General features: G+C 34.8%; 2 protein-coding genes and 1 long non-coding RNA gene across 3 annotated transcripts in view; 2 read left to right on the top strand and 1 right to left on the bottom strand.

Annotated features, from left to right (window-relative positions):
• LOC136028826 (putative fatty acyl-CoA reductase CG5065) overlaps positions 1-16,825 on the top strand; it is a 70,019-nt gene extending 53,194 nt beyond the window's left edge. Inside the window, exons 6-8 of the mRNA XM_065706752.1 lie at positions 2,103-2,345; positions 7,400-7,657; positions 16,541-16,825. Coding sequence (XP_065562824.1) covers positions 2,103-2,345; positions 7,400-7,657; positions 16,541-16,694 — 655 coding nt within the window. The 3' untranslated portion in view covers positions 16,695-16,825. The remainder of the gene's footprint in view (positions 1-2,102; positions 2,346-7,399; positions 7,658-16,540) is intronic.
• A 20,383-nt stretch (positions 16,826-37,208) lies between these two features.
• LOC136028598 (uncharacterized) lies at positions 37,209-108,530 on the top strand. Its single transcript, XR_010617843.1, has 5 exons — positions 37,209-37,278; positions 38,373-38,610; positions 39,694-39,936; positions 84,153-84,341; positions 108,262-108,530. It is a non-coding gene; the product is annotated as an uncharacterized LOC136028598 (long non-coding RNA).
• A 33,829-nt stretch (positions 108,531-142,359) lies between these two features.
• The window catches only part of LOC136028600 (uncharacterized), a 3,965-nt gene continuing 2,145 nt past the window's right edge, over positions 142,360-144,179 (bottom strand). Inside the window, exon 2 of the mRNA XM_065706429.1 lies at positions 142,360-142,632. Within this exon, the coding sequence (XP_065562501.1) occupies positions 142,429-142,632 (204 nt within the window). The 3' untranslated portion in view covers positions 142,360-142,428. The remainder of the gene's footprint in view (positions 142,633-144,179) is intronic.

The following is a 144,179-nucleotide window of genomic DNA, read 5'->3' on the forward strand; positions in this document are numbered from 1 at the left end:
TTCATTTTGTAAATTGACTCATTACACTTACACGGTTCTTTACAAAAAGCTAAATTTTTTATTAATGTTGCATTTTTAATCAATAAAGAGTCGAAACGGATCACTTCGGAGGGGGGGGGGAATATATAATTTATTTTCTTGAAACATTTTCATATGTGCAACGTCATTGAGATAATTTTTTTCCAAAATTGAATTTCTAAGCGAATTTTCTTCGGGAGTTTGTGTAACTTACCAATATGGTAAGTTACACAAATGTGCTAGAACCCAAAGACATTATAAACCATTTCTGAATCATGACCACAATGTGGTAAAGTTCGGGTCATTTACCAATATGGTAAGTTACACAAATATGGTAGAATCCAAAGACATTATAAACCATTTCTGAATTATTAGAAAATTACCCAAAGAATAAAAAACAAACCCAAATAAGGCTTGTCAAAGAAAAACATAAAGAAATTGCATCAAAAGTGCATCAAAAATATGCAGTCCCAGATGTATTCTACTGAAATTCAGTTTTGCTTACTTTCTTGAACATATGAACTTTGATTAAGAACGTCTCAATTTATAGATTTAAATTTTATATCTATGTAAGGAACGAATTCAACTGATATCTCTATTCGCTTGTTGAGAGTCGAAGGCCAAAGTTATTAATCATAGCAAGAGAATAAAAGTAGATGAGTGGATACAAAACCTGTTCTAAGACTCAAGAGATAAGCTAAACCAGGGAATAGGTGGCGATGTCTGCCATAGGCCACATTTAGGTAAAAGGCTGAAGGTACAAGCTGCCTATCCTAGTGATCAAAATGAGTCAAAAAAGATTAGAAAGGTTCACGAAGAGGCCTTTTGATGGCCATAATATCCGCAAACCAAAGCTTACATTATCTTAACCCTTAACTCGCAGGGTGAAAAAAAGTTAACCTAACTGGAAAGTGGAGTCGGCTGGACCCAAGTTTTTAAAATTTCCGACCTAGTGCTCGGAAAAAGTTTTAGCATTGTATTTTGCAGACCTTCTTCAACAATCTTCGACAATCCACAATATGTGGAGATCTTCTCCACAATGATGTCTTGTGTTTTGAACTCTCAGGTGATACAATTCGTACAATTTAAACCTAAAGTAAGTACAGCAGAGGTCTAGGGAAATTTTATTATTTTACCTTTCACTTTCTTTTTGGTTTTGGCTTTTATTTTTATCTTTCTCAAGAGTTTTATATTTAGTCACGGGTATACAGACACTTTGGCAGTTTGGAACTCATATCTGAGTTTCCTACACAAATGGGGTGCACACCATTGGACAATATAATATTCTGTTTATATTTTCAATGTAATTTATTAGCTGTGGAAAGGCAAGACTAAGGATTCAACGTATACATGTTACTCGGAGAAAATGCCACGAAGAATCTTCCATTCTTCAATAGATTTGCCCTAAAATGCCTTAAAAATATTAAATCATGGTTCTGAAAATAAATGTGTTTCCAAAAGAAATTGAGAAATAGTGCCACATTTCCCATAGAAACAAGAAAACATCCGTTAGCACCAGTGAGACAAAAGATAAAACAGACACTAATAACACTAGTGCAACGAACGCCCTTAGTTGCAGGCTTAGGACTAAAACTTCTGTCAGAACGTGACCAAAGACCCTCTACTTTAACGTTCGTATTAATTTCCGTTTTATTGTTCATTGTTGACTTTGATACTTTATTTTCTTTTGTTACAATTGCCTTCTTAGTTTCTCCTTTTTGAAGTATGTTGTGAGATTATCTTAATAATTTTACTAGACATAGATGGCAACCCATCATCATTCAACCCACTGTATTCTTAGCATTAGTAGATTAAAGCCTATATCATTGATACTGCTCTATGAAAACAATAGATAACAGAATGAGTCATGTCAAGACTATTAACACCTAGCAGAGAAGCTTGAAAATATATAGGGAAATCAATCAATGAGCGTGCTAATTCCATTTAACAGAACATCTTCTTAACAATTTCAAACTATTTTCTGACTAGATCTATTTTGAGTTTAAAGAAAATGCTACCTAACGAGCTGTTAAATATTTTCCCAGTTGCATATTTTCCTTATTATATGCTTATTTCATTTGCAGGAGACAACACACCATTCCTACCGTATTCTTAGCATCTACTGGTCTAAATCCAGTTACCTGGGACATGTTAAGAAATGCTATGTATCCTTTGATGTATGAATATCCTCTTAGTAAAGCTGTGTGGCTTCCTAGAATAAGCTTCAAGAATAATATCTTCCATCATCGTGTAGATCAGTTCTTACGTCAGATTGGTCCTGCGTATTTGTTAGACGGTGCTTTTCGTATTTGTGGCAAGAAACCATTGTAAGTTTTGCTTACTTATTTCGATTGATATGTGCTTTGTTACAACGTTAGCTGTTAAATACATCTAATGAGCTAATTCATGATCTCCATTTTATTTTTCCTCTCATTATCTTTTTTTGTTACCTTTTTTTATTTATACTTTTTGCATTAACTTCTGTTTCCCTTGTGTAACAAACCTGTGGCTGTCCATTTTTTCTTTTGATTTTCCTAGTTAACTTTATTTTTTAACCAGTAGTAACCAACAATCTCACTAAATTCCTTTTAAAGTTTACCATAAGTGGATGAATCTTACAATAGGCTTCTAAATCTAAGAGAGAAAAGGGGTTATAATTTAAATTAAACGTTGGAACAATAAAAAATCAACAACAACAAACTTTAAATAATAAAAAATTTGAATGTTTTATCACCACGTCCTGGAGCTTATATCAAAAAGGAAAAAATAAGTAAAAGTTAAATTAAAGTAAATGTAACATCAGAGATAAAGCTATAGCATTGCCTATAATCAAGGCCATAAGGTTTCTATGTTTATTATTTATATATATTTTTTTTTTACCAGAGCAACTTCATATAGAAGGGTCCACTTCATACAAACTACATATACTTTGAAATACTTCATATACTTCAAAAGCCACTTCATATAAACTTTGGAAGGGGGTCATTCGATTTGAAACAGAAAGTTCTAGTGAATTTTTTAAGAGTCAAAAGCGATTGGTGGGCATCTAGTCCCCCCTCCTATGCTTTTGTTTCAGAGAAAAGCTTTGAGGTCCAGGGGCAAGTGTTGTAAGTAATCTCATTTTGTTGGAAATTAGAAATTCTAGTGTTCTTTTTAAGAGTCAACAATTCCAAACTTCCAGTTCGGTTTTCAGCGGGGGCTTGGGTACTTCCAGCAGGTATTGAGATCTCTTTCTTCGGTATTGGTAGATTCTGTTGGGAAAAAGAGGAATTTTGATTGTTAGCGCGTATGATATTACTAATGCACGTGGTTCATTAATTCATTCACAGGGGATGTTGGAGCTGATTAGGCGTGGGGTTGTTATTGGGGTTGTTATTGATTTTCAGGCGCACCTAAAGGTGCGCCTGAAAATTTAGGGGTCAATCGTCCCGGTTGATATCCCTGTGTATGTAGGTATTAAACGGGGCGCAATTACGTCACCGATGGTGTATAATAATGCTACACTGCCATCTCAGATTTAAAAAGTAGGTTTACTTTTTTGAAAAGTCTAGTTTATTCGTGTTTTATTTTGTATATATTTGTTCCTATTTTTGAATGTGTCTTTCTTTTTCTTTTTTTCTTTGTTTTGATACTCCATCGCCATGCCTTTGTGTTATTGGTGAATTATAAAATACATTCATTTAATTATTGGAGGGCAAGTGCCCCCAAAAGGCTGTTGTTCCGCAAATACACCTGGTCAAGACTATGAGATAGCCATTTTCTTCAAAACAGTTCAAAGACCAGATAAGAAAAACTTTGGGGTTAACAAAACCTTTTAGAGCTCGGAGGCAAGTGTTGTAAGTCGTGCCTTGGGGGTAGAAAAGGTTTTTTCCGAAGGAGTTGTCGAAAAAGCTTTAGAGAGGACTCAATTGATTGGAAATTGAAAGTTCTAGTTTTTTTTTAATTCAAAGGGGATCAGAGAGAATCTAACTCTTCCCGACGTCATGTTTTCCCCAAATTAAAACGATCAAAATTTTGCGATGCCTGTTTTGTTGCCTATTTTTGTCCATGTATCAGATAACAAAATATAGGGTACGAAACAACCCCCCAGAGCCTGGAACAAGAGTTGTAGCTTATAACCCGGGGGCATATAAAGATTTTATCGAAGAGGTGTTAGTGTCAACATCAAAGTGGGCTTAAATTACTAGAAATGGAAATTTATATTTTAATAGTGTAAAGTGGTCAGAGGGCAACTAGCCCCCCGGTCTTTTTTTATAAGGACGTCTGGTACAACTTTTGATATAGTCATTTTGATTAAAATAGACCAAAGATCATACAACAAAACTATGGAGTGGACATAACCCCCCAGAGCCTGGGGGCAAGTGTTATAATTTGTTTCCCGGTGCGAAAAAGTTTTTTTATGGAAGGGTGGTCTTATAAAATTTGGAGAAGGCTCATTTGATTGTAAATTGAAGTTCCGGTTCTCTTTTAAAAGTCAAAAGTAATCAGAAGATAACTAGACTTCCCCTCGCTGTTTTTCCCTAAATGACTTTGGTCAAAATTTTGAGATACCTATTTTGTTCAAAATAGTTCATCCATCATATAACAATATCTATGTGGTTAGCACAGCCCCTCAAAGCCCGTGGTCAAGGGTAGTTATTCCCAGGGGGAGCATAAGGGCTTATGGGAGAGAATATCGTATAAACATTGGAGGAGGCTCATTTGGTTGTAAATATGAAGTTGTATTTCTATATTTAAGAGTAAAAAGTGATCGGAGGTCATCTAACCCCACCCATGCTCTCTTTACCCCAAATAAATTCGATCAAAATTTTGAGATAGCAATTTTGCTCAAAATAATTCATAGATTAGATACCAGAACTTTGGAGTCAACTTAACCCTCGAGACTCCAGAGTGAAGATTAGTAAGTTATGCTAAGGGGGTAGCTCAAATAATTGAAAATCAGAAGTTTCAATAGTACTTTTTAACACTCAAAACAGATCAGTGGACAATGAGTCCCATCCCCTCTAAGCCTTCTTTCTCTAATGAATCTGATAAAGAAATTTAGATAGTCATTTTGTTCAAAATATTTTAAAGATCAGATAAAAAAAAATTCAGGATCAATACAACTTCTTGAGCCCGAGGGCAAGGGTTGTAACTTGTGATCCGTGGGCATATAAGCATTTCATGGAAGAGGTGTTCTCATGAACTTCAGAGGGGGCTAAAATGTTTAGAAATTCAAAGGTATAGATCTCTTCATCAGAGTCAAAAGTGATTGAAGGGCAACTAGCCCGCCCCCATGCCTGTTTTTTCCCAAATGCATCCGATTGAATGTTAAGACATTCATTTTATTCAAAATAGACCAAATTTCATACAACAAAAACTTTGGGGTTAACACAACATTCCCAACACCCGGCTGCGAGTGTTGTAAGCTATCCCCCGGGGCATGTAAGGTTTTCATTGAAGGTATGTTCGTACATTGAAAGTATGTCATCGTTTTTTCTTAAATTTTAACCTTGTTGCAACGTATTAACTATAGAAAAATTATTTCTATCAAAATCCTTGAATTATTTCTACTGGCTTTATATTTTAATTTATTTTCCATTTTTCTAATTTATGTATAACTGTTTTATATATACTAAAGAAAATTTATATATCAAAATTAATTTTTTGTTTCAACTCGTCTGAAACAAAAAAATTCGTACATTGAATTAAACGTACGTTCGTACATTGAAGGTATGCTATTGTTTTTTCCTAAAGTTTAACCTTATTTTAAGGTATTAACTAAAAAAAATTATTTCCATCAAAATCCTTGTATTATTTCTACTGGCTTTACATTTTAATTTATTTTCTACTTTTCTAATTTATGTGTAACACTGATTTTATATACACTAAAGAAAGTTTATCCTATCAACATTACTTTTTTGTTCCGATTCGTCTGACATTTACATTTATTTCATTTTTTAATCTTTAACGTCTTTTTTAAGATATTAACTAAAGAAAAGTTGCTTCAATCAAAACCATTCTTTTATTTTGACTGGCCTAACATTTAAATTTATATCACAGTTCTTTTATTAATTTTTAATGTTGTTTTAGTATATTAACTAAAAAAAGTTGCATCAATCAAAATCATTGTTGCATATCGACTGAGCTAATATTTGAATTTATTTCATATATTTCTTTATTATTTTTTCTTAATATTTAATGTTTGTTAAGATACTAACTAAAGCCTTATAAAAATTGGAGCCTTATCGATCTGTACCTCAGGCAACAATGTAGGGTAGCCTCTGAGGAAATTTCCCGGGAATTTCTGTATCTCTACTTGCATGGCGCTGTGGGCAACTCCTCAGTTTGCAAATACCCTGAAGTGTTTCTACTAAGCAGGACACCATACTTTTAAAATACTGTCGTGTATACTTGAAAAATTAGAGTCATTCTTGTGATAAAATTGTCAAAAGGAGAGAAAATATTTTTAACTAAAAATATTAGAAGATTAAGGAAGACCTTTCACCCAATGGTAGGAGAGGCAAGATATTATTTTACCTTATAAATGCATGGTAGTACGTAGAAAGAACTAATGATGGCCTGTGAACTCGAAGTATTTTCCAATCCCATGTTCTAAAAGCCTTTCTTAAGCTGTAAATATATCTTAAGGTGGTGAATACAGGGGAAACCACATTAATCCGAATTACTTGAGCTCTGAACTTTCTTAAATTATAAACCATATGGCCTGTGTCTTGTGGAGTGGGACAATGGACCTGTAGGTGGTATAAACTGTCGCCCTTTATCCGGAAGAAACGTCATACTGAGAAATTCACTCCGATTCACGAATGTGAATTATGGCAATAATTATCTCGCGCGTAAGAATCAGCCCGATACGGAACCCAAAGTTGAAACCCGGGCTTATAGGGGCAAGGGTATAGAAAAACCAGCCTTTAGGAGTGCTAATTTAAAAAATATGGCTTTAAATAGAAAATTTGCACGAAGGTTTGGTTATTCCAGAAATACAAACTAAAGAGCTGGTTTAAGCAATTAAGTACTGTATATTTCTTAAGAGATTAGAAAAGACTTTACTTGAGAAAACCAAATCATAAAATTTTAGAGTTCCGAATAAATAACTCTCATATAAAGAAGGTTTTTGCTTTTAGAATTCACAAAATAATTCGAAAAATTTTGCCTGCAGAATAAAACAGTTTTTGGTAACGAACTGTAGTAAGGAGCTCAATAGTAACTAGTATTAGAGTTTTCGCTAAATAGTAATCAAAACTCTAAGAAATGGAATTTTGAAATTTGCGACTCACTTCGATGGTTAGGAAAGAGAAACTGCTTCTAATTTACTCCTAAGCAAAACATGTCCCAGCTTTTCTATTTACTTTCGAAATTTTATCCTGACTTTCCCTTCTAGCATGGTGCGTTTGCATAGAAAAGCTATGAAATTGGTGGATTGCGTTCAGTTCTACACAACTCACGAATGGCGCACAAGAAGTGACAATACCTGTGCCTTAATACAGCGAATGAATTCCATTGACAGAGCCATCTTCAATTTCGATTCACAAACCATTGTTTGGGACGAATATTTTCTTACTTATTATTTGGGGATGCGGAAATTCGCTCTTAAAGATGGACTACACACCCTGCTCGCTGCCAAAAACCGCATGAGACGGTAATTCATGAACCTCATGCTAACTTTTTCTTGTCAAACTTCAGGATATTTTTCTGTTCCCTTTTCTTACAAGATTTCCCTGGTTTACTAGAAAATTTCCCTAAAAGAAACAGTAAGTTAACTTAAACAGGATCTAATTCAGTTAGAAGGCACTCTTACCATTAAGCGGATTCCCCCTCCCAAATGGCTAATCTGTATTTAAATTAGGTTTAATGATGATTTAATAACATGATGATTTAACAGTGAACTTGGTTAATGAGGGGAATATTTTCCCAATTAACCAAGAAGCTGAAATAATGTGGGGCAGGGCCAAGCCAATCTTTGTATGATTGGTTGCTCAATCAATAACAACCGGCTTTTGTACGAGTGAACTTGCCCCAGGAGCCTTAGTTCCCCTGGAATTACTATTTTGATTTTTTTTACAAACGAAGATTCCTTTTCTGTCATTTCATGTATTTTAGTATTGGCTAAGATACATATTGGCTAAGATACTTATTTAACTAGTTTGACTTGAACCTTGAGATAACAAGATTACTGATTAGTCAATTACAATTTTGTTTTAAACCTGTTAGGTCACAATTAACCAAATTATAGCAATAAATGGTCTGGTTAGTGTGATTCTTTTAACTTATTTGATAGTGTTAGAACCTTTTGGTTCATAATTGATATGACAATGCCCTTAAAAGTTTCTCTGGGTAAATCAATTTTTTGACTTTTTCGTAAATAGTACACAAAATTTTTACATTCACATTTCAAGCATTATAAGCTCTATTTAATGAAAAAATTGTAACATCCATATGGGGTCCAATGCTGATCAACAATTATATTAATATTTTTTAATAATTATTATAAACAAGATGAGATACATCTTTGGGTTTTAAATTTTCATTGAAAACGCATACATAATACCAGAATTGAGAGTATTTTTTATTGATTTTCAACAAATTCCTTAGTCCTGTTTTCTTTATGTAGCTTAAATGCACATTTTAAGTTATGATATTACTCTTAATTAATCACTGATTTTCTAAACTTGATAAATTCCATCGATTTTTTTTAAGATTAGCCCCACCTTCCTTTAACAATCTCAAAAAGGTTTCTCGCGATAAATTCATTCGAATGTGAGAAGTTAATTACGTAAATTTCTTAATAGCTATATAATTTTTTAGTTGATGATAATTCAAATTTGGAGGTTGTTCTGTCAGAATCTATTTCTATTATATTGAACGATCTTGTTGTATCTTTACAAATTTTCAGTTTATGACATCATTCGAGATATTAAACTCCGTGCTTTAAGTCTTCAAATTACTTTGTACTTTCCAGTAAATGTCTAAGCTTGATGAGATCTATGAATTTAATTCAATGTCCACCCTCTAAACAATAACAGGAAGTTACCTCTCGGTAAGTAAAGATAAACTAGAGAAAGTAATTACAAAATCTTCTGATGGATACATCACGTTATAGTTCATGGTAATTTAAATTTGGAAGTTTTTGTCAGAATCTTCTAGCCTGTAAATTGAATTTTTTTTTTATTGCATCATCAATAATATATAGTTTATAACATCTTTCGAAGTTTTAAAATAAAGATTTTAAGTTTATATTGCTCTTTACTTTTCAATGAATGTCTAAACTTGAAAAAAATCAACGGATCTATTTCAACAATCACTCTTTTAATAATCTAATGAAGTTTCATCTCGGTAAGTGTATTCAAACTGGACGCATCAGTTACATTAATTTTTTATAGGATTTATCATTGTTTGGTTCATTTTAATCAAAATTTGGAGATTCTATCGTAAAAAATCTGCAATCCTGTGTATTGAACAATCTCGTTGTACAATTAGAAATGATCTCTTTATAATATATTTTAAGATAAAAAAAAATTATTTCAAGTTTTAAATTGCTCTTTACTTTCCATTTAATGTCTAAACTCGAAACAATATTTGATTTAGTTAATCAAAAGACTTTTCATAAAATTAAGCCTTTCAAAGAAAAGTAAAGAGCATATTAAATCCATGGCCATAAGATATAAATTCTTATAATAGTTCAAATTCATAACGACAAGAAATTACTATTAAGGAATAAATGGAACCCAAAACGGACAAAAGTTAAAATCAGCTATCATAGCAAACGTTAAGATAACTGCTTAAAAAATAGATCAATAACGAATCTTGAATCGAGCAAAAATTTCACTGAATTTTCAAATCAAACTTAAAACGAATAAAAATTACTAAAAATAGGAGTTTCTTCGCTACTATCACCTTCCCTCTTCCCCAACTGTAAAAGTCTAAGCCCTGATTTTTTATTTGCGCTTTACTGAAAAAGAATTATGTAACAATATTTTTTTTTATCACAGGCAGAGCCATAGCTTTGCCTATATTAAAGACCATACGGCTCCAATGTTTTTTTATTTATTTATTACTTATTTTTCCTCAGAGGCACTTCACATATTAGGGTTCGTCGTATAAACTTCAAAGGGGGCACTGTCAATCGGAAATCCTGAGTTCTAGTGCCCTTTTTAAGAGTCGAAAGTGATCTTTTTCCCTAAATATACCAAATAAAAAATTTTAGGTAGCCATTTTATTATAATATTTCAAAAATCAAAGATAAATACTCCGGGGTCTAGACAACTCCCCAGAGCCCGGGGGTAGTTGTTGTAAGTTATGCCCTGGGGACATATAAGATTCTTATGGAAGTGATGCTGGTTTAAACTTCAGAGAGGGCTCATTTGATTAGAAATTGTAGGCTCAAGTTCACTTTTTAAGAATCAGAAGTGATCAGAGAGCAGCTGCCTCCCCCGCCCCCGCTCATTTTCTCCAAATGCATCAGATAAAATTTGGGATAGCCATTTCGTTAAAAATGATTTAAGTATTCGATAATGAAATTTAATGTGCGACAGAACTCCTCGAGGCCTGGGCGCAGGCGTTGTAAGTTATACCCTGGAGATATATAGGGGTTTTATGGAAGGGATGTTTGTATAAGCTTGAGATAGGGCGCATTTTCCCAAATGCATCACATAAATATTTTGAGAGAGTTATTTTGTTAAAAACAGTTAAAAGGTTACCTAACAAAACTTTGGTGTCAACACAACCCCCCAGGACCTGGGGGCAGGCGTTGTAAGTTATGCGCTGGGGGCATATATTGTTCTCATGGAAGGGATGCTCGTATAAACTTCAGAGAAGGCTTATTTAATTGGAACTTGAAAGTTCTAGTTCACTTTAAAAGAGTCAGAAGAGATAGAAAGGCAATTAGCCCACCCCAACCCCTCCACTATTTTTCCCCAAACTGTCCGACAAAAATTTTGAGATGTTAATTTTGTTGAAAATAGTTCAAACATCAAATAATATAAGTTTGAAGGTTGAAACAAACCCCAGAGCCCAGAGGCATGTGTTTTAAGTTATGCCCGGGACACATCTGGTTTTATGTAAGAAGAGGTCGTATAAACTTCAGAAGGGGTTCATTTGATTTGAAATTGAAAGTTCTAGTTACCTTTTTATGAGTCAAAAAGGAACGGAGAGCATTTACCCCACCCCAGCCAAACAACCTTTTTTCTAAATGCATCCGATCAAAATTTTTAGATTTCCAGTTTGTTTGAAGTAGTCCAACGATCCGATAACTAAAACGTCGGCGTCAACATACCCCCCCCCCCAAGAGTCTGGAAAAGGGCTGTAACTTACGCTGTGGGGGCATATGAAAGAGATGGTTGCATAAGCCTTGGAATCAAATGACACACCCCCTAGCATTAATTCCTACCCCCTAATATCCTCACATTTGCAGTATAAATAAGACGATAGCTCTGTATAGCCTATTGTTTGTGAGTTTTTATCTCTTATGTGAAGTTATTTAAGTTTTTTGTAATTAAATTTTTTCTGTCACTAAGCTTCAGACAATAAAAAAAACTAAAACTCATACAGGCAATAAGGTTTTGATGTTTTATTGTTGTTTTTTTTTTTTCAGTTGTATACTAAGATTACTGAATACTGTGCCACCATGGAAAGGTTGTGTACAGCCAGCCTTGCTGACCCCCTATTTTTAAACCCAATCCCTTTATATCCTTCCATTTGCAGTGCAAATGGAAAAATAGCTCTAAATACTGCTTGGGAATGGTTATCTCTTGATTAAAGTTATTTAATTTTTTTAATTAATTTATCTTTGCTACTAAGTTTTAGACAATAGAAAACTGAAGGTCATAAAGGCAATAAGGTTTCGTTGTTGTATTATTATTATTTTTTTTTAGTTGTGCACTAAGATTAGTGAAAATAGGTGAAAGATTAGTGAAAAAATACTAAGATTAGTGAAGTTTGTGCACAAAGAGCCCCGCCCACCTCTTAGCATTAAACTCGACCTCCTAATATCCTACCGTTTGCAGCGCAAATGGGAGGATAGCTCTAGATACCGCTTGTGAATGTTATCTCTTATGTAAAGTTATTTCGGTTTTTTCATTATTTTTTTTCTGTTACTAGGTTTTATCCAATAGAAAACTAAAGATCATTATGACCATAAGCCTTCGATGTTTTATTGGGTCTTTTTCTAAAAACTCCTGCTTCGGATCAAAATTATTAGTTAGCCATTCTCCTCAAATCGTCCAAAAGTCAAACAGCTACGGTTCCGCATTTGAATCTTCCCAGCCCTGGGGGAAAGGGCTTTAAGTTACACTAACAGCCTATCGTTAACATATAAAGCTTCCATGGAAAGCGATCGGATATTGAAATTTATTATCCCCCTTTTAAGAATCGAAAGTGAACAAAAAGTGACAAGCTTCCCCTTCTCCTTTGTGCCATTCCCCACCAAATGCATCTTATCCAAACTTTGAAATTCAAAATAGTCCAAATCCAAATTACTTTAACTTAGGGGTTGAGAAATTCCTCATAGCCCGTGGGGCAAGGATTGAAACTAATAAAAGTGGTCAATTGAAACTGCAACTTCTAGTCCTTTTTGAGAGTTAAAAGTGATCGGTGGGCAACTAGCTTTCGCCCCACTTTTGCAAATGGCATCAAGTCAAAATTTTGAGATTGCCATTTTCCTCAAAAAAGCTCAAAGGCCAAACAGCTATGCTTCCCTAGCCACAGGGAAATGGCTCTGAGTTACAGAATTTGCTTATTAATAATTTGACACTTTGTTTACTTAAAAACTTGAATCTAGTGATTTACCTGGCCACTTTGATTAACGGTACAAGGGCTGTAAGTTACGTAAGTTGCTTATTGTTGTTTTAATACTTTGTTTCCTGTGATACTTTATTTACTTTGTATGTTTTTTTTTACTTTCATATTGCTAGTTTGATACTAGTTTTGATACTTTGATGAACATTTGATGTTGAAAAGAAGTTTAATTTTGAAATAATGAATTCTTAAGAACTTGAAACTTTTTGCAATCAAAACGAACAAAGTTGCTTGAGCAACGGGAAGCGGCAGCCTTTGTCCGGCTTCGCCAAATAAATTATTGCGAAAGCAACACTTTGGTTTTGTTTCTTTGTTATCGGTTAAACGCTTATGTTGTCAGCCTATCGAAGCTTTTAAAACGTTATGTTCAAAGAAGAACGTGATCAGTAATCACATGATCAAAGGCTATTCCTCACCGTTAAAAAAAAAAAATAAATAACAAAAGAATATCGAAAAAAGGACTAAATTGACTTTGCAGCCAATTGAACTTTATCCTTTTCAATCGTAGACATCGTGTCGGATGAAAGCTTAGAACAGTACGTTATATAATTGGTATTATATAATACTATACAATTGGTATTATGTTGGTGGTATAATATCACAGGTTGGTAATATAAAGCTATCTGTAACTTTTCAGGATCAAAATACCATAAATGACACTGCTAATTATGAAGAAACTACTATGACATATTTTTATCAGCTCATCACAAGCTATCGATAATACCGAAAGAAGGGACTAAATTGACTTTGCAGCCAGTTGAACGTTATCCTTATCAATCGTAGACATCGTGACGGATGAAAACTTAAAACAGTATCTTATATGATCTAGTTGAAATTATAAAGCTATTCATAACTTTTCAGGATCAAAATACCATACGTGACACTCTATTAATTATTACGAAAGTGCCTTGTTGTTTTACCTTATCGTTTGCACCCGTTGCTTAAACACTTAAGTCTACGTTACAGTGAGTATGGGTAGACTACACCAACTAGCAAAAGTTACAAACCCCTCTTCACTAAAGATGATTTTGGCCTAATAGAAGATTATTACTTACAAGTCACCTACATGTCTTACCACTGGAACACTCCAGTTACACTCGAAATCAAATACACTCGAGACAAATAATAGGTACACCAACTAGCCAAAGTTGTAAACCCCTTATTACCGAAGATGATTATGGCCTAACAGCCGACTGTTGCTTATAAGTCCTCTACTTTTCTCACAATTGGTATCGGCCTATTTTTGGTTTCAGTGTGTACCCTACTATTGAAGTTGTCAACCCCTTGAAACTTTCAAACTAGTTTATCTCATGAAGGAATTTTTGTACCAAAAAATGGATGACATATACTTTGATCAGCTCATCAAGAGCTATCGATTGCCGTCGGAAAAAAAATCTATCTGTCTTAGTTCAAAAGTTGATTTTTTTTTTGCCTTAGGCCAACTTTTTAACGTCGCCACTTAGAAATGAGCAAACGATAAGCTCCAATTTCTTTAGCAATGACAGAATTTTTAAAGTTTAAGAGGTACATCTGATAACATTTCTCTACCTCAATATCAAGTCCGAAAAAAACAAGTGATAAACCCAGCCGAAATCACGGCAGCACTTTCGGACCCGTGGGGAACTGCCGCTTTTTGCTTCTGTAAATTTTTCTATTTATCACTCAAAGAAGATATAATGGCTGCGGGGCCGGGTAAATGCCGCATATATTTAACACTTATAGATTTTAGTCCATCTTCAATTTGAAGGTGGTGCCTGCCTGCTTGCCTGTTAGAACGGAGCTTTCCACTCGAAAGCAGAAACATGGTTTGATGAAACGAAAGCTTGGCTGCACAACTTCAGATACTCCTCTCTGACATAGGCTATATAACTGTACTTCACTTTGCACACCATAGGCTCTGGCTCGTTGACAAGCAAAAACTGTCCTTTTTGGCCCCAGGCAAGTGTTCTGCGGAGCTTTCCAAAATGTAATGTCATATTCATCAATCCAGCCTGAGGTCCACACTTTCCGTAGAAACCGCACAGGTTAGACCCTCACCAGTTTCCACCAATGAGTCAAGATCGGCGGCATAGGAAAAAAAAAAAAAAACGGGACAAAACCAAAGTGTTGCTCTCGCAACACAATGAATTAAAAAAAAACTTTCTAAAAAAGAAGTTTTCAAAGAAAAGTAAAGGCTGTTTTGAACTTAAAACCAGCAAATACAAATATCTTTTAAAATTAAAACTCTGAACGACAAAAAATTACTATTAAAGAATAAATGAAACCCAAAACGAACAGAAATAAAATCAGAAATCGTATAAAAAAAACATACAACGAGTAATAATATAAATGAATAAATAAATCTTAAATCGAATAACGCTTAAATTGAATATGTAAATCAAGCTTAAAACGAAAAAAAAATATTTTGCCATTGAAGCTTAATTGAAACTCAAAACGAATAGAAATTAAATAGACAATCAATACAAACAAACATACAATAGATACTAATATAAATGAATAAATAAATCTTAAAAGTATTGAAACTTAAATTCATTATGCAAATTAAGCTTGAAACAAACAAAATCAATACAAACAGGAGTTCGGGTATTGCCTCCTTCTTTCTCTGTAAAATTCTAAAACCTCTTGCGTCGTTGGAGCTGTACTGAAAACGAATGATACTACAAATATTTTCTTCTGTACTTAATATTGAAAATAAACATTAAAATTACAGTAAAATTTTGAACTAATGAGCTTTAAGTTTGGCCAGTTCAAAACTCACCTCAACATGCCTTGAAACTATCTTATTGACAATCTTAGCCTCAATAGTATAGGTCATAGTAGTTTTATTTTAGTTTAAAATCCTCAAAATATTCCCTAAAGCTTTCACTCTAATACCCCTAGCTTCACTAGACGTAGTCGTCTTAGCAGTAGCAATAGTGGAAACAGTGAGATTAAAATTCCCCTAAGCATGTCCTGGAAGTTTCGACTTAATGCTCTAATCCAACAACCTGTAAACATATGTTGTGTTTTAATTTAGTTTAAACTTCCCTCTAAAAACTTCCCGAAACTTTAACCTTAACGCTATTATCCTTAGTAGTGGCATTAGTATTGGTAGTAGTAATATACACATGGTGCCTTTAATTAGTTCAAAATCCACCTCAACACTACCCTACAAGATTCAACTTAACACTCTAAGCATTACTGAGATTTTAAAGGTTTTAGGCTATTTTTCCACAGCCGCATAAATTTGTTTTCGAAATAACATTTTACGCTAAAAACTTATTGAGACAATAGCTATCGGTCCTAAATGAAGTAAAACTATATATTTTTTTTCCACTGGCTAGTTTTTTTGTTTTTTTTTTGAATTTTTCCTTCGAATAGACTTAATTTCAGTCCTGCCATTGATTTATACTCAGAGGTTTAGTATTCTAAGAAGAAAAAATGGCAGCTGTTGGGTTGAGACAAGTCTAAAAAAGAAGACACCAATATTCTGAAGAGCGGGAGGGTTTGCAAGCACTATCTCAGGAACAGTTTAGATTATTAAGTTATTCAGTTATTATAGCTGGTTAGATTAATATGTAATTTATGTTCGTTTTGGGATTTATTTATTTATTTATTGTTTTTTTTGTCATTTTAGTTGAAACTTTTCACTTTAATTGTTGGCAAAGAACTTCATTTTCATTCAGAATATATGACTGGTGATACGGCTTCCAAACAATATCTAACTTAATAAGGATTATTTGGTTTTTAGGTTGTTGCTAGCCCAATTTACCTTCAGAGTAGCTTTGGCAGTTCTCATTGCACGGACTCTGCTAAGAAAATCAGAGACAGCTCGTACTGTGTTGGAAATGTGTGAATCAGTGGTGGCAAGATGTTTTGTTTCATTAACAAGTCGGTTTTTTTGAATATATACTTTTAAATAAATATACTAAATTTACTATCTAGTGTGAAATTAATCTTTGTTTTGTATATTTTGATTTTTGCATATAAATGTTGTGTTCTTTTTTTCAATATAATTTTTCTTCCTTTTTAGTGATTTGTTTTCTCAGATATATGTGTTTATGAAAAGATTCTGACGTTATTGTATTTGCTTACTGTAAAACTAATTGAGTTTTTACTCTATTTCTATACTCTCATATAGGTCTTTTTTGTGTTGTTTTTTTTTTTTGCAATTTTTCATTTTTTTCAGAACTTTAATGTTCTCTGTTTCTACACGTTATTTTTGCCTCAGGCTGTCCAAAATTGTCCCTATATAAAAGAAAGTTTGTCTCTAAACAAATACTTAAGCCACATTTCAATCACTTGTTGATAAAATCGAATTGCTTATGACTACAGGGCCAATTCTGCATCATCTGCGCAATATCACAAGTTATTCTAACTTAAACATTAAAAAGTATTTTTTGTAAGCCAACAAACCAGAGTGAAGATACAGAGCAGATTTTTTTTTTTTTTTTTTTGTTAGGAATAGTGGATAGTTATTATTAGTGGATTTACTATTATAGTTATTATTATTATTGTTATATATTGTTATTATTATTATTGTCATATTATTATTATTATTTTTTTGTAATATTATTATTATTATTGTTATTATTATTGTTATATTATTGTTATATATTATTGTTATTATTATAGTTATTATTATTAGTGGATTGTTAGGGATAGTTAGGGATAGTGGCTATGTGTTGGCTACTGGCAGCTATGTGTCGGTCTTGCAGCTTACCAGGTCTTGCAGATTTTAGACTGATTTTAGTTACAGATTTCCAGTCTTCAGTCAATCACTGACTAAGCTCAAAGCTAGATGCTCTGGACAATTTTTGAATTGCAGCGTGTTTGAGCTAAGACTACGTTAATTTGCCCCTAAAACTAATACAGTTAAAAAAAAATTCTGATGTTTCTGATATATTCTCTGAGGCCAACCTGACTTTCATACATAATGATGATAGAAGGTAATAAGCTTACCTAAGCTATGGATGTCAGGTGACTGATTTTTCTTCTAACGATAATTTTGACAGGACCTGTGCCTGTCATCATCAGGTTAATTCAAATTTCTTTGAATGATGACCTGATGATGACAGGCACAGGTCCTGTCAAAATTATCGTTAGAAGAAAAATCAGTCACCTGACATCCATAGCTTAGGTAAGCTTATTACCTTCTATCATCATTATTTATAGATGTTTCTGATGGCTAGGATTCTATATGATGGTTAGGATTTTATAACAATTCGATTCTATGGACTCTTGAAATCACATTTCTTTTAAATATTTGAAACCATAAATATTGTGGTATGAAACCACATTTCTTTTAAATATTTTGTTTATCTAATTACAGATGTATAAATCTCCTTCCAAGTAAATCCTTTTTCCAAGTAATACAGCTCTTATTTTACTGCCTGTGCAAAAAAACAATTTTCCTTATTTTTCAAGCTAAAGGACTGTTTCCTTAATAGGGTTTTCTACCCTGAGGACCTTAACGGTGTAGTTTTGTGTCAATCCAACGCAGTTTGTTTAATGATTTCCGGCCATTTATCGAAATTTCCACAAGTTTCTTTTAAAAATAACACATAGTAGAAAGGTTAACCAGGATATTACCATTGATGAATCAGCTAAAAACATCAATTTTTCTCACTAACTAGACTTTCTTAAAACGTATTTTTTTTTAATTTTGGTTACTATATACTGAGGTTCATCCTTTAGTAGGTTGCAGCTTACGCTGCAACCATTGTAAACTTTTTTCTCTTAAACGTATAATATTTTCTCCTGAGACACTTTGTATCGAAGGGATAGTTGCAGAGACCTTGGAGGGTATTAATGCAATTAGACAGTGAAAATTCAATTCTCATTTCAAAAAGTTAAAAGTGGTTAAAAAGCAGCCAGGCTCCTCCTCCGTTCTTTTATTATTCCCCCGCTGCAGAATCTCTAAAGACATTTTCCAAAAATTGTGAGATAGCCACATTGTTTGAAACAGTCAAGAAGTTCGATAAACATGCCTCCTGTAATGGCATTGCGCCAAGAAACCCTGAGGGAAGGTCATAGATAATTTGTCTTGTCCATTGCTTGTGCGCGGGTTTTATCATACGTAGCGCAATATTGATGGCCAAGTGAAAGACATTTCATAGAGAAGTAGCGGTTGCAAAAACTTTGGAAAAGATTCAACCTATTTGAAATTAAAAGTTTTAGTGCCATTTTCAACAGTTAGAAGGGACTGAAGGGCTAACAGTCCTCCTCCTCGCACCTTCCCCCCACCAAAGACATCCAATCAAATTTTTGACACAGTCATCTGGTTCGGCATAGTTGAAAGGTTCAGTAACCATCAATTCCCAAAACGTATCTAATCAAAATGTTGGGGTCTAGTAATTATATCTTTGACAACACCCATACTCTCTCAAGGCGAGACCCTTATTTGCACCTAACTGAAAAAATGGCTATGGATTGTCAGTTTAGTATACATATGCTGATATATATCCCTTAAAGTTTTAATAATATTTCATTTGTTAAAGTTAAAAAGTGAAAATATTTTAAACGTATTTTGTTTACTTAAATCTTACAATAAATAACCAATTCAGACTCAAAACGAGCAAAAATTCAAATGATTAGGGCTGACAACCCCCATGCATTCTCAAGACCAGAACACAGTTTGCACTTTACTGAAAACACAACATATTGAAAAATTTTCACTTTGTTTTTACTTTTTTTAAATGTTCTTACTAGATTTATCAAGGGAAAAGTTTCCCCCCTTGTACTCCAATTACAGCGCAAATGTGTGGTGCCCCTTTAAGAGTAACAACAGATTGAAGGAAAGAAGCCCTTCTCTCAAACCCAATCATTTTCCAAGTGCATCCAGTAAAAATTTTGAGACAGCCATTTTGTCCAGCATAGTAGAATGGTGCAGCAACTATATTTTTAGGGATGTCAGGGATATCAACCCTCACAATTATGCAATTGGTCCCCAAATATTATTCTAAAAATAAATCAAAAACACATTGTGTTAAATGGATGGCAATAGACACCTAACCAATATACCAAAAACGACTGGGGTTATTAAGTTGAAACTTTTGGGATTACTACTATTACTACTTCTGTTCTCAATTTGTCCCCTCGAAAGACGATCACACGTTCTTACAATTTAAGTAAATAAAAAGTGCATAAATATTTCCAGGTTGTCAGAGAGCATAGATGAAATCGTTTGGGAATGGCATTACGTTTTATTTCTCATATCAACTTTAGAAGCTATAAAATCAAATTAAAAAATAGTGTTTGTGTCATGATTAAAAATTGTTCAAAAAGTTTCTCAAACATGCAAATAGCAACCCATCTAACCAGGCGGTTCTAATATGGCACTTCTTATTTTGATCTGACACTATTCTTAGGAAATATGGGCTATTGTATTTCTTAGTATTAGACGTGATGTCTCTTACCAGGATGCAAGCTACCACTGCAATCCGGATATACAACTATATCTACATACTTTTTATAATGTTAAAAGTCCTATTTTGATCTTCGTTTGCAAGATGATTTGCTATTACGTAATATTTTATGTTCGTTGTAAGTTTTAATGCTACTCATAACTTCAAGTTGAAATTTTTTTTTTCTCATTGTGTTTTTTTTAACAGAATGGATATCTCAAAATTTCGATCCGGTGACTTTTGGGGGAAAATGTGCGTGGGAGGGGCCTAGATGCCCTCTGATTTCTTGATCACTTAAAAATGGCATTAGAACTTTCAATTTCCGTCAGAATGAACCCTCTTGGGATATTCTAGGACAACTGGGTCGATACGATCACCCCTGGAAAGAAAAAAAAGAAAAAAAGAAAATAAACACGCATCCATGATCTATTTTCTGGCAAAAAATTAAAAAATTCCACATTTATGCTGATAAGCTTGAAACTCCTACAATAGGGTTCTCTGATACGCTTAATCTGATGGTGTGATTTTCGTTAGTATTCTATGACTTTTAGGGGGGGGGGGTTTCAACCCTATTTTCTAAAATAAGAAAAATTTTCTCAGGCTCGTAATTTTGATGGGTAAGACTAAACTTCATGAAACTTATTTATTTAAAATCAACATTAAAATTCGATTCTTTTGATGTAACAATTGGTATCAAAACTTTGTTTTTTAGAGTTTCGGTTACTATTGAGCTGAGTCGCTCCTTACTACAATTCGTTACCACGAACTGTTTGATAGAGAAAAATATAATATATTAGTGTGAATAGGTATTTCATATTGAAATAATGTCACGTACATTATCACAAAGTATTAATATTGTAATGAAAAATAGTTCCACTTTCTACCAGATGTAGGCCTACCTTTCTCTCACAATCATATGCTTGTAGAATGCTCGTTAATTCATTTGATTTCATGTTCCATTCATCTGATTTTTTTTTAATATTCAGTTGTTTTTTTTATATAGTAGAGTTGTGAGAGAGAGTCAAACTTTAGCGTAAAGAGCAAGGCGTTGAGTAGAAGAAAACCCCTTTCATAAATGGAACTATTTCTGTATTATTTCTGTTATTAATAAAGGAATTATTAAATTTTAATGTCGCTCCTTACTTGCAGTTAAAAAACTTGTTTATTTTTTTCATTTAATCATAAGAAGGGACAAACCATGATTGAAAAAAAAATCCAAGCTGGAATCGAACGCATGATAATCTAAGTTGAAGTCCAGCATTGTACTAATTGAACCACACCTCTAATAATGTAATTAAATATATTGGAGTTTGTAGGAATTTGACTACATAGCTTATTAAGGAGGCCTGGAGGAGGAACATATAATAAGTTTCTTGCAGACCACCATTTAAGGGTTTTGGAACATAATTTTTACACTGATACCGTTTTAAGCTTCCAAGATTTCCCACTTAAGAAGTGGCACCAAAAGAATTACTTTCAGTAGTATATCTCACTTAAGAATAGTAGAATTGATAAAAAGCATGTAGATATTGACAAAAGTTTTTAAGAGAGCCATTAAATATCACTCTAAAAAGTTTTGGTAGCCCCAGCTTTTCCACTTGAGACATGGCACTAAAATTGCTGTTTTTAGTCCCATTTGAAATTTTTATATGGTAGAATTTGTAGGAAGAACGTAGATATGAACAATATTTTTATATTATCAGTCAAAAATCTATCCAAGATGTTCTGGTACCCCGCTAGCCCCACCCCTTAAGATACGGCATAAAAAGTGCCTTTTTCTTCCCGTATGGCATTTGAAGATGGCGAAATTTATATAAACCTCGTACAAATGAGAAATAAGTTTCGAATGAGCTAATAAAAAGATTTTTTTATGATGTTCTAGTAATCCACTAGGCGTGGAGAAAAGAAGAAATAAAAAGACCATTTTAACGTTTTTCAACTTTTAGTTACTACAGGCTTTCTTCCGCTCTACCTTTCGTTCTTCCTTTACTAGGCATTTTTTATCCCTTTTTCTTGCCTAATTTTTCTCTCGCTCGTTACTTTTCGTAGCTAATTTTGAAAAATTAATTAATTTTAAATATTTGTGGTCACCCTAAAAAGGATATTCTTTTGCCATGTTTATTGTTAATACAATTTTGTTTTAAACCAAATTTCGGTTACCATAAACACAAGTCGTTCTGGCTACGAATTTTTGGTGAGTATCAAACAGTTTGTGGTAATGAACTGTAGTAAGGAGCGACCCGGCTCAATAGTAACAGAAACTCTAAAAAATGGAATTCTGATACCAATAATTATCAGATACTCATCAGATAACCCCACTATAAAAGTTTCAAGCTCCTACCTAAAAAATGTGGAAATTCGTATTTTTTTGCCAGAAGACCGATCACGGGTGCGTTTTTATTTATTATTATTATTATTATTTTTTCCCAGGGGTGACCGTATCGACTCAGTGGTCTTCTCAGAATGTCGCGGAAGGGCTCATTCTAACGGAAATTAAAAGTCATTGTTCCCTTTTTAAGTGACCAAATAAATTGGAGTGCACCTAGGCCTCCCACGCTCATGTTTCAAAGTCACCAGATCAAAATTCTGAGATAGCCATTTTATTCACCATAGTCGAAAAACCTAATAACTATGTCTTTGGGGACGACTTATTCCCCTGCAGTTCCTCTGGGAGGGGCTGCAAGTTACACACTTTGACCTGTGTTTACATATAGTAATGGTTACTGGGAAGTGTACAGACGTTTCCAGGGGGATTTTTTGCTTGGGGGAGGGGATAGTTGAGGGGGGTTACGTGGGAGGATCTTTCCATGGAGCAACTGAAAGTGAGGAGCAGCATTAAAACTGAAAACGAACAGAAATTATTATGCATATGAGGGGTTTACCTCCTCGTAATACCTCGCTCTTTACGCTAAAGTATTCTTAGTACTTTCAACTATTTATTCTACGGCTTTTGTGATTCAGGGGTCATTCTTAAGGAATTGGGACAAGCTTTAGTGTAAAGAGCGAGGTATCAAAGAGGGGTGAGCCCCCTCATATACGCAATAAAAACATACGAATATAGAAGTTCGCTATGTAAGTTAATTCGTAAGTTACGTATATTTTTTACTTATGAAAACGTTCGTAAAAAATTAAAAGTTATAGTTGGCTTTTTAAGTAATCAAAAAATTGGAGGGCAACAAGGCCTCCTCCTTCGCTCCTTTTTTCTCAAAATCTTCTGATTAAAACTATGAAAAAGCCATTTAGCCAAAAAAAAAATATACAAATTTCGTTTTAATTATTTATGTGCGGAGAGCCAAGATCAAAACATGCATTAATTCAAAAACGTCCAGAAATTAAACAAAAAACAAAGAAGTTTATTTTAAATGAAAGTAAGGAGCGACATTACAACTTAAAACGAAAAGAAATTACTCCGTATATGTAACGTCGCTCCTTACTTTCATTTAAAAAAAACTTGTTTTTTTTTGTTTAATCGTGTAGACGGACGCAAGATACAACCAAAAAACGTCCAATGAAATACAGAATCATTATCATCGATAAATATAGCTTTATTTTTATGCGCTAGGTCAGTCATTTCAGTTTAAGTTTTAGAAACGCATTGTTAAACTTTAAAACACAGGTTTTGTATTTTTAACCACAGATTCCTTTAAAAACAGATTCTTTAAAACACAAATTCCTGTTTATTTACATTACAAAATTAAATAATAACAGAAAGCAGAGAAAGCGACAGTAGGAGCAAGGTGTCCAGACATTGATGCACGGTGTGTGAAATGACGGCAACTCCTGATATAAGCCTTATAAATACGGTCATATTACACATTTTAAATTGCCATATCTGCTATTTCTTTGACAGATTCTTCAGATTTTCTAAGGTTTGAGTTAAACTGCGTGTTGCACCAGAACAACATCTAATAAATATACAATTTTTTAAAATTGTTTTCACAATGGACAAAAACTAAAAAAAAATTTTCTCGGGAATCTATGGATATAAGAGAAAAGAAGGGACGCAAAACGGTTTGGTTTTCATAACAGAAATGCAAAAATCTTGTAAATGCATAAATAAACAGCTGGCTAGTAAAAGGAAACGAGTTAAAAAAATACTATGAAAAAATATAATATTATCCAAATATAAAAAAAATTATAATATAAAAAATTTATTGTCCAACCCATATTGTGCTCCTCGTTTTCACTTACATCTACAAATTCTCGAGAAAAAAAAGAATCTACTTTTTAGTCCTTTCTGAAAGGAAGTTTACAAAAATTATGTCTATAATTTTTGACTTTTTAGTCATCTTTAAAACGAAAAAGTCTTTAGTTTTTGGTAAGATTAAATGAAAAAACAAGTTTTTTCACTGAAAGCCGTGATTTTCGCTGGGTGTATCATTTGTTTTTTCGGACTTGGGATTGAGGTAGAGAAATGTTATCAGATGTACCTCTTAAACTTTAAAAGTTCTGTCTTTGTAAAAGAAATTGGAGCTTATCCTTTGCTCCTTTCTAAGTGGTGACGTTAGAAAGTTGGCCTACGTCAAAAAAAAATCAGCTTTTGAACTAAGACTGATAAAAAAAATTTTCGACAGCAATCGATAGCTCTTCATGAGCTGATCAAAGTATAAGACATCCATTTTTTGGTACAAAAATTCGGTACAAAAACTTAGCTTGAGTGCGAAAAGTTATAGAAATTCTAAAAATAGCCTGAAACCTTTCGAAAATGGAGTTAAAAAACGGAGTTCAAAGACGGAAATGAAAAATGTATTGAATAGTACCTTCTCTGTCTATTTTCATACTCATTGGCTATTTATTTACGCATTTCTATTATGGTAGCTACAAAATCCCCACTAGTATCTTTACCAAAGTATTCATAATATTTATTTTGTATTGTGTCAAAAGAAAAACATACTTGGAATCCATAACCAAATGGGTTTTGTTCTGCTACTTTAATTGTCTTTTTACCATTCTTTTGATTAAAGTTTTCATTATTCGATTCAATATCGGCCATAATAATAGGATATTTTAATTTATTTGGCTATATTTTTAAACTCAACATTTCCATCATACACTGGGTGGTGATAAGCGAGTATTGACCAAGGAGAGTATTTACTATTATTTTCCTTTATATTAATGTTAGCTTTTTAGTTTTTGTTTTACAAATTCAGGAGTCTATTTATAAATACCTCATAATTTTGTCATAATTTTGTAATATTGTCATTCTATAATATACTCCGTCGACTCTTTCAAATTATAAGCCTGATCTAGGTATTTTTTACCATTTAAATGCTCCAATATATCTATCTATATATAAAAATAAGTTGTATGTTTGTTTGTTTGTACGCATATTACGTCCTTATAAATATTACATAAAAAAACTAGTTTTTTTAACTGAAAGTAAGGAGCGAAATTAAAACTTAAAACGAACAGAAATTACTCCGTATATGAAATGGGTTGTCCCCTCCGCAATCCCTCGCTCTTTACGCTAAAGCTTTTATTTGTATTACAAAGCAAAATTGTGGCAAAGAGTCAAACTTTAGCGTAAAGAGCGAGGGATTGCGGAGGGGACAACCCATTTCATATACGGAGTAATTTCTGTTCGTTTTAAGAACCTACAATGGCAACAGCCGAGGAAGCTGCTCAAAGATTCTATGCCAAAAAACTTGCGGCTGATAGAGAAAGTAAGAAAAGAAAGCGTTCCGAGGAAAAAATAAAAAAAGGAAAAAAACTGAAAAATAAAGGAGAAAAACAAAAAAAAATAAAAAAAAACTAAAAAGGAAAAAACTCCAAGAAAAAAGAAAAAAACTAAAAAAACTAAAAAAGGTAAAAACCAAAAAAAAAACTAAAAAGAAAAAAAGGGGAAAAACACAAAAATTTATTTCATCATATACCAATTCAAAAACGACTGTATATACAGACCGGGACACCGGGACACAGGGAATATATATAACGACCGAGACACAGGGACACAAATACAAAGGGGGCACAGGGGGATATATAAATGACGACGGGGAAACAGGGAATGTTCGATTAGCAATCACCATCAACGTAAAAAACTAAAAAAAAGACCATTTCAAAAACGAATGTATATACAGACCGGGACACCGGGACACAAATGATGACCGAGACACAGGGAATATAAATGACGACCGGGACATTCAAAGAGAAATTACAGACTGGGACACCGGGACACAAATGACGACCGGGACACAGGGAATATAAATGACGACCGGGACACAGGGATACAACTACAACGGGGACGCCGGGGTGCACAGGGGGATATATAAATGACGATGGCGACACAGGGAATGTTCGATTAGCAATCACCATCAACAAAGCTCAAGGGCAATCATTAGAATCATGAGGTATAGATCTGACTACGGATTGTTTTTCCCATGAACAATTATATGTTTCATGTTCAAGAGTCAGTAAACCTGACAATCTATTTATATGCACAAACAATGGGACAGCGAAGAATGTTGTATACAATGGCAACAGCCGAGGAAGCTGCTCAAAGATTCTATGCCAAAAAACTTGCGGCTGATAGAGAAAGCAAGAAAAGAAAGCGCTCCGAGGAAAAAATAAAAAAAGGAAAAAAACTGAAAAATAAAGGAGAAAAACAAAACTAAAAAAATAAAAATAAAAATAAAAAAAACTAAAAAGGTAAAAACTCCCAAAAAAAACTAAAAAGGAAAAAAAAACTTAAAAAAAAGGTAAAAACCCAAAAAAAACTAAAAAGAAAAAAAGGGGAAAAACAAAAAAATTTATTTCATCATGTACCAACTCAAAAACGAATGTATATACAGACCGGGACACCGGGACACAAATGACGACCGGGACACAGGGGAATATAACTGACGACCGGGACACAGGGAAAAAACTACAACGGGGACGCCGGGGGGGACAGGGGGATATATAAATGACGACGGGGACACAGGGAATGTTCGATTAGCAATCATCATCAACAAAGCTCAATGGCAATCATTAGAATCATGAGGTATAACTAAAAAAACTAAAAAAAAGGTAAAAAAATAAAAACTAAAAAAAGACCAATTCAAAAACGAATGTATATACAGCCCGGGACACCGGGACACAAATGACGACCGGGACACAGGGAATATAAATGACGACCGGGACACTCAAAGAGAAATTACAGACTGGGACACCGGGACACGAATGACCACCGGGACACAGGGAATATAAATGACGACCGGGACACAGGGACACAACTACAACGGGGACGCCAGGGGGCACATGGGGATATATAAATGACGACGGCGACACAGGGAATGTTCGATTAGCAATCACCATCAACAAAGCTCAAGGGCAATCATTAGAATCATGAGGTATAGATCTGAATACGGATTGTTTTTTCCATGGACAATTATATGTTTCATGTTCAAGAGTCGGTAAACCTGACAATCTATTTATAGATTGTCCTGACAAAAGCTAGTAGATATATAAAAATAAGTTGTATGTTTGTTTGTTTGTAGGCATATGACGTCATTATAAGTATATAAAGCTTTGTATATGACGGCATTATAAGTTGACGTAATTATGAGTATATAAGACTTTGTATATGACGTCATTATAAGTATATAAGGGTTGCAATTAAAAGAGAATATTTAGTATAAATCCTACAATGGCAGAAGAAACAGCCGAGGAATCAAATCGTGCAAGAAATTTTAGTATAAATCCTACAATTGCAGAAGAAACAGCGGAGGAAGCTGCTCAAAGAGTTAATGCCAAAAGGTTTGCGGCTAAAAGAGAAAGTAAGAAAAGAAAGCGTGCCGAGGAATCACAAGAACAACGTGAAAACAGGCTTGCAACTCAAACAGAAATTACCAAAAAATCCTGCCGAGGAATCACAAGAACAACGTGAAAACAGGCTCGCGGCTCAAAGAGATAATGCCAAAAGAAAGCGTGCCGAGGAATCACAAGGGCAACGTGAAAAATATCGCCCGGCATTCAGGTACAGCCCAGTCGATGATTATAGCTTCAGTAGATGTGTTCAAATCGGGAATATGTCTAAAATTTGTCCCTATTGCAAGGCCTTGAAATTTAATGGTGAAACAATAGGAATGTGTTGCTCCTCGGGAAAAGTTAAACTTTCTCAACTGGCTGCACCACCTGAGCCATTGAAGACTTTACTTACTGGAACTACATCAGAATCTAAGCGTTTTCTATCAAACATCAGAAAATATAACTCATGTTTCAAAATGACGTCGTTTGGTGCCCAAATCAAAAATCCAGATCAATTTATGCCTACTTTCAAAGTAGAAGGGCAAATTTATCATAGAGTACGGTAACTACTACCATTTTCAGGCGAGAATCATAGATTTTTACAATTGTACTTCATCAGTTCAAAGTAAAAGGGAAAATTTATCATAGAGCAGGGTCCCTACTACCATTCTCAGGCGAAAATCATAAATTTTTACAATTGTACTTCATCAGTGATAGAAATTCTGAATTGAATGCACGTTGCGAAATTTCTCCCGACGTTGAAAGGACAATCGTTTCCCAATTGCAACATCTTTTCCACGAAAATAATAATTTAGTGCGTCTGTTCAAAACAGCCATCGATTTGATGCCTACTGAGACACATAAAATTGTTATTTCCGCTGACAAAACGCCTCCTGGACAACATATGCGTAGATACAATGCTCCAACTATCGACGACGTGGCAATCGTTATGGTCGGTGATCAGTTTTTACCTTGAGATATTATTCTTCATAAGCGAAACGCTCAGTTGGTAAAAATTGCTGAAACTCATTGATGCTACGATGCCCTACAATATCCTATCATTTTTTGGGATGGAGTCGACGGCTATCACTTTAATATTAAATTGATAAATCCAGCCACTAACAAAGAAATGAATAAGAAATGCAGTGCAATGTATTATTATTCCTATAGACCAATGATTCGGCAGGATGAAGACAATTATATTTTAAAATGCCGTCAATTGTTTCACCAATACGTTGTTGATATGTATACAAAAATTGAATCAGAACGTTTGCTATTTATCCGTCTGAATCAGACCAAGCTCCACTCTGAACAATACATTCACTTGCGAGATGCAGTTGTAAATGACGGTAATACCACAAACTTTGGAAGATTAACGATTTTACCTTCGTCATATGCTGGCCGTCCCCGTCATATGCACGAATATGCTCAAGATGCTATTGCGTATGTTCGTCTCTATGGTCGTCCAGATTTATTTATTACATTTACATGTAATTAATCTTGGGACGAGATACAGCAGCTTTTACTTCAAGGACAATCGGCGGTTCAGAGACATGACATTACGGCCCGTGTCTTCCGGCAAAAGTTAAAATCACTGATAAACTACATAGTAAAACTTAAAGTGTTTGGGTCAGTGCGATGCTGGATGTACTCAGTGGAATGGCAAAAACGAGGATTGCCACACGCACATATACTAATCTGGCTACATTATAAAATAACTTTTAACGAAATTGATGATGTGATTTCCGCTGAAATACCTGATTAAAATTTCAATAAGGGGTTATATGATATTGTTGTAAAAATTATGATAAATGGACCTTGCGGTGCACTGAACGAAAATTCACCATGCATGGCCAAAGGAAGGTGCACAAAGCAATATCCTATACTTTTAGTACCCAACACAATTACTGGCAATGATGGTTACCCACAATATAGAAGAAGATCTACTGAAGATGGCGGTAAAACAGCAATAATAAAGAAGCGTAACGGTACCACCATCGAAGTAGATAACCAGTGGGTTGTTCCATATTCCCCACTATTATCAAAAAAATTTAATGCAAACATAAACGTTGAATACTGTAACTCCGTAAAGGCAATTAAATACATAGGTAAATACGTCAACAAAGGCAGTGACATGGCAGTTTTTGGCTTGCAGTCCGAAATCAAAGATATCGACGAAATCGTACAATATCAGGCTGGATGATACATAAGCAGTAATGAAGCTGTTTTGTGAATCCTTTCATTTCTGATACATGAACGTAGTCCAGCTGTTGTTCACTTAGCGGTACATTTACAGAATGGTCAACGTATATATTTTTCGGAACCCAACGTGCAACAAAGAGCCCTGAATCCACCGGATACAAAGTTAAGTGCTTTCTTTTCTCTATGCAAAAACAATTCTTTTGAAAAAAAACTGCTGTATACTGAAGTGCCTTCGTATTACACGTGGAATTTTAAAAATAAAGTATTTGAACGTCGAAAACAGGGTAAGTCAGTCGACGGCCAACTTACCATCTTCAAAGAAACCACGATAGGAAGACTCTACACAGTTCACCCCAATCAACATGAATGCTTCTTTCTACGCCTGCTTTTGGTGAATGTACCCGGTCCGACGTCCTTTGAGTATTTGAGAACTGTAAATGGTACTATACATGACACTTACCGTAGTGGATGCCAAGCTCTGAATTTATTGGAGAATGACCAACACTGGGATAACTGCATGAATGACGCGTGCGAAACGTCAACTCCAAGTCAAATTCGGGCATATCCGTGGATCTTTCAGAGTTTCCACCACACGTGCTACAACTAAAAATAGGCGTACCAATAATACTGTTAAGAAATATCAACCCACCAAAGCTTTGCAATGGCACGCGACTCGCCGTAAAAAAAAACAACGGAAAACGTAATAAGGCTACAATCTTGACAGGGCCTTTTGAGGGTGAGGCTGTTCTTATTCCTCGTATTCCCATGATTCCAATGGATCTGTCTTTTCAATTTAAAAGATTGCAATTCCCAATTCGATTAGCATTTGCAATCACCATCAACAAAGCTCAAGGTCAATCATTAGAAAAATGTGGTATAGATCTTAATACTGGTTTTTTTTCCCATGGACAATTGTACGTTGCATGTTTGAGGGTCGGTAAACCTGACAATCTATTTATATGCAGCGACAATTGGACAGCGAAGAATGTTATATATTCGCAAGTTTTACGCAGTTAATTTGTATTTTATCTATCTATCTATCTATCTATATAAAAGCGAGTTTTGTGTATGCATGTTTGTTTGTTTTTAAAAAGAGCGCTTGCATATGACGTCATTATAAGTACATAAGGCTTTGTATATGCACAGACAATGGGAAAGCCAAGAATGTTGTATATTCGCAAGTTTTACGTAGTTCAAAACATATATATAAATCAATCTATATTCATAGGTTGTACACAGGGACACAACTACAATGGCGCGTAACTAATATGGCGCGTAACGACTTACGCGTGCGGGGGGTTGGGGGGGTGAAGCTCCCCCACGAGCTAGGTGTTGGGCTGGCGCGAAGCGCCACTCCAACAGCTAGTGATTTATGAATATATGATATATCCATATGAATATGTTATATGGATGTATATTTTACTGCTGGCATTGGAAACACTAGAGCTGTGTAATTTGGCTTATAACCAATAACAAAAACACGCTTACTTTTATTAATTCTAACCAAATCAACATCATTGAATTTGCTTATGGATAGTTTTTGAACTTCAACATCAGGAAATAAATTAGTGTACACCTCTTTTTCGTTTCCTGTTATACCCACTTTTATTGGTTTAATTTTGATGGATCTATGATAAGAATTGCTATAAATCTCAAAAAAAGAGGGTAATACATCTATCCAACTTCTTGTGTTAATGTGAGTAAAATGTTTGTCTAATTTCTCTTTGACTGTTCTATTAAGCCGTTCAACAATTGGAGCTTTCAAAAAACTTTTATATGACAAACAATAAATTTTATGACTCTTACAATAACTTAAACGTTTTTCATAATATGTTTTTTTCCTTTATCTATTCTTAGTTTTTATATATCTTCTATTTTTAAATAGATCCACATAAGCACTTCTATTGTTCTTGCCTGTTTTAACCTTTAATACACCAGGTATTTTTACTAAGACAATCGATGATTGTAAGATTATACTTAAAATTTTTATTTTCTCTTTTATACCTCTGCATATCAACTATTTAGGCTTTCCACTGGCCATTGACAGTTTGAATGTAAGCGCGTCTTCTTTTAAATATATGATAAGGTGGACGGTGTAAAGAATAACTATTTTGATTTTGCAGCACTTCTTTGATTTTAGTTTTTGATACAGTGAAACTATGTTCTTTAATTTTCTATGTGGATCATCAATCCCTGAAAAGTTAGGATAATATAGCTCTAAAACTCCCTGAGTTAAAGAATCGGTTGCAGTAATCTTTTTACATCGCATACAATAAATCTCAATTTATTAGAGATTTAAACTATTAAACAAATTTAAATTATTAATCATATTAATAAAGTCTAGCAGATTTTCAATCTCTAATGAAAGTCTCAAGAATAGTATGTAACAAGCAATAAATTCCTCAGGATGGACTGTTAAGATTAAAATTCTTTTTGCTAAAACCAGCTCCTAATAAATGGCAGATATTATGGAAGTGACTAAAATTTGCTTACAATGAAAATCCAAATTCGTCAAGACAAAAAATAAACTATCGCGTTACATGATTCATGAATTACACACAGCGGCGAAACTATTTAATATAGAATCTGCTGGTAGAAAAGATGAAATATTCAATATAATAAATAAGTGAAGAATAAAGTAAAAGGTTATTTTTATAAACAAGTTGAGATTAATTAAAGAATGAGGATATTCGAAAACACATTAGAGAAATAAGTGGTAAAAACAGTGCAAAAAAGTTAAGAATATTGATATTTCGAATTTATTTATAAATAAGAAAACAATAGAAGTTCCAAATATCCAAGAGTGTATGTTTAAGAAAGAAGAGCACGATAATCATCAAAGTTTTCAGTGGATTAGAGAAAATTCCCTTACAGTTAAAATTTCAATGCCAATGGCAATTTAAAAGTATCTTATTGTGGTATGGCCGATCTTGAATCGAATAATGAAAACTTTAATCAAAAGAATGGTAAAAAGAATATTAAAGTAGCAAAACAAAAGCCATTTCGTTATGTATTCAAAGTATGTTCTTCTTTTGACACAACACAAAATAAATCTTATGAATACTTTAGTAAAGATACTAGTGGGGATTTTGTAGTTATTATAATAGAAATGCGTAAAGAAATAGCCAATGAGTATGAAATTTGACAGAGAAATCATGGTTATACACAAGAACAAGCAAGAGAAAATTAAATAATAAAACTAATAAAAGCTGTCATATGTAAGAAGAAATAGTAGATAATAATTATAAGTTAGATTACGACCATATGACTGGTAATATACATGGACTTACTCATGCAGAATGTAAAAAAAAAATTACAATTCATTAGCATATCGCTCGTGTAATGCATAATCTCTAGAAATATGACTTTATTTCTAAAAGAATTATTACTTGATAACGGTGTTTTTTGTTTTGTTTTTTAAGTCTTTTCATAGAAAAATAACTGTCTATAGAATCCAATACAGTGCATTTTATAAATTCAGTCCTTTTTATGGTTTCATCGTTAGATAGGCTTTCTGAAAATTTTGCTAAATGTGAATGTAAAATAAATTATAATTGTTTAAGAAGTAATTTGAAGTATGCTTCTGATGCATTTCAAAATACTGATGAATTCAAAGAAATAATAATGAAAGGGATTTATGCTTATGAATATATTAATGGCTATGAAAAAATAAATTATAGAAAATTACCTTAAATAGACAAGTTTTATTCTAGATTAACAGGGAAAACCCTTTTGAAGAAGACTATATAAGAGCGAAACCTATTTGGAAAATTATTTACATTCAAAACACTATTAGATTACACTAAATTATACATAAAAATTGTGGTTTGGATTTTATCAGATGTCATTGAAAATTTTAGAAATGTATGTTTAAATAATTATAAACTCGATCAACTGCACTTCTTCTCGGCGCCAGGACTAGCATAGGAAGCTTTTCTCTAACACTCTAAAGCTGTAATTCCATTATTTCGGGACGAAGATATGTATACCTTTATTGAAAAGGGAATTAGAGGAGGAGTTGTATATGAGTTTATGAAAAAATTTGCTAAAGTAAATAATAAATATTCGAAAAACTAATAAAGCGCAACATCCAAATTAATTAATGTATATAGATGCTAATAATTTGTATGGTTTGGCAATATCACAATATTTACCTGAAAAAGACTTTACATCTATGAATATACCCAACCATTTAAAAGAAAACAATACCTCAGACTATTACCAATAGTTAAGATATTACGTTCAATCTGAAGTCAAAAAAGGAAAATGTAGGGATAATTTATGTGGTTGCTTTAAAATATCAAAGTTAGTTACACAATTTACCTAAAGATATTCTACCAGCTCCTGAATATTTTCAGTATAAATTAATTACAACTTTTCATAATAAAATAAACTATGCTGTGAATTATAAAAATTATGAATTTTAATTAAAGCATGGTTTAGTATAAAATACTGGCATTCACCGAAGCAGACTATTTAAAAGGCTATAACAATCATAATACTAAATTCAGACAAATAAAATGTATGATTTCGAGAAGGATTTCTTTAAATTAATGAATAATGCTTGTTTCGGAAAAACCATGGAAAATGTTAGAAAAAGAGCTAGTATTGAAATAAAAACTTGTGATAAACAAAGACAAAAACAATTTAAAAATGTAATTTTAGATTGGAAATAATCTTTAGTGAGAATTTTCGGTAGCCAGAATGGCCAAGTCAAAAATAAATCAATAACCTATTTTTATCGTATTCACAATATTAGAGTTATCTAAGTTACTGACAGATGTGTTTCATTATAAACACATTAAACCAAAATATAATGAGGACGTTGATTTATGCTACATGTATATAATAGTTTTATTTATGATATTAAAGCTGATCATCAAGAAAATATCGACACTTCGGATTTTAAGAAGGAACCCTTTTAACTTCCCTCTAGTCAATACAAAATGTTAGGTATCATGAAACATGAATTATCTGAGACAATAATATCTGAGTTTGATACATTTAAGATCAAAAGTATACTCTTATTCAAACGAGAGTGACGATGAAACCAAAGCAAAGAAAATTTTAAGGTATCCAAACGAATATCGTTAAAGATAAAATGATATTACAGAAATATAAAGATATATTGTTAGGAAACGTGGAAAGCTTACCAAAAACTGAGTATACTTATAAGAGAAAATAAACATAGAATGTTCTTAGAAGGCCGAAATAAGAAGCTGTAGACCCTAATGACAGTAAAAGAAAAGTATTGAAATAAAAGAGAAATACAGTACCTTGGGGATTTGTTCCCTCGATTCTATAAGCTAGTTAAAGTATTAATAAGGTAATTAATGTATTATATTTAATCTAGTTAGGTATTCAGGATCAGATTTATAATTAAAGTTAAGTTATAAGCTTAAAAGCTATAATCTATAAGCTTCTAAGCTAAAAGCTTCAAAGCTATGAGCTTCATAGTTGAGCTTTGATTAACAAAAATTTTTAAGCTAAGGAATGATTAAGAAGAAGGTTTCAAACTACTGGGGACTTTACCGAAATGCCAAGGCTTAAACTTACCCGGTACACGCAAAGTTTTGGATCTGGATCCGAAGTGGTTATTGAAGATCTTAAAATGCGTGGTAGACCAATAAAAATCAAGTAGAAGTGGTTAAAGTATGTACTCAGCGCGGAAGACCCAGAAAAGTTGTTGCAGCTGTAATTAAAAAATTCAAAGAATGCTCGCTTCAAAAAAACAGGGAACGTCAGAAAGAATCAAAAATTAAATAATATCACTAACAGATATTTATATATTGAATGACTTAGGTCATATTCCTTATTTTAGAGTTGTTTTTTTTTCGAGATAACTTACTAAGTCAAATAAAGAAAAAGAATTTTGTGTAATCCAAAAGTTTCAACGTGTGTTGAAGGGGATTCTGTATGCATGTTGTCAAAAAGATGTAATAGTAATATCTTAAGAACAGTTTGGTGTGTAATCTAACAGGGCTTGTTTTGAGGAATGTTCAAAGAACTAAAAGAAAATATTTGCATCCTAATGCTAATACTTCTACTCTTACTACCATTACTGTTACTATTGTTATTTTTTCCATTACTGAAAGAAGTAATGGAAGAAGCCTGGTTTTGGTATAATGATATCAAGATCTTTTCAATTAAATTTTTTATTATGCTATTCTAAATTTTCTTGTTCATTAAAGGGTCCTCCATAGAATGTACTTCGATGAATTTTTTTCCCATTTTTAGTCATATGAGATGCGAACTATCTACTTATATCTTTAATTAAAATATAATGATTATCAAAATAAAGTAAATTAATCAAATATGTAGCAATTTTTCCTTTGATTTTAGTCTTTGGCATATCAGCTCTAACCACTTTATTTTTACTTATTTCAAATAAACAAATTATAATATTACGTTTGGTTTCAAATTTGTAAATATCTTGAATATTTATTGAAAAATTAGTAATCCTTCTGAAGTAGAATTCATTTTAGCCTCTCTTCATGATTTTTAGCTGATTGAAGAGAAGTGACCAAAGAAAGCACTTTTTATCTTAATGCAAGCTTTTTTATTTTAGTTTTTAATTGTGATTTAATAAGCTTTTCCTCTTTTAATGTGCAAAGTTATCATTTACACAGCCAAAATATTGGATTGCCAGTATCTTTAAAAGTTGAAGAAAGTATATATTTCCTGGAGATACAATCTCAAGTATCACGAAAAGCAACTATTCAACAGTTCACAAAAATAATTGACGAAAAACAACCGTTCACGCAGTGTGCACACTAACCTGTGTGCCCAGGTTAGGTATACCTAACCTGGAGTTGACCACTGACCACAAAAAGAAGCGTTTGTATTGAGATTCCAATTTCCCTCTTGATAGCAGAATTGCGCTGTGAGGGCGACTGTAGACGTTATATTAGAGCAAATAGTGAAGAAAATTCCTTAACGCAATCAGCATAATCAATCAGCATGGTCTTATTATTCGAAAGTCGAGTGTTAGGGGAGACCAGCCAGGCTTCGCCACAGCCCAGGTTCACCATTTGCGTTTTGCTTGCAATCCATCCATGAAAAAAATCCCATAATCTAGCGTTTGAACTGCCATCTAGTAGCAAAAGTTTAAGTCGATTCAGAAGCATGTTAAAACATGTTTTGCAAATTCTATGTGGTAAGTTGTTTTTTGGTGCTTTAAAACTAGATTTTGTCCTGATGGAAAATGGAAAAAGTCATTGCTTAACATAAAGGTATGAGAGGACTCATTATCTCAACGTGATCATCTGCAACTTAGCAACAATGATGGGTGCATATTTGACGCCATCTATGGTAATAACTGATCAGTACTTTTTTTATCAAAAGAGGGAACAAGCTCACGTTCGCCATCAAAAACCAGCCCTGGTTCGCTACTCGTAGGAATGGTGAACCAGGGCCTGGCGAACCTTGACGGTCGAATTCTCGCAATAAACCTACTAAGCCTATCTTCTGTTTTTAACCTAACCGGGAAGTAAATGTTGTGATTTTTGTTCAACTGACCTTTCTTCTTCTTATACTTTGTGACCAACGGTCTGTAAGATCAACCCCGAGAAAAAATACAATAGTTGATATTCCTGAATCAGCTTCAGATGACGATTCCTCCTCCCTTGGCAGCTGTTTTCCCAAACATATTTTAAGTTTTTGGCTGCTATGGTGGTTGTGGTGGAAGCACAAACCATGAAAAAAAACTGATCGTTCCAAGTTGTGCTTTTCCTTTTGGTTCAATGTGTGGGACTGTAAGTCCTCAATCGAGAATTTCGATTTCAATTGTGTTTTTATTTCGATTTGACATATCTTTTGAGGTGTTTCTGGCTTTTTTTGAAATCTTCAAAAATGTGTCTCAGTAATGCCAACTTATTGTTCTTTAAAATCAAATAATGAAGCTAATTAAATCAGGACCGCGGGCCAAGCTTATTTCAAAATACACCTTAGAACCAAATTTTTACGCAATATGTGGCTTTGAAATTGAAAGTTGATCATGGCGTGTGTGGCGCAATTAGTCTGTCTTAGCTATTTCTAAGGGGTGTTAAATAGCATTTAGGGCTAATGCATTGAGAATAGATGATTCTGAACCTAAGATAAGTACGCCGGAGGTCTAGGGGAATTGTATTACATTACCTTTCATAGTCAATTTTTTTTTTTTGCATCCTTCTTTATTCCGTTTACTTTTTTTATTTTCAATTTTTATGTTTCTTAGACTCGTGACTCAAAACCGTGACTTTTCTTTCCTAGATGGCACTTCACAATAAGTCAACCTCAAGTTTAAAATATCAGGCTTCAGTCATCTTGGCAATTCCTGTAGTTTCAACGTGCGTGACCTAGTGCTTGGAAAACGTTTTAGCATTGCATTTTGCAGACATATTTCTTAAGCAATCTTCCACAAACCACAGTCTCTGGAGATTTCTTCTCCACAATGCCGTCTGGTGTTTTGAACTCTCAGGTGAAACGATTGGTACAGTTTAAGCCTAAGGTAAGTACAGCAGAGGTCTAGGGAAATTTTATTATATTACGTTTTACAAGCAAAAATTATTGTTTGTGCTATTGCATTTCTTAATGTTCAGGTTATGGTTCTTTTTGGTTTTGGCTTTTATTTTTATCTTTTTCAAGAGTTTTATTTTTAGTCACTGGTATACGGACACTTTGGCATTTTTGGTACTCACATCTGAGTTTTTTACACAAATGGGGTGCACACCATTGGACAATATAATATTCTGTTTATATTCTCAATGTAATTTATTGGCTGTGGAAAAACAGGACTAAGTATTTAACGTATAAATGCTACTCGGAGAAAATGCCATGAAGAACATCTATTCTTCAATAGATTTTCCCAAAAATGCCCTAAAAATATTAAACCATGGGTCTGAAAATAAATATCTGTATTTCCAAAGGAAATAGAAAAATAGTGGCATATTTCCCATAGAAACAAGAAAATATGTGTTAGCGTCAGTGAGACAAAAGATAAAACAGATACTAATGACACAATTGCCCAAACGCTCTTAGTTGCAGCCTTAGGAACTAAAATTTCTCTCAGAACGTGACCAAAAACCCTCTACCTTTATGTTCGTATTAATTTTCGTTTTATTCTTCATAGTTGACTTTGATACTTTATTTTCTTTTGTTACAATTGCCTTCTTAGTTTCTCCTATTGAATTATGTTGGGATGTTATCTTAATAGTTTTATTAGACATAGATGATAACCCATCATCATTCAATCCACTGTATTCTTAGCAATAGTAGATTAAAGCCTATATCGTTGATACAGGTCTATGAAAACAATAGATAATAGAATGAGACATGTGAAGACTATTAATACTTAGCAGAGAAGCTTGAAAAATATATAAGGAAATCAATCGATGAGCGTGCTAATTCCATTTAACAGAACATCTTGTTAACAATTTCAAATTATTTTTTGACTTGATCTATCTTGAGCTTAAAGAAAATATTACCAAATGAGCTGTTAAATATTTTCCCAGCTACAATTATAGAATTATAGTAGAGCTTAAATTTCTCTGTAGCTTCTTTATGCTCTATTATATGCTTATTTCATTTGTAGGAGGCAACACACCATTCCTACCGTATTCTTAGCATCTACTGGTCTAAATTCAGTTACTTGGGACATGTTAAGAAATTCTATGTATCCTTTGATGTATGAATATCCTCTTAGTATAGCTCTGTGGCTTCCTAGAATAAGGTTCAAGAATAATATCATCCATCATCGTGTAGATTAGTTCTTACGTCAGATTGGTCCTGCGTATTTGCTAGTCAGTGCTTTTCATATTTGTGGCAAGAAACCATTGTAAGTTTTGCATACTTTTTTCTATAGATATGTGCTTTATTACAGCGTTAACAGTTAAATACATTTAATGATCTAATTCATGATCTCCAATTTATTTTTTCTCTCATTATCTTTTTTTTTGTTACCTTTTTTATTTATACTTTTTGCGTTAACTTCTGTTTCCCTTGTGCAACAAATCTGTGGCATTTTTTTTCTGTTGATTTTCTTAGTTAACTTTATTTTTTAACCAGTAGTAACCAACAATCTCACTAAATTCCTTTTAAAGTTTACCACAAGTGGATGATTCTTATAATAGACTTCTAAATCTAAGAGAGAAAAGGGGTTATAATTTAAATTAAACATTGGAATAATAAAAAATCAACAACAATAAACTGTAAATAATAAAAAAAATTTCTCAGCAATTCAAATAAGAAAATCCGCCACAGGAACTTGTTTTGGAAGAAAAGAGAATTTTTCACCTTTTTTGGAAGTTTGAATTTCCAATGGTTCAAGCGTTCTACAGGACAAATTAACTACAGCCGGTCACGGGGTGAATCTTGGAGCATAAATAGGGTTATTTATTGATGATTCATTTCGTAGATTTTCTAATTTTTTAATTAGTCGTTTCCTAGATAAGCGGAAATCATGATTAAATAAATTTCTTTCCTATCCAGCAATCCAGGAGAAGGGTTATGTACAGCCTTCAATCCTTTGCTTTTTTCTCGAAAATCTTGTATATGTAATTCGGTTGATTTAGTTGAAAAACTCAAAAACGTAAATATTTTAGAAAACACAATTATTAGTAGCTTTGACATTGTGTCTATTAATACAAATATTAATGCAGCAGAATCCGAGAAATTATTAGAAAACTAGCTTTTGGGGTGGGGCTTATCGCCACCCCAACACCTAATTGGTGGGGGCGCTTCGCCCCCCAAACCCCCCCCCGCGCGTAGGTCGTTACAAACCATATTAGTTAAGTGCCATTGTAGTTGTGTCCCTGTGTTCCACCTGTGAATATATATATATATATATATATATATATATATATATATATACATATATATATATATATCTATCTATATAAAAATAAGTTGTCTGTCTGTGGATGTGTGGATGGATGTGTGGATGGATGTGTCAGGTGACGTCACCTGAAAAAACTAGATTAGGTGACGTCAAAACTGAAAAAACTAAAAAAAGGCAAAAACTACAAAAAAAACTAAAAACTAATAAAAAAAATAAAAAAGCTAAAAAACTAAAAAAACTATAAAGGTAAAAACCAATAAAAAACTAAAAAAAAAACTGAAAAAACTAAAAAAAGGCAAAAACTACAAAAAAAAACTAAAAACTAATAAAAAAAGTAAAAAAGCTAAAAAACTAAAAAAACTAAAAAAACTAAAAAAGGTAAAAAACTAAAAAAAATAAAAAATAAAAAAAAACTAAAAAAAAGGAAAAAACTGAAAAATAAGCTAAAATAAAGGTAAAAACCAATAAAAAACTAAAAAAAAAAGGAAAAAACTAATAAATGACGACACTCAAAGAGAAAGCGACCAGGACAAAAAACTAAAAAAAAAGGCAAAAACTACAAAAAAACTAAAAACTAATAAAAAAAATAAAAAAGCTAAAAAACTAAAAAAACTAAAAAAAGGTAAAAAACTAAAAAAACTAAAAACTAAAAAAAAACTAAAAAAGGTAAAAACTAAAAGAACTAAAAAAGAAAAAAATAAATGACGACACTCAAAGAGAAAGCGACCAGGACAAAAGGAATGTTCGATTAGCAATCAACAAAGCACCGGGACACAGGGAGTATAAATGACGACCAGGACACAAGTAAAAAAAAAAATTAACAAAACTAAAAAGAAGGTAAAAACTACAAAAAAACTAAAAAGAAAAAAAAACTAAAAACTAATAAAAAAACTAAAAAATCTAAAAATCTAAATAAACTAAAAAAGAAAAAAAAAGGAAAAAAATAAAGGAGAAAAACAAAACTAAAAAACGAATGTATATACAGACCGGTACACCGGGATACAAATGACGACCGGGACACAGGGAATATAAATAACGACCGGGACACAGGGACACAACTACAACGGGGACACCGGGGGAAACAGGGGGATATAAATGACGACCGGGACAAAAAAACTAAAAAGAAATAAAAACTAAAAACTAATAAAAAAAACTAAAAAATCTAAAAATCTAAATAAGCTAAAAAAGAAAAAAAAAGGAAAAAAATAAAGGAGAAAAACAAAACTAAAAAACGAATGTATATACAGACCGGGACACCGGGATACAAATGATGACCGGGACCCGGGACACAGGGAATATAAATGACGACCGGGACACAGGGACACAACTACAACGGGGACACCGGGGGAAACAGGGGGATAACCTGACAATCTATTTATATGCAAAGACAATGGGACAGCAAAGAATGTTGTATATTCGCAAGTTTTACGTAGTTAAAACCATATATATATATATATATCTATATTCACAGGTGGGACATAGGGACACAACTACAATGGCGCGTAACTATTATGGCGCGTAACGACTTACGCGCGCGGGGGGGCTTGGGGGGGGCGCGAAGCGCCCCCACCAACTAGGTGTTGGGGTGGCGCGAAGCGCCACCCCAACAGCTAGTATATATATATATATATATATATATATATATATATATATATATATATATATATACATATATATATATATATATATATATATATATATATATATATATATATATATATACATATTTATATATATATATATATATATATATATATATATATATATATATATATATATTATATATATATATATATATATATATATATATATATATATATATATATATATATATATATATATATATATATATATATATATATATATATATATATATATATATATATATATATATGTTTTTAACTACGTAAAACTTGCAAATATACAACATTCTTCGCTGTCCCATTGTCTCTGTGCATATAAATAGATTGTCAGGCTTACCGACTCTTGAACATGCAGCATATAATTGTCCATGGGAAAAACAATCCGAATTCAGATCTATACCTCATTATTCTAAGGATTGCCCCTGAGCTTTGTCAATGGTGATTCCTAATCAAACATTTCCAATGTCCCCGTCGTCATTTATATATCCCCACTGTGCCCCCCAGCGTCCCCGCTGTAGTTGCGTCCTTGTGTCCCGGTCATCAATTGTATTCCCTGTGTCCCGGTCGTCATTTGTGTCCCGGTGTCCCAGTCTGTAATTTCTCTTTGAGTGTCCCGATCGTCATTTATATTCCCTGTGTCCCGGTGTCCCGGTGTCATTTGTGTCCCGGTGTCCCGTCTATAATTTTTCTCATTATTCTAATGATTGCCTTTGAGTTTGTTGATGGTGATTGCTAATCAAACATTCCCTGTGTCCCGATCGTCATTTATATATCCCCCCCTTTACCCTCTGGCGTCCCCGTTATAGTTGTGTCCCTGTGTCCTGGTCGTCATTTATATTCCCTGTGTCCCGGTCGTTATTTGTGTCCCGGTGTCCCAGTCTGTAATTTCTCTTTGAGTTCTCGGTCGTCATTTATATTCCCTTGGTCCCGGTGTCCCGGTCGTCATTTGTCCATGGGAAAAACAATCCATATTCAGATCTATACCTCATTATTCTTATCATTGCCCTTGAGCTTTGTTGATGGTGATTGCTAATCAAACATTCCCTGTGTCCCCGTCGTCATTTCTATATCCTCCCTGTGCCCCCCAGCGTCCCCGTTGTAGTTGTGTCCCTTTGTCTTGGCCGTCATTTGTGTCTTGGTGTCCCAGTCTGTAATTTCTCTTTGACTGTCTCGGTCGTTATTTATATTCCCTATGTCCCGGTGTCCAGGTCGTCATTTGTGTCCCGCTGTCCCGTCTGTAATTTTTCTCATTATTCTAATGATTGCCTTTGAGCTTTGTTGATGGTGATTGCTATTCGAACATTCTCTGTGTCCCGGTTGGTCATTTATATATCCCCCCTTTGCCCTCTGGCGTCCCCGTTCTAGTTATGTCCCTGTGTCCCAGTCGTCATTTATATTCCCTGCGTCCCGGTCGTTATTTGTGTCCTGGTGTCCCAGTCTGTAATTTCTCTTTGAGTTTCTCGGTCGTCATTTATATTCCCTGTGTCCCGGTGTCCCAGTCGTCGTTTGTCCATGGAAAAAACAATCCCTATTCAGATCTACACCTCATTATTCTTATCATTACCCTTGAGGTTTGTTGATGGTGATGGCTAATCGAACATTCCCTATGTCCCCTTCGTCATTTATATATCCCCCCTGTGCTCCCCGGCGTCCCCGTTGTAGTTGTCTTCCTGTGTCTTGGTCCTCATTTATATTCACCAACCAAGTTGTTGGGGCGCTTTGCGCCCCCAGGCCCCCATGCGCGTAAGTCGTTACGCGCCATTGTAGTTGTGTCCCTGTGTCCCACCTGTGAATAGATATATCTATATATATAAAAATAAGTTGTCTGTCTGTGGATCTGTGGATCAGGTGACGTCATGTTTCTGTGTCGGCTGACGTCATGAAACTAGTTGTCGTCATTTTTGTTATGACGATGCTTAGTATATTGTAAAACACATTAATTTGGTTAATAATATACCATTTAAAACACCAAAATGAACATGCTGGAGTAGTCACTCGGTGAGAGAGGGTGTCAGAACGGAGAATGAAGGTCCCAGGTTCAAATCCTGGTTAGGCTAAAAAAGGTAAAAAACTAAAAACTAAAAAAAAACTGAAAAAACTAAAAAAAGGCAAAAACTACAAAAAAAACTAAAAACTAATAAAAAAAATAAAAAAGCTAAAAAACTAAAAAAACTAAAAAAAAGGTAAAAAACTAAAAAAACTAAAAACTAAAAACTAAAAAAAAAACTAAAAAAAAGGAAAAAACTGAAAAATAAGCTAAAATAAAGGTAAAAACCAATAAAAAACTAAAAAGAAAAAAAAGAAAAAACTAAAAAAAAATTTCATCTAAAAAACTAAAAAAAACTAAAAAAGGTAAAAACTAAAAGAACTAAAAACGAAAAAAATAAATGACGACAATCAAAGAGAAAGCGACCATGACAAAAGGAATGTTCGATTAGCAATCAACAAAGCACCGGGACACAGGGAGCATAAATGACGACCAGGACATAAGTAAAAAAAAAAAATAACAAAACAAAAAGAAGGTAAAAACTACAAAAAAACTAAAAAGAAAAAAAACTAAAAAACTAATAAAAAAACTAAAAAATCTAAAAATCTAAATAAACTAAAAAAGAAAAAAAGGAAAAAAATAAAGGAGAAAAACAAAACTAAAAAACGAATGTATATACAGACCGGGACACCGGGATACAAATGACGACCGGGACACAGGGAATATAAATGACGACCGGGACACAGGGACACAACTAAAACGGGGACGCTGGGGGGCACAGGGGGATATAAATGACGACCGGGACACCGGGACAGGGAATGGTCGATTAGCAATCACCATCAACAAAGCTCAAGGGCAATCATTAGAATCATGAGGTATAGATCTGAATACAGATTGTTTTCCCATGGACCATTATATGTTGCATGTTCAAGAGTCGGTAAACCTGACAATCTATTTATATGCACAGACAATGGGGCAGCAAAGAATGTTGTATATTCGCAAGTTTTACGTAGTTAAAAACATATATATATATATATATATATATATATATATATATATATATATATATATATATATATATATATATATATATATATATATATATATATATATATATATATCTATCTATATTCACAGGTGGGACATAGGGACACAACTACAATGGCGCGTAACTAATATGGCGCGTAACGACTTACGCGCGCGGGGGGGCTTGGGGGGGGGGGGGCGCGAAGCGCCCCCACCAACTAGGTGTTGGGGTGTTGCGAAGTGCCACCCCAACAGCTAGTATATATATATATATATATATATATATATATATATATATATATATATATATATATATATATATATATATATATATATATATGTTTTTAACTACGTAAAACATGCAAATATACAACATTTTTCGCTGTCCCATTGTCTGTGCATATAAATAGATTTTCAGCTTTACTGACTCTTGAACATGCAACATATAATCGTCCATGGGAAAAACAATCCGTATTCAGATCTATACCTCATTATTCTAATGATGTGTCCCTGTGTCCTGGTCGTCATTTATATTCCCTGTGTCCCGGTCGTCGTTTGTATCCCGGTGTCCCAGTTTTTAATTTCTCTTTGAGTGTCCCGGTCGTCATTTATATTCCCTGTGTCCCGGGGTCGCGGTCGTCATTTTTGTCCCGGTGTCCCAGTCTGTAATTTTTATTCGAACAATCCCTGTGTCCCGGTTGTCATTTTTATATCCCGCCTGTGCCTCCAGCGTCCCCATTGTAGTTGTGTCCCTGTGTCCCGGTCGTCATTTATATTCCCTGTGTCCCAGTCGTGATTTGTGTCCGGGTGTCCCAGTCTGTAATTTCTCTTTGAGGTTCCCGGTCGTCATTTATATTCCCTGTGTCCCGGTCGTCATTTATGTCCCGGTGTCCCGGTATGTAATTTTAACAGTTGACAAACATGACTTCAGTCGACAAACAACTTCATGACGCATACAGCTCAATCCTTATAATGACGTCAGTCGAAAAACATGACGTCAGTCGACGCGCTTCGCGCCACCCCGACACCTAGTTGGTGGGGCGCTTCGCGCCCCCCAAGCCCCCCCGCGCGCGTAAGTCGTTACGCGCTATATTAGTTACGCGCCATTGTAGTTGTGTCCCTGTGTCCCACCTGTGAATATAGATAGATATATATATGTGTTCAAACTACGTAAAAATTGCGAATATACAACATTCTTGGCTTTCTCGCTACTGTGAGCTTTCCGTTTCCAATTGCCAGCAATTGATCTGAAAATGTTTGACCAGAGTCATCGTTACACAGACAGACAACTTATTTTTATATATATAGAAGATATATATATATATATACTAGCTGTTGGGGTGGCGCTTCGCGCCACCCCAACACCTAGTTGGTGGGGGCGCTTCGCGCCCCCCCAAGCCCCCCCGCGCGCGTAAGTCGTTACGCGTCATATTAGTTACGCGCCATTGTAGTTGTGTCCCTATGTCCCACCTGTGAATATAGATATATATATATATATATATATATATATATATATATATATATATATATATATATATATATGTATATATATATATATATATATGTAATTTTAACAGTTGACAAACATGACTTCAGTCGACAAACAACTTCATGACGCATACAGCTCAATCCTTATAATGACGTCAGTCGAAAAATATGACTTTAACTACTTAAAACTACTTTAAACATGTTTTTAACTACTTAAAACTTGCGAATATACAACATTCTTTGCTGTCCCATCGTCTGTGCATATAAATAGATTGTCAGGTTTACCGACTCTTGAACATGCAACGCATAATGGTCCATGGGAAAACAATCCGTATTCAGATCTATACCTCATGATTCTATTGATTGCCCTTGAGCTTTGTTGATGGTGATTGCTAATCGACCATTTCCTTTGTTGCCGTCGTCATTTATATATCCCCCTGTGCCCCCCGGCGTCCCCGTTGTAGTTGTGTCCCTGTGTCCAGGTCATCATTTATATTCCCTGTGTCCCCGTCGTCATTTGTGTCCCGGTGTCCCAGTCTGTGATTTCTATTTGAGTGTCCCGGGCGTCATTTATATTCGTCAGGATATTGTAGGGCATCGTAGCATCGATGAGTTTAAGCAATTCTTGTCAACTGATTTTTTCGCCTATAAAGAATATTATCTCGAGGTAAGAACTGATCACCGACCACAACGATTGCCACTTTGTTGATAGTTGCGTATCAGGAGGCATCAATTCGATTGCTGTTTTTAAACAGAAGTACTAAATTATTATTTTTGTGGAAAAGATGATATATATAAATATATATATATACATATTTTCTTTTTAGTTTTTTTGTAGTTTTTACCTTTTTTAGTTTTTTTCTTCTTTTGTATTAATGCAAAAGCCAAGGTTCAAATCTGGAGCCTCTCGGACCTAGAACCTGAAACATAACGCTTTACCAACTCAGCTACTTCGGCTTGAATACATTCGTTTTGAGCAGCTTCCTCGGGTGTTGCCATTGTAGGTTCTTCAGTCATTTTACAATTAAAAATTTGTCTTTGAACGATATTCTTAAATACCTGTGTCCTGGTCGTCATTTATATTCCCTGTGTCCCGGTCGTCATTTGTGTCCCGGTATCCCAGTCTGTAATTTCTCTTTGAGTGTCCCGGTCGTTATTTATATTCCCTCTGTCCCGGTCGTCATTTGTGTCCCGGTCTGTAATTTCTCTTTGAGTGTTTTTTCTTTTTAGTATTTTTTAGTTTTTTACATTTTTTCTTTTTTCAGTTTTCTTTTTCTTCTTTATTTTTCAGCTTCACTATGAAATACATATCGCCGAACCTTTGTTTTTTTAACTAAAATCTGGTAGGCATTGATGACGTTATCCAAGTCAAGATCCCAAACCCAATCATCATCGCTATCATTTTCAGTTTTGATATGTTTTGACTCTCGCTGTCCAGGTGGATGTTCATCTAACTGCGTGGTTTTGCGTTCTTTAGCCTCAAGCCTGTTTCCTTGCTGTTCTTTTGATTCCTCGGCACGCTTTCTTTTCTGACTTTCTCTATCAGCGGCAAGTTTTTTGCCATAGACTCTTTGAGCATCTTCATCGGCTTTTGCCATTGTAAGTTCATCAGTCATTTTAAACTTAAACATTAATAGATTTCTACGTGAACATATATGTCTTAAATATCTTTAATGACGTCACCGTCATAGCAAAAATGACGACAACTAACTTCATGACGCCAGTCGACACAGAAACATGACGTCACCTGATCCACAGACAGACAACTTATTTTTATATATATAGATAGATATAATTCTAAAATTGTCAGGTAATTTTCTATTTTGAAATAAAAACTAAAAATTATTGCTCAGACAACATAAATATTTTTGATATTTACATAATAGCTTTAGTGGTTCTGGACTGAAAACTAAATATACTAATCAAATTGGGAATTGCAATCTTTTAGGTTGAAAAGGCAGATCCATTGGAATCATGAGAATGCGTGGAATAAGAAAAGCCTCACCCTCAAAAGGCCCTGTCAAGATTGTTGCCTCTATTACGTTATAACAGACATAACACGTCATTTGTGTCCCGGAACCTTTGTTTTTTTAACTAAAATCTGGTAGGCATTGATGACCTTATCCAAGTCAAAATCCCAAACCCAATCATCATCGCTATCATTTTCAATTTTGATATGTTTTGACTCTCGCTATCCAGGTGGATCTTCATCTAACTGCGCGGTTTTGCGTTCTTTAGCCTCAAGCCTGTTTCCTTGCTGCTCTTTTGATTCCTCGGCACGCTTTCTTTTCTGACTTTCTCTATCAGCAGCAAGTTTTTTGGCATAGACTCTTTGAGCATCTTCATCGGCTTTTGCCATTGTAAGTTCATCAGTCATTTTAAACTTAAACATTAATAGATTTCTAAGTGAACATATCTTTAATGACGTCACCGTCATAGCAAAAATGACGACAACTAACTTCATGACGTCAGTCGACACAGAAACATGACGTCACCTGATCCACAGACAGAATACTTATTTTTATATATATAGATTTGTGCGTACGTATGGCAAACAAACCTCTTCGGGATTTGGGAATGCCTTCACCTAACCGTATCACTGCTGTTTCGACTTGTGTAGAATTGGATCGTGAACAAAGTTACAGTACGAGTGATCTATTGTCGTATGTACAAAATAACATTTCCAAGTTAACGTCGGAACAAAAAGACATTTATGATACGATAATGCATTGTGTCGATAACAACGTTGGAGAAATTTTCTTTTTGGATGCGCCAGGAGGTACTGGTAAAACGTTTGTGATAAAACTGATTCTGGCATCAATTCGATCAAAAAATGATATAGCGTTGGCAATTGCGTCGTCCGGAATAGCCGCAACATTGCTGCCTGGTGGAAGAACTGCTCATTCCGCTTTGAAATTGCCTCTGAATTTGCATTCTACAGAAACTCCCACGTGCAATATTTCCAAATCATATGGGTAAAGTATTGCAGCAATGCAAACTTATTATTTGGGATGAGTGCATAATGGCACACAAAAAATCGCTCGAGGCTCTGGATCAATGCTTGAAAGATTTGAGAGGGAAGTCGAAACCCTTTGGCAGCACATTAATATTGCTTGCGGGAGATTTCAGGCAAACATTACCTATAATACCTAGATCAACTCCTGCAGACGAAATGAATGCTTGCCTGAAAAATTCTAATTTGTGGGTACACGTAAAAATATTAAAATTAACTACAAATATGCTTGTCCGATTGCAAAACGATGACTCTGGTCAAACATTTTCAGATCAATTGCTAGCAATTGGAAACAGAAAGCTCCCAGTAGACTCAATTTCAGGACGTATACAACTACCTGCTGATTTCTGTAATTTAGTGACGTCCAAAAATGAATTGATTGAAAAAGTATTTTTGAATATTCTAAAAAATTATAAAAATAATAAATGGCTAAGTGAAAGAGCGATTCTCGCACCCAAAAATATAGACGTCCGCGAAATCAACAATATTGTTTTGACCGAGATTCGAGACCAGGCAGTCCTTTACAAGTCAGTCGACACAGTTTTGGAACCAAATGAAGCGGTTAATTATCCATCTGAATTTTTAAATTCCATAGATCCTTCAGGGTTTCCACCACACGTGCTACAACTAAAAATAGGCGTACCAATAATACTTTTAAGAAATATCAACTCACCAAAGCTTTGCAATGGCACGCGACTTGCCGTAAAAAAAAAACAATGGAAAACCTACTAGAGGCCACAATCTTGACAGGGCCTTTTGAGGGTGAGGCTGTTCTTATTCCTCGCATTCCCATGATTCCAACGGTTCTGCCTTTTCAACTTAAAAGATTGCAATTCCCAATTCGATTAGCATTTGCAATCACCATTAACAAAGCTCAAGGTCAATCATTAGAAAAATATGGCATAGATCTTAATACTGATTGTTTTTCCCATGGACAATTGTACGTTGCATGTTCGAGGGTCCGTAAACCTGACAATCTATTTATATGCAGCGATAATTGGACAGAGAAGAATGTTGTATATTCGCAAGTTTTACGCAGTTAATTTGTATTGTATCTATCTATCTATCTATTTATATAAAAACGAGTTGTTTGTATGCATGTTTGTTTGTTTGTAAAAAGAGCGTTCGCATATGACGCTCATTATTAGTACATACGGCTTTGTATATGCACAGACAATGGGAAAGCCAAGAATGTTTTATATTCGCAATTTTTACGTAGTTTGAAACACATATATAAATCTATCTATATTCACAGGTGGGACACAGGGACACAACTACAATGGCGCGTAACTAATATAGCGCGTAACTAATATAGCGCGTAACGACTTACGCGCGCGGGGGGGCTTGGGGGGGGTGCGAAGCGCCCCACCAACTATCACCTAACGGTTTCTATTGAGCTTTTTCTAAAATAAGGTTAATTTTCTCGGGCTTGCAGCTTTTGATGGATAAAACATAACTTAATAAATATTTTTGTATTTTAGATCAGCATAAGCAGATCAAAATTTGGAGTATTTTATGCTATTAAAATTCAGTTTTGAAGGGTTTTTGTTACTATTGAGCTGAGTCGCTCCTTATTTACAATTCATTAACGTGAGATTTTTAAAACTTGCAAAATATTATTATCTTAGTAATAAATTGACCTCAAGTTCAATGTAAATTACAAAATATGATTCCAAAAATATTACGATCGTAAGATATTTCTCACTAGAGAGTCTCTTCAATGTGTGTTTTGTAACTTTTTGTAAAATTATCCGTGTTTCACTCTGTTCTGCGTAGTAGATAATGTTGCAGGCAAGATCTAAATGTACTCACTATTTTTTGATTACCTGTCTCGAAAAAAAATCCTGAAAGTCTTAGCAGGATTCAGTAGTTTTAATTTTATAATAACATTTCTAAACATATATTTATTTGCAATGAAGTTCAGTACATACTCAAAATTTCTCGGAATTTTCGAGTGACACCGCTCAATTTATAAACAGTAGTCTTGTGTCATTTCAAGTCTTATGTCTTCATTTGTAGTAAATTCATTACCTCAGGTAATGAACTCGCTCTTTACTTTTCCTGATTTCTTTTTTTTTATATCTAGTATTTCAATTTATATTAAGTTTTTATGCATTAACCAATTTAAAAAGTATGTATGTATCAATTTATTGCCCATTGTAAATTGAAAATAAAACAATGATGAAGCATAAAGAAAGAGAAGGGAAATAAACAAAGAAATTTTGACAAATAGAAACAACGACAAAATGAAGAAGAACTGACAGGAAAAAAAAATGCAAATAAGGGCAATTGTAGGAAAAACCAGACACATTAATAAGCCTGCACCGCAAACATTTCGCTGAGAAATTCTATTTTGAAGGTCAAAGTTATCAGCTTTTTTAAACACCCTCCCTCCCCTGATGGAGTTTTTCTCTCAGCTTACTGATGGCAAGGACTACGACTCCACTTTGATTTCCCTTATGAGAGAAGTTGAGAGATGCTTCGAAGGTGAATTCCGTATATAATAAAAAAGAAGATTGATTTTTAACCCTTAACTGGTAAGGTGGGGTCTATAGATCCCAGCACACAGTGTTTTGTTGATCTCGTATCACAAAATATGCTTAGGAAGCCGGTATCCCTTCTTTTTTTGGACCAGTTGAGGTCTAAGCAAGGGTGAACAAATATCTAGGAATCACTTACAGGTGCATAGATAGATGACCCTGTGATCTGATGGACCCCACCCTGCAGCTTGTGTCACTTGTTTATGGCTTAGCAGATAAACTAGGTTTAATTTTAAAAGCTTTTTAGAGAACAATTGCTCTCGTTTTAATTTATTTAAAATAATGCCAGGGTAGACCCCTTCAGAATTTAATGTATAGGCATATTTTGAAAAACCCCAATTTGCTTGTGTTTCAGAAATGAGGAATATTACAGGCTAATTGGTTCTTGAAAACCATCATAATTAAAGCATACTTTTGGATAAGCAAGTACTGGATAATGAACTTTTTTTCATTATAAAATAAACATGGTGTAATTTTAGCTGATTCAATGCCTTTTCTTGCTCCATGTAACTATTTTAATTTGACCTCTACATCTTTTTCAACGATTCATGACAAAATCCTTTAGTTTCCCAATTTGGGTAAAATAGGGAAACTAAGAGATGTTTGTTATAGTATAAGAAAAAAATGAGGAAAGTTTGATTGATAAAGAATAAAAATCCTTATTAATTTAATGGACATTGATCTTTTTGTAAGCCTTGAACACTTATAACAAAAGGAAAATAAAAGCTGAGAAAGAAACAAAGGACCTAAATCATAATGAATTCCCCTGCAAAACATCAAATCACAACAAAGAGTTTTTTGATTTAACAGTCTCTACTGTGATCTTACATTTGTTTTTATTTGTGACACTTGGATCCCTCCCTAATACCTTGGGAGTCATATTGAATCTGAAGATGTAATTATTTATCCCTAGTTGATTTCTAAGAGATTCTCAGGCCTTCTGTATCTCCTTTGAGAATTCAAGTCAGGCAGTGAGGATTTTGAAAGTTCCTTTGCAGCTGATGGGATTGTGATGGACATTTTCCGCGCTACGATGAGTCTTATGTGATTTCAGCATTTGGGAAACTGTCTTCAGTTCAATAAGAGGCACAAACGCCATAAAACAGTTGGACCTCTAGCTCCCATCAAACAGGTTTTTGACCTCTTCGTCACATACTGGAAAGTAAATTACTCACCAGAAAAGTACTTTACAATTGATAAAATGCTAGTTGCAGTTAGAGGATGGTGCAAATTTAAAATGCACATTCCCTCAAAACCACAGATAGTATGGAATACAAATTCAGTGCCTAGCGGTCTTCTATCTGTCTAATACCTTTGTCTATGATGGAAAGGAAACACCTATGGTTGAATTCCAGAATACTTCATTTCCAACGTTAACTGTCATAACCTTTGTCGATCACTTGAAGGGTTCGAACAGCAACATCAAAGTCAACAACTGATTTCCATCTGTAGAGCTTATAGAAAGGCTTGAACCCTTGGGAATTACCTACGTAGGCACAGTGAGCAAAAAAAAGTGGAATCTCACCCATTTCCTAGCTAGTCATACAAGGGAACCCAACTCTTCCATCTTCGGGCTTTATCTTTTTTTATCCTTCTTGCTTTATCGATGTACTCTTAAGTAGATATCGATCACGAGACTAGTAAATGAGAGATAGTTATGACTTAAAACCCAACAATAAGTGGAGTAGACACTCTAGACAAAATTTGTTCTAATTACCTGACTAGCCACTGCACAAGAAGATGGTCCATGGTGGTTTGGCTTGCGATCATCGAAATAGCTTGAGTAAATGTCAGTGTAATTCTGAGCTACTCAAGGCCCCAAGAAAATGAATTAAATAGAAGAAAAATACTAATAAAGCTAGAATGATGCCTCATCAATCCACTGCTTAGGATCAGAGAAACTCTTGAAACGACCACACGAGAGCTGTTTTTTATCGACAACGTTACACGATTTTCAGCAGAAAATAGCCCTCAGGTGTTTTCTTTATGTTGCAATTACCAAAAAGGTCGTTGCATCATTTGTCCCCGAAGAAAGGAGAGAAAATCAAAGTATACATGCAGTGCTTGCCAATAAAGTATGTGTATGCATGACTGGTCGGTATGCCTCAAACGTGAGTAGTGGGAGTATTTTTGTATTTTAGTATTTCTAACTGATATATCACAGTGTATTTTGAGCGAAATGGCAACACCTTTAAAACGGCATTTTTTTCAAACTTTTTTTAACCGGGGTCCAGCCAGCCCCATTTTCCAGTCAGGGTCTTTTTTTCACCCTGTCAGTTAAGAGATAAAATAATGTAAGCATTGGTTTGCGGATATTATGGCCATCCAAAGGCCTCTTCGTGAGCCTTTCTAATCTTCTTTGACTCTTTTTGATCACTAGGATAAGCAGCTTGTATCTTCAGCCTTGTACCTAAATGTGGCCTATGGCAGACATGGCCACCCTTTTCATGGTTTATTTTATCTCTCGAGTCTTAGAATAGATTTGTTATCCACTCATCTGCTTTTATTCTCTTGCTTTGATTAATAACTTTGGCCTTTGGACTCTTAGCAAGCGAATAGAGATATGAGTTGAATTCGTTTCTTATATAGATTAAATGAAAAAAACAAGTTTTTTTAACTGAAAGTAAGGAGCGAAATTAAAACTTAAAACGAACAGAAATTACTTCGTATATGAAAGGGGCTGCTTCCTCATCAACGCCCTGCTCTTTACGCTAAAGTTTGACTCTTTCTCTCAACTCTTCTTTTTAAAACAGTTAAAACTTTTAAAATTTACATCTGTGTACCGAGAAATTTCTCATCAAAGTTGTTATGTTCAAGAAATTAAGCAAATCTGAATTTAAGTAGAATACATCTGAGACTGAATCAAACAGTTCGTGGTAACGAACTGTAGTAAGGAGCGACCCGGCTCAATAGTAACCAAAACTCTAAAAATAGAATTTTGATGCCAATACATACATCAAAAGAATCGCATTTTAATTCTGATTTTAAATATATAAGTTTCATCAAGTTTAGTTATACCCATCAAAAGTTACGAGCCTGAGAAAATTTGCGTTATTTTAGAAAATAGGGAGAAACGCCCCCTAGAAGTCATAGAATCTTTACGAAAATCACACCATCAGATTCACCGTATCAGAGAACCCTACTGTAGAAGTTTCAAGCTCCTATCTACAAAAATGTGGAATTTTGTATTTTTTGCCAGAAGGCAGATCACGGATGCGTGTTTATTTGTTTTTTGTTTTTTTTTTTTTTTTTCTTTTTCCCAGGGGTGATCGTATCGACCCAGTTGTCCTAGAATGTTGCAAGAGGGCTCATTTTAACGGAAATTAAAAGTTCTAGTACCCTTTTTAAGTGACCAAAAAAATTGGAGGGCACCCAGGCCCCCTCCCAAGCTAATTATTTTACCAAAGTCAACAAATCAAAATTCTGAGATAGCCATTTTATTCAGCGTAGTCGAAAAACCTTATAACTATGTCCTTGGGGACGACTTACTCCCCCACAGTCCCCGTGGGAGGGGCAACAAGTTACAAACTTTGACCAGTGCTTACATATAGTAATGGTTATTGGGAAGTGTACAGGCGTTTTCAGGAGGATTTTTCTGGTTGGGGGAGGGGTTGAGAAGAGGGGGATATGCTGGGGGAACTTTCCATCGATAGTTTGTCATGGCGGAAGAAAATCTCCATGAAGGGAGCGCAGGATTTACTAGCATTATTTAAAAAAAATGAAAAAATAAATATGAAAAAGTTCTTTCAGCTGGAAGTAAGGAGCAGCATTAAAACTTAAATCAAACATAAATTATTACCCATTTGAGGGGCTCACCTCCTCCTAATACCTCGCTCTTTACGCTAAAGTATTTTTAGTAATTTCAACTATTTATTCTACAGCTTTTGTGATTCTGGGGTCATTCTCAATGAATTGGGACAAAATTTAAGCTTTAATGTAAAGAGCAAGGATCTGACAAGGGGGGAACCCCCTCATATATGTAATAAAAATATGAGAATACAAAAGTTCTTTACTTAAGCTAATTTATAAGTTACGTAAATCTTTTACTAATAAAAATATTCGTAAAAAATCAAAAATTCTAGTTGCCTTTTTAATTAACCAAAAAACCGGAGGGCAACTAGGCTTCCTCCCCCGCTCTTTTTTTCTCAAAATCATTCGATTAAAATTATGAGAAAGCCATTTAGCCGAAAAAAAAAATGCAAATTTTGTTTTAATTATTCCTCTGCGGAGAGCCAAAATCGAAACATGCATTGATTCAAAAACGTCCAGAAATTAAATAAAAAAAAAAGTTTTTTTAACTGAAAGTAAGGAGCGACATTAAAACTTAAAACGACCAGAAATTACTTCGTATATGAAAGAGGCTGCTTCCTCATCAACGCCCCGCTCTTTACGCTAAAGTTTTTTACTGTTTTAAAAAGAAGAATTGAGAGAAAGAGTCAAACTTTAGCGTAAAGAGCGAGGCGTTAATGAGGAAGCAGCCTCTTTCATATACAAAGTAATTTCTGGTCGTTTTAAGTTTTAACGTCGCTCCTTACTTTCAGTTAAAAAAGCTTGTTTTTTTTATTTAATATTTTTAAATTACAACAAAAACTTTTTAAGGACTTTTGATGCAATTTCTGTATGTTTTTCTTTGACAATTCTTATTTGGTTTTCTTTTTATCCTTTTGGTAATTTTCTAATGATTCAAAAATAGTTTATAATGTCTTTGGATTCTACCACATTTGTCTAACTTTCCATATTGGTAAGTTACACAAGCCCTACCACATTGTGGTAATGATTTAGAAATGGTTTACAATGTCTTTAGATTCTACCATATTTGTGTAACTTAACATATTGGTAAGTTACACAAAACTTTACCACATTGTGGTAATGATTCAGAAATGGTTTATAATGTCTTTGGATTCTACCACATTTGTGTTACATACCATATTGGTAAGTTACAAAAACAATACTACATTGTTTTAATGATTCAGAAATGGTTTATAATATCTGTGGATTCTACCACATTTGTGTAACTTTCTGCATGATGTAAATTTTGTTAAGGGTGCAGTTTCAGAAGGTAAGCTTGATAAATAGCATTAAATTTTATAATTCTTTTCCATGTTATCGCTAATTTGTTACACATCTTTAGCGGTAGTTTTACCCGTCATGTTTTATTTTATCACGGATTATATTGAATATCTTGTCTCTATAAACAAGCAATAATCTATATATATATATAAATAAGTTGTTTGTCTTTGGGTCTGTCGAGTGACGTCATGTCATCATGTCGTCATGAAGTTAAATGTCGTCGTGTTTGTTATGACGATGACGTCATTAAAAGTATTTAAGAAAATCGTTCAAAGACAAATTTTTCATTGCAAGAAGATCGTGGACGGAAAAATATTTAATTGTAAAATGACTGAAGAACCTACAATGGCAACAGCCGAGGAAGCTGCTCAAAGAGTCTATGCCAAAAAACTTGCGGCTGATAGAAAAAGTAAGAAAAGGAAGCGTGCCGAGGAATCACAAGAACAGCAAAAAAACAGGCTTGCGGCTAAAGAACGCAAATCAGCGCAGTTAGATGAAAATCCACCTGGACAGCGAGAGTCAAAACATATCAAAACTGAAAATGATAGCGATGATGATTGGGTTTGGGATTTTGACTTGGATAAGGTCATCAATGCCTACCAGATTTTAGTTAAAAAAACAAAGGTTCGGCGATATGTATTTCATAGTGACACTGAAAAATAAAGAAGAAAAAGAAAACTGAAAAAAGAAAAAAGGTAAAAAACTAAAAAAAAAACTGAAAAGAAAAAAACACTCAAAGAGAAATTACAGACCGGGACACAAATGACGAAAGGAACCGAGGGAATATAAATGACGACCGGGACACTCAAAGAGAAATTACAGACTGGGATACCGGGACACAAATGACGACCGGGACACAGGGTATATAAATGACGACCAAGACACAGGTATTTAAGAACATCGTTCAAAGACAAATTTTTAGTTGTAAGAAGATCGTTTAAAGAGAAATTTCTAATTGTAAAATGACTGAAGAACCTACAATGGCAACACCTGAGGAAGCTGCTCAAAACGAATGTATTCAAGCCGAAGTAGCTGAGCTGGTAAAGCGTTATGTTTCAGGTTCTAGGTCCGAGAGGCTCCAGGTTTGAACCTTGGCTTTAGCATTAATATACAAAAGAAGAAAAAACTAAAAAAGGTAAAAACTACAAAAAAAAAACTAAAAAGAAAATATTAAAAAAACTAAAAAAGCTAAAAGCTAAAAAAAACAAAAAAGGGTAAAAAACTAAAAACTAAAAAAGAAAAAAAAACTAAAAAAACTTAAAAAAAGGTAAAAACTACAAAAAAAAACTAAAAAGAAAAAAAAAACTAAAAACTAATAAAAAAAATAAAAAAAAATAAAAACTGAAATAGAAAAAAAACTAAAAAAGGAAAAAAACTGAAATATAAAGGAGAAAAAGAAAACTAAAAGCCGGGACACAGGGAATATAAATGACGACCCGGACACTCAAAGAGAAATTACAGACTGGGACACAAATAACGACCGGGAGATATAAATGACGACCGGGACACACAAAGATAAATTAAAGACTGGGACACCGGGACACAAATGACGACCGGGACACAGGGAATATAAATGACGAACCGGACGCTCAAAGAGAAATTACAGACTAGGACACTGGGACACAAATGACGACTGAGATACTGGGAATATAAATGACGACCGGGACACAGGGAATGTTCGATTAGCAATCACCATCAACAAAACTCAAAGGCAATCATTAGAATAATGCGGTATAGATCTGAATACGGATTGTTTTTCCCATAGACAATTTTATGTTGCATGTTCAAGAGTCGGTAAACCTGACAATCTATTTATATGCACAGACACTAGGACATCGAAGAATGTTGTATATTCGCAAGTTTTACGTAGTTAAAAACATATATATATATATATATATATATATATATATATATATATATATATATATATATATATATATATATCTATAACGAAAAGAGAAATCTTTTCTCTTTTATCTATATTCACAGGTGGGACACAGGGACACAACTACAATGGCGCGTAAAGACTTACACGCGCGGGGGGGGGGCTTGGGGGGGGCACGAAGTGCTCCCACCAACTAGGTGTTGGGGTGGTGCGAAGCGCCACCCCAACAGCTAGTTGGCCTATATATTTGAATTTTTATATCTTTCTCGGAAAAGGCTCCATATCTTTTTTTGTATGTTTTTTTTGCCTATAAAAATCTATGTGGAAAACTAATTAACAAAATTTATGTAGAGCTTTAATTTTTTGTCTTATGCACATTCTAGGTGTTTACATACGTCTTTATTTACCACAAAAGTAATTGTATCATTTTTGATGTCTATGACGCAGAAAAAATCCTACATGAAACATAGGTCAAGGAAAAATGCCAAGGGTAATGAGTCTATTTGCAAAAGGCATTTTCAGTATATAGTATATAGTTTTATAGTTTCAGTATATAGTTTCATAATGCTTATATGACCAATGAATAACTTAGAAAAATAGGCAAAAAAATAATATAAGGTTAAAATACTTGAGAAAGGGATAAGAAGAACGAGTCAAAACTGAAAGTGAGGGACAGAAAAATATCCAGTTAGAAGTAAGCGACAGCGAGAAATAAAGTAAGTCAAAAGCAAAAGTGAAGAAAAAAAATGTGATTACGTGACATGTAACGGCAGCGAGAATCAGAACATTTTAAAAAGTATTTTGGATTTTTGGCATCCTGGGATTTTCTGGCCCGTAAAAACGATGTTCATATATCACGAGACAGAGAAAATTCGCTGAGAAATTCAATTTTGGAAAAAATTTTCTCAATGACGTTGCACTTAAGAAAATGTTTCAATAAAATAAATTATAATTATATAGATATTATAAATTATAATATAGTATTTATATATTATATATAAATTATAATAGCCTTCCCCATGCCCAGTACCAGAGCTATCGTGGTAAATTGATATTCCTAGCACAAAACAAAACGATCCAAATAGGTCAAAACTCTTATTTTTCCAAGGGTGGTTCTATCGAACCCTTGGCGATACAACGAAATTAAAAAGAGGCATGCATTGTCAACACTTAAGAGATAACCGACAATTAGAATCAATAAATACTAGCCTGCTGCGTAGCTATGTCGGGCCCCAGACCATGACATCAAGATGAGGCTCAAATTGCCTGAAGCTAGAGGATAAGTGATAATGAGGATATGTATATACAAGCCTGCTGCGTAGCAACGCCGGTTTCCAGCCTCGAAATCAGCCACATATTTTTTCTTCTCAAAACTGGCATATCAAAATTTGTAACAGATAATGATCGAAAATAGATCACAGCTTTAAGGAAGAATTTGTGGTTTTTTTTTTCTCGGGATAGTTGTATCGAGCCTATGTTGATTTCATAAAATGAATCATCAAGCGGCCCCCACTGGCTGCGGCTAGAAGATAAGTGACAACAAAAATCAATAGATAAAAACTTGCCACGTAGCCGTGCCGGGTTCTGGCCTCTAAATTGACTGCATATTTGTTGTTTTTTTGTTAAAACGGGCAGGTTGACATCTTTGGCAGCAAAAACAAATTAAATGGGTAAAAACTTTAAACGAAACTTTGAATTTTCTCCAAGGTGGTTTGAGGAAATTTGTTAGAGCAATACTTTTGGGGGAAAATACCATATATAACGTCAATTTAATGAGCACATTTCAAGAACTTATTTACGTTACTTTTGACACAAGAGTACTTAAATCGTTTTTACAGTTAATGACAAAGGCATAATCACATAAGAACTATAGTCAAGGAAAAAGTATCAAGCGTAATGAGCCTATTTGTAAAAGGTGTTTTTAGCAGTTTCATAGTACGGAAATGAAGAATAAATAAATATCCAGCTAGAATATTTGTGTAAAAAAAGGTTACAATATATATATAAAAAAAAATGAAGGACAAAGAAACTTGCGGTTATAAGATCTGCGGAAACGAGGAGTAGAACAAATTAAAAAGGCAAAAATGAAAGTAAAGAAGAAGGAAATGTTATGGTTGAGGAAAAGCCCCATCATACCCTTCTATGCTAACGACATATGGTGCAAAACCCTGTACAAACCTTAAAAGATACCCAAAACTACGTAAATATTAATAACGTCACTGGGACCCTTTAACTTTATACATATTCTCTGTAGAGCCCTACATTTTCCCGTAAAGAGAGAAGCAGACAAAGGTGATTCAATTAGACGTTGCTGCTTACAACAAAATTCAATGTACTGATGTTTGCGGCAAACCACATGATGGCCCTGGCATTGAAATTGGCTAAATCTTTCCTTTTAAAGACTGGCATACTGACATTACAAGCCAAAAAATACCTTAATGGGCCATAACTTTAAGAAAGAATTTGTATTTTTCCCAGGGTGGTTGTATTGAACCAATGATGGCACCATAACATCAATAGGATCAAATTGTATGGGGTTACAAGGCAAGGGTAACAAGAATCAATGTATACAAGTATGCCATGTAGTTTTGCCAGTAACAGGCCTTGAAATTGGCGGTATTTTTTTCTTAAAACTGGCATATTGACATTTCAAGCCAAAAAAATACCTTAATGGGCCATAGCTTTAAGAAAGAATTTGTATTTTTCCCAGGGTGGTTGTATTGAGCCAATGATGGTGCCATAACGTCAAGAGGCTCAAATTCTATGGGGTTAAAAGACAAGGGTAATGAGAATTAATGTATACAAGTATGCCATGTAGTTTTGCCAGTGACCGGCCTTGAAATTGGCTGCATTTTTTTCTTAAAACTGGCATATTGACATTTCAAGCCAAAAAATACCTTAATGGGTCTTAACTTTAAGTAAGTATTTGTATTTTTTCCTAGGGTGGTTGTAATGAACCAATGATGGCGCCACAACATCAATATGCTCAAATTGTATGGGGTTACAAGGCAAGGGTAACAAGAATCAATGCATACAAGCCTGCCATGTAGTTCTGGCAGTGACCGGCCTTTTAATCGGCTGCATTTTTTTTCTTAAAACTAATGAAACTAATTGAAGTTAATACAGTGAGGGAGAGTAACAGTAGCACAGATATAGGGAGGAAACTCACATTTATCTGTATTAAGTGAAAGGTCAATATCAGAGAAAGCATCAGAATCTATAGATACCATTTGAGAAAGTACCTTTATGGAACGGCTAATTAGAAGCAAGTCATCAGCATACGCAAAATAAGAAACATGCGTATACCTGAAATCTTGGCCAGCACACTAGAAATACAAATCTTAAAAAGTGTCGGGGACAAAACACCGCCCTGCCTAACCCCTCTTCATGCCCTTATAATAGTGTGTGATGCAGATCAAAGTTGAAGAAAAGAATTTGAGTATCAAAACTTAAGAAACTTTATAACAGAGAGATTGACCCCAGAATTAAATAAAGAAGAAAGGAGCTGACTATGGACCACACTATCAAACGCTTTCGAAAGATCCAAAGCAAAACTATAAACACCATTTCCCTTGGAAGAATTATCAGTTCTGAGTTCTGAGTTCTGAGTTCTTTATTTAACATTAAAATTCATAAACAAAAAATTGCTTCTCCCCATAAGGGACAATCTCCCCCATAAGGCTCCATGGCCGGGAAAGGACAGAGGAGAAAAAATGCCAACAAAAAAAAATATAAACAAAAACCAAAAAACAAAATTGAGTCGCCCACCTTAATAATCTCCAAAAAATGACAAGCCAGGCAGGGGGTAGCACATGATTTCACCAACTCAATTAAATATCCAACTCAATCCAGAGACGTCAACTCCAAGGGAAACCGGAATGAAAAATAAAGAGACAAAAAAACAAAAAAAAAACAAACAAACAAAATTATTTACTAGCTAGAAAATCTCTAACATAATTTTTGAACATACCAAACGAATGGCAGCTTCGTACGAACTCTGGGAGTGTGTTCAAGATCCTGCTGCTAGCTGTCAGAGGGTTGAAGTCAGACCTCACTGACGGTGTGTGAAGAACCAGTAAATTGTTGGAAGTGCGGAGATGATAAGTCGATTGATCAGAAACAAAAGATATATTATTACATAAGACAGCAGGAAGATGGCCGTGCAACTTTAAAAAAAAAAAAAAGAACAAGAAAGAAAATAGAGAGATTTCAAATCAAACAAGGGTTTAAGTGAAAAACGGTTAGTTTCCTAAATAAGAGTCCTTAATTTATCATAAAGTTTTGAAAGTGGCTTCAGAGACGAGCGAAAAGTTGACATCCAAATAACAGAACAATATGAAACATAAGACTGAACTAGGCTGCAGAACAAGAGTCTAAGAATCGACCCTGGAAATATATATTTGAGCTTTCTAAGGATTCCGAGACTCCTGGAAACTTTCATTTTAATCAGGTCAATATGATGCTTGAACGAAAGATTTTCGTCAAGCAAGATGCCTAGGAATCGAACCTAACGATCCTTAGGTCTACTTAGAGAACCTCTTGATACATTTATTTCATTTAAATTAGGGCAAGCCTTTGAGACTCTGGAGAAAATGAGAAAACATGACTTTTCGACATTTAAGGCAAGATAATTTACATCAAACCACTGGATAAGTCTTTCAAAAAGGGCTATCATCCTTGAACGAGATCAGACTCAGTTCTACCAGTTGTGCCAAGAGTGCTGTCATCAGCAAAAGCAATAAGTGTATCCGGTAAGGACAAACTCTTGTCACAGCTAGTGACGGATACCGGTTGACAAAGACGACAGCAAATGGTAGGTTTTAAATTTTTAACTGCATTAATAAGGTCATTGACCTAGATTAAAAAGAGTATCGGCCCAATGACAAATCCTTGTGGAACGCCAAACTCTATTCCAGAAGGATTAGAAAATGGATGAACCGAGATGACTCGACCAGATAAATATGATAGAAACCATGAATAAGTTATTCCCTCTTATACCAATATGGGACATTTTCAGAAGAAGAATCTTGTGTGTTAATAAGTCAAACGCTTTTCGAACATTAAGAAAAAGAGCAGCAGGTATCAAACCAGAGTCAAGAGCTGAATTTAAATAATTCAAGAGAGTTGCACATGCATGCTCAGCTGAATGTTTCGCCCTAAAACCAAACTGAAAATCATGAAAAAAGTGTTTAGAATTAAGAAAATCAAGAAGTCAAGAAAGCATAGCTTTTTCAAAAATTTTACTAAACACTGATAAAAGAGATATGGGACGATAATTTGCAGAATCATTCCTTGCTCCACCTTAAAAAAGGATGACAACACGAGCACGCTTTAGAGCACTTGGGAAGACACCATTTTCAAAAGAAAGATTGACAAGTCTCGTGAGGGCACACACAATGACAGGAAGAATGAACTTGACAACCTTAGTCGGAATACGGTCTGGGTCAGAGGATGAAAAACCCCTCAAACAATTGACAATTCTGGCTATTTCAGCTTCAGAGACAGGTTCCAATGCCATTGATTTAGGACGAAGTGGTCCTAGATAAGACCTAAAAGCAGGTAAAGAAGAAGAAGGACTCACAGAAGAGGCTGTAGTTTTGCCGATATTAGCAAAATAGGAAGCAAACACATCTTGAACTTTTAGCTCACCCTCTACACTTTTCTTGTCAATCACAACACTTGAAGGGACAAAAGCAGGCAGAAAAGATGGCCTGATAACAGAATTGATTACTTGCCATATCTTCCTAATGTCTTTACCGCACGCAGAGAATCAACCAGTAAAGAACTTACTGTAAAGAACAGAATCTTATGCGCACACTGACAACCCACCCCATGTCGAAAACCGAATTGGCTCTTACCCCCATTAATATTTTTCGTAAGAAAAAGTAGAAGGATATACTCAAAAACTTTGCTAATATTGCAAGATTCAGTAATAGGTTGATTGCAAGAACAATCCGTCGGTGACTTTCCCCTTTTTAAAATTGACGAAACGGTGCCACATAGAAAATACTCCGTTACACTTGAAGTGCATAGACAAATTTGAAAAAGAAGTTGAAGGTGAAATCTAAGGAGAGGGTGCAATAAATCGGTAGACGCATCTTAAAAATGCCATCCTTATAAATTGAATCAGATTTAAACTTTTCACAGCATCAATTAGGGACGAAAAGTTGCGAGTACTATATGACCTTGCAACTAAAGAGGGTACAACTAAATAAACGTTGTACTAAAGAGGGGGATAAGAAAGTAAGAGTATACAGAATGCACTGAATAGTTCCGGGAAATCACCCGGAAAATCGAAGAATAATATTTATACCAAGATGAAGCTGGAAGGCAGCTGCTTGTCAGAGTATCATCATTTAAATTGTCAGAATTGATCACTTTTTGACAATCTTTCCCACTCACAGGGAAATTCCTGTCGCAGTAACGTGCCAACCTCAGATAACGTTTATATTCGGTAGTAGTTTTATGGTTGAGATCAGCCACACACATAAAACTTGGCCGACCACATTCATTCCATATCTGGAGCCATAGTTGTGCTTTATTTTTTATCCAATTTAAACAAGGGTCCAGTGACTAGATTTCTTCTTCCTTTTTCCTACACATCGGAAGTTGGTTATAAAATCCATCAATATTGGCTTTACCATTAGTAGGTACCTGCAGGGCTTCCACTTTTAGGGAGATTACCCTATTTTAGGGAGAAATCATTTCTTTTAGGGAAACTTATATTTAATTCAGGGATAAAGGGGAATCTGGACACAGTAGGGATTTTCAGGGAAATCTAGGGTAAAAGAAGGATTTTAAGAATTCCCAAAGCAAAGAATTCGACCAAAAGTTTGTTGACAAATGGCTTCAGTTACCAGTATTTAAAAATTGGATAGATAAAAGAGTGTGAAACAAGTTAAAGAAAATACATATGCACCATACTGTAGGTTCTGTTTGAAATATGAATATTGTGTGAAATCAGAGATGACCAGGCATGCTCTGACCAAGCAGCATATAAAAGCAAGCAATGAAATTGAGACGAAGGTTGGAAGTGGCAGAATTGAAAACTTTTGACTGTAAGTGGTATTTCCAAAGAAATTGAACAGCACATCGCATATCTTTGGCAGAACATAATCTGCCATTACGTTGTTCAGACTGCTTGATCCCTCTCCTAATAAAATTATTTCCAAAAGACCAGTTTCTAATACGAGTCACTCTCGGTAATCAAGAAGTTACTAACATTTTGTGACAAAATTTTCGTTTTGATAACACAACCAGTTAGTTGAGTTCCACAAAGCTACTTTTTCTGAGATAAATGATAAGACCACTGATTATACTGTTGACAAGTAACTAGCAATCATAGGAAATCAGAAAGTTACACACATTTTGTGAGAAAATTTTCCTATGGTAACACCAGTTAGTTGAGTTCCTCAAAGCTACTTTTTCTTTGATAATTGATAAGACCACTGATTGTATTGTTGACAAGCAACTAGCTATCAAAGTTTTTATTTTTCAGTGAGAAAGATCTAAAACTTCATGTCAAAGTAATGGACATGGTTAAGTGAAGTAATAGATGGGCGGAGGGTCCGACTACCTGCATCAAACAAGTTATTGAAAAAGAACTCGGTTCTCTCAAAAAATATTGTTGGTTTTTGTGCGGATATTTCCAGCCACATGTTTGGTGGCAATAGATGTGCTTCAACGCTAATGAAAACATGGAGCCCCATGTCATGAATGGGAAATGCTCATGCCATCTTATTCACTTATTCTCATCATATGCATGCTTGTCACTTCCCAAGGCACTAGACGACTTGGCACCAAATATCTATGCTCACTTTTCCAGAAGCGCTTCCAGGCGAGATAAGTATGCTGCATTTCAGAAGTTCTTTGAATGCAAAGCACTCTCAATTCTCACACCAGGACAGACCCGTTGGTTGTCCCCTCAGGCCTGCATAAAGAGGCTTATCGAGTGTCGGGTTGTTCTAACTGAGTATTTTACAGAAAACATGTTTGAAGACACAACTGCAACCAATAACCATATCTTTTCAACATTACAAAGCAAGTTGACAAAGCAAATTCATGGAACACTCTCTCGGCCCTTCCAACGAATTTAACTGAGTTTTCCAACCTGAGCTCCCACTCCCCTCCCTAATGGCAACTGTCAACAAACCTGTAAATGATGTTGCATCTAACTTAATGAAACTGGACTGTTTTCGTAGTGTTGGCTTGTTTACCGAAATGGATCTTTACCTTTCAAGTGAGTACCTGCCTTTAGACCAAACATATGTGGGAATAGCTGTAACCGATTCAATGTGAGAACTCGTCGATACTCAAGTGCCAAGTGATAATATTGATCTCTACCACCAGTCTTGTCAAAAATACTACATAGTCCTAATCAAGCAGTTTATAACCTTTTCAAGGTCGAAGACGAAATTTGTAAAATTCTGGCTTTGATTGAATCAAGGAATGCAAGAAATCTGAAGCCAAAATCTCTAAGGGTACTATTTTTGAGATTTCCTCTTCTGAGAGAAAAGTGTTGCCTCTTGAAAACAAACTTAGAACTGAGGTAACAGGCAATGACTGATGTCACTGAGCTTCATTTGGGAGCTGCACAAACTCAAGACCTGTCAGTTTAATAGTACTGGATGAAGATATGTAGTCTAAAGACTCGCAGTGATGAAATCAAGTACCCAAAATTGCGGAAGTGCATATCACTGATCTTCTCTTCACCCTTCAGCAATGTACCAACTGAGCAATAGTTTAATCTCCTGAAATTGATCAAAACAAACATCGAAAATAGTATCGAGAATGTCACACTAGTCTCACTTATTCGAATTAATTACTAGTTGAAAAACAAAGATAAAACTTCGTCAGCTATCAGCATACCGAAAGCTATCGCTGGCTCCAAGACTGAGACAAACGCTACTTCCAATAAAGCGCGGGGATGACACTTAATTAAACTTTTTCACGTATTCTGGGTAGTGTCAAAGATGTTATATATATCATTATTTGAAGTAAAAAAAACATCAATTTGATACTGCACAGTGTTTTTTTTCGTGTAGATTATATGGAAATGTAAGACAAGAAAATTTTAGAGAAAACTGATATAAAAATAGGAAAAATTGAAATTGAAAAGTGGAAGCAGTGGGTACCTGGCGCTGAAGAAGATGCTATGGAACATGCATGGTAGAAGGAAAGGTTGTCAAAGTAGAGATGTAGTGCGGTATATTTGCTTTGCTCCAGCTGCTTTTTTCGAACCACTTCGATTATTCTCGTGAGAAATTAGTTTTCGATAGATCAATATCCAATCCAAATGTCACTGAAATTGGCAGTAGTCAGTATCTTCCTCGTTAACATAAACAGAAGCAGAAGTAGAGATAATACCAGGCGATCATATAATATGGTTATTTTCACTTGTACTTCCAGTGTGATGAACATATGAAAATTTGTGGGATTTGGGCACAACGATGGAAGACACTCAAAAGAGAATCCCTTCTCCCAGAAGATTGATTAATATCAGTATTAAGGTCCCCAATTATTATATACTGTGGAGAGTTTGGCAGTACCTGATTCACAAGATTCTTCAGTACACCACAAGCCTTTACAAATTTAGGTAAGGATTTCATCAAGTATCCTTCATGTGGGATATAAGATTTTGTAAATACGATACTGCCAGCGCGCACACCAAAACAAATTCGTCGGAGTAGAAGACTACTGGACGAGGTAGGCGAATGTTCCGTTTAAAGACACAGGCTAGTCCACCGGAAAAGCGACCATCAGTAACTTTTTCTGGACTCAGCAACGCAGTATGATTTTGACTTTGACGCAAAAAATTTAAAACTGAAGCAGTGAGAACATACTCCTGGAGACATACCAAATCGTAGGAACCGTACAACTCCTATCGCAGAACAACCACAACTACCGCAGAAATCCATACCGTGGTAAACTGCCGACCTCAGATAACGTTCATAATCGGTTTTAGTTATACATTTAAGATCAGCCACAGACACAAAACTTAACCGACCACATTCATTCCATATCTGAAGCCATAGTTTCGCTTTATTTTTTATCAACTTTAAGCAAGGGTCCATTGACTAGATAAGCTTTTGTGCTCTTTTACAACTACGTTGCCGACGTACGGTAGCTTCTTCTGCCTTTTTTCTACACATCAGAAGCTGGTTATAAAAACAGTCAATATTGCCTATACCATGCGTAGGTACCTGTCACTGAAAAAAATGATATGGAACACGTATAGTAGAAAGAAGGGGCTGTCAAAGCAGAGATATAGTGCGGTATGTTTGCTTTGCCCGAGTTACTTTTTTCAAACTGCTTCGATTTTTTTGTGAGAATGTTGTTTTCAATAGATCAATATCCATTCCAAATGTTACTGAAATTGGCATGAGGTGAATATCTTGCTCGTTAACATAAACAGAAGCAGAAGACGAGATAATACAAGGCGAGCAAATAATATGGTTAATATCACTTGTACTTCCTGAGTGACGAAAATATGAAAATTTGTGGGATTTGGGCACAACACGGTACGATGGAAGACACTCATAAAGAGAATCCCTTCTCACAGAAGATCGATTAAATCAGTATTAAGGTCCCCAATTATTATGTACTGTAGAGAGTTTGACAGTACCTGATTCACAAGATTCTTCAACACACCACAAGCCTTTTTGAATTTAGTTATGGATCTCATTGAGCATCTTTCATATGGGATATAAGAGTTTATAAATACGATACTCCCCACATGCCCAGCCAAAAACAATTCGTTGCAGTAGAAGAGTACTGGGGAGGGTAGATGAATGTCCCGTTTAAAGACACAGGCTAGTCCACCGGAACAGGGACCGCCAGTAGCTTTTGCTGGACTTAGGAAAGCAGTAGAATACTGACTTTGACGCGAAAAATTCAAGCCCGAAGCAGTGAGAAGATACTCCAGGAGACATACCAAATCGTAGAAACCTTACAACTCATCAATAATAAATCCTTATCTTTGGTGTCATTTATATTAAACAAAATAACTGAGACTGATGTGTTCATGGTTAAAGGGTTGGGTTGTACTTTATTCAATCTTTAATAACAGGGCAGAAAAAGCTGTAGGAAGGGTGTTTCTGGCTGCAGTTTGCGCACTTGTGATTGGTAATGTATGACTCACCTTTTGTTGATAAGTGCGGCCCCCACTAACGAGCGCTGTTCCAATGCTAGGACAGGATTGCTGAATATGGTCTAGTGATTGGCATTTAAAACAGCATTGGGGTAGGTCCTTAAACTCGTAAACAGGAAAAATTTTATAAATCACCCTGAGGCCATGCTTGAAAAACATAGATTGAGTGACAGAATCAAAAAATTCGAGTTTCAAAGACTTAGATAGGCCTAATCTTTTAGCATATTTGATACCACATTGGCTTCCGAGTACCTTAATATCAGCATTGATAGTAATATTAGGTGATTTGACAAAAAAAACGCATGGAAACCGCTTTTGTTGTAGTACCATAGATTAATTTCTGGATTGACGAGCACAAGTCCTCTTTTCACGACTTGTCCATAATGATATACCACTCATCATTGATGTGCTTTACAATACGTACTAGTTTATGTCCAGTAATCAGGTCTACTGCAGCTTTTCAATTAAGAGGGTCAGATAAAGCGTCCTGCACATTTTAGACGATAACGGTTGCATGTGAATCAAGCGCTGAAGCCGGCTTAGGTAATTGTGGGAAGCTCAATTCATAATTGTCGAGTCTTGAAGACATTTCCAAAACAACTTGAAGGAGCTCGTTAAATTTTCCGAATAGAGAGGTGTAGGCAGTGGCAGGAAGGCAGGGTACTTCCGTAGGACACTTTATGACGAAAGTTGGAGCATCAGTGTCAGTTTCGTCTAGAGATTTTAGTATAGTAATTATGTTGCTGAAATGGCTAACTAGTGCCTTATTTCCCTTCTGATTAAGGCAATTTTCATGACCCGGATATAGCTGCCACAGTAACATCTTTGCCACCTTGACTGACTTAGTGTAAAAAAAACTTCATTCCGTGCCTTTTCATCATGTCAACCTCAACGCCAATTAGCAAATTGCACTGAACAAAATTCATTACCGGCGAATAAACAAGGACAGGATTTTCGTCACTACTGGTATCAGGCATCGCGTCTGAAACCCGCCAAATGTATTTACCAATTACCGCAGGAGGTGTAGTTGTCTGCTACCTATTCCCCATAGTTTAAGGAAGACACCACTCCCGGCAGGTAATACAGCGCTTGCGACAAAAACCTCCCCTCTTCTGCTCACTTACTGGTAGTTGTTCTTGAGTAACTAAATATATACTATTTTCACAACTTGGATGCACACAGTTTCTTTTGATTTAGTTTAATATTCTCCTTAGTAGTCTTTGAATGTTTCAACTTAATTCCCATAGCCTTTCCTGAGGATTAATCATAGTAGCATTGAAAGTTTCCAGTTAATACCTATAGCTGTTCTACGGGCTTTGCATATATACCCTTTTTAGAACCTGAATGTACATAGCATCTTTCGATTTTGTTCAGCATTCTCCAAAGTTTCTCTTTAATACCCTTAGGCTTTTCATATGCACCCAGGATCAATCATTCCCCTATTTCCCAATAAAAAATCCTAAGTGTAAAAAAGAGGTAAAATTAGGAAAACTACAACCCTCCAATCACTTTTAAAAATTTTCCCTGAAACTTTTCTTTGAAAGTTCCCAGAAAAAAATAATACCCTAATCAGTTCCTAGAATCTTGCAGGATACACCTTTTCGATAACCTGGATGCACATGACTTCTTTTGATTTATTTCTACATCCCCCTCAACTGTCCCTGAACTTTCAAGATTATACCCTTGGGTTTTTTGGTTTCACCGCATATCCAACATGTCCCCAATATCCTTATTCATATGCAAACAATTGACAAATTACATAATTTGCAACCTTTGCCACAAAGGTCAAGAAATCATAGTTGTTGAACTTTTTTCTTTTAATACTGTAAAATATGGCTACCTCAAAATGTTAATCACTGTTGAGAGGAGATCAATAAATGACAGTTGAGGTTGTTTAGCCCTCCAATGTCTTTTCAAAATCTGCCTAAACGTGCCTTAAATCTTTTATCTCGGACCCTAAGCCTCTTTAGAGACCCATGACTGTGTAAGCAAATGACAGGCAATTGTATAGCTTGCAGCCCCTGTTCCGTGGGCTTTGAGGGGCAGTTTCTTTCTCAAAGTTATAGTTCTTTGACTTTTAGACTATTTTGAGCAACATTATATTTGTATTGGGGAGTACAACTAAAAGACCACAAAAGGGAGGCTGGTTGTCCTTTAATCTTTTTTCAACATCTTCCTGAACATCCTCTGAAAGTTACAGCTTAATACCTTCACATGTTCCTAAGATACTGCCAATGCACCCTTTTGATAACTTGGATGCAAATTGTGCGTTTGGTTTAGTTCACCATCCTCCTCAACATTCCTTGTAGTTTTACTTTAATACGCTTAGGCTTTTCAAACCCAACCAGGATAGAAAATTTTCCCATTTCCCAATAACAAATTCTATATGCAAACAACGGACGAATTCTATAATTTTGAAGGTTTTCCTGAAAAACTAGAGAGGGGTATTTGTTATCACTTCTGCACAATGAGCTCAGTCTAATGATTGGATCTCCTTTTGGTTTTGAAAAAGGACATTGGTTTCACCAGATATACTAACCATAGTGATTAATATACGATTTTAAATTGTAAGAAAGAGGAAAATGAACCCATTATTTCTGTATACTACTTAATGACTCTGTGGTTATTAAAACAGTATTTTTGTAAGCTTTTTTTCTTAAAGATAGTTTTAATTGTATACTGAAAGTTACTGATATCACTGCTGGCTTAGGACTGTGAAAACCATTAGAGATTAGTGTTTTGTTGTCAGTATACATACTCACTTTTGACTCCTAAATCAAGGTCCTTGTTTTTCATACTTGGCTTTTGTATTTTCACTAAACCGTTAGTCTCAAATTATCTTATAGGCATAGGGAAATATCATCAGCTGATTTATTTCCTCTAGTTTTATTGATATTAGTAAGATTAAATAAAAAAAAACAACAAGTTTTTGCCACTGTAAGTAAGGAGCAACATTAAAACGTACATCAAATAGAAATTATTGCACAAATGTGGGGATTCCCAGCCTCTCAATATCTCACTCTTTACGCTAAAGCTTGAATTTTGTCCCATTTCCTTAACAACGGTTTGAAACATATGGACTATTTCATTAAAATAATAAGCCTTTATAAAACTTAAACAAAACTTTAGCTTAAAGAGAGTTGTATTCTTCAACTCTTTATGTTCTTTTTAAGTTCTTCCTTACTTTCAGTTGGAAAAACTTCTTTTTTACTTAATTTCTGATCTTTTTTAAATAATACCGAGTAATCCGGCTCCGCCTCCATAGAAAATTCACTCCATAGTTCTTCTCATGTAAAATAGCCTCCTCCGCCAGGAAAACTGCCCTCAGACAATTTTTTCTAGCTTAAAATTCCCCCATAAAATTTCTTGCGCACGATTCTGAGTGACAAATTATTCTCAGCGCACTTCAATTTTGAAAAAGAATTTAATTTCTGATTGTTTTTTAAAACATGCTGGAAATCCCCACCTCCATAGAAGAGTTTTTTCGCAATTTCCCCATCACATAGTAAGAAGTTGCGCCCGCAGAGAATTCCCCGTGGAGAATTTATCCCGTGGAAAACTCACCAATGGAAAATGTCTTCAGTTGAAAATCCCTCTCCCCTAAGGAATAACACTCTAGACTTTCAGAAAAAATTTCCTCCAGACAATTTTCCTTAACATATCAACATTAAGTCGTAAAATTAAGCAGGGGAGAGAAAGAAAGACAAATAAAAAGAATTTCACATAGGAATTCTGGTAATTTCCTCGAATGTAAAATTTCTTCTCACCCTTCACAGAAACTTCCTTCCCCAGGGAAATGTTTCCCCAAGGAAAATTTCCCCAGCATAAAATTACTTCCTTCTAAAAAATGTCTGTATACTTCCCAATTACAAGTACTGTACGTATACAACGGGCAATTTTCATGACTTACAGACCTTTCCTTAGGGTCTGTGGGGGGGGCGAGTTATTCCTAAGGGCATAGTTGCTGGACTTCTCAACTTCGCTGAACAAAATCACCAGAAATAATTTTAATTTGACAATTTTGAGAAAAATGGGTGTTGGAGAGGGGCTATTTACCATCCAATCTTTTTGGTTACTTAATAAGGGCATTAGAACTTTTTATTTTCGTTTAAATGAGCCCTTTCCAGAAATTCTAGGACTTTGGGTTCGATTTGATCAATCCTGGGGAAAAAACTCATTCATCAATGATTTATGATAAAAAAAAAATTACACATTTTGTAGATAGGAGCATCAAACTTCTAAAAAAGGGTTTTCTCATGTGCTGAACCTGATGGTTTGAACTTTACTAAAAACTACTTAAATTTTATTGGTTTTTCCACCCTATTCCAAAAATAAAGCAAATATTCTCAGTCTCGTAGCCTTTGATGGGTAACATTATCCTTAATAAAGCTTAAAAATGTGGAATAAGCAATATAAGCCGATTCTTTTTATATGTCTATTGGTATCAAAATTTTGTCTTTTAGAGTTTCGACTACTATTAATTCGTTACCACAAACTGTTGGGTAGACTGCAAGGCAATTATTTAATTTAGTCAAGTTTTTAGTCTTTAATTTAAATTTAATGCTGAGGCAAAAGTGCCGTGATCTTTTTCATTTTTTTTTCTTGAGGATGGCCCTCCCCCCTCAAATACAGACTTATTCCTGTTCGTCTTAAATTTTAATATTGCTCTTCAACTCCAGTTCAATTTTCTTTTTAATTCAGTCCAAGCGAAATGTCCTACCTTTGAAGGTAAACTTTTGGAAATCAAATAACATCGGATACTCATAGAAAATCATATTTTATCTTTAGAGACCTAGGCAAAATTTTCCCATCTCTCATATTTTTTGTGGAATAATACCTTTAATATTTATTTTGAAAAACAGAGATTCTGGTTTTTCAGAAATTTTGACATTAACGTTTCAAAATATTTTAGAAGTTTAATAAAATGCAAAGTAAGCAAGAAAACATATACTTTTCTACATCAAAAATGAACTGAACACCAAAAAATAGTTTCTAAGTTGTTTTTTTTTACGCATATATTTCTTTAATGTCCTAAAAGTAACTATTTTTTAAACGAAATTTCCAAGGTTTCCAAGTTCTAGGCGAAATTTCCGTGTCTCTCATTAGTTTTTGTAAAAATATACTGTTTGGAGCATCACCTTCTGCATGCATTCCAACTCGCATTACTAACACTACCGCTTCTTTGCTTGATTAAATAGAAAAAAACAAGCTTTTTTTTAACTGAAAGTAAAGAGCGATACTAAAACTTAAAACGAACTAAAATTACTCCATATATGAAAGAGGTTGTCCCCTCCGCAACGCCTAGCTATTTACGCTAAAGTTTGACTATGTCACAACTCTACTTTGTAAAACAATAAAAAAAACTTTAGCATAAAGAGCGAAGAGTTGCGGAGGGGACAACCTCTTTCATATACGGATTAATTTTTGTTCGTTTTAAGTTTTAATGTCGCTCCTTACTTGCAGTTAAAAAAACATATTTTATTAAAATTTAATTTCTGAACGTTTTTGAATTAATGTATGTTTTGACTTTGGCTCAGCGCAAATTAATAATTTAAGCAAAATTTGCTTATTATTTTTTTCTACCAAATGGCTTTCTCATAGTTATGATCGAACGATTTTGATAAGAAAAGGGGTGGGGTAGGAGGCCTAGCTGCCCTCCAATTTTTGGTAACTTAAAAATGCAAATAGATTTTTTTTTGTACGAACTCTTTGTTAGTAATAAACATACGTACCATAAGAATTAACTTACGTAACAAACTTCTATATTTGTGTATTTTTATTGCGTATATGAGGGGGTTTTCCTCCTCGTCAATACCTCGCTCGTTAGACTAAAGCTTGAATTTTGTCCCAAATCCTTAAGAATGACCCCTGAATCACAAAGGCCGTAGAATAAATAGTTGAAATTACTAAAAACACTTTGGCGTAAAGAGCTAGGTATTGTGGAGGAGACGAACCCCCTTACATACGTAACATTTTATATTCGTTTTAAGGTTTAATGCTACTCATTACTTCCAAGTGATTTTTTTTTCTCATTGTTTTTTTTTTTTTTTAAATAATGCTAGAAAATCCTGCGACACCTTGATGGAAGTTCTCTTCCCTAATGATAGATTCATCCATAGAAAGATCCTCCCAAGTAACCCCATCCCCCGACCCAATCCAATCCTAACGTGAAAAGTCCCCCTGAAAACCTCTTAACACTTCATAATAACCATTACTTTGTGTAAACAATGGTCACAGCTTGTAACTTGCAGCCCCTCAGCCGGGGACTGTGGGGAATTAAGTCTTCCCCAAAGACATAGTTATTAGGTTTTCGACTAATTTGAGCGGAATGGCTATCTAAAAATTTTTATCCGGTGACTTTGGGAAAAAAATGCGCGCCGGAGGGGGCCTAGGTGCCCTCAAATTTTTGGTCACTTAAAAAGGGCACTATAAATTTTAATTTCCGTTAGAATGAGCCCCCTCGTAACATCCTAGGACCACTGGGTCGATACGATCACCCATGGAAGAAAAAAAATAATAATAAACACGCATGCGTGATCTGTCTTCTGGCAAAAAATACAAAATTCTATATTTTTGTAGATAAGAGCTTGAAACTTTTGAAGTAGGGCTCTCTGATACGCTGAATCTGATGGTGTGATTTTTGGTAAGAATCTATGACTTTTAGGGGGTGCTTCCCTCTATTTTCTAAAATAAGGAAACATTTCTCAGGCTCGTAACTTTTGATGGGTAACACTAATCTTGATGAAATTTATATATTTAAGATCATCATTAAAATGTAATACTTTGACATAACTATTGGTATCAAAATTTCGTTTATTAGAGTTTCGGTTACTATTGAGCCGGGTCGCCTCTTATTTACAGTTCGTTACCACGAACTGTTTGATAATATTTTTTCATCTTTGACCTTGGTGCAAAATTCTGTATTGATGAGTGATATCTGAGACTGCTTTCCTGTTTTTTTCCATGTATGATCTTTCTGATTCGTTGCCTAGGAGGAGCCAAGGAGCTGGTTTTTCCTCTTTAAAATCTGATATAATACTCAGGGTTTGGATTTTCTTAGGTCACGGTTGGTGTTTGTGGAGTATTTCTGAAAATGAATCTGATATAGATTGTCTGTTTAATTCGTTTTCATGATTCTTTGAAAGAAGTTACCTTAAATACGTTTGAGGCACCCCAGTTGAATCAGGCATCGAAAAGAACAGCCCCTTTGAATCCTTGGATGGCTCCTGGACTCCTTAAAAGTTGGAGGAAGAAAAAAAATCTTTGGAACGCTTACAGATCCTCTATGCCATTTTCGTGTGATTCTCGGCTTCAATAGAAGAGCTTGCAATCCGCTTTGCAAAATGGCTAAATCGATATTTTATCATAGAAAATTCTCTGCGCGTGGAAAAGACATTAGGAAAATACGGACAGTAATTAATTAAGTGATTATGCCATCTCCTTCAGCCATCTTCAGTCCATTCAACCGTTTTGACCACCTTGTCCTAAATCAATGGTATTGGAACCTGTCTCTGAAACTGAAATAGCCAGAATTGTCAATGGTTTGAAGGGTTTTTCATCTTCTGACCCAGACCGCATTCTGACTAAGATTGTCAAGTTAATTCTTCCTGTCATTATTTCTGCCCTCACAAGATATGTCAAACTTTCTTTTGAAAATGGTTTCTTCCCGAGTGTTTTGAAGTTTGCTCCTGTTATTATTCTTTTTAAAAATAGACCCAGGAATGGTCCAGCAAATTATCTTCCCATAGGTCTTTTATCAGTGTTTAGTAAAATTTTTGAAAAAGCTATGTTTTCTCGACTTCTGGATTTTCTTAATTCTAAACCGATTCAGTTTGGTTTTAGGGCGAAGCACTCAACTGAGCATGGATGTGCAACTCTCTTGAATTATTTGCATTCAGCTTATGACCCTAGTCTGATACCTGCTGGTCTTTTTCTCGATGTTCGAAAAGCATTCGAATCATTGTCAAAAAAGATTCTTCTTTGGAAACTGTGCCATATTGGTATAAGGGAATCCTTATTCTTGGTTTCTATCATATTTACCTGGTCGAGTCATCTCGGTTGATCTGCAATTTCCTAACCCTTCTGGAATAGAGTATGACTTTCCACAAGGACCGGTCGTTTGGCTAATACTCTTTTTAACATATGTCAATGACCTTATCAATGTAGCTAAAAATTTAGAACCTAACATTTGCTGTTGTCTTTCTCAACCGGCAACCGGCATTAATTGTGACAGAAGTTTGTCCTTACCGGAAACACATTATTGCTTTTGCTGATGACAGTATTCTTGGCACAACTGGTAGAACTGAGTCTGATATTCTTTCAGATGATAACCCTTTTTGAAAGTGTTATGCAGTGGTTTGATGTAAATTATCTTACCTAAAATGTAAGAAAGTCTTGTTTTCTCATTTCCTCCAGAGTCGCAAAGGCTTGCCCTGACTTAAATGAAATACACGCATCAAGTGGTTCTCTAAGTAGACCTTAGGATCGTCACGTTCGATTCCTAGGCATGCTGCTTGACAAAATCTTTCCTTTAATTATCAAATTAACCTGATTAAAATGAAAGTATGCAGAAGTCTCAGAATCCTTAGAAAGCTCAAACATATATTTCCAGGGTCGATTCGTAGAATCTTGTTCTGTAGCCTAGTTCAGTCTGATGTTTGGTATCGTTCTTTATTTAGACGTCAACTTTTCCCTCGTCTCCGAAGCCACTTTCAAAAATTTATGATAAAGCAAGGACCCTTATTCAGGAATAAAAAATGATCTTTACTTAAACCCTTGCTTTATTTGAAATCTATATTTTTTCCTTGCTCTTCTTTCATCTTTTCCAGTTACACGGCTTTCTTGCCACTGCCCTATGAAATAATATATCTTTTGTTTCTGTTCAATCGACTTGCCATCTCCGCACTTAAATTAATTTGAACATTCTTCACACTCCCTCAGTGAGGTCTAACTTCAACCCACGGACAACTTGCAACAGGATCTGCAACACGCTCCCAGAGTTTGCACGAAGTGGCCACTTGTTTGGTATGTTAAAAAATTAGGTTAGAGAATTTCCAGCTAGTAAACAGTTTTTTTTTTCCTGGTTTCCCTTTGATTTGGTTTCTCTGGATGGAGTTTGATACTTGATTGAGTCGGTGAAATCATGTGCTACCCCCTTCCTAGCTTGCTATTTTTGGGGATTATTGAGGTGGGCGACTAGATTTTTTCAAATTTTGTTTACATTTTTTTTTATGTTGGTATTTTTTCTCCCCTGTTCTTTCCCGGCCATGGAGCCTTATGGGGGAGATTGTGTTGAAGTAGTTATTTTTATGAATTTAACGTTAAATAAAGAACTCAGAACTCAGATAACCCGATTTTGAAACACAGGAATTTCGATTTTTTTTATGGGTTACTTGATATCATCACAACTTTGCAAATTCATCGTCACTTAATTCAATTTTGACTCCTGGGTCCTAATTACATTCCTGGTATCATTAGTTGCGCTAATGCAAAGGATATTCCTAAAATACGTCAAATTTCTTTCAAAAATATAAAGACACCCGTTTTCTACGTCTGTGAAGGAGTTTTACTTTTTATGAGGCTTAAGAACTATCACAGGAGTCTATAATAAAAGCGTTTTGAGAAAATTGTGAGCAGAATTAGCTAAAAGGTGTCAAAGGGAGCTCTATTGTGGAATCCTCATCAATCACTCCCCAGCATGCACTTCAGACACTGAAAAAGAAAGTTTGAGATAATTTTAGTGAGAATTGCTACCACATATACCTTATAGCCTAAACTTATAGTCTAGTCACATCAAACTTTTTTTTATGTCCTATCAATTTTACTTGAAAAATGATACCCAAAGTACCATTTTAATTTGGATATATTGTGCTTGCAGATTGTGAAATTTATAAAAAGCACGTAGATATGAGCAATAGCTTCTAAATGAGCAATTAAACATACTTCTATGATTGGTAAAATTATTGTAGTGCACATAACTAATTTACCAATAAAGTAAACATACCAATCGCTGCCTTTTTTATGCTCTTTACGAATATAATAATGGCTTCTATTGTAAATTCAAATTTAAGCACTTTTTGACCTCATAAAAATGACGAATTTTCACTTTAAAAATGACGCTCGTTTTCCACAAAATAATACTACGTTTTCTCAGCGCTATCTTTTGTTTACATTTTTTTTTATGTTGGTATTTTTTCTCCCCTGTTCTTTCCCGGCCATGGAGCCTTATGGGGGAGATTGTGTTGAAGCAGTTATTCTTATGAATTTAACGTTAAATAAAGAACTCAGAACTCAGATAACCCGATTTTGAAACACAGGAGTTTCGATTTTTCTTATGGGTTACTTGATATCATCACAACTTTGCAAATTCATCGTCTCTTAATTCAATTTTGACTCCTGGGTCCTAATTACATTCCTGGTATCATTAGTTGCGCTAATGCAAAGGATATTCCTAAAATACGTCAAATTTCTTTCAAAAATATAAAGACACCCGTTTTCTACGTCTGTGAAGGAGTTTTACTTTTTATGAGGCTTAAGAACTATCACAGGAGTCTATAATAAAAGCGTTTTGAGAAAATTGTGAGCAGAATTAGCTAAAAGGTGTCAAAGGGAGCTCTATTGTGGAATCCTCATCAATCACTCCCCAGCATGCTCTTCAGACACTGAAAAAGAAAGTTTGAGATAATTTTAGTGAGAATTGCTACCACATATACCTTATAGCCTAAACTTATAGTCTAGTCACATCAAACTTTTTTTTATGTCCTATCAATTTTACTTGAAAAATGATACCCAAAGTACCATTTTAATTTGGATATATTGTGCTTGCAGATTGTGAAATTTATAAAAAGCACGTAGATATGAGCAATAGCTTCTAAATGAGCCATTAAACATACTTCTATGATTGGTAAAATTATTGTAGTGCATATAACTAATTTACCAATAAAGTAAACATACCAATCGCTGCCTTTTTTATGCTCTTTACGAATATAATAATGGCTTCTATTGTAAATTCAAATTTAAGCACTTTTTGACCTCTTAAAAATGACGAATTTTCACTTTAAAAATGACGCTCGTTTTCCACAAAATAATACTACGTTTTCTCAGCGCTATCTTTTCCATCGTTTTCAAAAAAAATAAAGCTACATTTTCTCAGTGCTAAAATTATCTATAATAAGGATAGGTTAAGTTAAAAAGTACTTAAATTGAATTTACGGTAGAAGTAATTATTATATTCGTAAAGAACATAAAAAAAGGCATCGAGTGGTATATTCGGTTTATTGGTAAGCCAGCTATATGAACTGCTATAATTTTACACTATGATTTTCCTTGTTGTTCAAGGTGGAGGACTTGAATCATATTATGCATGGTCTTTCACCCAGTTCATTCTGGTGCACGTTTCTAGTGCACATTTCATTACGACCTGGTGCCGTTTTTGAGAACAGCTTTTCAAAACTCCATAAGCTGTTTTTTCAATAAAGTTTTATTTTTAAGATTAACCGAAATAACAGATCGTATATCAGTGTCAGGTGGCAATTATTTCTCATAGTCAGTTTTGTTTAAACAGGTTTTTCAAGTTTTGGCTACTATGGGCTATGGTTCACCTTTTACTAAGTCACAGCGACAAGGTGGAGGACTTGAATCATCTTATACATGATCTTTGACCTAGCTGATTCTAATGGTGCACATTTCATTATGCTATGATGCCATTTTTGAGGTATTTTGGGCAGCTTTTCAAAATCTCCATACATTTATTTTTTCAATAAAGTTTTATTTTTAAGATTAACCGAAATAACAGTTCGTGTATCAGTGTCAGGTGGTAATTTTTTCTCATTGGTCAGTTTTGTTTCAACATGTTTTTCAAGTTTACTATGAGCTATGGTTCGACTTTAAGTCGCAGCTACTGTTGCAACGATGATGACACTTAAAGATGGTAGAAATTATGAAATACACGTAGATTTCAGTAATAGCTTGTAAACGAGTCATTAGACATCTCTACGATGAAGTGATAGCCTGCTAGCCCTGCTAATGTTTTAGTAGCCTGATGGTGAGCAGACGATTTATATAACTTACTAAGGGGGCTGAGAGGCGGAGTATATAGGAGGAGTAATAGTAAACTCTCATTTAAGGGTTTTAGATAATAGATATTGCAATGGAGCCGGTTTATACTTCTCAGCTTTTCTACTCTAGAAATAGTAGCAAAAGTACCATTTATAGTACCATATGGCCCATACAGTTGGTAGAATTAATAAAAAGCACTTAAATATTAGCAATAGCTTTTAGATAAGCAATTAAACGTCTCTCTTAGAGGTTTGGTAGCCCAATAGCCCCAGTTTTTTCAATTAAGACATGACATCAAAAGTATAATTTTTAGTGCCAAATTTTGGCACTTGTACATGGTTCAAATATACAATGGACGTAGATATTGTGAACAATAGCTTTTTTATGAGCTATTAAACATCTCTCTAAGATAATCTGGTAGCCTGCTAGCCCTATCCCGTTAAGAAAGGGTACCAAAAGCGTAATTTCTAGTGCCATTCAGCGCTTCCAGATGGTGGCACTTATAAAAAAGAACGTATATAACGAGCAATATCTTTTACAGGAGTAATTAAGTATCTCCCTTTTATGTTTTGGTAAACCGCTAGCCCCTGTAAAAAAAGACACATCAGTGCTACCCATACAACCCTTGCTACCCATGCAAATGTGATTTTCCTCGTTGTTCAGTATTGATGACTTGAATTCTCCAATACAAAGTTTTTGCCTATACCTATTCCAAAGCTTCAATTTTCTATTAGATCTGACGGCATTTTCGAGAGATTTCAGATTTTTTTTTAAATCGCCATAGATTTGTTTTTGAAATAAATTTTTACCTTTAAGATGAACCGAGATAATTATTACAATTTTAAGTCAGTGTCAAATGACAATTTCTGTTCGTCAGGAATTTTTTTTTCGAAACATGTTTTTTAGTTTTTGGTTACTATGGGCCGTGGTTCGCATTTTACTAGGTCGTAGCTACTACTGCAACCATGATGTACAGTCATTTGGGCCTAAGAACCATCTAACTTTCTAAAACTGCACACAGTGCTAAAGACATAAATTGAAGAATATTATTACATAAATATTATGTAATGTTTATGAAGGATATATTTTTTACAAATGAATTCTACTCCAATAGGAGCACCTTAGCTTTGCCTCGAGTTAAACTGAGATAGACGCCTGCAATCGCCTCAATCACTGTTGCCAGATTGTTTCAAGCCCCGTTGGCTTATTTCTCTGGGCTGGGGCGGGCGTTTTATTTTTGCGGGCTTGGGGCGGAAAACTGGGCTTATTATTTTTTAATTTGGCTTGTTTTGGGCTTTTTTCTAATCCAAAAAATAATATTTCTTATTTTGTTTTTAAGATTTTTTTTTTTTCAAGTTCAAGTTCATTCTTTTACAAAACTTTCGAGGAAAGAAAAGGAACGGATTTAACGAAAAGTTTACCCTACGATTCACTAAAGAAGAAGAAGAAAATAAGTAATATGAATCACATGAAAATATGTACTGCAGCAGATTACTAGTTACAATTATTTAATAGAAATGTTTCATCTACAAAACATGGATAAAGGTAAGACTCCAAATACTTTTTTCTTGAAATTGTGTTTGAAATAGATTGAGATGGACTACATAACCCCCAAGTATGGAACACTCAAAATGTTACAAACGAATGCCTTGCAGTTCTACTTTTGTCCTAGGTCATTTTGAATGTCACATTCATTTTGAATGTGAATTTAGAGTGTAAGGAGGCAAAGGCCAGAAGGCCGAAAAGATCCATATAGCCTCAATCTTCATTACATATTCAGGGCCTCACTACATGCAGAACTAGTAGCCTAGACTGTGGTTTGTCAGCTCAAACGATTGAAGTAAAAACAAATATCACAAACTGGATATTACAATCTCAAAGCTTTTTATTCAAAGTCGATACCTGAGAATATGAGGCTTTCCTCAACCTCAGCCTGTAGGGCGTCTTTACCCTTGCGTTAGATGCTTATCCAAAGCTTGCACAAAAAGTCAGTTTAGTCTTCTTCCAAATTATTTCTCACTTTTAACAGTGAGTAACTGTTGAAAGCAGTGCAGGAATTATTTGACACTTTGCAGATTAACCTGCTTAATTAAAACCCCACTCTTTTCTTAAGAATTACTCAGCTTGATGTCAAAGCACGAAAAGCAGAACAGATTTTGGCAGCACATGTCGCGAGTCATTCATCGATTATGACTATTGACCACCTATCCACCATTATCATGAGTGCATTTCCTGGACCAGTTTCCGAGGCAACGAAATTGAAGAGACCAAAATGTTCAGCCCTTATCAAGAATGTTCTTGGACCAGAAAGTCTCCAAGAGATTGTTGCTGATGTTGGTGACAGCAGATATTCCCTTATTCTGGACGAATCGACCGACGTTGCCACCATGAAATTCATGTGTATTTGTGTGAGATACTATAGCCCCAAGATGAAGAAAGTTCTTTGTGCTACTTTGGGCATGGTTGAAGTACCTTCGACCACTTCTGTGATTTTACATCAAGAACTGAAAGACTTCTTAGCTTTATGTGGAATTCCCCTAAAAAATCTGATAGGTATTGGGACAGATGGAGCAAACAACATGTGTGGTGGGAACCATTCGCTGTTCACGTTATTACGAGATGACGGGTTGCCTCAACTCCAACTCTTCAAATGTGTATGTCACTCCCTACATTTGTGTGCTTCCGAGGCTGTTGGAGAGCTTCCAAGCAATTTGGAGTTCATGCTCTCAGAGACTTACAAGTGGTTTAACGTTAGTCTTTTACGAAGAGAGACATATCAGCAAATGTTCCAGCTCATAAACGATGGAAATACCCCGTTGAAAATGATTGCTCCTTCCAATACCCGTTGGTTCTCTCGATATAGAGCAGTCGTTCGCATACTCGAGCAGTATTCTGAGCTGTCAGCGCACTTTCGATTAGCGAAGGAAAAGGAACGTTGCTACACTGCCCGAATGCTCCATGATATGTACCTCGATCAACGAAATAAGGCATATATTGTTTTCTTGAAGCCATTATTGGCCGAATTTCAGAGAATTAACCTCCTGTTCCAACACACTAACGCAGATCACTTTCGTTTATTTCAAGAGCTAAAAGAGTTTGTATTAAGTCTTCTGCAGAGAATATTGCACACATCTGCAGTGTCATTAACAGTGAATATGGACTTCGAAATTTATTATCTTCCTACAGCCCAGGTTGACTACGGATACGAGTTCAATTTGGAGCTTGAAAGATCTAAGCTGACCAGTCATCAAAAGGAAGAAGTAAAGCTGCGTTGCCTCAAATTTCTCAAGACAGCAGCTAGAGCAGTTTTAAAGCGCTTGCCCCCAGCTCTTGATTCTCTGCTGAAACTGAAAGTGCTTTCTCCGACCATTTGTTTGTCGCAGTTGCGTCCTCGATTTATTGATTTGCCTTTGGATGTTATTCCAGTGCTGAATATTAGTGAGTTAGAGAGTCCGTGGAGAAGACTCTTGGTAGTTGACTGGGTATCAGCTTGTGGCGGAGAAATTCCAAGTGACTCCTGTGAATTCTGGGTCAAGGTCCTGCACCATCTTGATCCAGCTGGTGTTCCTCCATGTAGTGACTTAGCGAGGTGGGCATTGACCCTCCTCAGCCTGCCAATAAGCAATGCTGTAGTTGAGAGGTCATTTTCTATGATGAATATTGTGAAGAACAAACTTCGGGATCGAATGTTGTTGCCTATGCTGAACTCAATAGCAGTCTTTCGGCTGTTGGTTGTCAGTGTATGGTATTTGCTGTTCCCAGTTTGAGCCTACTAAAAAAATGTTGCAGTTCAACAGTGAAATCTATAGGCTTGGGGGTTCCACTGCAACCACAGATATGAATTTTAACAATGATCTTGATGACATACTGGTTTTACTATAGAATTGCAGAACTGACTCTTTATTCGTTTTCTTTTCATCTGATGCTGTTTTTCTCTTGGTGTTCTTTTCTAACTTCTTGAGTTGTAGATATACACTTTAAAAAAAATGAATTTCAAACAAGAAAATGCGTTGAACTTTCAATTGCTTAAAAAAAAAATTATAATTGAATTTTCAGCAAAGGTGTAAAATCGAAAAAGTGAATGTGATCTTCAACGATTTGTTTAATTTTCCAACAAAAAACGTTTAAAGTCCCGCGAGAAGTTTGATATTTCACGTTCTCTTGACTTTCCAATACCCAATTTTTCAAAGTCCAAGCAATTAGTTTGGAATTCCAATGAAAGAATTTTATATTTTACACTTTGCTGACTTTCCAAAAAAAAAATTGAAAATCCAACGAAAAAGTTTAATATTCTACGTTTTCCTGTTTATTCTAGCAAATAATGTTGAAAATAAGATACGAAATTATTTTTTAGTAAGAGTTTTTTCAATTTGCACCTCAAGGTACGAATAGGAATTGAATAAGAAACCATCGGTTTAAAAAAGAAAGAAAAACGAATGTTGGAATTCTTCAGATTCTGTGAAATTAATATAAAAATGAGCCCCTTCAGTGGAGCCAAACCTAGGAATCTTCGGGTTGAAGCCTGATTGGTGAAAGAAATCGATTGATAAGCTGCATTTAAAAACCAAAATGCTGTATTACAAGATAATCAGCCTTTGATATGCATATTTTCCTAAGGTGATGACGCTGAAATTTTAGCTTGCAGTTAGCTTTTTTAAATCAAAAGTTCCTCGTGTTCGTTCAATATATTGGTATTTCAGCTGTTGTAGCATTTTTTTTTTGTCAAAAGCTGTACATAGTATCTCATTTCTCAAAAATTATTTTTAATTTTTCTTACTTGAGGTACTAAGAAAATGTACCAAAAGTATTGAGAGTTTTCAATTATTGCGTTTATTCTCTTGAAGCTTTTTTCCTTTGTATTACAAAATTTCAAGCGTCAATTATTTTCTTTTTTGCATTTTACCATTCTATCCAGAGAAGTAATTGAGCCTGTGTATTTCTTGTCGTGATAGTTTGGCCAAAATTCTGTTTTGTTCACAAAAATTATTTTGCTTATTGAAGAGATCTCATTGTGTTTTCTGTTACTTGTGAATTTTTTTTGTTGTATTACGAAGTCAATACATTAAGAAATATCTGAGAACCGCGTCCATTAAAACTAGGTGACGAGAAAAAAAAGGTTTTCAGTTAAAAATCTTAACATCCGAAATAATCATAAAAGTTCAAAATATATAGCTGCCACGTAGCTGAAGGTAATTTTTAGATTAAATAATCTTGCTTCAAAATAGGTTTCTAAAGAGATAAAAATAAAGAAAACATAATATTTAGTGACAAATTAAAAAATAGTAGCGCCAGTAGCGCATGGGGAAGTGGCTTTATTTGTATATGGCTATAGCTTTCGGAAGGGCATGGAGAGGCGGCAACTTTGTTGAAATGTGTAAGTTCGGAGGGAAAACTGAAACTGTAAGGAATAATAACATATTAGGATTCGCCTCGGGGGCTTGGCTGGGAAATGGCCCCTTTGTCTTTTTTATCTAGCTTTCATCTAAAATAGCAGCAGTCACAATTAAATGGTCCAACTTTGATCCTAGGTCTGAACACATAATCTTTGATTCCAAAAGTCTCGAGTTTGAAAATTCTATGGACGAATTCGTTTCCAAGTAAACAGTTTTACTTTCGCACCATAAGTTTGTCAATGCAAAAGCTTAGCGTCAGAAAAAAAAAACATGAGTTCAAAATATTTAGCTGCCATACAGCTTAAAAAAGAAACGAAAGATTAACTCCATATTAGGAGAGGCCAGAGCTATGGGCTGCCATACAGCTTAAGGTATTTCTTTTATATTTCAAACTTAAAAGCAGAAAAAAATGTCAAGTATTCCCACATGCCGGGTAGGTTTATTCTTCTTCCCTGCAAATGTTGAGGGGAGATCAACAAAATTGAGACTCTTCCAGAAGTTTAAAGAAAAAACGATGAGAATAGCTTTGGACTGAAAATTCGGTATTAATTCTGCATCTAGATATAGCATTCTTCGTGAAACAAGCTTTCGTACGCGCTCACTATAAAGTAGAATCTCAAAAGTGGATTATTTCGGTAAAATTTTCTGGGGCTTGTTCGGGCTTTTTTCTGAACCCCTGGGCGTTTTTCTGCGTTGACAATCTGGCAACAGTGGCCTCAATTGACCAAAACCAAAACCAGTTGACGTTCGCATTCGCTTTGATACAGACCAAATTAAATAATGGGTGACAGTGAAATAGTGATTGGATTGTTGGACAGTACAGTTGATGAAGATTATGAACGTGGAAGGCGATATAAAGCTCATTCGTGTCGCAGAATACTCTCAAGTGAGAGTGATAGTGATCATAGAATAAATAATGGCTCTCGAAGCCCAGAGTTTCAAATTCATGCTCGATATGGCTCTCGGAGTCCTGAAATTAAATCTAGGAACGACAAATCTAGCTCTCGGAGCCCACAAATAGGTTCTAGAACCATAAGAATTGGCTCTGTGAGCCCCACAAAAATCCATGACAGAAAGCTGAAGGCTTCTCCGGAAAAGCGAAAAGGTAAAAGATTAAAAAAAAAATGTCAAATGAATTCAAAAAGATTTCTGAAGAACATTCTAGTTACAAAGAGGGCTCCAAGATCCATAAGAAACTTGCCAAAGTTGCAAATAGAGCTTTCTCCGAGCCTTTGGAAATAGGGAAGCTAAAAGATTTATTTGAGTGCCACCCTAGGCCTGCGAATACAAATAAAATTGTTGTTCCCAAGGTGAATAGTGAAATTTGGGCTACTCTCTCAGCACATGCTAAGCAGAGGGATACTAAGGCACTTCAAGTGCAGCGGACAATTTTTCACTCAACCTTTTGTGTTTTAGAGGCAGTAAATGATATTCTTGAGCTCGAAAATGAGCATATCAAAGAAAAGGTTGTTAAAAGCCTAACAGATGCAGTTCACATGCTTGGCCTCACCAATTATGATTTAAGTCGAAAAAGACGCCATGCGATGAAATTTGAGGTGAGCCCAGATCCCATGGTAGCATCCGCTTTATGCGCTCCCGAAGTCAAAGTCATGGAGTTTCTTTTTGGCAAAGATGTTGCCAAAACAACGTCCAAAACCAAATCCGTGGTGGATTTGAAAAGTCATTTGGAAGACCAAAAAACGTGCAAAAGGGGGCCTACCATTATCGCCGATGGCAGAACGAGGCTCTCCGTCCATTTTATCGCAAAAAGCAGCACCAGGACCGTCAGGAGAGGCCGAAATTCTTGAACTTTCAGAAAAGGGATCGCAAATAGCTAGTATGTACCATTTAACATACCCTGGCCTTGATTTTTTATGATTTTGTTGTAAATTTCAATAGGCAGTCAAAACATTTGGTTGATAATTTTAAAGCAGGAAGAATTAGTAAGTTTATCTCAAAATGGCAGTCAATGACAAGTGATTTGAATATTTTGAATATTATGGCTTCATGCTATAAGATTGAATTTGAGAAAAGACCATTAAAAGCTTTGGTAACAAAAAACAAAAGTTTTACGTCTGAAGAAATGCAGGTTATACGAACAGAAGTTGATATTTTGTTGCATAAAGGAGTTATTATTAAAGTACCCGAGTTCAGAATAAAAGAAATACGTTGTGTTTCTCCCGTTTTTACGGTCCCAAAGAAAGATGGGTCTTCTCGGTTTATTCTGAATCTTAAAAAACTAAACAAAAGCATTAAATATTACCATTCTAAAATGGAAAGTGTTCAGTCTGCGGTTCTTTTAATGACAAAAAATTGTTATATGGCTTCTGTTGATCTTGTTGATTTGTATTATTCATGCCCTGTTGATTTTGATGATCAAAATCAAATGTGGTTTTGATTTGAAGTAGATTGTTGAAATGCTTTCACATCTATGCCAAACGACTTATCATCTGCCCCAATGGTTCTTACGAAGCTTATGAAATCCGTTTTCTCCCTTCTTCGACGAAAAGGTTATTCGTCAATTGTTTATCTAGACGATACCCTTCTTCTAGGAAGGTCATTTTTAGAATGTCAAAACAATGTCTATGAAACATTGAAATTACTGTCAGAGATGGGGTTTGTAATTCACCCGGGGAAGTCAGTTCTCATTTCAAGTCAAAAAATAGAATTTCTGGGTTTTTTGCTAGATTCGCGATTAATGCGTATTTTACTGCCGGAAAGAAAAATTAAAAAGGTTCTAGATTTAGTTTCAAAAATTCTTCGTCAAGAATCGACTACGATTCAAAATTTGGCCGAAACTCTAGGTGTTCTGGTTTCAACCTTCCCAGCAGTGGAATTAGCGCCTTTATATTACCGGAAAGCGAAATCGTTGAAAACTCAAGCACTAAAGCATGCGAAGGGTGATTTTGCAGCTAGGCTAACTTTAACATCCGATGTAATTTTGGAATTGCAATGGTGGTTGAATATTGCCAATCATGCTTCTAAAGCAATTGAGCCTAGGTCAATTGACAAATATTTGTGCAGTGATGCATTCAAATTAGGCTGGGCACCCGTGGATGAATATTCCATGAAAACAGCCACAGGTGAATGGTCCTCAGAAGAGAAGGGATTTGACATCAATGTTTTAGAAACGAAGGCCGTTTATCTGGGATTAAAGTGTTTTGCTCAGGATATTAAAGACACTCATGTTCGGCTGTGTTCAGATAATATAACCACAGTAGCTTATATAAATAAAATGGGTGAAACAAAATAGAATTTTGTAACTATTTCACAAATAGGATCTGGCAGCTAGTATTGCAGGGTAAAGGGTGGATATCTGCTGAGCATGTGCCAGGAGTTGCTAATATCGCGGACAAAGCATCTCGAAAATTTGATAATGAAAAATAATGGAAATTGGATTCTAGAATGTTCATTATTTTGAATTCGTTGGTATGTCAGTCGATAGAAATTGACCTGTTTGCAACTAGATTAAACCATTTGTTTCATGGAAACCAGATCCAAAATGTTTTTTCGTAGATGCATTTGCAATGAGTTGGGAGTTTCATTTCTGTTATGCTTTCCCCCCATTTAGCTTACTTCTGAGGACCCTTCAGAAGGTAGAGACAGATCAGGCAACTGGTATTTTGATTTTCCCAAACTGGACCACACAAGTTTGGTATCTCTTACTATTAAAACTCTTAATAGGAACTCCTATACTTTTACCAAATGATACTTTTACTTTGTCTCTTCCACAGAAACCGAGCTTACACCATCCATTGTCAAAAACATTACGCCTAGCGGCTTGTGTCGTCTCCGGTAAGGGCTTCACCACCAAGGATATTCTCCTTCCACAGTCGATATTATCATGGATGGATGGTGGGATTCAACTAAGTGCCAGTACACGGTTTACATTGAAAAATGAATCGACTTTTATGGAAGAAACACAAACCAGGTCTTGGAGGCAACTGTACCGGAGACTTTGACCTTTCTTACGGAACTGTTTCACCGAGGTGTTGGATACAGTGCTATTAATACTGCGAAGAGTGCTTTATGCGCAATTTTACCAAGCCATCATTTAGGCAGTAATCACATTACCAAGAAATTTATGAGAGGTGTCTTTAATAGAAGGCCTAGTCTACACAAGATTTCTAGTATTTGGGATGTAAAATGTGTATTCGATCTATTTAGATTGCCGGCTTGGGATATTGAAAATCTTAAATTAAAGACACTAACACAAAAATTAGCAGTTTTATTGATTCTATCGGCTTGTGAAAGAGTTCAGTTATATTAGAATGACGTCATACCTGAATAGAGACGACGCACTTTTTCTTACATATCGTAAGCCTTATACCGCTGCGTCTAAGTCATCTATTTCTAGATAGATAAACGAAGTGTTGTTTCTTGCAGGTATAGATACCAGTGTTTATGGTGCTCATAGCACACGGTCTGCCTCAACGTCCTACCTTAAAGCAACAGGAGTTGATGTGGACTAAATCATAAGATATGTAGGCTGGACAAATGCCAAAACGTTTGCTAGGTTCTATAATAAACCAATTGAAAGTGGAAAACAGTTATCTGTCTTTTGAAGTTACTCATCGCGTTCTGTTATATTTGAATAATCTTACTACAAATGAATTTTTGTACAGCGGCCTCTTTTTATTGAATAGGGCTATTATTGGTCATTAGTGTTGGTTTAGCTCATGCTGAACTTTAAAATGTCAGTTTAACTCGAGGCGAAGCTAAGGTGGTCCTATTGGAGTAGAATTGATAAATTAAACGAAAACTTAACAAGTTTGAAGTTTGATTGTAACTCTACTCCAAAGAAGGAGCGCCAGCGTAGCTGAGAGTTCAACTGCCCTCCCAATTTCCCTTCCCGTTGAACTCTCAGCGTTTCATCATGAACTTAACCACCGCATACTACAACGACTTTAAAATACTGGTTTTGGTCTATTGAGGCGATTGCAGGCGTCTATCTCAGTTGAACTCTCAGCTACGCTGGCACTCCTTCTTTGGAGTAGAATTACAATCAAACTTCAAATTTGGTAAGTTTTCGTTTAATTTATCAATTAATTGATACATAAACTTATTTGACTCTAAAAAAAAATTAGGTAAAATTACCGGATTCTAAAAGAAGGCACATTAGCCACACTATGAGAGGATTTCTGATATATAAGATAATAAATTACGACCAGCAGTTATTACTTATTTTGGTGGTTCTGATATTGTATCTTTGTGAAGAGATATATAGTTCAAGGCATTTCATTATTTCATCCATACTAAATTTTCCTTGTGCTTTACAGCAAAGAAATATTTTTTTAATCAACAAATCTTTTAATAGTTTGATAGAGCTTAGCCATAATATGTTTATACTTTCTTTTGTAATGTTCATCAAGTTCGGTTGAAAAATAGACTGCTTGCCTTCTGAAATATTCAAGTACCATCTTCTAAAGATAAATTTTTAACCTTTCAGGATTTTCTAATTTCAACTGATAGAAATAAACTGCACTAAAATAGAACAACGAAAATATTTTAGTTAGAGTATCGTATATAAAACAAAAAGAAAAAAAACAACAAAAGAAACCACAAAAAAAAACACAAAAAAAAGAAATTGAACAAAAAGAAACCAAAACTCAAATTCAACTTGTTTGTATTAGAACCCTCAACCATCTTACATGAGTATTATTACATTATTACATGACACAATGTAACTTTTACTTAATGTATTCTTCAGCAAAGTGAAATAAAAAATGCGCAGCAGTTTTTTTCTTCTGAAAATTTTTTTTTTAAGGTAAAGAGAAGAATAGTAGTTAATGTCCCCAATAAAGATAAGCAAAGTTCAAAGCCATATAATAAGTAAAAAATAATAATGATGATATGATTAAATTTCCTAAGACCTATCGGATTATACTCTCATGGATTATACTCTAATGGATTAGATTGGACATACCCTAATCCGTTCCAGATTTATTACTGTTACGCCCTTTTGAACAGCTGCATAAAACTAAAATTTTTTAGCAGTCATAGAATCATTACTTCCATGAAGTTAAATCAGGACCGATAAATGAAACAAAACGAAATAAGCTAATTCATTCCGGTTAAATAAGAATTTAGAATATATATTTTAAAGTGATTCTTGGCTTTTATTTACAGCTGCTCATTCAATAAGTACGTCAAATTTTCAATAAGTACTTCAAATCTATACATATAAAAATAAGCATTCTGCGTGTCTGTGTGTCAAGTGACGTCATGTCATCAGGTCGTCATGTCGTCATTATGACAATGACGTCATTAAAGGTATTTAAGACATTCGTTCACAGAAAAATGTTTAATATTAAAATGACTGAAGAACCTATAATGTCAACAGCCGAGGAAGCTGCTCAAAGAGTCTATGCCAAAAAACTTGCTGCTGATAGAGAAAGTAAGAAGAGAAAGCGTGCCGAGGAATCACAAGAGCAACGCAAAACCAGACTTGCTGCTAAAAGAGAAAGTGAAAAAAGAAGGCGTGCCGAGGAATCACAAGAACAGCAAGAAAACAGGCTTGCGGCTGATAGAGAAAATAAGAACAGAAAGCATGCCGAAGAATCACAAGAGCAACCTGAAAATTATCGCCTGGCATTCATGTACAGCCCAGTCGATGATTATAGCTTGAGTAGATGTGTTCAAATCGGGACTATGTCTAAAATTTGTCCCTATTGCAAGGCCTTGAAATTCAATGGTGAAACAATGGGAATGTGCTGCGCCTCAGGAAAAGTTAAACTTCCTCTATTGGCTGCACCGCCAGAGCCATTGAAGACTTTGCTTACTGAAACTACGTCAGAATCTAAGCGTTTTTTATCACAGATCAGAAAATATAACTAATGTTTCCAAATGACGTCGTTTGGTGCCCAAATCGAAAATCTAGATCAATTTATGCCTACTTTCAAAGTAAAAGGGCAAATTTATCATAGAGCAGGGTCCCTTCTACCATTCTTAGGCAAGAATCATAAATTTTACAATTGTACTTCATCAGTGATAGAAATTCTGAATTGAATGCACGTTGCAAAATTTCTCCCAACGTTGAAAGGACAATCGTTTCCCAATTGCAACATCTTTTCCACGAAAATAATAATTTAGTGCGTCTGTTCAAAACAGCCATCGATTTGATGCCTACTGATACGCATAAAATTGTTATTTCCGCTGACAAAACGCCTCCTGGCCAACATGTGCATAGATACAATGCTCCAACTATCCACGAAGTGGCAATCGTTATGGTCGGTGATCAGTTTTTACCTCGAGATATTATTCTTCATAAGCGAAACGCTCAGTTGGTAAGAATTGCTGAAACTCGTCGATGCTACGATGCCCTACAATAGCCTATCATTTTTTGGGATGGAGTCGACGGCTATAAATTAAATTGATGAATCCAGCCACTAACAAAGAAATGAATAAGAAATGCAGTGCAATGCATTATTATTCCTATAGACTAATGATTCGGCAGGATGAAGACAATTATATTTTAAAATTCCGTCAATTGTTTCACAAATACGTCGTTGATATGTATGCAAAAAATGAATCAGAACGTTTGCTATATATCCGTCTGAATCAGACCAAGCTCCGCTCTGAACAATACATTCATTTGAGAGATGCAGTTGTAAATGACGGTAATACCACAAACGTTGGAAGATTAACGATTTTACATTAGTCATATGCTGGCAGTCCCCGTCATATGCATGAATATGCTCAAGATGCTATTGCGTATGTTCGTCTCTATGTTCAGTGGAGTGGCAATCACGAGGTTTGCCACACGCACATATACTAATCTGGCTACATTATAAAAATACTTCTAACGAAATTGATGATGTGATTTCCGCTGAAATACCTGATGAAAATGTCGATAAGGGGTTATATGATATTGTTGTAAAAATATGATACATGGACCTTGCGGTGCACTGGACGAAAATTCACCATGCATGGCCAAAGGAAGGTGCGCAAAGCAATATCCTTGACTTTTAGTATCCAACACAATTACTGGCAATGATGGTTACCAACAATAAAGAAGAAGATCTACTGAAGTTGGCAGTAAAACAGCAATAATAAAGAAGCGTAACGGTACCACCATCGAAGTAGATAACCAGTGGGTTGTTCCATATTCCCCGTTATTATCAAAAACATTTAATGCACACATAAACGTTGAACACTGTAACTCCGTAAAGGCAATCAAATACATATATAAATACGTCAACAAAGGCAGTGACATGGCAGTTTTTGGCTTGCAGTCCGAAATCAAAGATATCGACGAAATCGCACAATATCAGGCTGGAAGACACATAAGCAGTAATGATGCTGTTTGGCGAATTCTTTCATTTCTGATACATGAACGTAGTCCAGCTGTTTTTCACTTAGCGGAACATTTACAAAATGGTCAACGCGTTTATTTTTCGGAATCAAACGTGCAACAAACAGCCCTGATACCACCGGATACAAAGTTAACTGCTTTCTTTTCGCTATGCAAAAATGATTCTTTTGCAAAAAAACTGCTGTATACTGAAGTGCCTTCGTATTACACGTGGAGTACTAAAAATAAAGTATTTGAATGTCGAAAACAGGGTAAGTCAGTCGACGGCCAACCTACCATCTTCAAAGATACCACAATAGGAAGAATCTACACCGTTCACCCCAATCAACATGAATGCTTCTTTCTACGCCTGTTTTTGGTGAATGTACCCGGTCCAACGTGTTTTGAGTATTTGAGAACTGTAAACGGTACTATACATGACACTTACCGTAGTGCATGTCAAGCTCTGAATTTATTGGAAAATGCCCTACCCTGGGATAACTGCATCAATGACGCGTACGAAACGTCAACTCCAAGTCAAATTTGTGCATTGTTTGGCATCATACTAACAACTTGCTCTCCATCAGCTCCTACAGAGTTATGGGAAAAATATAAATCAAAAATGTCCCAAGATATACTCCATCAAAAACGGTTAGAGACAAAAGATATGACTTTTTATTTTACATCAGAAATTTATAACTACACTTTAGTTATTATAGAAGATTTGTGCGTATGTATGGCAAACAAACCTCTTCAGGATTTGGAATGCCTTCACCTAATCGTACCGCTGCTGTTTCGACATGTGTAGAATTGGGTCGTGAACAAAGTTACAGTACGAGTGAGCTATTGTCATATGTACAAAATAACATTTTCAAGTTAACATCGGAACAAAAAAAAATTATGATACGATAATGCATTGTGTCGATAACAACGTTGGAGAAATTTTCTTTTTGGATGCTCCAGGAGGTACTGGTAAAACGTTTGTGATAAAACTGATTCTGGCATCAATTCAATCAAAAAATGATATAGCTTCGGCAATTGCGTCGTCCGGAATAGCCGCAACGTTGCTGCCTGGTGGAAGAACTGCTCATTCCGCTTCGAAATTGCCTCTGAATTTGCATTCTACAGAAACTCCCACGTGCAATATTTCCAAATCATCTGGGATGGGTAAAGTATTGCAGCAATGCAAACTTATTATTTGGGACGAGTGCACAATGGCACACAAAAAATCGCTGGAGGCTCTGGATCAATGTTTGAAAGATTTGCGAGGGAATTCAAAACCCTTTGGCAGCACATTAATATCGCTTGCGGGAGATTTCAGGCAAACATTACCTATCAAACAGTTCGTGGTAACGAACTGTAGTAAGGAGCGATCCGGCTCAATAGTAGCCAAAACTCTAAAAAATTGAACTTTGATATCAATAGCTACATCAAAAGAATTGTATTTTAATGCTGATTTTAAATATATAAGTTTCATCAAGTTTAGTTTTACCCATCAAAAGTTACGAGCCTGAGAAAATTTGCCTTATTTAGGAAAATAGGGGTGAACCATCTAAGGGTATTAGAATTTTTTTCAGTAATGCAAAATAGACCTGTCTTTATCACATACGTTGCTCTGATTTCAAACATCTCATCTTTGTGAAATGAACACCAAACCGTTTCTCATGAACATTAAAATATTAAATGTTAAGTCATTGTTAAATAAATGTTAAAGTAAAATGTTAAATGTTATTGTTAAATGGCTAAAAAACACAAATATGTTTTCTACTGCAGTCCTTCACCGAGTCGTTGTTTCAAGAAGTGTTTTTTTTTTCTTGAAATCTTCTGGTTGCTAAAATTGTAGACTCTAGGCCCCTATGCTAACCGACTCTTGAATGGATAATCAACATGTGGATCAGCATTAGGGGGTGGTAAGAACCACCTCAACACTCTTTTAGTGACAGGTCGGTAGATCCCTCATAATATCAAACTCAGAAGAGTTCGGGAAAACAGCTATTTGTTTTTTTAGTTCAGAATATAACTTAATGCAAAATGATGAGTCTCAGCTCCCTCCAAAAATATTGAGACTTTGAACCCATTCTGACAAAAGGCCATAACCTATTGAATATGTAGTTTCTGATAATTATTTATTTTAATCATAAAGCATAATCATAGTAGCTCTTCAGAGGCATAAATTTGGCACTAACCATTCCAGAGTCCACATAGTCAGAATGTTAGGGTTTGATAAATTATTAATCAAAACAAATGAACCTATTTGTTTCTGAAAAAGAAAGAAATGTTCTAAATATTAGTTATTTCAAATAACTTTTTAAATCCATTTAGATGCATCGATAAAAGAACTTCGATAAATTATGACAAAAAGTTATGGCTTTGTTTTATAAACTTGCTTTAGCAAACGAAAGCGAAGAACAAATCAAGACTAAAATACATTTTCGTTCCCTGTTTTGCAATTTTAGCCCTTATATTCCAGAATTCAGCTTAGTAATGAATAACTGTCTCCTACAAATTTTTTCTTTATTCTTTTTTATTAATATTCATTAGATAAAGAGCCCCGACGTATTGTATGAAGCAAAAAAACCGACAGAATATAAAAATAAAAAGAGGCCATAGTTCTTGACCAATAAAGTTTATCAATCCTTTGATTTCCGAAACTGTTTTTGTTTATTATTGTTTCTTACCTTATAAAGTTTTAATCTTAATGTTTGATTAGTCGTTATCAATAGCGCATGTTTCCTCTTTTTCTTTTTGTAAACATGTATTATATGTTTATTCGAGGGTTCTGAGTTTCACTTTCTGTTTTTTTTTGTTTTTTTTTATTCAATAGTCCATGTAAAAGTATAGAGCAGGGGTTTATTGCAAAAGATCCATTGCGCCATTTAAAGTGTCCGTAAGTTCTAACCACCTCTTCCCCTTTCCTCCCCTTAAAATGTGAAAATTTTGCTTTTGATCATAAAAAACAGTTTAAGACTGGTTTATTCGTTAGAATTTCCTCTAAATGAAAAGCAATCCACCAAAAGATTATTATAGGTAATTCTCGATGAGAAGAAGCTGGTTACTTAACTTTACTTGCACTTCTTCTGGAGACCAGAGGCTCCATCTTATCTTGTACCAATGGGCGCTGAAATCGTTTTGGATCTTCCTTTTCTTCTTGTTGTGGTGGATACCTTCAAATTGTTTAGCCAGTTCCTGTGCCGGCTTTTTTCACGCCTTTAAAAGCAGTTCAAGGGTTCCACAACCAGCATAAAAATTGGTTTAAGGTTTTTATTTAGCCATCTGGCTTGCTTATTCCATTGATGTTTTATTAGGAATCGCTTGAGTAAGAGCTCCTGAACTCTAGACACCCGACTAGATCACTCATAATATCATTTTGCCTGGGGAATGCTATATCATCCTATCAACTACAAGATGTAACTTCATCTCTTGGCTTGTGGCACCAGGGAGGAGGAGGATCTTTCAGTTCGACGTAGCAGCCACAGCTTGGAAATCTCTTACTAATCAGTTACTGATTTTTTTTTACAAAAAGTCATGCTGTAGGCGTAGAGTCCCCATTTTGTACCTAAATTACTTAATTTTGGTGAAACCAATACCCTTTTATAGCCCGTGAATAAAAATTTAACTATGCCTATCGAAGACGCTAATAAATTATGGTACAGGTCGAAGATCCATCTTTAATAAGATCCATATTATCCAAATTATAAGATCCAAATTATAGATCTAAATAAGATCCAAATCATAAGATCCATATTAAAGCCAACAAAGATAAGTAAAATATTGTAAGACTAATTTAAGTAATCTAATAACAATTCACTGCTCCCAGAGGAAAGTAAGTCTAACCGACTGTATTTCAATCCCACTTCTATATTCATGTAAACCGTTAGTTTCTTCAAGAAAAGGTGTAAATACAACAAACATGGTGGTGCTCTGGTGAACCATCTAAGGATCTTAGAAATCTTTTCAGTAATGCAAATAAGACCTGTCTCTATCACATACGTGGCTCTGATTTCAAACATTTCATCTTTGTGGCATGAACACCAAACCGTTTTTCATGAACATTTTTATGCGTTGAAAGGCTATTTACCGTGGATATGAGCATACCATAGATGTTTAATTTTTCTTTTTCTTCTTTTCTTACGTATTCTTTTTTAAACGTCACATTTGCTACCGAATGTATCTTTTAAACAACCACGATCTTTTTTTAACTAAATCTTTTCTTATATTCAAAATAATACCTTTTTCTTAGTTTGACTTTCCCTTGCGCCTGCATCACTAAATACTGATGCCTACGAAAGATAAATTTCAGTAGATAATACAATTATTATATTATAATGAAAATCAACTCTATAAGCTCTTTGAGATATTTTAGAGAAGGCTTTGCTTGTTAGAACTAAGTTTAGACGCTCTGTTGAATCACAAAAGAGATCAAGGCATCCAACAATGAAAAAGTAACTTCTATTAACGGAAAGGATAAGCACTTATCCTACATTGAGATCTATTCTGTAATCTACATTATAGAACGTCCAATCTTAACCAACTAGAATCCATTTTAAATTATCAAATCATTTTTCTCTTTGTACATTACAACTTATGCGAAGAAGCAAATTTGTGTGGTCATTTTTTTGCGGCTAGATATATAGCAGAGCATAACCGAGATGCTAAAAACCTCTGTTGATAAAGTTGCAAAACTTAGATATACAATAATCTTTTAAATTAAATAAGCTATTTTTACGTATGGATGTACAAATGTATCTACCCATGGAGCTTGAAGTATCTGGTTCTAAAATAAATAGACTGAGATATACAACCACATAAACATGAATGTTTCATAAATAATAAACTAAGTAGCATCTTTCGAATAAAATACATACCTTTTTTACTTTAGCGTGATTCAAAGCTGAACCTTAAAAGTGTGCGAACACTAATTTCGTATTTTCTTGTAGGGAATTTTGAAAATCACCAACGAATCCAAAATGAATCAAACTCTAATGAATCACAAAAACATCAAGCAATCTTAACTCTAAAATTTTTCTGTCCTTCTGTGGCAGTTTTGTTTTATTATTATGATTATTCTTATTATTATTACTAGTGCTACTATTGTTATCATTATTATCATTATTATTATTATTCCGTCGTCAATAAGTTCTAAGACCACACTAGCAAAAGCCTGATAATAAGAGAAAAGAAAAGATAACGACATAAGAGACAACAACGGCAACAAAGAGTGAAATAAGAGAAAACGCAAAAAGAAAATGCACAGCCAGTGAGAACAAGGAAAAGGGCAAATAATTAAGCTGAGATCTCCACTCAACCGTCGTCAGTGCAAATACAAGAAAATACACGTAGGTCTAAGAAAGCGAAATAAAAAGACATACCTCAAAAACAACAAACTAAATGAAAAGTAACCTTGGTGACTAAATGTTACAGTTACGAGGAAACTATGCCCTCATAGTGTTCATACCTTACCAACTTCGGATGAATTATATTTTCTTGAGCGTTCTTTTCTATTAAACATAACTGCAACATTTAAATTCTTTAAAACTGCATTCACTGATTTTTTACTTCTAGATATCTAACAATGTCTATCTGAGAGGATCACAATCTATATCCCTGACATTACTGAACTTAGATAGACCTAAAAATTTTAAATTAATTGTACAAAGCTTCATCTTCAATTTAATTCAGACCTATAAGTCTTTTCAGGCGCTCCGAAGTGTGAAGCATTATTTGTTGGCAAGAGATTTCTGAAAGGCTCCAATGGCTCACAACAAACATCTATGCGTCCTTCCATTAGAATTATACTTGTATTAAAGGATAGGATAATTCATCCTTTCACAACCGAAAGTAAACTTTCCTATTCCTTTCGAAAATTATCAAATTCAGTGTGATTGAAAGCACCAGATTTTACTTACTACGTTTAACAGTATTGAAATTTGCTGCGTTAGAAAGAAATAGATTTCAACTCGATGCGTTGGGACATGAAGAATATTTGTACACATCAAAAAATTGCAAATAATAATTTCTTTTTTATCCAGAGAACTTTTACACTTAGATAGATAGATAGATACTTTATTTCGTGATTAAACCGAAAACAGGCATTTCACAGAAACAAAAAAAGAAAAAAAACACTACAAAAATAAAAAAGAGTACACACTATCTAAAGCAAAGCATAAACACCAACTAAAAGTCAAGTCTCTTTGTGTGGGATAAAAATCTGTTTACACTAGTCCGAACTTTATTATTTCTAATTATCAGCGATAAAGGAAACGGCACACTTATTTCATATTCACTTAACTCGAACTCCATTGCTAAACGTGCTCTACAATAAACAGGGCAATCAAATAGAAGATGACTACATGTTTCCATTAGACCGCACAAGCACAATGGAGAGTCAGCTTTCCCAATCCTATTTAAAAAATGAAGCAATCTACTATGACCTGTAATAAGCTGTGTTATTCTACTATTTGGGGGAATTTTTGATGCAGAGATAAGGTCATCCTTATTTTCAAAAACGTTAGCCGGCCATGTGCTAACAGAATTTTTAAACTCATCAAACCATTTTGCATACAAAACTCATTTAAAGAGATTTACGGTTAATATGAAAGGGCTGAATTACACCAAGGTCATTAAAAGAAAGGCCCAAAAAATTTGCAATAATTTTGTCAGTATAATGGCTATGATGTGCCGAATAACTAATTCCATTCAAGGTAGGACTCAAAACCCTCGGCCAATTTTGAGGTCGACCATTCTTTCCATATCTTAATTTACTTAATTCCAATGCTCTTAAATCCTTTGGAAGCACTCCTGCGAGAGCGATTACTACATGCGTTTGAGCTGTATTGAAATGTTTAGAAATTATGATCATGGAAGATCTTTGCGCCGACCGTAGCATTCTCTGAATATTCTTTTTTCTCAGTGCAGAGATCCAAATAGGACACGCGTATAAAATATGGCTTTCGATTACTGATTTATATAGCATCCTCAATGCATGTGGATTCAGGTTCCAAGTACTCTTGGCAACCGTTAAAAGACGAGCAGAATATTGCTTTGTAGAGTTAATTTTATGTCTAACATGGTCAGTCCATAATAACTTTCTATCAAGAATAACACCCAAATATTTAACCTTATTTTTAACAGGTATCTCAATTCCATCGTCCTTTAGCTTTACAGTCGGAAGCTGATGCTTCCTTGAAAATAAAATTGCTTCTGTCTTGGATTTATCAAACACGAGCTTGTTCGCCAAGGATTCTAAAGTTGATATTTTGCTTGATGTGATAATTGCACAAACATCATCAGCATATGCCTGAATTTTTATATTAGGAATATTTATTTCTAGAAGATCATTTATATTAACCGACCATAACAGGGGGGATAATATTCCACCTTGAGGACATGATCGCTCCAAAATGCACGAATATTCACCCTTATACGTAACAACTCTATCAGAAAAGTAACTATAAATTAAATTTAAAAGCCCATCAGGGCATGATTTAGCCTTTAACTTTTTCAGTATTCCAGGGTGCCACGCGGAGTCAAATGCGCCTTTTATATAAAAAAATATGCATAAGGTAAAGATTTTTTCTGCATATTCTCCTCCGCCGTGGTAACAATACCATCAATTGCATCAATAGTACTTTTCCCACTACGGAAGCCAAACTGCAGGGGTGAAAGCCAACTATATTCATTGCTAATCGCAATCATTCTATTCGCAATGGCACGTTCATATATTTTACCAAGATTTGAGAGTAGGCTAATCGGACGATAAGAAGCTGGATTGCCATCATTCTTTTTGCCATTTTTTCTTAAAACCATTATATTTGCATTTTTCCAACTTTTCGGGAAATATGAAATTTTTAAGCAACTATTTACTAACTTTACCAAACTAGGAGCAAGAACATTGATGTTTTTAATTAGGGTTAAATTTAGAATTCAATCTGGGCCTGGGGCCTTTGATGGCTTTGAACCTTTAATTATTTCTTTTAATTCATTCAAGGAGACTTCGGTAACACCTAATGTGCTATTAATAAAAAAATCTGTAAGTTCTGCTCTGACTTCACCATGGTAATTACTATCAGTTGAATGATCGTCCTTTAAAAACCACTTATTTAGCAATACCTCCCTGGCTTCCGTTACAGAGTTAGTCTTACTGCCGTCATCTTTTGTTACATGTAGTGGCTGAACAATGGCATTACTATTTTTACAAATTTTATGGATTGTATTCCATGGATCCAAATTCGGTTTATCTGCACAGAATTTATTCCAGTCACTCTTTTTAGCATTTAAAATACCCAGTTTATAATTCTTTTTTGCATTCCTTAAATTAACCTCATTTTCGAGAGAATTGCAGGATTTAAACATCCGTAGCAATCGTCTATACCCTTTTCTAAGTTCCGATAATTCTGAAGTCCACCACCGTGAATACTTTTTGGGAGAGCCACGACTCACTGGAGTTGATTCATTGGAAGCTTTTTGTATTAAGGCTGTTAAAGCATCTACAGCTTTATCTATTTCTTCAGCATCCGTAGTAGGGAGGGAATATAAACTATCTATTTCATTTAAAATAATGTTGCTAAAAACATTCCAGTTAGTTTTTCTGTAATCATACTTGATGTTATTACAAATTTCCACGATATCTGCCTCAAAAACTAGGTTAAACTTGATATACAAGTGATCAGATAAGGATGGGGGGTCATTTGTCACTTCCCAGCTGTCAACAAATTTTAGTAAATTTAGACCAACTGCTGTGACGTCGGGGCTCGAATATGAAAATTCATACGTTGGCATATCTGGGTCATTCAGTACTACTAATGATTTCCTGGCAGCAAAATCCTCAATGGATTTACCTTTCAAATCGGAATAAATATTATTAAGCCACAGTGAGCTTTTGGCATTAAAATCTGCCCCCAAAACATAATTTGAATAATTTCTAAGACTATCTATACTTGCTAAATAACTATCTACTGAGCACAGGGATGGAGGGCAATACATGGATGAAACTAGAATAGTTCTACTTTTAAGATAAACAGACACTGTAACATATTCATTGGTCGAGATTTCGTAGTGTATATCGCATTTTAGGGATTTATGGACAAGTATAGCAGCACTATCGAATCTTTTCTCAAATGTTGTCTTTGAGAAGGTATTGTACATATTCGGCACACACGAAGGTTTACCAGATTTATTAATGTAAGGCTCTTGAATAAGCACGACATCAGGGCAAAAGTCAACCAGTGTTTTTTCTAATTGTGCCGCTGCAGCATAACAATGTTGTAGGTTAATTTGTAGAAACTGTAAGTTATTCTTATACGTATTTACATGAGACATGTTCTGCATTCATGCTACATAATCAATATTCTTTTTTAATTGTTGGGTTATTTTTCTAGCTGTTGGACAATTTTTGTAGTCGTACGATGGATATGGCTCACAATTGAGCTGTCGCTTATTGCAAAAACGGCAACTAGGGAGACTACTGAAGGATTTAGTACATTCATTATAGTCATTATTACCCATACATCAAGAGCAGGTTAAATCGCCCTTACACTCAGACTTCTTGTGGCTGAAAAGACAAAATTTGGTGCATCGTATAAGGTTAATGTAATCTTCGCATTGTAGGCGAAGAAATCCAAAATTGAGGCCTACTCTTTTTAAAATTTCTCCTCTGACTTTTGGATACTTTTCTAATACGACGCTGCAACTTTTTCCTTTTTCAATAATAGTCACCACTTCCAAGACTTCTCCAGCAATAACAAGTTTTTCCATATCTGGATTACTGTGTTCTATAAATTCTTTGCACTCTGATTTATTTTTGATTATAGAAACACCGTTCACGAGCATTCTTGGCAGGCGTTTTTTTAATTCCCTCGAAGTATATTTTAGTGCTACTGAATTTTTGTTGAAAGCACAAAGAGCATTGTTTAAATCTTGTTTTGAGTTAAATTCAACAATGATTTTGCCTTCTCGCCCATGTTTGATATTTTTAGCAGAAAATTTGATGGAATCTTCTCTGATTATTTCACTAATGTCTTGCACTATTTTTCCGGTGGTTCTCTCTTTTTTTTATGATCTTTTGCTTCATTACTGCTTGGCTCAAGAATAATACTAAAGGTCTCAGGACCTTTAACAACACTAGAATACGATCTACAATTTTTAAGAGAGGATGGGGCCATTGTATCTTTATTTTCTAATTTTTGGTGTAATTTGATTATATTTTGAAGGTTATCGTTCTCATTGCGCAAAAGTTTTGCATTTTCTTCTAAAAGCTGATGGTATAAAATTTGAATTCACTCACAAATATCGAAAGCGTAATCCCTTCCTCCTGGGATTTTCTTTACCTTCGCAAGAATTCCTTTTAAGGCACCGATTAGAGTACTAAAACTCGTTGCGTCTTCTGTGCTTAACTGCAGAAGAGTCTCTTCAGCAGCTTGATTATCGGAAAATTCTTCCATTGTTAGAATCAGAATAAAACACTAGCAAAATCTTTTCATGGCAAGGGATATAGTTCTTCACTCGAGACTCTTAACACGATTTTCACCAATCTGTATAAATCATGTACAATATTATCCTAACCGGGTAGTTGTTCACAGTTCAAAGGCTAGAACCAAATTCCAACTTTTACACTTCAGAATCAGCATCATTCACAAGAAAAAGAAAAAATATTTATGATAAACAGCTATCTTAGTCGTGACTAAACCCGCTTTCAGCGACGAATAGAACAAGTGTCCTCGAGTCATTGCGGGCTACAGAGATCTTTTGCCAGAACGCTTTGTCATATCCTTGTACCCCCTTGTGGTCCCCCCCAACCACGGAGAGTTACAACCCACTATTAAAATGAACTTTCGGCAAATTAAAACAATTTAGTGACCATACTATCAGACTAGAGCTCAGACAAATCGGCAAAACCGGAGCTACGGTCTTCCAGCTGGTACAAATATTACTATTGACCATTTGCTCCTTACTATTCTTGTTTAATTTTTAATTTACAAGCAGAATAAAGGCTGCATAATATCCATCAGGCTTGCCTGCTTAAATCTTTCTTAACCTGTCAAGGTTTTCCTAGGCTGACCTACCTCTACTTTGTATGAACTACATTTTGACACAGAGCAAATTACGACTCTTTTAATAACCATCACCCCTTAAAATAATGCTTACGATTACCCTTGTGCCGGTATAGTGGAAACAGCTGTGCCTCCCAATCGGGGGAACGCAGGTTCAAGTCTCATACCGGGCAAGGGAAGAGAAATAAGAGAAGAATTGTGATGATTTTTTTAATTCATATGCATAACATTATTATAATGAAAACCTCAATGAGTAATTTTCTCCTTTTTTTAAATGGGTCGTGACTAATATAAACGAACGAATAAGAATTGTGGTTGGTCAAGCTGTTTTTTGAAGCTGTTTTAAAAAAGAATTTTTTTTCTCCAAAAAAAACTTCAAAAAAACATTAAAAGTTGTTTGTATTCATTTGTATATTTGTATCTTCTTAACGTGTTTTTGATTGCGTGTTATGCTGTAAAACCACTTGTATATATTAATATTTAATAATAATCTGACTTCTGTCTATTTCTTGAATAGTGTTTTTATTTAAGGCTTAGAATTTAATTCGATTTTTATTTGTCTCAGGACTATCATCTATGATATGAGATTGAATTCTGAAAAATAATGTCCATAATTTTTACTCCTCGCAACAGGCACAACATAACCAGCAATTTTGTCAGCTAGTTGTTGAATTGGAGCTTTTGAAGTCTGTGCTTCTTCAACAAAACGAATAATTTAAATAATATTTCAGGTGTCTTACGTTAGTATTGGAACGTTACAAGGAACAAGGAACTGAGTAAAGCGACCTAAGTTGAGATGGGCGTTTTCCAATTAACACTTGAACTACAAATTCAACAGAAAATTATAGGAGGCCATCTACAGTTAAATCTACGTATTCATGCAAAACTGCCCTATCTCAACATGGCGTTTTGCATGGCGACAACAGGGCGTTTTGCAAAAATATAATAACAATATTTTTTTATTTTGGAAAGTTGAATATTTTCATCGTTTTCACATAAACAAATTTCTGACACTTACGTTATTATGTTGAACATGCATTCATATTGATTTCATTAATATATATGGCAGGTACCAGAAGGAAATCGTTAGAGCACCCAGTTAATCGCTTGTACCAGTGGTTTCCAAGCCTTTTTTGAGGTAGCACCACATATTATCTATTAGGTTTCACTAGATATGTCACTTCAACATTATTGAAACTTTCAAAAGCCATCCGATCAGATGAGTTACCTTTCTAAAGATTGACGATATCCAATGATATTGCACGGACGGAGCGTTATCCAATTTAAGCGCAAGTGGAGTGTTATCCAATAAACGACTTTGCGCGGGAGTATTGCGGCACAGGAACTGGCTAAAGTAAAATGTTAAATGTCATTTTTAAATGGGTAAAAAACGCGGAAATATGTTTGCTACTGAAGTCCTCCACCTTCACCGAGTGGTGGTTTCAAGAAGTGCTTTTTTTTCTTGAAATCTTCTGGTTGCCAAAATTGTAGACTCTAATCCCCTATGCTAACCCACTCTTGAATGGATGATCAACATGTGGATAAGCATTATGGGGTGGTCAGAACCTCCTCAAAAACTCTTTTAGTGAAATTTCGGTAGATCCTTCAGAAAAGCAAACTTAGAAGAGTTCTGGATAACAGCTATTTACTTTTTTAAGTTCAGAATATAACTTAATGCAACATGATAAGTCTCAGCTCCCTCCAAAAATATTGAGACTTTGAACCCATCCTAACAAAATCCATAACCTATTGAATATGTAGTTTCTGATAATTATTTCTTTTAATCATAAAGCATAATCATAGTAGCTCTTCAGAGGCATAAATTTGGCACTAACCATTCCAGAGTCCATATAGTCATAATGTTAGGGTTTGATAAATTGTTAATCAAAACAAATGAACCTCTTTGTTTCTGAAACAGAAAGAAATGTTCTAAATATTAGTTATTTCAAACAACTTATTAAATCCATTTAGATGCATCGATAAAAAAACTTCGATAGATTCAGACAAAAACTTATGGCTTTGTTTTCTAAACATGCTTTAGCAAACGAAAGCCAGGAACAAATCAAGGTTAAAATAAATTTTTGTTCCCTGTTTTGCAATTCTAGTCCTTATAATCCAGAATTCAGCTTAGTAATGAATAACTGTCTCCTACCAATTTTTCTTTATTCTTTCTCATTAATATTCATTAGATAAAGAGCACCGACGTATTGTATGAAGCAAAAAAAACGACAGAATAAAAAAAAGGCGTTAGTTCTTGACCAACAAAGTTTATCAATCCTTTGATTTCCGAAACAATTTTTGTTTATTATTGTTTCTTACCTTATAAAGTTTTAATCTTAGTGTTTGATTAGTCATTATCAATAGCGTATGTTTAATCTTTTTTTTTTGTACACATGTAATGTATGTTTATTTGAGGGTTCTGAGTTTCGCTTTCTGTTTTTTTTTTTTTTTTTTTTATTCAATAGTCCGTGTAAAAGTATAGAGCAGGGGTTTATTGCCAAATATCCATTGCGCCATTTAAAGTGTTCGTAAGTTCTAATCACCCTTCCCCTTTCCTCCCCTCAAAATGTGAAAATTTTGCTTTTGATCATAAAAAGCAGTTTAAGACTGTTTTATTCGTTAGAATTGCCTCTACATGAAAAGCAATCCACCAAAAGATTATTATAGGTCATTCTCGATGAGAAGAAGCTAGTAACTTCACTTTACTTGCACTTCTTCTGGAGACCAGAGGCTCCATCTTATCTTGTACCAATGGGTGCTGAAATCGTTTTGGATCTTCCTTTTCTTCATGTTGTGGTTGATATCTTCAAATTGTTTAGCCAGTTCCTGTGCCAGATTTTTTCACGCCTTTGAAAGCAGTTCAAGGGTTCCACAACGAGCATAAAACTTGGTTTAAGTTTTTTATCTAGCCATCTGGCTTGCTTATTCCATTGATATTTTATTAGGAATAGCTTGAGTAAGAGCTCCTGTAGTGTACTGGGGAATGCTATATCATCCCATCAACTACATGATTTAACTTCAACTCTTCGCATGTGTGACCAGGGAGGAGGAGCATGAATCAGCTCGACGTAGCATCCACAGCTTGGAAAAGCTCGTACTAATCAATTCCTGATTTGTTTTTTATAAAAAGTCACGCAGTAGATGTAGAGTAAACTTTCTGCACCTAATTTACCTAAGTTTGGTGAAACCAATACCCTTTTATAGCCCATGAATAAAAATTTAACTATGCCTATCGAAGACTCTAATAAACTATGGTACAGGTCGAAGATCCATATTAAATAAGATCCATATTATCCAAAGTATATGATCAAAATTATAGATCTAAATAAGATCCAGATCATAAGATCCATATTAAAGCGAACAAAGACAAGTAAAATATTGTAAGACTAATTTAAGTAATCTAACAACAATTCACTGTTCCCAGAGGAAAATAAGTCTAACCGACTGTATTTCAATCCCACTTCTATATTCATGTAAACCGTTAGTTTCTTCAAGAAAAGGTGTAAATACAACAAACATGGTAGTGCTCTGGTGAACCATCTAAGGGTATTAGAAATCTTTTCAGTAATGCAAAACAGACCTGTCTCTTTCACATACGTGGCTCTGATTTCAAACATTTCATCTTTATGGCACGAAAAGCAAACCGTTTTTCATGAATATTTCTATGCGTTTAAAGGCTGTTTACCGGTGTATCAGAGCATACACTAGATGTTTAATTTTACTTTTTCTTCTTTTCTTACGTAATTTTTTTTTTAGACGTCACATTTGCTACCGAACGTATCTTTTAAACAACCACTATCTTCTTTTAAACTAAATCTTTTCTTATATTAAAAATAACACCTTTTTCTTAGTTTGACTTTCCCTAGTGCCTGCATCACTAAATACTAATACCTACGAAAGATACATTTTAGTAGATAATACAATTATTATATTATAATGAAAATCAACTCTATAAGCTCTTTGAGATATTTTAGATAAGGCCTTGCTAATTAGAACTAAGTTTAGCAGCTCTGTTGAATCCCCAAAGAGATCAAGGCATCCTACCATGAAAAAGTGACTTATATTAACGGAAAGGATAAGCACTTATCCGACATTGAGATCTATTCTAGCTGTAACCTAAATTGTAGAAGGTACAATCTTAACCAACTAGAATCCATTTTAAATTATCAAATAATTTTTATCTTTGTATATTACAACTTATACAAAGAAGCAAATTTGTGTAACCATTTGTTTGTTTTTTTTTGCGGCCAGATATATAGCAGAGCATAACCGAGAAGTTAAAAACCTCTGTTGATAAAGCTGCAAACTTAGATATACAATAATCTTTACATTAAATAAGTTATTTTTACGTATGGATGTACAAATGTATCTACCCATGAAGCTTGAAGTATCTTGTTCTAAAATAAATAAACTGAGATATACAACCACATAAACATGAATGTTTCATAAATAATAAACTAAGTAGCATCTTTCGAATAAAATACATAACTGTTTTACTTTAGTATGATTCAAAGCTGAGCCTTAAAAGTGTGCGTACACTAATTTCATATTTTCTTGCAAGGGATTTTGAAAATCAACAACGAATCCCAAGTGAATCCAACTCTAATGAATCAAAAAAACATCAAGCAATCTTAACTCTAAAATTTTTCTGTCCTTCTGTGGCAGTTTTGTTTTATTATTATGATTACTCTTATTATTATTACTAGTGCTACTATTGTTATTATCATTATCATTATTATCCCGTCGTCAATAAGTTCTGAGATCACACTAGCAAAAGTCCGATAATAAGAGAAAAGAAAAGATATCGACATAACACATAACAACGACAGACCAAATTCCAGAGAAAACGCAAAAAGAAAATGCAAAGCCAGTGAGAACAAGGAAAAGGGCAAATAATTAATCTGAGATCTCCACTCAACCGGCGTCAGTGAAAATACAAGAAAATACACGTAGATCTAAGAAAACACAATAAAAAGACATACCTCAAAAACAACAACCTAAATGAAAAGTAACCTTGGTGACTAAATGTTACAGTTACTTGGTAACTATGCCCTCATAGTGATCATACCTTGCCAACTTCGGATGAATTATATTTTCTTCAGCGTTCTTTTCTATTAAACATAACTGCAACATTCAAATTCTTTAAAACTGCATTCACTGATTTTTTACTTCTAGATATCTAACAATTTCTATCTGAGAGGATCACAATCTATATCCCTGACATTACTGAGCTTAGATAGACCTAAAAATTTTATATTAATTATACAAAGCTTCATCTTCAATTTATTTCAGACCTGTGAGTCTTTTCAGGTGCTCCGAAGTGTGAAGCATTATTTCTTAGCAAGAGATTTCGGAAAGGCTCCAATGGCTCACAACAAACATCTATGCGTCCTGCCATTAAAATATATTTGTATAAAAGGATAGGATAATTCATCCTTTCACAACCGAAAGTAAACTTTCCTATTCCTTTCGAAAATAATCAAATTCAGTGTGTTTGAAAGCACCAGATTTTACTTTCTACATTTAACAGTATTGAAATTTACTGCGTTAGAAAGAAATAGATTTCAACTCGATGAGTTGGGACATGAAGAATATTTGTACGAATGAAAAAATTGCAAATAATCATTTCTTTTTTCTCCTGAGAAATTTCACAGTTCAGAATCAGCATTATTCACAAAAAAAAGAAGAAATATTTATGATAAACAGCTATCTTAGTCGTGACTAAAGCCACTTTCAGTGACGAAGAGAACAAGTATCCTCGAGTCAGCGCGGGCTACAGAGATCTTTTGCTAGAACTCTTTGTCATATCCTTGTACCCCCTCGTGGTCCCCATCTACCACGGACAGTTCAGACACAATATTAAAATGAACTTTTGGCAAATTAAAACAGTTTAGTGACCATTTTATCAGACTAGAGCTCAGACAAATCGACAAAACCAGCGTTACGGTCTTCCAGCTGGTTATTTCAAAAAAGAAAAGTTTGATAAGATGGGTAATAAGGATAACAGATTATATTTACCTATTAATTTTACTTGTAAGCAGATTGAAGATATTAATTTACCAGAAATTTTAAATCAGCGGCATGTGAAACAGGCCTTTCCTAGTAATTTGAATTCTGATGATAGTCCAGTTTTAACTTATAAATTTTCAAAAACTATTGGGCAAATTATTTTTAAGTATAATTTAATACTTGAAAGATTAGATAGTGATATAAATTGGAAACCGGTTTGTAATTGTAAGCAACTTGGCCCATTTGTAAATCCTACTTACAAACATTTTATAACAGGGGACTTGTCAATAATAAAGCAAGATGATCTTCAAATTATAATGAATAAAGGGGCTAATTTCTGTCTTTCTCATCATCTGAAACCATCGAGTGTTCTTGATGGCTTGGAAAATGATTTTGATTTATTTATTGATAAGTGGTGTAAGAAACAGAATAAAAGTAAAGAGAGTTTTCAAAGTTGGAAGAATTTAATTATTAGTAGAATTAGAAATAAAATATATTCTAATTTAAAAAATAGTAACACTAAATCATTATTTTATAATGCGAAGATTAAACAGGCAATTGCTAATCTACAGAATGAATTTGCAATTGTGCCAGTGGATAAAGCTAATAATAATTTTGCCATAATCTGTCAGAAGCTCTATTGTGATATCTTAAAAAGGGAGTTATGCACAACTAATGTTTACGAAAAGGTAAATTTAGAGGATGAGAATTTAACTGACAAGACTGAAGAAATACTTTTTAAAAATTTTAATATTAAAATAAATGACAATGATAAAAAGTTCCCTTTCCTATATTGGACTGTAAAATTTCATAAGAATCCCCCTGAACCACGGTTTATTGCTGGAGCAGCTAAATGTCCAACCCGCATTGCTGCTACTGACCTCTCTTTAATTTTAAAGGATATTGTAAATAAACTTAAAACCTATTGTTCTGGTATTAAAAAGTTTTCGAATTTTAATCCATATTGGAGTGTTAATAATTCACTGCAGGTGATAGAATCTTTAACAATGGTTTCAGCTAAAAAAATTGAGTCTTTCGATTTTGCGAAAGTGCATACTAATTTATCACTTAATGTAGTGTTAGATAATTTAAAAACTGTTATAAAGAAATCTTTCCTCTTATCTAGTAAAAGGTTCTTAAAAATAGACACTTATAATAAAAAAGCTATATGGACAAATTACTTAAATACCACAGTTAACTTGAGATGTTCCAGCTTGGATATGATTTTTGAGTTATTAGAATTTGTTTTATACAATACATATATAAGCTTTGTTGGTGATTTGTACAAGCAAATCGTGGGAATTCCCATGGGGGGAATGCCAGCCCATTTATAGCTGACTTGTTTTTAAGTCAACTAGAATATAAATATATGATGGATAAGAATAATCCAAATAATTTAAAACATGTTTTGTCAAATAATAAAAGATATTTAGATGATATTTTGGTCTTAAATTGTAAGGATTTCATTGACATTTCTAAAAATATATATCCATCAGAGCTTACTCTTGAACCTAGTCATGGCGCTGGTCATGAAAATCATTTCTTAGATTTAAATGTTAATATTTGTGATAATAATAAATTAAGTTTTAAAATGTATAATAAAACAGATGATTTTGATTTTGAAGTGATTAGTTTCCCATTCCCTGAAAGTAATATACACTCAAATATCACATATTCTGCGTTTTTCTCACAGTTACTTCGTTATGCAAGGATTTGTAGTAATTATATTGATTTTAAAAATAGATGTAAAATCTTAAGCCAAAAATTGATATCAAGAGGTTTTTCTGCAAATAAATTAACTTGGCAATTTAAAAAATTTAGTTTTCATTATAACGAACTTTTAAATAAATATCAATTTCAACTAATTTCGGAGGTTCGACAAATGATGATGCAGCGCCATTTATTTTGAATTGTGTTTCTAATAGAGCGGATTTTTTGAAAAAATAGTCAAATGGTAAAGATGAATTCTATAATTGTTTAGTTCATTAAATTTTTTTTTTTTTTGCAATGTGTTAATACTTATGATTTGGTAAATTTTATCATATTTAGTTTACCTATTGTTGCTAAAAAGAGGGATATATTAACAGGATAAGCTTGTTTTGGTGTTACTTGGTTGTTTTACATTTTTTTTTTCATAGGCATGTATTTTGGGGGTGATACCTGACACGGGGATGCCATGGATATTCTGTGGTAGCCACAACACTTGGCTGGGTAGAGAATTTAAAGTGGCGAAACCCTATAGGCCAGTGTATTCTCCTGATGAGCCCTTGTGTTGGGTTGTTGCCTCTGAATTATTTGTCTTTATTATTTTTTCTATTGTTTGGTAAATGACGACTTATACTTATTGACGACATGACTGCCTGTCCATGGATTATTCTTTATGGTTGATTGTGTTTGGCTATGCTGTTTGACCTATGTAATTGTATGGATGAGTAGGGTTAAGGCCTCATTCAAGTGCTGGTTTGTATTAATCACTAATTTAGGAAAACAGTCTTCCTTTTCTCCTTCTGTCTCTCTTTTTTTTTATGTGTCTGTGCTGTTTCATTGGTGATTTCTCTTTTCATGATATATATATATATATATATATATATATATATATATATATATATATATATATATATATTTATATATATATATATATATATGTATATATATATATATATATATATATATATATATATATATATAAATATATATATATGTATATATATATATATATATATATATATATATATATATATATATATATATATATATATATATATATATATATATATATATATATATATATATATATATATATATATATATATATATATATATATATATATATTCACAGGTGGGACACACGGACACAACTACAATTGCACGTAACTAATACGGCACGTAAAGACTTACGCGCGCGGGGGGGGGGGGGCTTGTTGGGCATGAAGCGCCACCACCAACTAGGTGTTGGTGTGGCGCGAAGCGCCACACCAACAGCTAGTATTTAATAATAATCTGACTCCTGTCTAATTCTTGAATAGTGTCTTTATTTACGGTTTAGAATTTAATTCGATATTTATTTGACTCAGGACTATCATCTATAATATGAGATCCGGCTGCCAAAGATCTACTCCGGTTAGAACCTAGCTTAATTTACTTAAAAGAAGAAAAAAGATCATTGATTGAAATGAGATCCGGCTATCAAAGATCGACTCCTGTCAGAACCTAGCTTAATTTATTTGAAAAAAAAGAAAAAACCTCATTGGCTGACATGAGATCCGGCTACAGAAGATCGACTCCTGTCCAAAACTAGCTTAATTTACTTTAAAAAAAAAACATTGGCTGAGATGAAATTTGGCTAATATAGATCAACTCCTGTCAGAGCTTAGCTTAAAAATAAGCTGTGGTAGAAGGTGAACGAGAGAAATAGCAAAATAGCATTTTCTTTGCATGTAAGCTCCAGCTTCCAAATTTTTTTGTTTTAATTGGTCAATGCGTCTTCAGTACACGACATGAAACAGAACTGTAGAAATTAAATTTGACTCCTTATCAGATATCAAAGCTAAACCGTTAGAGATACAGTTGTAGCACACGTGGCAAAAAAATAATAACAAAATCCTCTTTTCGCAAATATCAGCCAGCTTACATGAAGGTTTTACAAGTCCAATACGTTTTCTTTAACATTTTCAGGTTTTGTCTTTCATTTAATGTTATTAATGTGTACGACTAATCACAAATAATATTTTATAAGACTCGCAGAAATATCTAGTTTCTGGTCAGTTAAAAAAAAAAAAAATAATCTCAACAAAGAAAAAAGGTCATTGAAAAGGAAAAAAAAGTTCTGGGATTATATTTTAGAGACAAAGAGACTCTTCTTTTCTTTTGATCAATTTAATTAAAAATAAATGAGAAACCAACTAACGAATGTTATTTGCTTCCTTTTTAAGATAGAAAATTAAAAGCAGTAAAGAGTTATTAAAAATCTGATATTTGAGGACATATTTAAAATGTATAAATATAAAAAAAAGAAAAAAAACCAAGCTAAACAAGTTTAAAAACTTCGTTTAAAAAAAACAAGTTTAAAAAACACTATAAACATCTCACAAACTAGCAATTCAGTGCATTGTATTCAAATTACAGTAACCTTCTAACTGATCATAAACTTAGGGATTAATTGCCCTAAAATATCTGGATTTTACTTATTTGCAATACTTTTTATATATTTTACGATTACTTTTGTTCGACTATGTTGGATTCGAAATCGTGTTTACGTAAACTTGTACAACTTCCTTTTGCTGTTAATTCTATTCTTGTCAATTCTGAATGACGAGTATTCAACAAAAAAAGCTGGGTTCTTGATGGATCAAGAACAGACAATCATTTCATGGCACTTACGTATTATAGCGACCACACCAAAGAAGTGAAGTTAGGTTAATCCTAATGAAATACATCAAAATATGATGAAAATATAATACTTTAGTAGCAAAATTATGGAATATAAGAATACGTTGTTATAATAATATACAATAATTGTACTATAATACATAAGTACCATTTCAATAAGAAATCCTTTCTATTGAGCTTTTTTGAAAATGAGTCACTTCTTTACATATGCGAAAACTCTTACAAATATGCTTTAAAAGTGCCTTGTCATTTATTATTGACGGAGACTAATTGCTTGGGAGGGGCAATAGTCAACCTTTTTTTGGGAGGAATCTTCCATCATTGGTATAGTTAGTTCTTATTACGATTATAATTAATCTTAAAGATGATTTTTACCTAGTTCTTTCCGTTCAGTTTTGTATTAGTTATATGTTTTATTTGAATAATATTTTAAATATGTTTAATATGTTTTGCTGGGTGTTAAGTGGTTGATGCAACATATTACTCTTTTCCATGGTCTTTTTTACGTAATAAATCAGTTACATACCCATTGAGGGGCTAAGGGACCAAAGCTCCACCCCACCTCCACCTCCCACAGAAAAGACAGTATGATTCTAAAAATTAAAGGAAACTTTAAACAACGTAAATTTAACAGCCTTTTCACTGTTTGATAAACAATTCTAGAATCACGACTTTCCTAGGTTAGATTTCTTTCTTTCTTTACTGACAAATAAGTTTAATAAAACCCTCACCTCCCTCCTCCGAACAAGATTCCCACTTCCAAAGACTGCAACACATATTATAATTAATTTATTACAAATATATTATAATATAGTATTCCAATACGTATGTCCAATATAGTACTCAAACATAACAGAATAAGATAGCCTAACTTGTCTTTCTAAAAAATACTTTTGTAGGTAAGTCACCTAATACATAATGTATTATTTAAAATAATATATTATTACTTATAATAAATAATATGTTATTTATTTACAATGATAAACAATTTGTATTCACTTTATGTGCATTTTCAAGTACTTCTGTGCCTTTAATCAAGATTCCTTTCAGAGCTTTGACTCCAGTCCCGACCATTACAGCAGTGGGAGTGGCCAAACCCAAAGTGCAAGGGCACGCAATTGCTAACACAGTTAGCGCACATCTAAATGCAAATTGGAACTCTATTTCTGTATAATTGAAACCTTGCATGTCCATTTACTGTAGAGACAAAACTTAAATCTATTTGTATAAAAATAAGTTGTTTGTGTGTTGAGTGACGTCAAGTCATCAGGTCGTCATGTCGTCATTATGATGATGACGTCATTAAAGGTATTAAAGACATTCGTTCACGGAAAAATGTTTAATTGTAAAATGACTGAAGAACCTACAATGTCAACAGCCGAGGAAGCTGCTCAAAGAGTCTATGCCAAAAAACTTGCTGCTGATAGAGAAAGTAGGAAAAGAAAGCGTGCCGAGGAATCACAAGAGCAACGCGAAACCAGACTAGCTGCTAAAAGAGAAAGTGAAAAAAGAAGGCGTGCTAAGGAATCACAAGAACAGCAAGAAAACAGGCTTGCGGCTGATAGAGAAAGTAAGAACAGAAAGTGTGCCGAGGAATCACAAGAGCAACCTGAAAATTATCGCCTGGCATTCAGGTACAGCCCAGTCGATGATTATAGCTTGAGTAGATGTGTTCAAGTCGGGACTATGTCTAAAATTTGTCCCTATTGCAAGGCCTTGAAATTCAATGGTGAAACAATGGCAATGTCTTGCGCCTCAGGAAAAGTTAAACTTCCTCTATTGGCTGCACCACCAGAGCCATTAAGGACTTTGCTTACTGGAACTACGTCAGAATCTAAGCGTTTTTTATCACAGATCACAAAATATAACTCATGTTTCCAAATGACGTCGTTTGGTGCCCAAATCGAAAATCCAGATCAATTTATGCCTACTTTCAAAGTAAAAGGGCAAATTTATCATAGAGCAGGGTCCCTTCTACCATTCTCAGGCGAGAATCATAAATTTTTACAATTGCACTTCATTAGTGATAGAAATTCTGAATTGAATGCAGGTTGCGAAATTTCTCCCAACGTTGAAAGGACATTCATTTCCCAATTGCAACATCTTTTCAACGAAAATAATAATTTAGTGCGTCTGTTCAAAACAGCCATCGATTTGATGCCTACTGCTACGCATAAAATTGTTATTTCCGGTGACAAAACGCCTCCTGGCCTACATGTGCGTAGATACAATGCTCCAACTATCGACGACGTGGCAATCGTTATGGTCGGTGATCAGTTTTTACCTCGAGATATTATTCTTCATAAGCGAAACACTCAGTTGGTAAGAATTGCTGAAACTCATCGATGCTACGATACCCTACAATATCCAATCATTTCTTGGGATGGAGCCGACGGCTATCACTTAAATATTAAATTGATGAATCCAGCCACTAACAAAGAAATGAATAAGAAATGCAGTGCAATGCATTATTATTCTTATAGACTAATGATTCGGCAGGATGAAGACAATTATATTTTAAAATGCCATCAATTGTTTCACCAATACGTCGTTGATATGTATGCAAAAATTTAATCAGAATGTTTGCTATTTATCCGTCTGAATCAGACCAAGCTCCGCTCTGAACAATACATTCATTTGCGAGATGCAGTTGTAAATGACGGTAATACCACAAACGTTGGAAGATTAATGATTTTACCTTCGTCATATGCTGGCAGTCCCCGTCATATGCAGGAATATGCTCAAGATGCTATTGCGTGTGTTCGTCTCTATGGTCGTCCAGATTTATTTATTACATTTACATGTAATCAATCTTGGAACAAGATACAGCAGCTTTTACTTCAAGGACAATCGGCGGTTCATAGACATGACATTACGGTCCGTGTCTTCCGGCAAAAGTTGAAATCACTGATAAACTACATAGTAAAACTTGAAGTGTTTGGGTCAGTGCGATGCTGGATGTACTCAGTGGAATGGCACAAAAGGAGGTTTGCCACACGCACATATACTTATCTGGCTACATTATGAAATTACTTCTAACGAAATTGATGATGTGATTTTCGCAGAAATACCAGATGAAAATGTCGATAAGGGGTTATACGATATCGTTGTAAAAAATATGATACATGGACCTTGCGGTGCACTGAACGAAAATTCACCATGCATGGCCAAAGGAAGGAGCACAAAGCAATATCCTCGACTTTTAGTATCCAACACAATTACTGGCAATGCTGGTTACCCACAATATAGAAACATATCTACTGAAGATGGCGGTAAAACAGCAATAATAAAGAAGCGTAACGGTACCACCATCGAAGTAGATAACCAGTGGGTTGTTCCATATTCCCCATTATTATCAAAAACATTTAATGCACACATAAACGTTGAATACTGTAACTCCGTAAAGGCAATCAAATACATATGTCAATACGTCAACAAAGGCAGTGACATGGCAGTTTTTGGCTTGCAGTCCTAAATCAAAGATATCGACGAAATCGTACAATATCAGGGTGGAAGATTCATAAGCAATAATGAAGCTGTTTGGCAAATTCTTTCATTTCCGATGCATAAACGTAGTCCAGCTGTTGTTCACTTAGCGGTACATTTACAGAATGGTCAACGTGTTTATTTTTCGGAATCTAACGTGCAACAAAGAGCCCTGAATCTACCGGATACAAATTTAACTGCTTTCGTTTCGCTATGCAAAAATGATTCTTTTGCAAAAAAAATGCTGAATACTGAAGTGCCTTCGTATTACACGTGGAATACTAAAAATAAAGTATTTGAACGTCAAAAACAGGGTAGGTCAGTCGACGGCCAACCTACCATCTTCAAATATACCATGATAGGAAGACTCTACACCGTTCTCCCCAATCAACATGAATGCTTCTTTCTACGCCTGCTTTTGGTGAATGTACCCGGTCCGACGTCTTTTGAGTATTTGAGAACTGCAAAAGGTACTATACATGACACTTACCGTAGTGCATGCCAAGCTCAGAATTTATTGGAGAATGACCAACACTTGGATAACTGCATCAATGACGCGTGCGAAACGTCAACTCTAAGTCAAATTCGTGCAATGTTTGGCATCATACTAACAACTTGCTCTCCATCAGCTCCTACAGAGCTATGGGAAAAATACAAATCAAAAATGTCCGAAGATATACTCAATCGAAAACGGTTAGAGACATCAGATATGACTTTTGATTTTACATCAGAAATTTATAACTATGCTTTAGTTATTATAGAAGATTTTTGTGTATGTATGGCAAACAAACCTCTTCAGGATTTGGGAATGCCTTCACCTAATCGAACCGCTGCTGTTTTGACATGTGTAGAATTGGATCGTGAACAAAGTTAAAGTACGAGTGATCTATTGTCGTATGTACAAAATAACATTTCCAAGTTAATGTCGGAACAAAAAGACATTTATGATACGATAATGCATTGTGTCGATAACAACGTTATTATTGCAGCAATGCAAACTTATTATTTGGGACGAGTGCACAATGGCGCACAAAAAATCGCTCGAGGCTCTGGATCAATGTTTGAAAGATTTGCGAGGGAATTCAAAACCCTTTGGCAGCACATTAATATTGCTTGTGGGAGATTTCAGGCAAACATTACCTATAATGCCTAGATCAACCCCTGCAGACGAAATGAATGCTTGCCTGAAAAATTTTAATTTATGGGCACACGTAAAAACATTAAAATTAACTACAAATATGCGTGTCCGATTGCAAAACGATGACTCTGGTCAAACATTTTCAGATCAATTGCTGGCAATTGAAAACGGAAAGCTCCCAGTAGACTCAATTTCAGGACGTATACAACTATCTGCTGAATTCTGTAATTTAGTGACGTCAAAAAATGAATTGATTGAAAAAGTATTTCCTAATATTCTAAACAATTATCAAAAAAATAAATGGCTAAGTGAAAGAGCGATTCTTACACCCAAATATATAGACGTCCACGAAATCAACAATATTGTTTTGACCAAGATTCAAGACCAGGAAGTCCTTTACAAGTCAGTCGACACAGTTTTGGAACCAAATGAGGCGGTTGATTATCCATCTTAATTTTGAAATTACGTGGTTCTGTCAGGGTTTCCACCACACGTGCTACAACTAAAAATAGCTAGTTCCTTCATATAATCAAGACATATTTTGCTTATGTACGTGATTTCTAGAGCTTACTTGGCTTATATCTGAGATCCATTTCATGTTCCTTTGAGTAATTTAGTTCCTGAGCCTTTAAACATTTTTCTATCAGACCATTCAAGAGTTGACAAAAATTTGACTTGTGTGTGCCGGTTCTTCCTTTTAGAAGCTTCTCGATTTTGTGGTCATTCAAAATACCCAGTAGGTTGTGAAGCCTTTCATAGAGTGCTGCTTGAAAAATCTCACCCCCGTTGTCCATAAGATAAATAAGCATATTTATAGAATTGGTGATTTTTATAAGCTTATTACTTTTAAATTTTTTTTTAATTATAGACAATACCAACTCAGCACTTTTCTTTGAATTTTTTGTCTTTGAAGCTATTTTCTCCATACCAATTGTATATTCATTTTGACTCATCGCCGATAACTGTTCAGTATTTATCTTCAAATATTTTGTCTTGAAAGCCAATTCCTCGATTGGTAAAACATGAGTCCGCTCAGATGTATATAATTGCACTAGTATGTTCAATTCAATATTATCACAGCGTTCTTCAAAATGATATTTATCTCTCCTAGCCATTTGTCTTAATAGAAATCTTACATAAAATTTTTTGAATCGACGCATGTTTTATTTTACATTGGTCAGCTGTTTTTAAAGTGAACCATTCTTTGCTTGTAATAAGCATCAAGTAATGATTTCTGCTGAAAATTTGTTCTTAGCTTCTAAATAGACCTGGATCAATATCTAGTTTTCAATGTTTATGTAAATATTTATGAAATTACCAATTTTATTTAATATTTCTGGTCAAACATTAAAAAGAAATATTGCAAAAGATAATTTTGCTATCTCGTCCAATATTTAAATATTTTTCTGAATTGACACATGTTTTATTTTATATGGTATTTTTTCATCTGTTTTTAAAGTGAGACATGCTAGCAGTAAAGTCAGACTGCTAGTTTCCTGTATAGGGTTATTGGACAACTCAATTCTAGTTCTGTACTTCTTTTGTTTGATCTAATTCCATTATATCTCTTACTAGATTGCTGGATTCTCACTAGATTGCAACCCGGATGGATTTTTATGAAATTACAGCACAGTATTTGGTAAAAGTCAAACTGTAGGTTGACTTTTACTCGATTAATTAAAAAAAAAAAATTAAACTGAAAGTAAGGAGCAACATTAAGACTTTAAACTAACAGAAATTACTCCGTACATGAAAGGGGCTACTCGCTCCTCAGCGCAGTGCTCTTATTTTAGAACGAACGATTTAAAAATTAGCTTAAGCAACAAACTTCTGTAATCGCATGTTTTTATGAATTACTAACTGTTGGGGTGGCGCTTCGCGCCACCCCAACACCTTGTTGGGGGGGGGCTTCGCGCCACCCAAGCCCCCCCCCGCGCGCGAAAGTCGTTACGCGCCATATTAGTTACGTGCCATTGTAGTTGTGTCCCTGTGTACCACCAATGAATATAGATAGATTTATATATGTGTTTTGAACTACGTAAAACTTGCGAATATACAACATTCTTGGCTTTCCCATTGTCTGTGCATATACAAAGCCTTATGTACTAATAATGACGTCATATACAAACGCTCTTTTTACAAACAAACAAACATGCATACACATAACTCCTTTTTATATAGATAGATAGATAGATAGATACAATACAAATTAACTGCGCAAAACTTGCGAATATACAACATTCTTTGCTGTCCAATTGTCGCTGCATATAAATAGATTGTCAGGTTTACCGACCCTCGAACATGCAACGTACAATTGTCCATGGGAAAAACAATCAGTATTAAGATCTATACCACATTTTTCTAATGATTGACCTTGAGCTTTGTTGATGGTGATTGCAAATGCTAATCGAATTGGGAATTTCAATCTTTTAAATTGAAAAGGCAGATCCGTTGGAATCATGGAAATGCGAGGAATAAGAACAGCCTCACCCTCAAAAGGCCCTGTCAAGATTGTGGCCTTTATTACGTTTTCCATTGTTTTTTTTTTGCGGCAAGAAGCGTGCCATTGCAAGGCTTTGGTGGGTTGATATTTTTTAACAGTATTATTGGTACGCCTCTTTTTAGTTGTAGCACGTGCGGTGGAAACCCTGAAAGATCCACGGAATTAAAAAATTCAGATGGATAATTAACCGCCTCATTTGGTTCCAAAACTGTGTCGACTGACTTGTAAAGGACTGCCTGGTCTCGAATCTTGGTCAAAACAATATTGTTGATTTCGTGGACGTCTATATTCTTGGGTACAAGAATCGCTCTTTCCTTTAGCCATTTATTATTTTTGTAATTGTTTAGAATATTCGGAAATACTTTTTCAATCAATTCATTTTTGGACGTCACTAAATTACGGAATTCAGCAGGTAGTTGTATACGTCCTGAAATTGAGTCTACTGGGTGCTTTCCGTTTCCAATTGTCAGCAATTGATCTGAAAATGTTTGACCAGAATCATCGTTTTGCAATCGGATACGCATATTTGTAGTTAATTTTAATGTTTTTACGTGTGCCCATAAATTACAATTTTTCAGGCAAGCATTCATTTCGTCTGCAGGGGTTGATCTAGGTATTATAGGTAATATTTGCCTGAAATTTGCCGCAAGCAATATTAATGTGCTGCCAAAGGGTTTCGAATTCCCTCGCAAATCTTTCAAACATTGATCCAGAGCCTCGAGCAATTTTTTGTGCCATTGTGCACTCGTCCCAAATAATAAGTTTGCATTGCTGCAATACTTTACCCATCCCAGATGATTTGGAAATATTGCACGTTGGAGTTTCTGTAGAATGCAAATTCAGAGGCAATTTCAAAGCGGAATGAGCAGTTCTTCCACCAGGCAGCAACGTTGCGGCTATTTCGGACGACGCAATTGCCAACGCTATATCATTTTTTGATCGAATTGATGCCAGAATCAGTTTTATCACAAACGTTTTACCAGTACCTCCTGGCACATCCAAATAGAAAATTTCTCCAACGTTGTTATCGACACAATGCATTATCGTATCATAAATGTCTTTTTGTGCCGACGTTAACTTGGAAATGTTATTTTGCACATACGACAATAGATCACTCGTACTGTAACTTTGTTCACGAGCCAAATCTACACATTTCGAAACAGCAGCGGTACGATTAGGTGAAGGCATTCCCAAATCCTGAAGAGGTTTGTTTGCCATACATACACAAAAATCTTCTATAATAACTAAAGTGTAGTTATAAATTTCTGATGTAAAATCAAAAGTCATATCTCACATCTCTAACCGTTTTCGATGGAGTATATCTTCGGACATTTTTGATTTATATTTTTTCCATAACTCTGTAGGAGCTGATGGAGAGCAACTTGTTAGTATGATGCCAAATAATGCACGAATTTGACTTGGAGTTGACGTTTTGCGCGCGTCATTGATACAGTTCTCCCAGTGTTGGTCATTCTCCAATAAATTCAGAGCTTGGCATGCACTACGGTAAGTTTCATGTATAGTACCGTTTACAGTTCTCAAATACTCAAAGGACGTCGGACCGGGTACATTCACCAAAAGCAGGCGTAGAAAGAAGCATTCATGTTGATTGGGGAGAACGGTGCAGAGTCTTCCTATCATGGTATCTTTGAAGATGGTATGTTGACCGTCGACTGACCTACCCTGTTTTTGACGTTAAAATACTTTATTTTTAGTATTCCACGTGTAATACGAAGGCACTTCAGTATACAGCATTTTTTTTGCAAAAGAATCATTTTTGCATAGGGAAAAGAAAGCAGTTAACTTTGTATCCGGTGGATTCAGGGCTCTTTGTTGCACGTTGGATTCCGAAAAATAAACACGTTGACCATTCTGTAAATGTACCGCTAAGTGAACAACAGCTGGACTACGTTCATTTATCGGAAATGAAAGAATTCGCCAATCAGCTTCATTACTGCTTATGTATCTTCCAGCCTGATATTGTACGATTTTGTCGATATCTTTGATTTCTGACTGCAAGCCAAAAACTGCCATGTCACTGCCTTTGTTGACGTATTTATATATGTATTTGATTGCCTTTACGGAGTTAAGGTATTCAACGTTTATGTGTGCATTAAATGTTTTTGATAATAATGGGGAATATGGAACAACCCACTGGTTATCTACTCCGATGGTGGTACCGTTACGCTCCTTTATTATTGCTGTTTTACCGCCATTTTCAGTAGATCTTCTTCTATATTGTGGGTAACCATCATTGCCAGTAATTGTGTTGGATACTAAAAGTCGAGGATATTGCTTCGTGCACCTTCCTTTGGCCATGCATGGTGAATTTTCGTTCAGTGCACCACAAGGTCTATGTATCATATTTTTTACAACAATATCAAATAACCCCTTATCGACATTTTCATCAGGTATTTCAGCGGAAATCACATCATCAATTTCGTTAGAAGTAATTTTATTATTTAGCCAGATTAGTATATGTGCGTGTGGGAAACCTCGTTTTTGCCATTCCACTGAGTACATCCAGCATCGCACTGACCCAAACACTTCAAGTTTTACTATGTAGTTTATCAGTGATTTCAACTTTTGCCAGAAGACACGGGCCGTAATGTCATATCTATGAACCGCCGATTGTCCTTGAATTAAAAGCTGCTGTATCTCGTCCCAAGATTGATTACATGTAAATGTAATAAATAAATCTGGACGACCATAGAGACGAACATACGCAATAGTATCTAGAGCATATTCATGCATATGACGGGGACTGCCAGCATATAACGAAGGTAAAATCGTTAATCTTCCAACGTTTTTGGTATTACCGTCATTTACAACTGCATCTCGCAAATAAATGTATTGTTCAGAACGGAGCTTGGTCTGATTCAGACGGATATATAACAATTGACGGCATTTAAAAATACAATTGTCTTCATCCTGCCGAATCATTAGTCTATAGGAATATTTATTATTTATTAATTAATCATTAGGAATAAAAATGCATTGCACTGCAATTCTTGTTGATTTCTTTGTTAGTGGCTGGATTCATCAATTTAATATTAAAATGATAGCCGTCGGCCACATCCCAAAAAATGATAGGATATTGTAGGGCATCGTAGCATCGATGAGTTTCAGCAATTCTTACCAACTGAGCGTTTCGCTTATGAAGAATAATATCTCGAAGTAAAAATTGATCACCGACCATAACGATTGCCACTTCGTCGATAGTTGGAGTATTGTATCTACGCACATGTTGGCCAGGAGAAGTTTTGTCAGCGGAAATAACAATTTTATGCGTATCAGTAGGCATCAAATCGATGGCTGTTTTGAACAGACGCACTAAATTACTATTTTCGTGGAAAAGATGTTGCAATTGGAAAATGATTGTCCTTTCAACGTTGGGAGAGATTTTGCAACGTGTATTCAATTCAGAATTTGTATCACTGATGAAGAACCATTGTAAAAATTTATGATTCTCGCCTGGGAATGGTAGAAGGGACACTGCTCTATGTTAAATTTGCCCTTTCACTTTGAAAGTTGGCATAAATGGATTTTCGATTTGGGCACCAAGCGACGTCTTTTGGAAACATGAGTTATATTTTCTGATCTGTGATTAAAAACGCTTAGATTCTGACGTAGTTCCAGTAAGCAAAGTCTTCAATGGCTCTGGTGGTGCAGCCAATAGAGGAAGTTTAACTTTTCTAAAAAGAAGAAACTTAAAAAAGAAAAACTAAAAAAGAAAAAAACTAAGAAAAGAAAAAACTAAAAAAGAAAAAAAAACTGAAAAAGAAACTGTATCTCTCTCTCTCTCTCTCTCTCTCTATATATATATATATATATATATATATATATATATATATATATATATATATATATATATATATCACGAAAAGAGGAATCACCAATGCAACATCACCAATGAAATCACCAATGAAATAACCATATATATATATATATATATATATATATATATATATATATATATATATATATATATATATATATATATATATATAAATAAGTTGTATATATGTAGGTTTGTTTGTTTGTGGGTTTGCATTTTTCGTCATTATAAGTATATAAAGTTTTGTATATGACGTCATTATAAGATGACACTACAGACCGGGACACCGAGACACAAATAACGACCGGGACACAGGGAATATAAATGACGACCCAGACACTCAAAGAAAAATTACAGACCGGGACACCGGGACACAAATGATGACCAGGACACCGGGACAGAGGGAATATAAATGAAGACCGGGACGCTCAAAGAGAAATTACAGACTTGGATACCGGGACACAAATGACGACCGAGACACAATATAAATTGACGGAATATAACGGAATATAAATGACGACCAGGACACAGGGACACAACTACAACGGGGGCACAGGGGGATATATAAATGACAACGGGGACACAGGGAATGTTCGATTAGCAATCACCATCAACAAAGCTCAAGGACAATCGTTAGAAAAATGTGTTAGAAAAATCGTTAGTAAAAAACCTTAAGCGTAAGCTGTTGGCACTTTTAAAAAAAACTTCCTATTCTAACTAAACGAACCCCGGGTTTAGTAGGCACTCTAAATAAATTGAGACAAACAGCCTGACTTTAGCGTAAATAGCAAGGTGCTAACGAAGAGGCAACCCTCCATATATCGAATAATTTCTGTTCATTTTTCAAATAATACCGGTATATCTGACTTTCCCTTTTAGAAATATACCACTCTCCTTCATGGAGAAATCCTCCGTAGATATTTCATCCGACGTAAAGTACATCCCCCTTCCTGTCAAATTCCCTTCCTACAGTCTTTTCCTTGCTGAAAATCGACCCTCCTGTAAGATTGCTTGCGGAAGATTCACTCGGAAGATAAGGACGAAAAATTCTCCTTAGCAATTCAGAAAATACTTCCCTTGCTTTTCAAGACGAGGGACTTAATACCATGAAAAGAATGGGCTTTAGACCATGAAAAGGAGATTAGAATCCTTAGAATTTTGCAACTTTTTTTGCTCTCTTTGGGCAAAAATTTAAGTTCTATGACTAAAAATGGCAGAAAATAGATCTATGCTCTAGTGGGATCTCTTTTTTTTTCTTAAAGAGCCCTGAAAATGTCATTTTTATAATAAAAAACTTTTCCAGTAGTCTACAACCACTGGTTTGTTATGATAAAAAAAAGAAGAATTAAAAAAGAAAAGAAACAAGAGCTCATATGACACTTGTGACGAAGCAAGAAGAACTAAGAGCCAAGAGCTCATATGGTATGAGCTCTAACAAAATTCAAAGAATCAAAAGATTCATTTAAATGGAAAATAAGAGGCTTAATAGCCGTCAGGATTTAAAATAAGAGCTCTGAGTAACGATGTCCTTCTAAATATTAAAATTCATTAAGATCCGATCACCCACTCGTAAGCTATAGATACCTCATTTTTTCTAATTTTTCCTCTCCCTTTGGCCCCCCCCCCAGATGGTCGAATCTGGGAAAACGACTTTATCAAGTCAATTTGTGCAGCTCCCTGACACGCCTACCAATTTTCATCGTCCAAGCACGTACAGAAGCACCAAACTCACCAAATCACTGAACCCCTCCCCCCAACTCCTTCAAAGTGGGTGAATCCAGTACGGTTACGTCAATAACGTATCAAGAACATTTGCTTATTCTATCCACCAAGCTTCATCCCGATTCCTCCACTCCAAGTATTTTCCAAGATTTCCCTCTCCAACTCTTCCCTATGTCAAAAGATCTGGTCGGGATTTGAAATAGGAGCTCTGAGACATGAATTCCTTCTAAATTTCAAATTTCATTAAGATCCGATCACCTATTTGTAATATAAAAATACCCCAATTTTCACGTTTTCCAAGAATTCCGGTTTCCCCCTCCAACTCCCACCAATGTCACAGGATCTGGTCGGAATTTAAAATTAGAGCTTTAAAGCACAAGATCCTTCTAAATATCAAATTTAATTAAGATCTGGTCACCCTTTCGTAAGTTACAAATACCTTATTTTTCCAAATTACCCCCCGCCCAACTCCACCAAAGAGAGAAGATCCGGTCCGGTTATGCCAGTCACGTATCTTAGACAGGCTTATATTCATCCCATCCAGTTTCATCCTGATCTCTCCGCCTTAAGTACTTTCTAAGATTTCCGCCCCCCCCCCAATGAAACTGGATGTGGTTGAGATTTAAAATAAGAGATCTGAGTTACGAGGTCCTTCTAAATATGAAGTTTCCTGAAGATCCGATCACTCCTTCTTAAGTTAAAAATACGTGATTTTCTAATTTTTCAGAATTACCACCCCCCCCCCCCCAGTTGAGCGGTTCCGTTACAATTATGTAAATCACGTATCTAAGACTTTTGCTTATTTTTCCCACCAAGTTTCATCCCGATCCCTCCAATCTAAGCGTTTTCCATGATTTTAGGTCTCCCCAGTGTCACCAGATCCGGTCTGGATTTAAAATAAGAGCTTTGAGAAACGATATTCTTCTAAATGTCATATTTCATTGAGATCAAATCACCCGTTCGTAAGTTAAAAATACCTAATTTTTCTAATTTTTCAGAACTAACCCCCCCTCCAACTAACCCAAAGAGAGTGGATCCGTTCCGGTTATGTAAATGAAGTATCTAGGACTTGTGCTTATTTTTCCCAACAAGTTTAATCCCGATCCCTCCACTCTAAGGGGGAGGTTAATTCTGAAAAATTAGAAAAAATGACGTATTTTTAACTTAGGAAGGAGTGATCGGATCTGAATGAAATTTCATATTGAGAAGGACCTCATAAGTCAGATCTCTTATTTCAAATCTCAACCGGATCCAGCGTAATTGGGGGGGGGCGGTTGGGGGCTACTGGAAATCTTTGAAAATACTTAAAGCGGTGAGATCAAGATGAAACTGCATGGAAAGAATAAAAACCTGTCTAAGATACGTGACTGACATAACTGAACCGGATCTGCTCTCTTTGGTGGAGCTGAGGGGGGGGGGGTAATTTTGAAAATTGAGGTATTTGCAACTTACGAAAGGGTGACCAGATTTTAATGAAATTTGATATTTAGAAGGATCTTGTGCTTTAAACGTCTAATTTTAAAGTCCGACCAGATCCTGTGACATTGGGGGGATTGGAGGAGGAACCCAGAATTCTTGGAAAACGTGAAAACTGGGGTATTTTTATCTTACGAATAGGTGATTGGATCTTAATGAAATTTGATATTTAGAAGGAATTCATGTCTCAGAGCTCTTATTTCAAATCCCGACCAGATCTTTTGACATTGGGGGGAGTTGGAGGGGGAAATCTTGGAAAACACTTTGAGTGGAGGAATCGGGATGAAGCTTGGTGGATAGAATAAGAAAATGTCCTTGATACGTGATTGACGGAACCGTACTGGATTCACTCTCTTAGGGGGAGTTGGGGAGAGGTGTTCAGTGATTTAGCGAGTTTGGTGCTTCTGGACATGCTAGGGCGATGAAAATTGGTAGGCGTGTCAGGGAGCTAAACAAATTGACTTGAAAAAGTCGTTTTCCCTGATTCGACCATCTGGGGGGCTAATGGGAGAGGAAAAATTAGGTATTTATAACATACGAGTAGGTGATCGGATCTTAATGAATTTGGATATTCAGAAGGACATCGTGACTCAGAGCTCTTATTTTAGATCCTGACTGGCATTAAGCCTCTTATTTTCATTTTAAATCAATCTATTGATTCATAGAATTTTGTTAGAGCTCGAACCATATGATCTCTTGGCACTTAGCTCTTCATGCCTTGTCATAAGTGCCATATGAGCTCTTAACTCTTGTTTTTTATAGCACTTGGTATTAACCAAGTGACATATAGCATTCGCAAATTCTGTCGGTCTGTCGGTTCCGGTTTCGCTACTTTAGGCACTTCCAGTTAAAATAGGACGATGAAATTTGGCAGGCGTATCAGGGAACGGAACAGATTAAATTGGAAATAGTCTTTTTTGCAATTTGACCATCTGGTAGGAGTGGGGGCCCGTTAATTCGGAAAAATGGAAAAATGAAGAGTTTTTAACTTACGAACGGTTGATCAGATCTTAATTAAATTTGATGTTTGGAAGGATATCGTGTCGGAGCTGTTATTTTAAATCCCAAGCATATCTGTTGACATTGGAGGGGAGTTGGGAGGGGGGACCTAAAATTTTGGAAAACACTTAAAGTGGAGGGATCGGGATTAAACTTGTTGGGAAAAATAAGCACAAGTCCTAGATACTTCATTTACATAACCACCAAGTGGTTATTCCATAACCACCAAACATCAAATTATTTTTCCCACCAAGTATCATCCCGATCCCTCCACTCTAATTGTTTTCCAAGATTTTAGGTTCCCCCCTCCCGACTCCCCCCCCATTGTCACCAGCTCTGGTCGGGATTCGAAATAACAGCTCTTAAATTATATCCTTCCAAACAGCAAATTTCATTAAGATCTGATCAACCGTTCGTAAGTTAAAAATTCTTCATTTTTTCTTAGAGCCTTAAAGTAGAAGATCCTTCTAAATATGAAATTTCATTAAGATCTGGTCACCCTTTCGTAAGTTGCAAATACCTCAATTTTCAAAATTACCCCCCCCCTCAACTCCACCAAAGAGAGCAGATCCGGTTCGGTTATGTCAGTCACGTATCTTAGACAGGTTTTTATTCTTCCCATCCAGTTTCATCCTGATCTCACCGCCTTAAGTATTTTCAAAGATTTCCGGTACCCCCCAACTGCCCCCCCCCCAATTACGCTGGATCCGGTTGAGATTTGAAATAAGAGATCTGAGTTTTGAGGTCCTTCTCAATATGAAATTTCATTCAAATCCGATCACTCCTTCCTAAGTTAAAAATACGTCATTTTTTCTAATTTTTCAGAATTAACCTCCCCCTTCCCAATAGAGCGGATCCGTTCCAATTATGTAAATCACGTATCTAAGACTTCTGCTTATTTTTCCCACCAAGTTTCATCCCGATCCCTCTAATCTAAGTGTTTTCCAACATTTTAGGTTCCCCCACCCCAAACTCAATGTCACCAGATCCGGTCGGGACTTAAAATAAGAGCTTTGAGACACGATATCCTTCTAAATATCAAATTTCATTGAGATCCGATCACCGGTTCGTAAGATAAAAATACCTCATTTTTTCAAATTTTTCAGAATTAACCCCCCCCCCCTCCAACTACCCCAAAGAGAGCGGATCTGTTCCGGTAATGTCAATCAAGTATCTAGGACTTGTGCTTATTTTTCACACCAAGTTTCATCCCGAACCCTCCACTCTAAGTGTTTTCCAAGATTTTAGGTTCCCCCCTCCCAACTCCCCCCCCCCAATGTCACCAGCTCTGGTCGGGATTTAAAATAATAGCTCTGAAAATATATCCTTCCAAACAGAAAATTTCATTAAGATCTGATCAACCGTTCGTAAGTTAAAAATTCTTCATTTTGTCTATTTTTCCGAATTAACGGGCCCCCCACTCCCCCCAGATGGTCAAATTGGGAAAAAGACTATTTTTAATTTAATCTGTTCCGGTCCCTGATACGCCTGCCAAATTTCATCGTCCTAGTTTACCTGGAAGTGCCTAAAGTAGCAAAACCGGGACCGACAGACCGACAGAATTTAAACAAGAGCTAAGAGCTCATATGTCACTTTTGACGAGGCTTGAAGAGCTAAGAGCCAAGAAATCATATGGTATGAGCTCTAACAAAATTCTATGAATCAATAGATTGATTTAAAAGGAAAATAAGAGGCTTAATGCCAGTCAGGATCTAAAATAAGAGCTCTGAGTCACGATGTCCTTCTAAATATCAAAATTCATTAAGATCCGATTACCCACTCGTATGTTATAAATACCTAATTTTTTCTCTCCCTTTAGCCCCCCAGATGGTCAAATCTGGGAAAACGACTTTATCAAGCCAATTTGTGCAGCTCCCTGACACGCCTACCAATTTTCATCGTCGTAGCACGTCCAGAAGCACCAAACTCGCCAAATCACTGACCCCCTCCCACCAACTCCCCTAAAGAGATGCGAATCCAGTACGGTTCTGTCAATCACGTATCAAGGACATTTGCTTATTCTATCCACCAAGCTTCATCCCGATTCCTCCACTCAAAGTGTTTTCCAAGATTCCCTCTCCAACTCCCCGCAATGTCAAAAGATTTGGTCGGGATTTGAAATAAGAGCTCTGAGACATGAATTCCTTCTAAATATCAAATTTCATTAAGATCCGATCACCTATTCGTAAGATAAAAATACCCCAGTTTTCACGTTTTCCAAGAATTCTGGGTTCCTCCTCCAATCCCCCCAGTGTCACAGGATCTGGTCGGAATTTAAAATTAGAGCTTTAAAGCACAAGATCCTTCTAAATATCAAATTTCATTAAGATCTGGTCACCCTTTCGTAAGTTACAAATACTTCAATTTTCAAAATTACCCCCCCCCCCCTCAACTCCACCAAAGAGAGTAGATCTGGTCCGGTTATGTCAGTCAAGTATCTCAGACAGGCTTTTATTCTTCCCATCCAGTTTCATCCTGATCTCACCGCTTTAAGTATTTTCAAAGATTTCCGGTATCCCCCAACCGCCCCTCTCCCAATTATGCTGGATCTGGTTTAGATTTGAAATAATTGAACTGAGTTACGAGGTCATTCTAAATATGAAATTTCATTAAGATCCCATCACTCCTTCGTAAGTTAAAAATACGTCATTTTTTCTAATTTTTGAGAATTAACCCCCCTCCCAATAGAGCGGATCCGTTCCAATTATGTAAATCACGTTTCTAAGACTTATGCTTATTTTTCTCACCAAGTTTCATCCCGATCTCTCCAATCTAAGCATTTTCCAACATTTAAGGTTCCCCCACCCAAAACTCCCCCCAATGTCACCAGATCCGGTCGGGACTTAAAATAAGAGCTTTGAGACACGATATCCTTCTAAATATCAAATTTTATTGAGATCCGATCACCTGTTCGTAAGTTAAAAATACCTCATTTTTTCAAATTTTTCAGAATTAACCCCCCCCCTCCAATTACCCAAAAGAGAGCGGATCCGCTCCTGTTATGTCAATCACGTATCTAGGACTTTTGCTTATTTTCCCCACCAAGTTTCATCCCGATCCCTCCACTCTAAGTTTTTTCCAAGTTTTAGGTTTCCCCCTCCCAACTCCCCCCCCCCCCCACCAAATGTCACCAGATCCGGTCAGGATTTAAAATAAGAGTTCTGAGACACGATATACTTCTAAATATCAAATTATCATTGAGATCCGATCACTCGTTCGTATGTTAAAAATACGTCATTTTTTTCTAATTTTTTAGAAGTAACCCCCCCCCCCCAACTACCCCATAGAGATCGGATCCATTCCGGTTATGTCAATCATGTATCTAGGACTTGTGATTATTTTTCCACCAAGTTTCATCCCGATGCCTCAAGTCTAAGTGTTTTCCAAGTTTTAGGTTTTCCCCTCCCAACTGCCCCCCCCCCCCAATGTCACCAGATCTGGTCGGGATTTAAAATAAGAACTCTGAGACATTATTTCCTTTTAATTATCAAATTTCATTGAGATCCGATCACCCGTCCGTAATTTAAAAATACTTAATTTTTTTTATTTTTCAGAATTATCCCCCAAACTACCCAAAAGAGAGTGGATCCGTTCCGGTTATGTCAATCATGTATCTAGGACTTGTGCTTATTTTTCCCACCAAGTGTCATCCCGATCCCTCCAGTCTAAGTGTTTTCCAAGATTTTAGGTTTCTCCCTCCCAACTCCCCCCAATATCACCAGATCCGGTCGGGATTTAAAATAACAGCTCTAAGACACGATATCCTTCCAAACATCAAATTTCATTAAGATCTGATCAACCAGTTCATAAGTTAAAAATACTTCAATTTTTGTAATTTTTGTATTGGTTAATACCAAGTCCCATAAAAAGAGATAAATCATTGCTGTCGGCGCAAAGAAATTATCTGCTACCATCTTCTAGTGGGGTTTAAAGTTTTTAACCCTAGAGTTTGTGCAACAGACTTTTCAGTCTAGTTAAACCCATAGAAAGATCAGTTTTATACTTACTTTTTATCTGTATAAGTTATATAGTTAAACCTGTATAATAGTTTACATCACAATATTTTTTAAAACTTTTGTTTCTTATGACCTATTGGTCTCTCTTTACCCTCAATTTAAAATCCTGCTTATGAGTACCGTATGAAGCAGCTAACTAAATTGGGCGGGGCATTTCAATTTTGGCACTACATTCCTGTGCAATATAGTTTTATTGGCGGGTTTGAATGGTTTGTTTCGGATAGAAGCCAAATTTTGGTTTTTGAGGAAGTATTGCTAAGGGAAAGTCATTGACCAAAGGAGGAAGGGGCGGGAGAGGATTTGAATTATCCCTCCTGAGCTTTAACGTTGTGTCGGAACGTTTTATTCACTTAACTTAACAATTTTTATAAGACGGGTGTGAACATTTAGACTAGAATCTAACCAACATTATCTCTATGAATAAAACTTTCTGAAGACAAGTACCTCACGCCCTCCCTCCTAGGTCACTAGCTTTTCAATAGCCTGGAAATGCTACAGCGAAAATTCAAATGTGGCTCATGATCGAGTTATAAAAAAGGTTTATGAGGGAGACCAATTTACCTCAAATTAGTTTTGGCCATTAAAAAGGGCACTAAAACTTTCAATTTAAATTACAGTTAACCCCTCAACAAGACTACATCTCCATAGAAAGTGTTTAGGCAAAAATAGTTCTTGTGTTTGTGTGGCCTTTTTTTGTAAAAAATATTTTTTTCTGTTGTTCTTTCTGCTTTAGACTCTAATGCAGAATTGCAGACTCAAGCGCAAATTATTTCCTGGTTTTGGGAAGGCATGGGGGCTGTCAGTCCTACTCATGTTAGTTTTTGCTTCTTTTGAGTTTGACTCTGCTATTTATGGCAATTTCTATTTGTTTTGGGTTTCACTTATTTATTGATGGTTATTTGTGGTAGTTTTAGGCCTGGAAGGTTATTTGACTTTATTTCAGCTCATTTTTGGCTTAGTAGAGATCTTTACTTTTTTTAAGACACTCATTTTGTGGGAAAAGTTTTTTTTTGTTTCTTTTTTTATTATTCATTGACATACCATTTTCCATAGAAAAATAATATTATAAATCGGTTCTTTTTTTTAAAGCAATCCATAGTTTGCCTTCCTATTCGTATGTTGGATAAACTTTTTCAACAATTTTTAATCCTGAGGCAAATACTATTGTTCAATTTCAGTTTATACCTCTCAAGTTGATTTGAAAAATAAAACTTAACATCATTCACAAGAAATTCTGTCTATCTTTTTTGACGACGTGGATACACTTACACTCTTTTGATTTATTTAACTTTTAAGAGAAGAATTAACAACAGTAGTAGCCCTGAAAGTTTTAAATAAATACCCTAGTAATTCCAGATTTAATGCTGAGGTTTCTTATTTGCTACCATACACGCAGTGCTTTTTGATTTAGTTTAAAAAATACCGGGTTTTAAAGCATAATGGGCCAATTACATAACTCTGGAGGGTTGACATACACAATATCTCAAGGGACATAGCTGATGGACTTTTCTACTGGGCTGAACAAAGTGGCTGTTTCTAAATTTTGGTTGGACGTGCCTGAGAAATGAATGGGCTTATGAGGGGGGATTTTTGCACTCCAATCTCTTCTTACTCTTAAAAAGGCCACAAAACTCTCAATCCTTAACCGAATTAGCTCCAATAGAAGTTTGAATGATGTTTCTTGCTTTTATAGAGCGGCGCCACCTATGATATTGCTTATATGCCCTTTTGAAAATCTGCATGCATGTAGTTTTTTCGTGTACTTAAGACTTCCCATAAACGTTCCCTAAAAGTTCCACATCAATACCCTTAGCGTCATTACCTGACACGAACAAGAACAGTGGTGGTATTGTTAGTACATGTATTTTATTTTCCGGATTTGAACGTTTTTCTCACCAAGTCCTGGAACTTTCAACTTAATACAAATAGATGTGGCTATGAAATTGCTGATATATCTTTTTGATAGCCTGTATATTTATGCACTGTTGTGATTTTCATCTTGAAGCTCTCAGCCTTACAAGTAGTTACAATAGACGTAGTAGTTGAAGTAGCAGCAGTAGCATTAATAGTAAATGTAGCAGCAGTATTAGTAGTACCATGCACATACTGTCTTTTGGTCAATTGATCTTCCCCTTTATGCGTTTTCTAAAAGTTTCAACTTAATACTCAAATCCCTTCTTGAAATAAGCTATTTGAACAATGTGAATGCACATAGTGTCTTTTGATTTATTTCAATTTTCCCCACAATTTTTGAAGGCAATACTGCGCTTGTAGTAGCAGTACTTGAAGCAGTAGTAGTGGTGGTAGTTGTAGTAGTAGGGTACAAATATTACCGTAAGGGTCAATTGATCATCTTCCTTTTTTATTTCCTGAAAGTTCCAAATTAATATATTAAGTCATTCTGGATTTAATGGACACCCTTTTGATAGCTCGTATACACATAGCATGTTTTGGTTTAATTCAACACTACCATCAACCTTCTATGAAAGGCTCGCCTGAATGTCCTTTATCTTTTTTTGAAATCAAGAGTCTAACATGTACCAAGAAACATGTACCCAGGTTCTAAGGGGCTATTTCAACCCCGAAGGCCTTTTTATAACTTTTTTAGAATATTTTGAGCAAAATGGCTATCTCAAACTTTTTGTCTGACGCATTAGGAGAAAAGTAGACGGACAAAAAAAAGAAAAGAAGAGGGGGGACCTGTTACCCTCCTATCCCTTTTGACTCTTAAAAACGACACTAAAATTGCTGATTTCTAATCAACAGAGCAACATACAAAGTTTAACCTACCATAATTTCCATAGAAACCTTGAATTTTAACGCATAGATTATAGTACCTACCCTGAGGTTCCTGGAGGGGGGAGGGGGAGTATACCCAATGACATAACTACTCGACTTTTCAAATATGCTTAACAAAGTTACTATCTGAAAATGTTGTTAAGTTTTTGAGGATATGATGGGTGAAGGGGGGGGGATTGGGTTACCCTCCAATCGCTTTTAACTATTAAAAAGGGTACTAGAACTTTCCATTTGCAATCCAATGAGCCCCCTCCAAACCTTATGTAACCACCATTTCCATAAAAACCTCATTTTTATAAAGCCTTATATGTCCCCGGGGCATAACTTACAACCCTTTCCCTGAAGGCTCTTCTGTTGGGTTTAATCATTAAGAACATAATTACTGGACCTTTCACCTACGCTGAACAAAATAGCTGTCTCAAAGCTCAAATTAGACATATTTGGGGAAATGATGGGCGTAGGGGATGGCTACTAGAAAGGGCACTGTAACTTGTAATTTTCAATTGAATGAGCCCCTTCCGAAGTTATTATGGCAAATTCTTCTATACGAAGTGCCCTGGACTAAAAAAAAAATGGGACCTATATCGCTCTTTACTTAGGCAGTGCCATTGAGTCGCCTTTGATCTTTTGACTGCTTTTAGAACAAATGGCAATTAAAAAATCTTAAAAGAAAACAAAAAGTTTGAAGTTTAGTAGAAATCGTTGTTAGTAATTGCATGTCACGTGCCAAGTGCAACTTGCCACAGCCTTATTGTCCACCCGGAGGACAAAGTAAATGTAGGGTTTTTGGTTACTGAATTGTCAGATTGTAGAATCCATTTTAATGTATAAACGTAATACGACTGTTCTGATAGCTATAATTCAGTTTATTCATCTAAGGTATTAAATTTTTGAAGTTCATATGTTGTGCTATAGTTTACGTTTTAAAAGTTTATTTACGGTTTTAATGTATAAACGTAAAATGATGGTCATGGTAGCTGAAATTCAACCTTATCGGTCTAAGGTATTAAGTTTTTGAAGTTCAAAACGCTATAGTTTACGTCAAAGATTTATTATTTAACCACTGAATCATAAGAATGGAACAATTTATCTCTTTTATAGTCATTAAGATTACATATGAAGCTATTGTATTTGTTATGACACGTGATGTTCTTGTAAAGATTGCCGTTGCTATTCCATCTACATTATGCTTAACAATAAATCAAAGTATCGTACTGTTTTAAAAAACAGAGGTGTAAGAAAGAATAAAATTTATCGTAAAGAGCAAGGTGTTGAGGAGCTGACAATCCCTTTCATATACGGAATAATTTCTGTTCGTTTTAAGTTTTAATGTAGCTTCTTACTTTCAGTAAAAAAAACTTGTTCTTTTACTTAATTTCTGAACGTTTTTGAGCTAATTCAGGTTTCGATTTTGGTTCACCGTACGTGAATAATTCAAACGAAATTTACGTACTAATTTACTTTTTTTTCTAAATTTATTTTTCCGAAATTTTGGTCTGACGATTTTGGGAAAAATGGGAGGTGGAGGGGACCTGGTGGCCCTCCACCTTTTGGTTGCTTAAAAAAAGCACTAGAACTCCTAATTTTAGTTACGAACGTTTTTATTAGTAATAAACATATCTAACTTACGAACTCTATGTAATGAAACGTACGTAAAGAACATCTTACGTAACCAACATCTATGTTCCCTTATTTCTCTTTAGTACATTCTTTAAGAATCACCTTTTAATCAAAAAGCTCGTTTAATTAGAATAAATAGCTCTTATGAAAGTACTAATAAAACTTTAGCGTAAAGAACGAGGGATTGATTGGGGGGTGAACCCCCTCATATACGTAATAATTTTTGTTCGTTTTAAGTGTAATCCTTACTTTCTGTTGAAAAAATTTGTTTTATACACACATATATATATATATATATATATATATATATATATATATATATATATATATATATATATATATATATATATATATATATATATATATATATATATATATATATATATATATATATATATATATATATATATATATATATATATATATATATATATATATATATATATATATATATATATATAATTAATTTATAAAACAAAATTTGTTTTATACATATATATATATATATATATATATATATATATATATATATATATATATATATATATATATATATATATATATATATATATATATATATATATATATATATATATATATATATATATATATATATATATATATATATATATATATATATATATATATATATATATATATATATATATATATATATATATATATATATATATATATATATATATATATATATATTCTTGGATGCCTTCTTGGGAGAGGGGAATATAACAAGGGCACCAATGAGCAAAACCTTGGGTGGACAGTGTGACAAAGGTGCCAATTATTGACCAAATTGACAAATTAATTCGAAAAAAAGATTGGAAAAAGAAAAAAACAGGGAAAGGAGGCGTCAGAATAAAATCTTTGGGCCGGGGTCCCTCCGGATCACCTGGATTCGTCAGTGCTTGAGTAAAACTTACAACGTATGACTAATTCCTCTTCTTCTGACCTTGGTCCCCAGCCAGCAGAAGTCATTCCTTCACAAGAATAATTACCCTGGAAGAACCTTACCACATTCTCAAGAAGCAATTTACTTTGATCAATGTCGCAAAAATCTTCATCGACATATACATAGCTAGTGTCATTGAGCTTTAAAATATGAAAAGTTAATAAGAAATAGTACATAATATATCCGTTATATAATGGTACGATATAATTAAACGACAAATACATAACAATAAAATTCAAACTTAACTTAAGACTTGGGCTTTTGTATGCAAAACCTTACCCATTTCATTCATAGGAGTGTCTGAGTTTTGTCGTGTTATTTAATCATGTAAATTAACGTAACCGAAAAAAAACTGGCGAAATGAACAACTTCAGGTCATCAAAATTTTAAACAGATTATCAGTAAGACTTGAGATTGTTAACAATCCAATAATTAAGCACTAGGACTGCTGTTTTCGAAAACAGCTTCGAAGCCTTTGGTCCGTAGTTTAAGGGATCTGGCACACAGGAAAAAGCAGGAGATGGTCGAGTACAAGTTATTCTAAAAATAATTTCACTATTTAACAATAATTAACGAAATTAGAATTTAATACACCCCCTGGTTGCTCGAAAACTCTAGTCCAGTGGTTCCCAACCGATTTTGGGCCATACCAAACCAAGACATTTCTAAAATCGTGATGTCCCCTCGTGACATTTCTTTGTTATTAAAAAATTGCTGTGTATTACTGCTGAAGGAAGCTGAAAAGGCCATTAACTTGCAATCTCTTTTGGGTCGTCCTCTAGGGATATTAAAATCAAGTTTTTTTAACTGAAAGTAAGGAGTGACATTAAAATTTAGAACGAACAGATATTAATCCGTATATGAAAGGGGCTGTTCCCTCCTCAATGCCCTGCTCTTTGCGCTAAAGTTTGACTCTTTCTCACAACTCAAAAATATCTTGAGTTTATGTTTTTATTCATGTTTTGGAGTGGTATGCGAACTTATATACCACTTGATTAATTAATCTCGAAATTATTTTCATCCAGCCCTGTATATCTTAAATATATTATTAGGCTTATTTCCTAATGAAAGATTTAGATATCTTATTTTTCTGCAGCTCTAGGGTTTTAGTCAGTGACGACATTTGCTATGAGGTAAGGGGACAACTGCCCCTCACCGAACTCGGTTCTCCCCCCCAGACTCCAGTTTATCCTCTCCCTCCATCTGAAATTGAGTTAGTTTCTTCAAAAATCTAGTCAAAACTAAGATAAGCCTAAATAATTCAAGCATCCTCAGAAACGGCTCTTCTCTCTTTAGTAATAATTTTGTCTTTATGGCACTATACGGCCTATTTTTCATTTTTCACTGTCAGTTCACTTGATTCGGGGAACTTTTGACGGAATTATACCACTGATTTTGGTGTTTCATTTTGGTGTTTCAACATAAGACGATTTTGGTTCGATGTTCAAGATTGACTTTTATCCATCTACAAATTATATTGTCAAAATTTGTTCTCTATTTCTTAAGGTTAAAAACACACTTAAGGGCATAAAAACATGTGAAAAGACGAAACTCTTCCCGTTTTTTTTTTTTTTTTTTCACCAAGGTTAGATCCTTCTCTAAGTAAAGGACCTCCCGATACCTCGTTATGTAATTTTATAACCATTAGTAGGACATACCCCGTGAATGAATAGACCTGGAAAATGAA

Source organism: Artemia franciscana, chromosome 7, assembly GCF_032884065.1.
Source record: "Artemia franciscana chromosome 7, ASM3288406v1, whole genome shotgun sequence".
In the NCBI taxonomy this organism is placed as follows: domain Eukaryota; kingdom Metazoa; phylum Arthropoda; class Branchiopoda; order Anostraca; family Artemiidae; genus Artemia; species Artemia franciscana.